This window comes from Lampetra fluviatilis, chromosome 16, assembly GCF_964198595.1.
Source record: "Lampetra fluviatilis chromosome 16, kcLamFluv1.1, whole genome shotgun sequence".
NCBI classification, from domain to species: Eukaryota; Metazoa; Chordata; class Hyperoartia; order Petromyzontiformes; family Petromyzontidae; genus Lampetra; species Lampetra fluviatilis.
The window spans coordinates 10979485-11091733 of NC_136290.1; the positions used below are offsets into that span (position 1 = coordinate 10979485).

General features: G+C 45.9%; 1 protein-coding gene across 1 annotated transcript; it reads right to left on the reverse strand.

The window, feature by feature from the left end:
• Positions 1 to 4701: 4701 nt before the first annotated feature.
• LOC144936408 (bile acid receptor-like) lies at positions 4702 to 79542 on the reverse strand. The gene is made up of 9 exons (XM_078863457.1): positions 79470 to 79542; positions 63093 to 63548; positions 46510 to 46650; positions 41421 to 41566; positions 37899 to 38012; positions 34666 to 34762; positions 30903 to 31052; positions 6638 to 6751; positions 4702 to 5272 (listed from the first exon to the last, which is right to left on the reverse strand). Exons 1-9 carry the CDS (start codon positions 79531 to 79533, stop codon positions 5034 to 5036), a joined length of 1521 nt encoding a protein of 506 aa, XP_078719583.1. The 5' UTR covers positions 79534 to 79542; the 3' UTR covers positions 4702 to 5033.
• Positions 79543 to 112249: the final 32707 nt, after the last annotated feature.

Here is a 112249-nt window from a genome sequence, read left to right on the forward strand (position 1 = left end):
CGTGAGGAGATCGAATACGCTCCACAGACAAAAGCCTTTGATCAATACAAGCAGGCGGGAGGTTGACGACGGGCGTTTGGGCGATGGACTGGTTTCCGAGACTCATCGATTAACATCAATTTAGGAAAGGAAATCTAATTATCTCTCACCCCAAGGCGAGGAAGAGCAAGTAATCACGCCTGCGATGTTTTCCTTTACATCTGCTCGGCTGTCTGCCTGAACCATCTGCACCACCTGCTTGTCCTTCTGCACATACCTACGACGTACACCTCAAAAGAGTAGCTGGACACATTGTGACAATGATTTCATGCTAGTCGATAGACCTACATTACGTGATATAGTATTTGGTTGCATATTTAGATCAAAAGCCGTGAGTCACGTGGAGAGGCGTTATGGGCATAACTGAAACGCCCTGGATTTTCTCTTCCATGTTAACCGTGAAGGCGAATGCCATCTCCATCAAATAATGCCCTTATAACGCAGTGAGATGTAGCCGTGGCCCATTGATCAGCACATGCTATAATGTTTCCTAGTGAAAGAGGATTGGCTCTTGGGCCTCAAGAGAAATTGGTTATAAGGTCAGTAAAGTGTCTGGCATAAGAGCATGGGGAGCTCTCTACACACTCAGAAATATTCTTCACTGCCAATGCTGAACTTCTGCAAGGACAATTTGTGCACTATTACGGAGAGAGAATGTGATGAACTGTGGGGAAATAAAATCCGAAATAATGTGTGAAATCAGAATACTGAAATAGTGGCCAATGAACGCGGGGCCAACAGTACTCATGAGGAATCATTTACATTCTCTGAAATGCTCCCAATGAAAGTGACACCATATGAACGCCATAAGAACGCACACTCATGGAGCAATCGAAGGTCCTAAGTAGAGGTTTGGCTGTGAATTGTAAAATGGTTGTACAGGATTAGATAGCAAATACACGAGGGAAACTGCAGTGGCGTAATAGTTCGTATACGAGGTTTGCAATCCAGAGGTCACCGGTTCATTCTCTATATGTGGCAGCTGAAACAATGGGCTTTTTTTAAACCCCGCTGCCTCTGTCCACCCAGCAGTAGGAACCAATATACCCATTCGTCAATCGGCAGGCTGCATGTGGTGGGGTAAAGTGTGGGTGTACGACCACTTGTTCTAAGATGTCTGGCCAGCATGATAGTGTAAGTCAGAGTACCGTCCAGTGGAGGGCATTTTTACAGCAGTCACATGAGCAAGCCATTGTAGGGCTGCACTTTTAACTTTTTATTTACATCTGGGTGCTAAAGAGTAAGGTTTACGCCTGCAGGTTTGTAACCATACAGATTCATGCAGATTGCCAGCAGTGGTACAGCAATTGTAAGGCCAGTAGAAAAAGTTGTGAAGCTGGTGATCTTTTAAATTGGCCTCCTTTAAAATGTGTTTCAATATTGTAATTGTAAATTAGTGGAAGTAGCTCAGGTATTCTGCTCCAGGGATGCAGACGTCACGACAAAAGTAACTTAGAAGAGTAAGTTAATTAAATGAAAGATCCATACTCTCTGTTAATTTAATACGGCAAAAACAACACACTGCGATTACGTAGAAATCAAGTAATTGCACTTATATTCATAAACGAAGGTAATAAAATATATATTACAGTGTTAAAAAAATAATCGGACTCCATAATTATACATTGCATATAAAACACACAGCTCATAGGTATGTATCGTGCACATTTGGAAACTATATTTCTTATAGCAAAATAGTTAAAAAGACATCGTAATTTTTTCATGACTCGCCTGAAAACTTACATTTTAAAGTTGACACTCCGAGAACGTGGCACTTTTCACGACACTCAAGACTTCCACGTTACCAATTTAACTGACAAATTCTTTGCAGATGTGTTTCATTTCACCGGAGTTAAATTCCCAACCAGGGTTAACATGAGTGGCGAGTGGTAATCCAAACCTGTCACGGTTCCCCTTTTTAACCAAACCGCACTGACCAGCATGGTGAAGAATGGTCAAACAAACCCCATGATTGAATGCAGTGCATTGACAAAGTACGATGAATTACGACTTTGTGTCCATTGAAAACTGCTTGCAACAGACTAATGTCGCAATGTCCATTTGACATTGATGTGGTTATTTGCCGCAAAAAAAACATTATTTAAATTCTACAGAGAAAGCTCTGCTCGGGAATATATTTGGGGAACTTGGAAAAAGTTCAGTAATAAACTACTTTCATTACAAAAAACGAAACCGCATGTGTTTGCAACTCTACTGGCACTGCCAAGGATGTGAATTTTCACACCGCTTAATCATTGCCCTGCTTTGAAAAGATCAGGGTACAAGGGATATGGATGATGAGTAAACAAAAAAACGTGTGACATTGCTTTAGAGTCATGAGTAAGATTTCAAAAGTAACTGGGTCACCCTGAAAAAACAGACCTACGGTCTTCACGGGCTACCATTTGGTTGAAAATAATAGGAACCAACCTACCTACTTGGGATTCTGCCATGGTGTCATGGTTAGCATGGCTGGGCTTGCAATCCATAGGTCGCCGGTTCAATCTCCTAGCCCGGCAGGTGAAACAATGTGGTACATTTGTTGAAAGCCCTACCTCTATCCACCCAAGAGTATGAATGGGTACACCGCAGTCAGATGATTGGCAGGTCATGTGCGGTAAGGGTAAAGTGTGATTACCCCCACCTCTTCCAATATAACTGGCCAGTGTGGAAGAGTAGGCCAAACACCTTCTAGAGCGGTGTTCTTCACACATTTTCAGAGGCGGGGTGGGGCACTTTCGCCAATAAGACATCATCGGTGTGAGGGTCGCCACACCGCATGCAAGGGGTTTTTTCACATTTGCGTATTGTCAGGGGCCGCACGCTAGGGGCCGCACTAAAGGCCGCCAGGAGCCACCAGTGGCCCCTTGGGCCTTGTGGAGGCAGTTCTGCCCGGCAACAACGTGAGCGAGTTTAGTCATGGCAGAGCCGCACCCTTATCTCTGTTAACCTACCTACTGACGTGACTTAGCTATACAGATTGAACCAGATTGTCACCTTAACAGATGATCATCAAGACACATTGCTAAACGTGCTAATGTAATGTCTCTTTCAGCAACAATGGGGCATATCGCCAAAAACTATCAGTTTGGGCCATTTGTTTACGATAGAAATCAGGTATTTGATATTTACAACACACCAATTAAATCATGTAGGTGTAGATAAACATGGATAAGCCAAAATATGCAATGTTTTAGTATTACATTAATATTTTTACTGGTTCACCAGATATGTGTATGCAACCTTAACTACATTGGAAAGCTATACAATAGAACAAGGGTAACATAAGGTACAATTTTAATTATGACAACAAAATAACATCTACATTTGATTTGTAACATTATCAACGCCACTTTTTTACATCTATAAACGATATGGTACAAAAACATCAGCAGCAACTGCCATTTACTTGAATGTGGATGTGAAACCCACCGGATCTGTGCCAGGCTTGACGCACTGAGAAAGTTGCGTACGGTTGATAACGATATGTGGTTGGTAGGTCACGGCAGTAACCCGTGTTAGGGCATTGAAGGGCAATAATGCCCCTTTGTTTACTCGGCAAAGCCTCACAATAATCATACATCTATAATGTTTGGCCAACTCCATAACGATGGTGAGGGTAGTGTGGTTGGCAGAGTTAGAAGCCTCGAATCAACCTTCAATCAGTGGGCAGTTCTTGGTTCTTTCGGTAAAGTCACGTAGAAGGGAAGTAATAAAAAAAACATAATAAAATAATTCTCACGACGTTTCGGCCACAACGCATGCAGCCGTCCTCAGGTGAAGACCAGGTCTGACACTGTCTCCCCGACAGACCTGGTCTTCACCTGAGGACGGCTGCTTGCGTTGTGGCCGAAACGTCGTGAGAATAATTTTATTATGTTTTATTTTTATTATTTTATTACTTCCCTTCTACGTGACTTTACCGAAAGAACCAAGAAGATGAATCCCTGCAGTCACGAAAGCTTTAAATCGAAATTCAGTGGGCAGTTGCTAATTCTCCTTTGCTGCCCCCATGGTGTGGAATTGTTTTTCTTCTGACATCTCTAATGTGGACTCCCTGGCCCTCTTCAAGTCCAGACTCAAAACGTTCATTTTTCATCCCCCCCGCCCTCTGTCCTTGACCGCGACTGTATCTTTCCATCAAAAAATACATATGCCAATTATTTCCTTATAGTGCTTTGAGATGACGTCGTATTTAGGCCCTAAAGCATATACATCCAATTCATATTACAGTATGTTGTACAATTCGGATGGGTGAGATTTAATTGGGAAAAAATGCATCACAATTAAAGAAGACAGTCCCACATACCGCTGTTTTTTATTGCTCTCTTTCCTGTGTGTAAGCAAAACAATTCAGCAGGGGGGAGGGGAGGGGGGGGCACTGTGAGGTGACAGTTTGTCCACAGCAGGGCAAATGAAGAATAATTGAGAGTGCTGTGTGCGCTGCCACACACGGAAGACAATGGGACCCTTGGAGATTCTCCTGATCCAGCCATTGGTTCAGTTACAGCCTGAACCGATAAAATATATATTTCACAAAATGTGTACAATATTCTGCCTCAATGAATCGAAAGGGATTTGAAATATTTCGCGAGGTAATGGGGGGGAAAATGTTTGTTTAACCCACAACAAACTTTGTAAAAGAAAATTCTGTTCGGACAGTTAATTTCCGAGTCGTAAATAATTCAACGGCATGTCTGAAGTATTATTGCTGCCGTGACCATAAGAGAGTGGCATTGTATCAAATAACGTGAGCGCCTTCAATAACGCAGAGCGACCACGGCTTCCACTGTCTAGCGCGTGTCACCGTCACCGCAGTCGCACATTCACGCCGCACCGTGCACACGTGACGACCCCACGTTGTTACACTTCAATACAAAACGTATAAAATATACATGTAAGCCAAATTCTGGAGAGTGAAAAAAAAAACTCGGCGGACGAGGAAGATGAGTGGGATACAAACGATCGAGCGAGTGGATCTTGAGCAGCTGGCGTCACTGGATGTCCCAGATCTCGCAGAGCAGCGGAGTCAGCTTCTGGTCCTGCAGACGCCAGGACATGAGCACCTCCGAGTGATTGTGGTTGAGCGTCCGCAGCTCGGTGAGCTTGCCCACGAGGCGGGCAAAGTGCTGGGGGTCCTGTCGGTGTTGCTGCTTGGACAGCTTGTAGAGGATGTCCAGCAGAGGCTCCTGCAGTGACTCGACGAGGCGGTGGCCGCGCACGTACGGTCGATCTGCGGGGAATGGAAGTTTGTTTTTTTAATTGGCATCATTCGGTCGACTGAAAAGATCCACGCCCGTTTTCGTCGCCGCATCTTTTCACCGACTCTAGAACGGCTGCGATCGGCGTCGTGTTGCGAGACGAAGGGCGGCGCACGTTTTGAATTCCCCCATGGAGAAGGGCATCGCCTAGTGTCTGCGGAGCGGACTGTGGAAGGTGATATCACTGAGGCACTTGTTTGAGATCATACGACTGCGTCGGCTTTTGCGGTGGCGCTGCTGTATAGCTCGCAGAACGTGGAGCGAAATGTCGGACGTCATGCCGAACAACACGCGGCACATCCCGAAAACGCGTCAGAGTACCTCTTCTTGGTTCTTTCGGTAAAGTCACGTAGAAGGGAAATAATAGAATAATAAAAAGAAAACATTATAAAGTAATATAATAATATATAGAAACGTCGTGAGAATTATTTAATAATGTTTTATTTTTATTTTTTTATTATTTACCTTCTATGTGACTTTACCGAAAGAACCAAGAAGATGAATCTCTGCAGTCACGAAAGCTTTAAATCGCATCAGAGTACGTCGGAGATCCCTTCAAGTGCTCCCTCGGCCACGCCAGAGTTCTGCACCAGAGGTCGCAACCGGGAACCCGATACCCGTACCCTACCCGATACCCGGCTACCCGTACCCGGCCGGGTACGGGTACCCGTTTGCGACCCTGGTGCGGCCGGGTACGGGTACGGGTAGGCCGTGAGTCACTGGTGAGTAACCGTTTGTCACTCATTTCGGGTAGGGAATGGGTACGGGTAGGGAACGGGTACCCCTACCCGGCCGGGTACGGGTACCCATTTGCGACCCTGGTGCGGCCGGGTACGGGTAAGGAATCAAAACCCCGTTTGTGACCTCTGTTCTGCACTCCCTTTACACCTGTGCTCGCGAGAAATGTTTGTTTCATAGAAGTTAAACTGACATTTTCGATTCTCACTGTCGGAATTAATTAAGTGGAAATATAAATTAATATTGATTATTTTTCTGCCTGCGGTCATTCGTGGCCAAGCTGAGACCATGAGCTCATTACACCTGAGAAACAGTGAACTTGCAGCTGGTTACCTGGAGGCACCAGCACAGTGCTCTGACCAGTGACAAACCCGGCCACCTCAAGTGTTATGCGTTGACTGACTGATATGACTGGAAGATGCACCAATTTCTCGCCCCACTGTGTCATCTCGCTGTGTTTTTAGCTGCCCGGCGCTTTGCCCGTGCTGGTCACCCACCCCTTCGTGTACCGTTCCGGCCTTCATAGGTGCTCGCTAACAGCACTTGCCCCTACAGTCTGTCAAGGTTATGCGGGGGATCTTTGTCTTTTTTTACAGTACCTGCTGAAAGAATGGCGGTCGCCGTTAACAAAGCGTACTCTGTCTCCGTCGCGTTGAGATCTCCCATGCTGCGGTAGAAGATGAACATGGGCTCGATGAACTCCTCCGCAATATCTGCCAAAACAGAAACGCTTTAATATACCAGGTGAAGCCCACTGAGCTATTAGTTCATTTTTAGAGGTCACACGTGATGGCTTACCCCACCGGCTTATATGATTACATGTGGGAATTTGTAGTAGCAGCCAAATCAAGGGGCCGTCCATAAATGACGTCACGCGATTTTGGACGATTTTTACCACCCCCCCTCGTCACACGGCGTCACAAAAAGTCAGACCCCCCCCTCAAATATGAGGTCACAAAGCTCTGCCCCCCCCCCAAAAAAATATAAAACATGCTTCAAATCGCTTTAAACTATTGTCATTGTAGTGCGTATTTAATGTGGCGCTGCACTGTGATGTTGTAGGAGAAAACATTTATCAAAAAATCTATTTCATTAAGTAGAACGTGTTGTCTATATTTATTTAAAGTTGCGCATTTTGATGTGACGTCACATTTCTCAACCCCCCCCCCCCCCACCTCGTCATACATCGTCACAAATGTCTGACCCCCCCCCTCCCCAGGTGCGTGACGTCATTTATGGACGGCCCCTAATATAAATGCATGTTTCTAAATGTGGAAGGAAAAGACAGAATCAGAATCTTTATTTATCCTGGAGAAACCAGAGGGCCCAGAGAAATAGCCCCATGACCACGACAGGGAGAGAGCCAACATGCAAACACCAAATATACAACTGGCATCGTCAGGGTCCAGGATCGAAGCCACGACCTCCTGTATACCCAGCGAGGAAGAAAAAAACATCTCGCCGAAATTACAGTCTTCATGTCATACAAGGCGATGCGTTGATGCAAACTGCAAAGGAGCATAATTTATTTCAACACCCCGATATTGCGCATTACTCAACAGCGCGACAAGGTGATGCATCATTGCAAATGTGCCATCAATATGTCAGAGCTTAACACTGTTTGCATGAAATTTAAATCAGGACTGTGACATTTCAAGCGGTCTATTTCTCGTCCATATTATTTGTCTGCGATGTGCACTGGACTTTGGGCATCGCCACAAGACAAGCGCTTCTCTGGCATGAAGATTATTTAGCACAATTGACACACACAAGAGTAGTGTGCACATGTCGATGTGTTGTAGGCGGATCCACCATATTGTCTGGATAACAAGACCCTGCAGAATGTAAGATACATCCCACATGTGTGATCTGAAATACAGGGGAATAAGTGTGTCTCATCAACCCCTCATTTTAAATGATTGATTATGGATTAGATATCGTCAAAATGAGAGCTCCATATATCACAAAGTAACGAAGTCAACTGAAGGAAAAACAAGAAAAAACAGAACGTTGAGGAATCCCAGACGGACAACATCACTCACATAGCCACCGGCATGTTGTCGTCCAATGTAACATTTTTGGTCAGATTCTGACTTCAACCAAATACACCCAATCCCCCAGTCCTGCCAACACCCTGACCACCAACTCCATCCAACCCCCCATTTCTGCCTATCGCCTAACCTCCAACAACTCCACCCAAACCTTCAGTCTTGCCCAGATCCTGACCTGCACCAATTCCTCCTGGTCGAGCGGTTACCCCCGGTGAATCCCCGGCACAAACGACCCAGACCTGCTACAATGTGGATGACACAAGCAGACATCTGACCCAGCAAAGCCCTCCACAGCAGGCGCAAAATCCGGCCAACCCCTCTGCTAGACATGCAGATGCCTGCATAGGTGGATCGATGCGGACATGCATTCCGGCCTACCCCCTCACCCCTTCGTAACACCCTAATTCAATTTCGATTTAAAGCTTTCGTGACTGCAGGGATTCATCTTCTTGGTTCTTTCTTGTGAGACAGTGTCGCCTCGACAGACCTGGTTTCACCTGAGGACGGCTGCTTGCGTTGTGGCCGAAACGTCGTGAGAATTATTTTATTATGTTTTATTTGGATTATTTGATTACTTCACTTCTACGTGACTTTACCCTAATTCAACCCAAAAAACAAACGCCGTGCTCTCTTCCAGGAGACGGCTGCAGGGTGACTCCTCTTACCGACAAAAGGGCTTTGATGATAAGATTGTGTCACACCGATCAGAGGAGTTGGCATAGCGTTACAGTACGTGGATGACAGGAAAGGGTCGATAAACGTGGTACGTATGCAAGCAGTTTCACTGTTTTACATATACAATGTATGCCAATGGCTGTAATAGGTGTTGTGGGCAGTTTGAGGGCAGCACAGCTAAATTTATTTTTGTTCTATACCCCGACTCCCACCTCGTCTTCAATCCGCACTGACCAGAATGGTGAAGTATGGCCAAATATCGCTCATGGGCTGTACATGGTCAAATATCCTTCACGGGATGCACATGTGTATGATACAAATCTAATGTACTAAATGTCTTACAGCACTATATTTTAAAATATATATATCATTGTACATTTGTTTATAACTTGAAATATTGCTCATAACTTGCGTTATACATTAATTTGATAATATAGTGCACACAACGGGAGAGAATGCTGCTGGAATTCGCTTAAATTACAGGCAGTTTCGCATGCATAATGCAGTAGTTGTTATGGTTACCGGTGCGGGATTCCCTGTCCACCTGGATTCTGCCGTAATATTTCATGGTGTCTAGAAAATACACGGACGCTGATTTTTTGTTTTTTTTAAACAAGAAACCCACGCGGAATGGCTTGGGATGCGTCTCCAGCAAAGGTTCGAATCGCCGTTCGATGCATTGCTTGAGGTTAGCTGCCCACCGATTCTCAAGAATTCAAGAATTTAAACACGGTCCAGTGTGTTTGTTCGGCGCGATGTGCGATGTTTCGCTCCACGTTTCTGGGAGCTGCTTCAAGAACGGGACCGAGCTCATGAAGGTATGGTTTTGCTGTTTGTGGTGGTGAGATGTTAAACACCTCGCCTGGTATACAAGGAGAGCGTGGGTTCGATGCCGACCCTGACGCCTGCTGTATATTTGGAGCTTGCGTGTCTCTCTCCCCCGTGGTCGCATGGCTTTATCTCCAGGTCCTCCGACGTTTCCCTCCACATTTAGAATCAAAGTGCGTTCAGAGTATTTGGCTGCTTTAAACGTCCACGTGATAAGCCACTTTGTTGGGCTATCATTTGTGGGCAGGTCGCTTCTGAAAAAGAGCTCTGTAGGCTCAATGGATCTTACCTGGTCAATTAAAAAATTAACCCGTAAAAACAAAGTTTTTCACTATAAATCCTTTATATGCGTGGAGGCTAGAGTCTCTCGTCCTCTGGCTTGAGATGGCTGCCACCTATGGGTCAGATGATTGCCTGCCACCATTAAGCAATTGGTAATTAAATATAATTTATTTTTTCCTAAAAAGTGTAAAATTTTGGAAACATTTTTTCACGAAAATAAATTGTCACGCACAACGAGTCTGTGTGCAAAATGTCAGCTCGATTGGATCACGGGAAGTGGGTTAAAAAACGACCGAAAGATTTGCACGGTCGTAAGCGCGCAAGCAAGCAAGCAAGTGAACTTAATATAAAGGATTTAAAAAAAAGTTTAAATCGTTATTAGTTAAATGATGAGCGTTGGTTTTCACACGCCCGTATCTTAACAAGTGCAGCTGTTGGCGTTGTGCTCGATGGGCAGAGCGCTAATCGATTAGCGGTCGATTAGCACGGCTGGCTACGTACGGTGGGAAATAAGATCAACATACACACATGTGTCACAAATGTGAATATCCTCATGTTGCAACTAGATGTAAAGAGCTTCCGTTCAATGTAAAAACGGATATTGTTTGGATGAAAGGAGTTTCCGCTTTGCTTTTGTTTCATCAGAGGCGTGAACTCACAGACCAGGATGAGTCTCGTTCGCAAGTGATACAAGCCTGGAGGTTACCAAAATGACCAAAAGCAAAACAAATAGCAGCAAGGAAGCAAATATAAATCAAAACAAACACAACGTGTGTCTCATGGGGAATTGAAAAGACATCCGCCCTGACCTGATGTAGCCGTACATTTGATGATGTTTTAACACAAAGGCTTTCGCGACTAATATCATCTATAATACAGGGGAGGGGGGGGCGGTTGGCTTAGATCGCGTAAATACAGGTGGTCCCCGACTTACGATGGTCCGACTTACGATATTTCGATCTTACGATGGCGATAGCGATTTGACAAAATTGTAAAATATATTACATTTCGCGCGGCAGGAAAACGCAGCAGCGTACGAGGTACGATGCTGTACGTTGGGACGCTGCCAGGATGTTCTGTACGCATATAGTTTATACAGTACGGTACTGTAAATTGCTCTGTTTTGCTAAATTATCACCATTCTTTAAGACTCCTGGGTAGGCTAGGCCATTTTCGACTTACGATATTTTCGACTTACGATGGGGTCGTCGTAACGCATCTCCATCGTAAGTCGGGGACTACCTGTATATAATTGTGTCGTTAAACCCGCCACCACCCGACACAGCCAACTGGTAAGGTTTGTCACGTAAACAAAATGTGGCCAATTCGTCACTAGTACAGCCACTCCGGTGTGTTGGAGAGCAAAGCCACAACATTCATGTTCTGTTTACGTGACAAACCTTATTAACTGTCTGTGTCGGGTGGTGGTGGGTTTAACGACACATTTATATATTTACGCGATCTAACCCAAAAAAAACCCTGTAATTATGTTTGATGGTGTTCACAAATCTGACTTTCACAGATCCATCCGTACCGAAGTCCTCAGTTGAGTCGGATATGCGATGTTATACTGTATAAATGTGTAATTCATCTGGCTGATTACACAAATATATTTTTGTGGGAGAATAAAAAAAACTACAAATGGTTCAAACAGTCCTATCTGTCCAATCTAGTTTCGGAGGTCTGCAATAATACTGCGATCTAGTGCAATTATAATACTTTGCCGGACACTCGGGAACGACCGAACGAAAAATAAAAATGTATACGTTGCTACAAATGTGCCCTCAAATGGGAGATACTGCGAAGGTGTCGTGATGTAGAGGCACATTTCCCGAGTGCATATCCGCAACGCATTGAAATAGCTCTCAGCCTCTCACCCCCCACAACGTGGTCAGATACAAGTAATATTTAAAAAAAAAAACTTTTTGAAAAACACGCTTTTATGAAATGTACTAGTAATGGCAGAACTCCACGACTCCAGGAAGTGGCCCCGAAGCTTGCCGTAACGTAAGGGACCGTAGCCAATTACAGCCAACGTCAGTTGACCGTGGACAATTAGACCCAAGCCGAAACATAACATATAAAGAACACTCTTCTTAGGTTTTTTCGGTAAAGTCACGTAGAAAGTAAAATAAAATAAAAAACAAAAATCACGACGTTTCGGAGGCAACACAAGTCTCCGTCATCAGGTGGGACCGTCACAGCCAGATTAGCTGTATCAAGTCCCACCTGATGACGGAGACTTGTGTTGCCTCCGAAACGTCGTGATTTTTGTTTTTTATTTTATTTTACTTTCTACGTGACTTTACCGAAAAAACCTAAGAAGATGATTCCTTGCAGTCACGAAAGCTTCAAATCTAGAATAAAGAACACTGTTTAAAAATATAGATAGTTTTATGATACGATATAGTATTGTCATCAGTATGACGTAAGTATACCAAGTTTACAGTCGATACCACATTGGGAAGTGGGTTAAAATTGAGTTACAAGATTTGATGATACGACAACAACAACAACGACAACAACAACAACAGACAGAGTGAGTTAATAGAAAGCGTGTAATAGAAAGCGTGGACGCCAGGCCCTCCTCTGACAACGGACAACGGCATTGCACATCCACCCCGCTCACTCAGCTGACTCTCGCCGCATCGGAAGCGCGATATTCAACATTAAGTGGATAATGGATTAACCGCTGTTGGGCAGGGATGGGAGGGGTGGTTTGGGATTTATTCATTAAGTCCGGGGCGAATATTGGAGCAACGGCGCTTCGCCTCGCCCATCTGCACGGCGCAAATTTGGGGCACCTCCCTTCCTGCATCCCGATTGCGAATTACGGCACGTGATACTCGCTTGGCCGAGGTGGGAATAGTTATGCGCGGCACGGAGTGTCTTGCCGGGATTACGGGGTCACCAGGGAATCATTTAGGCGAACAGAGCTGCGGGGATTATCCCATCTCGGCCATGCATCAACGTCAGACGAAAACATATTGTTTTACGGGCAAAAAAAAATACATAAAAGACGTTTTATTTATTATTGTGCAACTACTTCAGTCTGACCCGGTGTGTGTTGCGTAACGTGCTGTGCCATGCGTCTGTCTGCCTGTGTGTCAAGGCAGTGCTATTTATTGATGGATCTATGTTGAACTTCTTTCGCGCCGTACGCAGCCAACCGTGCAAATCGGATGACATCCGTGCTATGTTTGTGCGGTATATGTAAACACACTGAATGCTAATGCATGTTTGTGGCTATCTACAAAATGTGGATCGACATACAGTCGTTGCATGTTTACAGAATGTGTATGCACATGAGTTACGTTCTCCCTATGTAAACATCAGTTCTCCAATGGCAGGGAAGAAGATATTTTGGGCACCCCCCCTTCCCGAGCAAACACTGCCCAGCTTGGCCAGTATGGTCAAACAACTTCCACGACCCACGTGGTGTGAGAATTGTCTTCGCCACGGCGTTGTCTGACAAGGGGCTGTACGCTATTACTATTACCATATCCAATATCAATGCAGATCCCTCTGATTGGCTGAGTGATGTAAATTATATTGATGTTCCAAGATAGGTAAAATTTGCCACAAATATAGTCACGTCCGTGATCATAACCAGAGGAATTGAAAAACTCAACGTTTAAATTGGGGCCTGCAAACATTGTTGGCCAGAGGTTGAATGGCTTCACTGAAAGAGTAGGGTCAGCCAAAAAGTTTTACATTTCTTTAGGTCTCATGCTGGCCATTTACAAATTATATGATACCCATCAGCACCAAGTTATTTTCCTCCCATGGACTGTCACGCTAAAGGCAATCGAACTGAGGCAAAGACGAATAAGGTCACTAGCAGTTATTAAAAAAAACACACACACGTATATGTTTTTGTTGTGATGGATGCTTTTCTTCATTTACAATTTTAAAGACGTATACAGTATATTTGTATATCTATACATACATACGTACGGCATTAGTAACATTAGTAAAAAATCCCCATTACACAATCGTAGATTTATGACATATTGTACCGCATAAGGTGCATTAAATGAAAAGCAGGTTGTGCCACGCAGCAAAGACATTAGCACGCTTCCACCCTTTATGTGTAAAAGATGGCACGAATTAGTCACACATCATGAACCTCTTTAACAGTGTTGTTGCAGTGCATGAGCAGACCTACCAGCCAGCATGTTCTTTGGGGCTCATTGACCGTGACTAACTGCCTGCAAAGGAACAAGCAACCAAAGCTAGCAATGCTAAAGCTATTTCACCTTATTTAATGACACTCGCTCCTCCATAATTAAGCACGCAAATAACACAATACTGTAATATGGTATCATACAATTGAAGGAAGGTAATATTTAGATCAGCATCGTAGTCATAAGCAGAAGCCATGATACATCTACCACTGGGTGAAGGCCTCCTTAAGCCGTCATCATCTCTCAAAATCCTGCGGTGCAAACATCCACCGAGCATCTGTACACAAGCTGACTTCACCGCTCCATCTCCACGGTAGGCGTGCTTTTGAATTTGTTCCGTCCCCTTGGCTGTCGCCGTTGAAACATTATCCGGCGCCTATCATCGCGTCTAGCAATGTGTCCTGCCAAAGCCCTCTGACTTTTCTTAACAGAAAGTTTGTATACAATATATATAAAATTGTAGTAATATGTAATATTAATAATAATATACAGCCCTGCGTCTATCCACAGTCGGGTGAAGGCCTCCTCACGACCAGTTTTACCATACGGCATGATGATGATTACTGCAGGTTTGTGAAGGGAGAGAGCTCAGAACCAGATTAAATTCAACACACCACTGATGCTAACTAAAGTCGTGAATCAGGTTCAAGCTTCGAAGAAATAATAAAACTCTTCTTTATCAAGAAAATAGCTTCAAAGTCACAATAATTTATTCAGGAGGCTAGTGCATTTGGATGTTTGGGCAATTCCATGATATAATATATTCCTTGTGGAAAAAGCTGGAGTACACAGAGAAAACGAACCACTCAAGCACCCAAAGTTCAGCACAGATGGATTCATCAATTCATTTTCTGTGCTGCCATTTCATGGCCACCTCTGAGCCCAGAAAATCTGGTATGTTCTTGACGATTATCTGCTTGAAGACACCTGATCTCATCAGATCTCAGAAGCGAAGCAGGTTTGAGTTCTGTTAATATGCGAATGGATGACTGCCAGGGCTTGCCAGGTGTGGTAGGTTTGTGGCTATGAGGAGGCCTCGAGGTGGCGGAACTGTTACCTCCACCATGTGCGTCGTGAGTTTTATCCGGGTTCTCTGGTTTCCTACCACAAGGACGACGCTCATGGATCGCATTTGCTAAACATCGCAATTCAGAACCATCCTGGCAAAATTTCGATTTAAAGCTTTCGTGACTGCAGGGATTCATCTTCTTGGTTCTTTCGGTAAAGTCGCGTAGAAGGGAAATAATAAAATAATAAAAATAAAACATAATAAAATAATATAATAATATAATATAATAATATAAAATAATATAAAAATATAAACATTTTGAGTCAGTGAAATCTTGAGAGTCGGTGATTAGCACGGTTTGCTACGTATGGTGCAAAATAAGTTCAACATATAGACATGCATAACCATCATCATAAACACGGCCTTATATATGAATCTTAATTATATTAAAAAAAAATGGCAGCCATATTTTAACCATATAATCTTACTCGGTCATTAAATTACATGAATTGGTTATGTAAATTTCGCAGGAACAATCTGTCAGATGACGCGGCACGGCAGTTACTCAAAGGCCGAAAATTACAAATCTACGGGGGCTGTAGGGTGCGTGTTATTTTGGGAGCATTACGCTTCTGGCTTGGCACAGAGCCACTCACACCAGATGCATAGGGACCCCATGTGTCCCAAACCGTGTGATTAATCGATTCCCTTGGCTGCACGGGAATACATTTGTCTGCACGTTACAAGCATGTTACAATCCTCACAGGCGGGAGATGGCTCTTATAAATGCAGTCAGCACACAAAGCTTACATCTAAACTAAACCATTTTTACTTAACCAGGTAAGGCCCACTGAGCTATATAGCTTTTTTTCAGAAGTGACCTGGCCACAAATGACAGCTCAACGAAGTGGCTTGTCATGTGCAAATGTTTCGATTTAAAGCTTTCGTGACTGCAGGGATTCATCTTCTTGGTTCTTTCGGTAAAGTCACGTAGAATGGAAATAATAAAATAATAATAATAAAGACAGACCTGTTCTCCACCTGAGGACGGCTGCTTGCGTTGTGACCGAAACGTCGTGAGAATTATTTTATTATGTTTTATTTTTATTATTTTATTATTTCCATTCTACGTGACTTTACCGAAAGAACCAAGAAGATGTGCAAATGTATCACAGTGAGGTGCTCTAAACGCACGTTTTCAAATGTGGAGGGAAAAACCGGCGGACCCGGAGAAGAATACACGTGAGCACGGGGGAAAACATGCAGCCAGCCTTGCAGAAGGCGGTGGCAAAATCAAATACGGTTCTATTCCCTGACAATATGTATTCATGAGATGGTCGGGTGGCTCAGAGGTCAGAGCGCTGAGCTGGCAATCCTGAGATCCGGGGGTTTGAATACGGGCAGCCAGATGCCTGTGATTAAACCAGGTTCCCAAGTTGATTGTCTCAGCCTGGTCACCAATGAGTAGACGAAAACTAAAAACCCATCACGTAAAATTTGCTTCTGCACTTAATTTGGATACATTTTATAATAAAAAGAAATATATCGTTCGATTGTCACGTGATTAATTCCCTCCCCCTTGAGCCAGGCTCTGCCTATGACTGCCTCCATCTACAAAATAAATATTCTCACTGCTTCTGTGCAGTGTCTGGATCACATTGAGATACCATTAAATAAAAATTGTGTTGCATTGTGTAAACGGTTTTCAATAAAGTCAGTTTTTTTGACTGGACAGACTTCCCACCACTCTATTGTATTGCCATGCCAAATGCACATAGGTGGCTCATGGTAAGTGTGTTGCAGTGTCGATTTCCACTGACAGGCACCGCTTACAAATGCCCATGGCCTTGAGGAAGGAATGGAATATTTGTCCAGGTACCCCACTCAACATTCAATGCAGCTACATTCAGGGCCAGATGAACTTTGATATGGACCCAGGGTTGTTGTAGTTTTGGGAGACCCCTCTTTGTTAAACTAAATTCCTTCCCTTTTCTGTTTTCCCATCACCCATGCCCAATGCCAAACACTCCATCGTCATTCATCTCGGTCATTTCGGTTCTAGTTTTTAAATGTGATATGAATTGTCAAGCTAAATGAAAGTCAAAACTATTGAATTCGGTTTATGATTGGCAGTAGCACAAATAGTAAGCACAAATAGTAATGCGATGACATTAAATTAAGAAATCAGCGGGGAAGTTTGATTGCGTTGGAGGCATTATAAATCAGTGAATGTATTTTTTTGGGGGAGGGGGGGCTCTCAAAAACTGAGGCCCCAGGCTGCAGCCTCTAAAGCCCCCCCCCCCCCCGTATTAATCCGGCGCTGGGTACATCCAAGCCTTCGCGCGTTCACCGGACCTCTGGCCCATGCTGCTCTTTTCTCTCTCCAAAGCAATCGACCCCTCTTGCGCAGAATCAAGCGAAGGATAACATTCACGTGCGCGGTGCGTGTGCATCTGGGGCACCGTATAAAGGCTTTCAACTGGCGCGCTACGAATCCTCGATCGAAATTCATCCGTCTATCCTTCCAGTAACACAGTAACCCTGGACTCTCCGTCCACACCGCCTTGAAGGCGCTCATTTGTCATCCGAAATGAAATTATCAGGAATCCTGCTGCTGCTGCCAAGGCCTGCGCCCATCCCCTGCTCCTCCATCGAAGGCATCCAATAGGGAATGCACACCGGCTGGACGTGCGGTGCCGCATAAAGCTAAAAGAAAAAATTCCAGTATCGATCGTTTAGGTGGTTAAAAGCCAGAACGTCACCGACAACTGTGAAGGCGCAGATCCAGTTGACGAGACGTGACTGGCAATTTAATGCTAAATATAGTCGCGCTGATCAAGCTCATGAATCTGCAATGCTCCGGATAAATTTGCAAGTAGGATATTTTGATTAGTGGCTCATTAGCGGTTTCCACAGCTCCCCAGAGTGGTGGCGCATCTGCTGTGCAATCTCTGAGCACTGCCTGCTGAGGGTCCAGTCTACATCTGAAAATTAACCTGTTCGTCTTTCCAATAAAAAATATTGGCCTTTTGTTAAAAGGTAAGCACGAGGAAAGAAAAATGCAATACAAATAGTGTTCTTCCGCATGTACCATCTCAAAATGAGTCGGTGAATTTTTGTTTTCAATAACTAAACTATTTTCCAAAACATTTGTAAGATTAGACGAATGCCTGGTGTACAACATTATGCTGATAATTTCCTGGTGGATAAAAAATCTCACTCACTCGCGTTGGACAACAATTACATTTTCAGATCATAATTCACAATGCGCAACAATGCGCTCGTAAAAGCTTTTGCATAAGAAAGTAGATCTGCATTAACATTTAATGTTATATTACAGCAGTGATATATGACTCTACAGCCCTAACTATGCCATTCTCATCTTATTATGAACCTAAATTACAGTAAAACTAATTGGGTCGCAGAAAGCAAATGGTTTGCATTACCAAATATTTACTCTTTTCTATTGCTAATCGCATGAGCAAAGATTGTCCAAGTAATTAAATACGTACCATTAATGAGTGGACCGGTGGTGCAATCATGAGCACAATGCGCCGGATTGGATTCCAGGCCACGGCGAACATCAGGGTCTCCCCACCCTTCATGAACCCTCACAGTGCCAGCGTGGTGACTAATAACCAACCATTCACCATAACCGACATGGCATGGGAGGCCTTCATCCAGCAGTGGATTGAGAAAGTGTCTGCAAATTACCATTGTTTTTATTTACAGCAAACAGTTCTGTAATAATCTTTTTTTAAATATAAATTGACAATGTATTCAGCTATATCACAGACTGACCAACTACTGGCCTCTAGGAGCTTCACATAGTCCATCTTTCTAACTTTACACATTATTCACATTATTAAAAATATAACAAAATACTTACAAATAACCCACCCCAAAAAAAATTACCTAACGTTATTAAATTTAAACATTAACGGTGGGGCCTATCAAGCCAACGGCAACTGTGTGAGAGAAAGATTTTTTTTTAATCTATAAACCATGAGGCATTAATGCTGCAGTAGCCAATCCATTCCTTGAGATCTGAGCTCCCGTGAGCTCCACTGTCCGATCCTCCCAGGGGAGGTCTCTGTGCCGTGGCCATATGCCTGGTTACGAGGGTTGCCACCACCACGGCGATACAAAGAAACCGGGACAAATCGTGGGAAGAAGACGATCTCACAATAAGGGAATAGGGGAGAACTACGTGGGGATTGCATTGTCTTGAGCGGTGTGTTGTTGTTGTTGTTTTAATGTCCCAGGAAGACTTGCAGATTTCCCAGGAGGACCATCCTCGGAAAACCGATACAAGTAGCAAGCATGCTGGTCACCAGCACGAACTATGGATTTTTTTTATTTCTATAAAATAGAAAGAAATTTTAATTAAAAGTACACAGCCCTTTGTCTATCCAATGCTGACCGAGGGCTTCCCGACACTGTGTCAATCATGGGGATTGCTTGACCCCTAAGTTCACCACGTTGGATGAGTGTGGATTTGTGAAGTGATGGGGGGGGGGGATCGAGTGAGGGTTCCGATATCACTCGCCACTGATGTTGGCGATGACCGGCAATCAAAGTCAGGTCGCAAGCGCGATAGACAATTGTGCCACCGCTTGGCCAGTGCTCTTTTTTGAATTCGTGTATTCCGTGCGTGCAACTCGTGAATTACGGGCGCACGCATTTCCTACCGGTTTTTGATGAAGTATCCGATGCCATCACAAGCGCGCGAGATGAGAGACGGCCCACTGACAGTGGCCACGAGCGAGTTATTTATTATTTTCCCTTTGAAGATAATTATTTTTCTCACCAGGCTTGCAATTTTAACGAGCGCAAGAACCTACCCGATCTTGTTATATGGTACATTCATCATCATAATCAGTCACGGTCAATCCACGGCTGATTGAAAACCTCCCACAGCCACCAAGGGTATATTATGCTATGTATTACATTTTATATGCATGTTTTCATTATGTGTGAATACTGGGGGTTGGCAGTGGCACAGTGGTTTTCTAGCACTGATCTATGAACCTGGCCACCTGGGTTTGGTTCCTGGCTAACATCAGTGATGAGTGAGTTCTCAACTGGTCCTGGGCCCACCGTTCACCAAAACACACCGACCACCGTGGTGAAGTATGGTCAAACAACACACCCACATCTCCTCTTTCTGACGTGTCTTCAGGTCGTACCGCGGCGCTGGTCGGCACGATGTCCGACGTTTCGCTCCGCGCGCGGGGGAGCTCCTTCAGCAACCGAACGAAGCAGCTTACGTTCTGCCCGCGGTACAAACCCGAAGCCACAAGCAGAGAGCTGCAACCCCCACGATCCACACAGCATGGGGAGAGGCGAGCGGGCGGGGTGAGCGGCCTTCACCAAGCAATGCATTGAGAGAAAAAAGGCCATGAATGGTGATGTGTGTGTCTATATATTATACACACAGCGTCACGTTCAAAAGAAGCTCCCAGGTAAGTGTCGAACGGCTCATTTGCACTTCTGAACCTTGGAGGGAACACAACCCGAGCCATCCCGGCCTCGACGATGCTAACGAGCGCGGCCGTAAGGAGCCCTCGCCGCGACGTTCTCGCGATGCCGCGACGTTCTCGCGACGCCGCGCCCGCTCGTTAGAATCGGAATTGTAAAATGCGAGGAGCGGGTGGGGTGGGAGGGACATTTCTCTCTCGCGCACGCTCCTGTCAACGCGGAGCGGGACCAGGATCTTTCAGCGTCGCTCCCCCCCACCTACCACCACCCATAACCACCCACCACCCCCCACTCCACCCCCCCACCACGACCCACCCCACCCCCCACAACACCCCACACCCACCCCACCCACCACCCACCACCCCCCACCCCCCACCCACCACACCACCACTACCCCACACCCACCACCACCCACCACCCCCCACCCCACCCACCCCACCCACCACCACCCACCACCACCCCGCCCACCACCCACCCCGGCTCTTGTCGTTGAGTGAGTTGGTGTCGAGAGGGCCTTGGGTTGTCGCGGTGGCCACGACAGCCTAGAGGGGTGTAAATCCGCTCAGAATAATGACCGTAAGGCAGAGAGCCGTAGGCCACGCTCTGGAAGTCATGAAGAGTGCTGTTCTCCTGGCGGATGGTTCTAAGTGGCTATTGGATAGATTACAGATTAACAAAACACCGTATTTGTGAATGCTAAAAGATCTCTACGTGGGTGAATGTCCTACTCGTGGACAATTCCACGTGGTTATTAGATAAACAATAAGGGTCGCCACTTCGGCGAGATGTTAACTACCTCGCCTGATATACAGAAGGTCATTGGTTCAATCCCAACCCTGACGCCTGATGTATATATGAAGTTTGCATGTCTCTCTCCCCGTGGTCGCGTGGATTTTTCTCCGTGTCCTTCGGTTTTTCCCTCCATATTTCGAATCACGCGTTAAGAGTATTTGGCTGCTATACATTTCCACGCGATAAGCCACTTCGTTGGGCTATCATTTGCGGCCAGGTCGCTTCTGAAATAGAGTTACATAGCCTTACCTGGTAAATTACAAATAATATAAATGTGTAATATATAATATAAATAGAGATCGTATTGTATTCTACTTTTATAAACAGAAACAGAGGTTTGCTTTCCTACACCGCCCCATCCCACCCCCCCCCCCAAAAGTATTTGAATAGCAATGTTTATGCATGGTATCTTTATACTCAAACGATGGTTACTACACGTGTGTACAATTCTAATCAATGTACTTCATAACGTGGTCAGTTGCACCCCGTGGATTTTTCAATTGACTCAGTGATTTTTCGACGGTGCCACCACAATATCCGCAATGTTCGACTAAACAATCACACGCGTAATTAGCCGACGACAACGGCAATGTCTGCGGTGTTGTCTTGCGGTTTAAAATAAATGGAACCCGCAGCATTTCACCACCTCGCCAGAATAACAAACAAACACACACACAAACGACGGTAGCTCCAATAGAACGCATCTAACGCCGTCTTTCTTTTAATAGCACGTCCCACTAATAAACTGGTTTTAATTTAGGTCCCCACTTCGCCGTGATTAAATAATGCGTGGTCTTCCTGGCTCCATTCCGCAAATTAATCGATTGTCACGCTCAGCAATTAGCACCCCCTGCGACGGAAACCCTGACCTTTAATGGAAGGTCCCGGCAAGATATCGACCGGCCTAGATCAAGTTATCCCTGGAGACAGTGACACACTGCCTGTGCACAACGTGGGCGAAGCAGCCTCCCCCCCGCCAACCAGAGCAGGTGCGTGGCAGGGCCCGTCAGCAGCAACTGGGGATTTGGGGCCAGAACGGAGCAGAGGGGGAATCGAGAGGAGCCAGGAGAAGGGAGGAGGGAGGAATGGGGAAGGTTTGATGGACGAGCCAGACGGTGGCGGACGGCGGTTTGGGTTGGCTACGTGCGGTGCGAAAGAAGTTCAACACGCATACACACAAACACGGATGCTCTGATAATTTTTCGCATCGTCTTTGAGACTGATTGGCCTACACCAGAGACAGCCTTCTTCATGGCCTTGTCTCACCAGTGGTAGACATTGCATACATAATTACCAGAGCATGCATTGCCACAAGTACGTGTCGCGGTGCCTCTATTTGGTGTTTGAGCATCTTAACACCTCCTGTATTATTACCTGAAAGGGTAAAACCTTTTATTATTACTATTATGTTTTCATCACTTTGATGATGGCAAAAAGGTCCCGTAGATATACAGCGCGTACGTACAAGGCGGCATGTCGGAGGGCATAAATAGGGAGTTGGCAGCCAAAGGGAATCGAGCCCTGAGGATTGGGAAAACGAAATGGACGAGCGGGTAGGTGGTGGACGTGAGAAATAGAGAGTGGGGGGGGAGGGAGTTGGCAGCCAAGGGCTGGAAACAGACGGAGGCGTGACCTGCATCCGAAAGCCAGGAATGAAGCCTTCTGGGAGGAAGGGACGCGGCACGGAGCGGCCTAGGAGGGGAAGCTGATGGGAGTTTTGTTTGGCTGCGATGGAGCACCAGGGGGTGCTGGGTACGGGAAGGAGGTGACTGCACGGTGACTCGGAGCAAAAGATGTAATTACACCTCGCACCCCAACCCCACCCCTTCCCCACTCCCAGGGAAGCAGCAAAGACTTGCGACCTTTAGCTCACAACTAGAAAAAAAAGCCCACTAGCGAACCGTTGCACGGACACCTTTCGGTCATAGACCCCATGCCGGAATACAGCAGGTGTACTGACGCATGATAATCCTACATTATCGTGCCCTACATTTCTTTACTGTAATCTATGAACAGATGTAGAAATGAATGCATGAAAAAGTACAGAAGAAGAAGATAATAAAAATAAGACGAAAAGTTTTAAACATTTCAATCGGACAAAATAATTGGAGATGATCGATGTAGCGTGCCGTAACAAATTCCCGGAACCGCGTTTCGGCCCGCACCGGCTGAAACGAAGCACGGAGCGTGACCCTCGCCTCCCGAGCTAAGCCCAACGCCGCTCCACTCGAAGCTAGACAAGGCGCACGACGAGAGCAGTGCCATCACTCCGTATTGTTGCATTGTTTTAGAAGCACGTCAGTCTGGGCTGACAACGTGGAGGCTATGGGCGTTAAAGCCACGGTGCGTGAACGCATCGGCTCTGGTGGGGGCCTGGGGGGTGGGGGGGTCAGACCGACGGCAGTCGTCTTCCATCTATGAACGAAAACTGTAAACTATTTTTTTTTATTTTACCAGGCAAGCCCCACTGAGCCACACGGCTCTTTTTCAGAAACGATGTGGCTATCACAAGCGATAGCTCGACGAAGTTAGCTTATGATCACGTGGAAATTGATAGCAACCCAATACTCAAAATGTGGAGGTTGAAACCGGAGGGCCCGGAGAAAAATCCATGCCACCACTACGGGAAGAGAGATATGCAAACTTCAAATTTGCAGCAGGCGTCAGGGTCGGGATGGAACCGACGACTTCCTGCATACCAGGCGAGGGCGTTAACATCTCGCCAACGAGGCACATCTCTGGCTGGTGCCAACGACATTAATGCCCTGGCTTAAAGTGCCACGCCACCAATCCGGTTAGACACTGTGGGCAGGGAGGATACAATAATAATGACAATACCATAGCATCCTAGTTATAATATGCTCTGGAAAGCAAGGCACACCTCAAACTTTGGGGTAATAAAAACATATATTTTTGTCATCTAGAGAATACGGTATTTGTATGGAGAGCTGTCTTCCAGAAGATGATGATAATGAAAGGCCTGCTCTAAATTGAAGTGAGATGTCTTCAAGCTGAATTTATTCTGAATGGGTGGCAATGCTGGTCAGCTTCTGTTCTCTGGGTGGTCATATGTGGTCGTGGTGAACTGTGCTCCAAATGATTCAGGAATGCGTTGCTTTAAATTGCATTGTTTGTTTGTTGTAAAATTGTGACTCGTCCCTGCTGGACATCTGTTGAAAAGAGCCCAGGAGCTCGTCTGATTTCTCCTGGATAAATAAAGATTCTGATTCTGAAGTTGCGGAGAGATGACTTTTGGAAGATTGTTCTGAACGGCTCGTAATGGTGGTCTTCCATCCTCTGCTTGGCCATGTATTGCTTTGGAGACCTGCACTGAGGAAGATGATTGTAAACAACGAGATGAAAACTTGTCTTCCCGAACACAATACATTCTGCAGATGGCAAGAAACCCCCCCAACTTTCGCTTAAAAATAGGGTGAAATAAAAGTGCACCTTATAATCCGTGTGAACACGGTGATGATATTAGCGTTGCATTGGGTTTTCGTCACATCAGGAAGGACAGAAATGTCGGATACGTGCCGCGACTGTTCGTATGGCGGCGAGATACAAATGCGAGCGAAACGCGGAGCCTTTTCACTCAGCGTGAGACGACAAGAAACTCGTGCGCGCGTGTGACACAGGTGCTGACACGCATGCCTATCAGCCCATCACTCATGCCGCTGCCCTCCAAGGCTTTGCTCTCAATGTAAATGCATGATGACCTTTGTACAATGCGGGAGATCAAAGCAAGCGGATGTCCTTTGCCTGGTACGGCGATGACAACAACAACAGCAGCAGCAGCAACACACGTATCCATCTATAACCATAGCAACAGCCGTTTTGTTTTGGCACACAGCTAGCTACAGCTGTGGCCTGACAATGTGCAATCGTTAAAAGCACTTGTTGGAATTCCGCACAGAAAGCACTGAGCCAGGCAGTACTAAACTGGCTTCTCACGAAAGACTTGCAAAGGTACGCGTGTATGTGTGCAAGTGAAGCTCTTTGCAAATCCACTGCTGGCTAAAGGCCTGCCCGATGGCCGTGTCGGTCATGTTTTTTTTTACCACTATACTTCACCACGCTGGTCAACGCAGGTTGTTCATTTCCATCATTTAGTCCAACTGTTATTTGTACCCGCAAATGCATAGTGGAATTTGGTAAACAAAATACTATCAGTAAGTCATGTTGAGGTTTCTCTGGGTTGCACCGTGAATGCAGCATGACTCACTATGCAGCGGCGACTTTCTGGAAACCGCACACTGCGCCAAAACAAGAATGATTTATGTGAGGAATCCATCAAATTTTAATCTGCAGCAAAAAAATAAAATAAAATAAAACGGAAATCAAACTAAAGAAATGCGATTTTTTTTATACGTGCCTTTTTCTCGGAGCAAGGTCAGCGGAAAAATGCGGTGTTTGTGGGGCCCGTAAGGACATACTTTGCGAAGGATCCAAACGGAACCTTAAATAAAATATGCAGGGGCCTGCAGAAACCTTGCATGCATGACTTAGCAGGAGAAATTAGCTCAAGACGTGACTTGGTGCAGGTCCAGAGTTTGCTGATTCAAAGCCGAGTCTGTGCCAAGCTGATTGTTATTCGTGTGTATAGTGAGACATAATTAATGCTGAGGTTGCCGGATGGCTAAGAAGTCGTTTGTTTGTTTTTGCGCTTGTTTGTTTTCACATTCGCACCTAGTAATGTCCCGTAGCTCCCGACAATCTGGGACTCTGTTCGTCCTCGTCACAGAGCTGTTTAGCTCAATGGGGCCTTGCCAGCTGAAATAAAGTCTGAGTCTGAGGTGAGAGAGTTGAGCTGGCACCACGAAAAAAATCTGGGTTTAAATCCAGGTTTCAGCCACCGATTACGCGTGCAATGACTTCACACACACACGCAAAACAAGATATCACGGTAAATTTGTTTTGCACTTTAGTAGGCCAAATTCCAGGCATGGGAATTTTTTTAAATATATTGTTTAACCGATATGTGCAGAGTGTGTGGGAAAGTGTGCCCCCTACTGTGTAAATGATGCAAAGGCCACGTGATGTGGGTTTTTAAAATCCTTTATATTAAGTTCGCTTGCTTGCTTGCTTGCGTGCTTGCGTGCTTGCTTGCTTGCTTACGACCGTGCAAATCTTTCGGTCGTTTTTTAACCCACTTCCCGTGATCCAATCGAGCTGACATTTTCCATACAGACTCGTTGTGTGTGACAATTAATTTTCGTGAAAAATAATTTCCTAAATTTTACACTGTTTAGGGAAAACAAATTAAATATTTAATTACCAATTGCTTAATACTGGCAGACAATCATCTGACCCATAGGTGGCAGCCATCTCAAGCCAGAGGACGAGAGGACTCTAGCCGCCACGCATATATAGTCATTACTCACTTACAGAATGGAAGTGTGACTAACTAATACATTTGGAGGCTATGGGGACATTCAATCCGAGGTTCGTGCGTGCCAAAATAGCTCCCACTAAGAGTTGATGAATCATCTCAATTCAGTGTCGAAAATCAATCCAATTGTGAATCCGTTTGATATTTTTGCATTGCCGTGAACGGTAGGAATGATGTGAGCCCATTACATGCAATTAAAGAAAATCCCGTTCACGTAACTGTCAATAAAATTAAGGTAAAAGAAAATGCAAAAAATGTGAGCCCATTACATGCAATAAAAACAATTCCCGTTCGCGTAACTGGAAATAAAATTGAGGTAAAAGAAAATGCAAAGAATAATATTCGGAATATGTAATATATACCTGGTGGAGTTGTGTCACAGTGGTCATAGGCAACTGTGTTGTGAACACAACAACCTGATTTTACTTTACAGCCAGGGTTGATGTCAGTGGAGAGTGATTTCAGAACCGGGTCTTTCGGTCCTGTCCTTTACCAATCCGCACTGACAGTTTGGGGGGGGGGGAGCCTTCATCCAGCAGTGGAATGACAAAGAACTGTCAATTAATATATTTTTTTACATCACATTTAACATAACTATATGCTATGCTCTACATCGCAACAATGGATGCCGCAGCTCAGCACTCCTGCGAAATGTAACGTTCAATTCATGACGGTCGTAAATTTGAAAAATGTTGGCCTTTGAAAATGCCTCTATTTGTTGGTCACTTGTAAATGTCAATAGGTAATATTTTTGACTTGGCTTGTGCAGTCTTGATTTTCTATGCTAATGAGATCACATCAAAATGCCGCACATGCAATCTGCAGGATTTAGCGATGCAATAGCAGCAGTTCCCGGGCATGCTAATGAACGGAAAGGCTTGATATATGAAAGGAGCATGCAAATAGAATAAAAAGAAGAAAAAAAAACATACTGCTGCTCGACATCAGAGAGAAAGAAAGAGGCGATATTGCAGTACGTTTTTTTTTACCAGCGCCTATCTCTTTGTCACGTACAAATACAAGAATCCTCATTAGTGCAATAGTGCACTTGTCACAACAGCAAAGAAGCCACCGCCACTTGCATTGCGAGTCACAATCTCTAATTAGTGTGGGGGAATATACAACCATTGTCACGCTATGGTAAGCAGGTGCAAATGCTTGCCATTTTTCCACAAATCTGGCTGTCGCCTGATGAAAAAAGTTGTAATTACTGGAGAAACGTCGTACTCGAATTTTACATTTTGTGGATTTTCTCTCCAACACACCGGTGTGCTGTACTAGTAACGAATTGGCATGTTCTGTTTACGTAATAAACCTCACTAATTGGCTGTGTCGCGTGGTGGCGGGTTAAACGACGCATTTATATTTACACGATCTAACCCTAAAAAACCTGTATTATAGATGTGCAAATGGTTAGACCACTTTGTCCAATATAAATGCCACGAGCAGTGTTAGTGCAATCCAGTAAGTATGCTATAAAATCAATATCTGGAGTGTCAGGAGAAAAACAAGTAAACCCGTAAAAACAAAGTTTTTCATTATAAATCCTTTATATGCGTGGCGGCTAGAGTCTTCTCGTCCTCTGGCTTGAGATGGCTGCCACCTATGGGTCAGATGATTGTCTGCCAGTATTAAGCAATTGGTAATTAAATATTTAATTTGTTTTCGCTAAACAGTGTACAATTTTGGGAATTTTTTTTCACGAACATTAATTGTCTCTCACAACGAGTCTGTGTGGAAAATGTCAGCTCGATTGGATCACGGGAAGTGGGTTAAAAAACGACCGAAAGATTTGCACGGTCGTAAGCAAGCAAGCAAGCACGTAAGCAAGCACGCAAGCAAGCAAGCAAGCGAACTTAATATAAAGGATTTAAAAAGGCTATCCCTACACATCCCTCTGCTAACCTAACGGTCATTCGCGTGTGCGTAATAGATTGAACGATGCGTCGATTAATTGGGGTTAGTATCGCTTGTTCATCACACTAGGTGCATGGGACATCGTGCACAAGAATCAATGCGTTTGAATTCGTGTGTGCTGTACGTAACGGCTTTGATGTGGTCACTAACATTCACTACAATGTTAAAAACACATGCGGCGGCGTATATTTGACTTGGACCATGACCCCTCTATTGCAACCATGCACTGAATCACTTGGTGGGGGGAGGTGAATCATCGTTACGTATACGTTTGGCCTGCTTAAGAGCCAACATCCGTTCGTGTCTAGCGGCAAGAAGCATCGTTCCACTCTCCTACAACAGACCCGGATCATAGCCGGTAATGGGGCCCATTCAAATGCACGCTTTCTCTTAAGACAGGCAGCGTGTCTCGTGCCGGCAATTTCCTTCCAAATTGACGAGGCGGTTTTCTGGGCGTGACGGTCCCGTGAAATCACAACTGATACGACACTTAATCACACGGGAACAAAATTCCCAATTGACAGTGGCAACGTGGCAAATTTAAATGTGTGAGTTAAATGTGCGTGTGTGCGTGCGTGTGGGTGGGTGTTTTTCTCAGCCTGTGAAATAATAATGATTTTTTTCAAAAATAAATTACAAAGTTTATTTGCAAACAAAGGAGGCATCACCGAAGGACATCAAAAGTCATGGCTCTATTCCCAGCCTGGAATTTTGTTTGTAATTCAATGCAAGCCGATAGGGTGACGGATGATGTGACATTTCGCATTCATTTTCCCAACACAAAGCTGTGCTGCTCTGCTGGGAATAGCATTGAGACTGCTGAATGAGCCCTCACTTTCCAAGAGCCTTTGGCTGAACATGCCCTATGAAATATCTAAAATGTAAAATGTTAAAATATCTAGACGTTGTTTTGCATACATCTCATGCATTGTATAATTGCTGCTGTTTAAATCCACAATGTAAAGAACACATTACATCAATCAACGTTGGTATTATTTCATTATGCCTTCCCTGGCACAGAATTGCACATGGTGTGTGCATCCTATTTTTGCACAATCTGTTCCTGCCTCACTCAGCGATGCACTTTTGGTGTTCATCACTCTGTGCACCGAGCACTTCGTCACACTGCATTGGCAGTGGCGCAAATGCTCGAAGGACAAAAACATCCAACACACTCCTTCTGTAACACTGCTTTAAAAGGGAACATATACATAATAGGTGACGTTTCGGGGGAATGGTCCTTTTGCATAGCAAAAAATATATAATAGTAATATATATCTATCTATAATGTAACTTATCACATGCACAATAGTCACCCACTCTCGAAGAGAGGGAACAATTCAGGGCTGCGAGGAACCACAGTTCACGCGGGAAGGCAGCTACACAGCCAGCCGGCACCAACAACTGCCCAAGCTCTGGCGTACTCCATATACCGAGGTGTTATCAGTCAATAGATGAGTGTCAATAGATGAGTGTTTTGGGAAAACCCATACATGCGAGGGGGCAACGCTACATCCAATACAGACGGAACAGGTGAGATCCACATTTGCTGTACTGCCCTCTCCTGGCAAGCCAGGGTAAGGCACCTCGAAGCCAACAGGAAGGGAAATTCACAACATTTGTGGGATCATCAACCCTCGCCTCGTCGTGCGTAGCCATCGCCCAGTAAATAATTCCTCCACAATATAGTTTTTTTTGGGTTAGATCGCGTAAATATATAAACGTGTCGTTAAACCCGCCACCACCCGACACAGCCAATTAGCAAGGCTTGTCACGTAAACAGAACGTGCCAATTCGTTACTGGTGCAGCACACCGGTGTGTTGGAGAGCCAAGCCACAACATTTACAATGTGAGTGTGGCTACTCTACAGTGCTGTCTCTAGGCCTGCTCCAGCCTACCAGTGACCTATAAAAATATTCAGTGAGAGATGAAGTTCTCCATAAAAATACGTAGTAATCACAACAACGCATGAACGGTAAAGGCGCGGCCCCCGCAATGTCTTGCTCTGGAGAAAGAACCTCAACGAGAGCGCGCTGAGGAAGGGCCCCTCGAGAGCTATTTTCCTTTTCACGATGACCCACCCACCCACAGGCGACGAGGCTGTCGTACACATCTTCACCCCACCACTAAGCGACCAGAGTCAGCTGCGTCTCAAGACACTCGCCCGTTGCTTCAACAGCCACGCCGGGAGATCGAACTGGCGACCTCTGCATTACGAACGCGCACGCCGGCACGATGCACGGACTCACTCAGTGTGCGCATCTTCTTCTCGTTGATGAGCATGGCGTGCGGATCCGTCGCCCGGCTGTTGTAGACCTGGGCTGAGCGCAGGATCATCGCCTCGATGGCCGATCCCTTGAGCAGCGCGATCTGGTCCTCGTGATCCAGGGTCTGGAAGCCTGCAGAGGTCGGCGAGGTGCGAGAAAGGGTTACTGTAGGTGGGACGCATGTGTGTGAATGTGTCTGTGGGGGGAGCGGTGGTGTAGTGGTTAGCGCGCTGCGTTATGAACCTGGTGACCCGGGTTCGATTCCCGCTCTACGGCCAACACCAGTGACGATTATCTGAACCGGTCCTGGGCCTCCCCTAGGTCGACTCAGCCTGAAATGAGTACCTGGTGCGGTGTGTAAACATCGCCACTGGGGAGACAAAGGCGGTTGGGCGTGGTGCTGGCCACCCACCCCCTCGTGTACCGTTCTGGCCTTCCTAGGTGCTCGCTAACAGCACTTGCCCTTACAGTCTGTTAAGCTATACGGGGGATCTTTATCTTTGTGGGGACCGGTAGTCTAGCGGTTTGCGCACTGTTGCTACAAACCCGGCATTCCGAGTTCGATTCCTATTCACGGTCAACAGCAGTGACGGATTATCTGAACCGGTCCTAGGCCTGGTGCGCTGTGCAAACATCGCCATTCGGGAGACAAAGGCGGCTGGGCGTGCTGCTGGCCACCCGTGTGCTGTGCCGGCCTTCATAGGTGCTCGCTAACAGCAGTTGCCTCTGCAGTCTGATCAGGGTATAGGGGAGATCTTTGTCCTTGAGTAGAGCTGGGGCGACTGGTCGAGTTAGTCAGTAAGGTAAAGGGGGCAGCACTGAAATTACATTTTCATGCCACTGTGGTGGAAATGACTACGGGCTGTCAATAATTCTGCAGAGTTCCTCTAAGAGGGTGGGAGTACCCACACTTTATCCCACCATACGCGACCTGCCGATCGACTGACTGCATTCAGACAGAGCGCGTGATCTCTAGGGTCAGCTTACTCACTTTGTTTCTCAATTTCCCCTCCCTCCAGCCTTTTTCCGACAAAAAAAATAAACCCACCCACACACACACACTGCTCAATTAGTTACACCCTGACTTCGTTAGAGCAATAAATGTGTAAATATATAAATAAACGTGGCCGTTAATAACTCCGAGCGAGCGCCGCGAAGAATTCATCCTCGTGTCCCGCGGAGGCCTCGTGGCCCCGGGGGAAATTGCGTCGCTGGAGCCGGGGGTGGGGTGCGTCGGGTTCCTATTTGATGAACGTTGACGTTGACAGTGTCAATCGGGAGAAAGAATAAAATCGGTGGACACACCGAGTTAATTTAACACGACGGGTTCCGGCACTGAAGGCTACCACCGTGGAGGAAGGCTGTGGCGCATTGCCTAATTGGTCAATTCGCTCTGAAATGTTTAAAGCGGATTGTCAAATTAATATGCCGCTTACACGGACGTGAAATTGGCGAACCTGGTTCAGCAATAATTCAATTGCGTATTTTATATGCATCAATCAGCACAAATTTGGTGGCTTTTGAGATTGCACTGACAGTCATGGCTCGCTTGTATGAACATATTTTGGAAGCCAAATAATGATATTTAATCAACAATGCTCACATTTGTCTTATACAACGTTTCTATCTACAACAAAAAAAAAACATTGATTGGAGAAAGCTACGCCGCTGTTTTGGATGAAAAGAGGTAATGCAATCGAAGAGCCCTTCATTTATTTGGGCGATGCCAGGGATTTTGGAGAGGCTGCGAGAGGGCGCGGTGGCGGGGAGAAGGAGACTGGTTGTCCTACGTGCCGACTCAACCATTCCTGCTGCGGGGGGCTTAAAGGCCGTGGATGAGATGATTGTTCGACTGCACCGTCACCACCGGTGTCGACAATTTTCACCGGAAAATTGTTTGTGACGCTAAAGTGACATATCTTCACGGAAATTAAAGTCATTCCCGGATATCTCCTACCATGGCTGCGAATTGCTCTTGACTGGGTCGGATCTTCCCTTCGTAACGATACGTGCTCCGCATCCGTACGCCGACTTTCCCCGCAGATTTTGCCGCCCCTTTTGGGGCACAAATCCAATTTCGCGCTCTCTGCAATATCGCACCAACGTGGGATCTCAGATATTATTCTGTCGGCTGCATAAGTGATTCAACTCCCACCGCCGAGCTAGGCCGAGGCTGCGCAGTGGCTCAGCTTGTGCCTCGGCCCTATGCCTCAATGGAACTCACAAGGGCCCTTTTAAACTCAACTCCTGCACTGACACTGCAGACTCGATCACTGACAAATCAGTTCTTGATGCGTTCTCAGTGGAAAGTCTGCACATCCATCACGCCACTGTCTTTGATCCACAATCGCAGGGGCAGTTGATTCATGCACGGCAATGGATTTGAAAACAAAATTGCATCATCTATTGGCCTATGATAAATCACCATGACGCCTACAATCAGATCACCCTGAATGTGCACATTCTAAAGCAGATCTCAGACGCTGTTGAGCGAGGGGGCCCAGGATGGGTTCCAATATCACTCGCCGCCGATGGTAGCCGTGAGCAGGAATACAACTGAGGTTAGTTTAACACGGAGGCTTTCCCGACAAATATTATCCACAAAAGTGTTTTTGCTTGGGTTAGATCACGTAAATATAAATGTGTCGTTAAACCCGCCGCTGCCCGACATGGCCAATAAGTAAGGTTGATTACTGTGAATAACCAAACCAATAATACATATCCATTGCAATTTATATGAATTCATTAACCCTCCCTCCCCGCCTCTGGTCTTTGTACCTGATTGTCTAACAGTGACAACATCACATTCGTCTTCTTGGTTCTTTCGGTAAAGTCACGTAGAAGGGAAGTAATAAAATAATAAAAATAAAACATAATAAAATAATTCTCACGACCGAAAGAAACAAGAAGATAAATCCCTGCAGTCACGAAAGCTTTAAATCGAAATTTAACATCACATTCGTCCCTTTAGTTAAGACCGAGACAGTGAGGAGGATTTCGCCACAATTCTGGCTGTCGCCTGATGAGGCTGGTTGTAATTACTGGAGAAACGTCGCGCTCGAATTGTAAATGTTGTGGATTTACCCTCCAACACACCTGCATGCTGAACGAGTAACAAATTCGCACGTTTTGTTAACGTGTTAAACCTTATGGACAACTCAGCTTGCTGGTTTTATAGTGCAGTGTGCTAACTGCTATGCCATAGATCCACCCCAGACAACCCAGCGTATAATATACTTGCAGTATTCTTAGGTTTTTTCGGTAAAGTCACGTAGGTTAAATTATTTTAGATTTTTTACCTACGTGACTTTACCGAAAATACCTAAGTAATATGAATACTTGCAGTCACGAACGCTTCAAATCTAGAATACTTGCAGTAGTTTTTCGACAAAATGGCACTTGGGAGGTGACATGGTCGAACGGTAGAGCGGTTTGAGCCCAGCTGCGAACCTGGTCAATGCTGGGGGTGCATTAACCATTAGTAACTTTCCGCTTGCTTCACAGTGCGCAGTGGAGATCCCAAGACGTCGTTCGAGTAAAGAGTAAGACCATGCGCGGTGACGTCATGTGCCAAACGTTGATGCATTTCTTCAGGTGCCTTAACTAGGAAGCCATGGGCCTCACAGGGACAGCTGGCACTGGGGGGTCCCACAGGGCACCGCGAGACGTACTCCATGGGAGGAGTGGCATGAATATTAAATGATGATGATGATGAGGTGTGATGAAGTGTGTGTGTAGCCCCTACCTGGGAGGTTTTTGGTGAACTCCACCAGCACCTGGACTTGGATGGTAGCGATCTCCCACAACTTCTCCTTGTCGCCTCCTTCCCAGTATTCTTGAAACTGCTCCACACGTGCACACAACGTGCACACAACGTCAGGATTTCATTATGAAGCCACGGCTACAATTTCAGCTCGGAGTGGTGGCGCAGTGGTTAGCGCACCGCGCCACGAACGCGACGGCGCCCGAGCTTGATTCCCGGGCCTCGCGTCTAATGCGTGCGGTGATATCCGAAGCGGTGACGTCACCAAACGGCCACGACCAGTGTGGTGAAGTATGGTCGAACTATCCTCACGACCGACGAGGCGTGGGGCGAAGGCCTTCACCCAGCAGTGGATTGACACAGGGCTGTGCGATAAAAAAAAAAGATTATATGCACGCAATAGCGTGTGTTTTATATCTTCTAGATTTGAAGCTTTCGTAACTGCAAGGATTCATATTCTTGGTTTTTTTCGGTAAAGTCACGTAGGTAAAAAATTAAAATTAAAATTAAAGAAAGTAAAATATTTTATTTTTATTTTATTTTACTTTTATTAATTTTAATTTTTTTACCTACGTGACTTTACCGAAAAAATCCAAGAATATGTATTTAATATAATTTGTTAATGACTCAATAACAAGTTGCCAAGGGACAATGTGGGAACTGCATATTTGTGCAATTCGGCATTCTGTGGATGACAAGGCACACTTTGGGAGTCGCTTCTTATATTCCGATAGCCGTGCGAGTGTGTTGTGTGACCAGATTAGTGTAACTATGTTGACAGATTAGTGCAACTGTATTGGCTACGTACGGCGCGAAAGAAGTTCAACAAAATTCATACATTGACAACGGAGACAAGTTTTGGGAGCATGTTAGAATCCAGAGAATACGGGAAGACATGTTTATTAATTTAAAACACGTTATCCTTTTCTTTACAATTCAGCTACGAGGGAGGAGGGAGGGAAGGAGAGATGGTTCAATCTCACAAAAAGGTCATAAAAACTCAACATAATCATCAATTGCACTGCCCTAACATGAGAAGAAGACACAAGAGGTGATGGTTTGGGGCAATGGCTCTTCTTCATTAGCAGAGAGGATCGTGATAAATGTGAATTGTCCACAACTCCACCTGCTTTATATTCCATGCAGGACAGTGCTAATAGCGAACGTGTTGGCCTTTTGTGTGTTCTATGTTCATGCACCACTGCCAACAGAGTATCACAAAGCGTGCTGTACGAGTCCCACGCTTGATGGAATTCAACGTCAATCAGTCCGGTTGATTTGTGAATCAACGCTCATTGATCCACTCCAGTCACACGTGCACTGGCAGGCAGTAACCCCCTTGTCACTCTTCTGTCGCTACTGCCACGGCTACTGTTCCCGTGGACTTCACCCGTTGATTCCTCCACCCGTACAGAGGACTCGATTCGACAGTGTCGACTGTTTCATCTCGTGCATCGCAGTGTTCAACCACCGGGCCGCAGGTCACAACAACACACTCACCCACCCACTCACTCACTCACTCACCCACTCACCCACCCACCCACTCACTCACTCACCCACTCACTCACCACACTGCAGGTCACAACAACTCACCCACTCACTCACCACACTGCAGGTCACAACACTCACCCACTCACCACACTGCAGGTCACAACACTCACCCACTCACCACACTGCAGGTCACAACAACACTCACCCACTCACCACACTGCAGGTCACAACAACACTCACCCACTCACCACACTACAGGTCACAACAACACTCACCCACTCACCACACTGCAGGTCACAACAACACACCCACCCACTCACCACACTGCCGGTCACAACAACACACTCACCCACTCACCACACTGCAGGTCACAGCACTCACCCACCCACTCATCACACTGCAGCACAGCAACTCACTCACCCACTCACTCACCACACTGCAGGTCACAGCAACTCACTCACCCACTCACCACACTGCAGGTCACAACACTCACCCACCCACTCATCACACTGCAGGTCACAACAACACACTTACCCACCCACTCACCACACTGCAGGTCCCAACACTTCTCTTTGTGCATCTCCCCCCTCCCCGCACTGCTCGGCGTTGGTGTTCCCTGCCATCTTCTCCTCCCCCACGCGTGTATCGCCTTGCTCCGAGACACGTCCTAAATCTCATATATTAAATGGCGCCGTTTGTTGCTGCCCGCTTGACGTTTCGGACAAAAATTGTGGGGTGGCGGTGGGGGCATGTGCCCGGCAGCTGTGCTTTCAAAACAACAAATGCATGCAATCCCCTACGCGAGATGATTGTTCTGGCAGGCTCATCAACAAAGGGGAGGGGTGCGAGAACGGGGGGGGGGGTGCCGGTGCAGGTGGTGAACACGGTGTAATAAACACCGATATGGGTCCTATGGGGGACTCAACCCCCGACACGCCTAATGTAAGCAAGCCCTGTCCCCTGTCAATCAGGCATATTGCAAATAGGGTGGGGGGCGGGCGGGCCCCCCCCCCCCTGCTCCTCCAACCTCAGTGACAACAACGAGCTCAGTCGGGGCTCCTGGCTCGCATGCATTATTGATGAGCTGCGATTTTCATTTTTTGTTACAAACGTCGCGCCCATGTGCAACGTGTTCGGCCGGGCCGGCGTGACATTTGCCGTGGCAATTCGTGTTCATGCGCTGCCCAACCCGGTACACGCTGCCTCTGTGAGGTTGTCTCTCCCTGTTGTCTGTCTCACGACAACAGCAGCAGCGCACGCAAAACAACAACGGCAACAGCGGTCGTGGAAATAATTTAAATGTCTTTGTTTTTTTTTAATGTTATCAGCAGTAGCAACCCTGGTCAATCCGCTGCTGGATGAAGGCCTCTCCGAGTCACGGCCACCTCTCAATCGTTATTTTTTATTCGAAGCTTTCGTGACTGCAGGGGTCCATGACGGACGCTTGTGTTGCGCCCGAAACGTCGTGATTAATTTTATTTTATACCTACGTGACTTTACCGAAAGAACCAAAGAGTATAGTTATTTTTGTGTCCCCAATATTTTGGCGACGGTTTGTTGAACTTGCTTGGTTCGCGTTGAATCAGCTTACAAATGCAACGGAGATACAATGACAATATGAAAATATGAATCACAACGTGCGCAATCGTGTGTTTCAATTACAAATATGTTTTGGTCCTGTAAATTAAGGAGAAAGGTTTGCATCTCAGCGATGTCATACTTACGACGAACTTCTGCAAGGTGTCGTGCGGGATCCTGTACTTGCGGTGTTCCCCCACTATCAAGTCAATGAGTCTCTGCTGTTCGACCGTCAGCGCCCACTCATCCTGATCCGCCGTCTAAACACACGTGCACACACGACGTCCCTGTCTTGTCAAATTGCATGCGATTGCAAAAACAAAAAACGAAAAATGTTCAGACGTTCTAGCGTTTTTTTTTATAATGGACATGAGCAAAGACGACTGAACTAAAAGCTGAAACGTGCACAAAGACGCATGGAGAGATGCATGCGTGGAATTCCACTGAGAGACAGCATTAGCAACGTATAGATGGGAGAACAATGAACATTCAACGTCAATTTGACTGCTCAGAAAAATAAGTGGGCTTCGACAGGACACATGGCTTTGTATGGATGATGGCCAGTGGATCAGAGAAATAAACACACATGAGAGACATCACATTGACAAGTAAGAAAAGTAATGGCTTGACTTCACCAAGCCCTGCTCATTGCTTTCCATTCAGCGACACATACGAGAACAAAACAATAATCAGCAGCGTTATCAATTGAAACTTGATTTGAAGCTTTCGTGACTGCAGGAATTACTCTTTAGTTCATTCGGTATAGTCACGTAGAAATAAAATAAATTAAATAGTAGAATACGACGTTTCGATTCCAACACAAGCAGTCGTCAGCAGGTAGAACTAAATTTGAGATAGAGACAAAACACAGACACGGAGACACACAGACAGACACACAAGCAGTGAGTGAGAGACAACACAGACACACAGAGAGAGACACACAACATAGACACACGGAGACTGTGTGTCAATTGCTTCAATAATTCAGAGAGCCCAGTTCAACGTATTGTGACTTACATATTCCCTCCACCAGGAAAAATAATTTAGCATTTCCACTGACATGGTGAGCAAAATTGGTCAACCACAATCCATTGCTCATCCCTCAAACATGTTCACGGTGGAGGCGTGGAGCGATGTTGCTGTCTGCTTTCGCACGCACGCAGCTTGCATCCGGCATTGGGAGCCGCATTTGACTGCTTTCATCAATTGCATTTTGCAGGCGGGAGGAAATATATTAAATTTCACGACGCGCGTCTTGCCAACTGCGCTAATCTGTGCCCCAAGTGCCTCCTGGGCCGGCATCCGTGGCCAGTGCCTCAGGCTACGGGTCACCGTGAGTGTAAATAAATGGGCCATAATAAAGGTTATTGATGGGATGAGGCCTCCTTCCAGTGAAACGAGAGTTGTTAGGAAGTGGCCGGAGGCAGGCCATTTGTAATGACCAACACCGAGGGCCTCATCAATTACGGGACGTCGGGAAACTTGGGCCTGTGCTGAAAAATAAAAACCGTGCGTGCGAAAACACCGCACCACCGCTGCTGCTGCCACCGCGGGGGTGGGGTGTTGTGAAGGGAAATTGTGTAGAATTATAGATTGCCCTGTGCCTGGAACCTGCCATTGCAATTTCCCCACTGCAGGGCACTGAAAGAAAATGAAACTGTTAATGTTGTGTGTGTGAGCGTGCTTTTTTTGTGGTGTGTACGAGCGTGTGTGTGCACGTTTGTGATTGTGTGTGTGAGCGTGTGTGTGAGGATAATGGTGGTGTAGCAATTAGCACACTGCGCTATGAAATCGGCAGCCCAAATTCGATTTACGGCCACCGCTAGCATCAGTTGTGATTATTTAATCCAGTGCCGAGTCTTGCCTAGGCTGATTCAGCCCTAAATTAATACTTGGTGCAATATGTAAATTCATCAGCACTCGGGAGACATAGGTGGCTGGGAATGTTGTTGGCGACAAAACACCCTTGTACATCTTACCGGCCTTCATAGGGGCTCAATGACAACGGGTTTTCACACGATAGGCACTCGGTAGAACATTTGTAATTACACACGTACTTACAAAGGCAAATATCCCCTGTATAGCCTACAAGTGCGCGTCTATTGAGCTTGGTACGGGACACCAGGGAGGAGTGGCGATTAGGTGGTGTTGCTAACTCTAGATTTGAAGCTTTCGTGACTGCAAGGATTCATACTGTTATGTTTTTTCGGTAAAGTCACGTAGGTAAACAATACAAATAAATAATAAAAATGATAAAAATTATAATAGAAATGTTGCTAACACCGACTGTACAAAAAAATCCATGCATTTATCTTGACTGTGATTTTATTTATTACGTCACCAATCAGCACTGATACGGAGAGTGGGTAAGCGGCATAATCCGTTTGTTTTCATGTCAAGAATTTAAGAAAACAAACGTAAGCGAAATTCAGTGCAAAGAGTCACCACCAGTGAGACCCTGGCTTGCTATCTGAGTCAAAAGGGACACGATTCCAGAAGCGGTCATGAAGGGAAAACATTTCTGTTGGGGGAAATCGTTAATTTCCACGACTGTTTTTTGTCAAGAAAGATGTAATATCTTCTTGGTTCTTTCGGTAAAGTCACGTAGAAGGGAAATAATAAAATAATAAAAATAAAAATAATAAAATGGACGTTGTCTTTCCGACAGCCCTGTTCTTCTCGACTTCACCTGAGGACGGCTGCTTGCATTGTGGCGGAAACGTCGTGAGAATTGTATTATATTATGTTATATTTTAATTATTTTATTATTTCCCTTCTACGTGACTTTACCGAAAGAACCAAGAAGATGAATACCTGCAGTCACGAAAGCTTTACATCGAAATTTAAAGATGTAATATTTATTGAAATAGGTCGAATTATCACTCCTACTGCTGTGGTTAAAAACACAAGTTCAATGCATTATCCATTACTATGATGGTTAATTCATTATTTAAAGTGGTGACATCTATTTAACCAATTTCATCCTTTCGCCATTTGAATCTGCTTCCTAGAGTTTGCCTAAAATCACCCACTTGTGGATCTAGATACCTTTTTTTTAGGTAAACTATCTTGGTTTTACCTACAATGCAATATATCATCTCTTTGGTTTGCTGAAGAGCAACTTGCTTCCCACCAGTGTTTATTCACGCCCTTCTTGTGAACGTGTTGAGGACCAGAGATATCTCTCACAATTTGGAGGTTTTCCTATCAGAATGAAATCAATCTCGTTGCTACGAACATCATTTGTAGTTCTTCACATGAATTTTAAAGATTCCGTCTGTGCTGGCTGAAAATCCAGCAAGTGACCGTGTAGAGAGGAACATCCATCTAATAGACCAGACCTGTTGTTTTACCAGCAGGTCTGACAAATTAATATTCACAGCTAAAGGCAGGGATGTGGGGTGGAAGTCATCTCCATGGGTCTCACTGTGCAGATAGTAGCATCCATTTCATAGACCAGACCTGTTGTTTTACCAGCAGGTCTGACAAAGTAATATTCACAGCTAAAGGCAGGGATGTGGGGTGGAAGTCGTCTCCATGGGTCTCACTGTGCAGAGAGTAGCATCCATCTAATCGACCAGGCCTATTGCTTTACCAACAGATTTGACGAAATAACATTCACAGGTAAAGGCAGGACGTGGGGTGGAAGTCGTCTCCAAGGGTCTCACCAGTTGCCTGCAGACCGTGGCACCTGGCGCGAGATTGTGGCGTCCCTCGGTGGCCGAGACATCGTCCGAGAGGCTTGCCCTCGCCATCGCTCGCTTGGGATGCTTGCGCATTCGCTTGGACTGGCATTGGATGTCCGTAAGAAGACCTGTGCAACGGACAGGCAGACGCCCGTGTATTTCTCTGCAGGAATCCAACGGGGATATTCATGACGTTGGAAGTCAAAGCAGTCTGGTTATGGGTTTTTTAGTTCTACAAAGTAATACACTGTCAACGTTTATAATCTATAGTCAAACATGAATGTATATACTACGTGGATGGTGACCAGTGATACATTGTAACAGTTGTGTAGGAAGATAATTAATACGTCATGTTTGGCATGTATATTCCGTCTCTGTGAAATGTGCTTAATTGAAAGGTTAGTTGATTAAATTGTAGTTTTGTGCCATTGTTTTTTTATCCCCCCCCCCCACCAAGAAATACATTTTCTGGATTGTTTTCTAAGCGTCTAGTTGTAAAATAAATACATCTCTTTTTGCAACTTTGCAGCTTGCAGCTCTGGAAGAAGATGATGATGACATCACTTCAATGTCTCTCTATCTAGAATTATGACTAATTTTAAATGCCCAACAACGAGCCTTTGTCAGCTCTCAAACCAATATTTTTTTTATGTTATCTCAGCGTTAGAATTATGCCAAATTAAGCAGTCGGTAACCCCCCCCCCCCCCCACAAATCTGACTCGGTTTTTGTTATGCAATCCTTGGTGATCAGGCTGAGTTAATAAACACGTAATCGGGTTTACGCAACCAATATAATCAATAATATAGGTTATATTTTTCGTGTTAGATCGCGTAAATATAAATGTGTCGTTAAACCCACCTCCACCCGACACAGCCAATTAGTGAGGTTTGTTACTTAAATAAAAAGTGCCAATGTGTAACTAGTACAGTGCGCGTAACAGCACGACACAGAAACACGTGGGAGATCTCTGCTGCAGCGCAGACACGAATAGCTATGCAGTCTTGATGAAATTGCTGTACTGCAAAATGATTTTGTCATTTTCAAAAATTGGCTTCGTGGTTTCTGCGTATTGCTGGATTTATTTTATATTTGTATGCACATCTATGAACGGATTTGTTTGAACTTTGAAACATGGCTCACGTGCAAACGCAATATTGAACGATGAAGTGGTGATGTGTCGTGAAACCAAATTAAATGTGACCGCGTGCCCAGAAATCCAATTTACAACAGCTGGAACAAAATGTAATGGCTAAATCCTGTAATTGTGGCCGAGCATGATGCATGTACATGGAAGGGTATAATATACCAGTGCAGTATACTATGCCGAGCAAGGTAAATACTAAAATTCGTGTAATATATTTTTGTAATTAAGCAAGCAACACTTACACTGGTCAACACACTTTTTCTGGTATAAGGTATTCCAACGGTTTTAAGGCAATTTTGGGGTGCTGATTCCAAATCTGGCATCAGTTTTTGTCGTCTATCACATCAGGTTTTTGAGATATCAAATATTGCATTTTCAATAAAAACTGCAGAAGAAAAATATTAAATAAATGTGGATATCTACATAAAATGATATCATAAACACACTATCTTAAAAATACAGCACCATATTTTAACACTAAAGCAGTCACTGACTCGCAACAACTTGCAATCATAAGTGACAGAGTTAATTTCGGGTAAAATCAATAAAAATTGGGTATGCCGATAGCATAAAATGAGATGTGATAAAGCAAATCTGAGATCAGATTTGGAATCGGCACCCTGAAATTAGTCTAAACAGCTGCAAAAGTCCAGGCCAGAAATAAATGTTTTTTTGTTGTTGACCAGTGTTATCGTTGAACTAAGCAGGTTGTGAGTGTAAATGTGTGCGCTGAGTGAGCTGTTTAAGAAACCCTGCAGCTTGAGATCCTGGCCACGACTAATATCAGTGGCAAGTGCTATTTAAATCAATCCTGCGCCTACTGTAGATCAACTCGGCCTTAAATGAGTACATGGTATGGTGGGTGGAAAACTATTTCAGGGGAAACAAAGGCGGCAAAGCAAGGCACACCACCCTCTAACAGGTGCTCGCTAACAGCACTGGCTCGAACGGTGTCTAAGGCTAACCTAAAGGCCTTCGTGTTTATTTAGCGCGGTGCGTGCGGTGTGTCCGTGTGGTGTGTCCGTGTGTGTGAATTAAATAGCATGAATTGTAGCCAAGTCGTGACTTTGCATTAACATTGTGCACCGCTGAAACGATTCAGGGTCCAAGAGAGACACGCATGCACAAAGATAAAATCCCCCGTATAGCCTTAACAGACTATAGGGGCAAGTGCTTTTAGCGAGCACCTATGAAGGCCAGAACGGTACACGAGAGGGTGGGTGGCCAGCACCACGCCCGACCGCCTTTGTCTCCCCAGTGGCGATGCTTACACACCACACCAGGTACTCATTTCAGGCTGAGTCGACCTAGGGGAGGCCCCAGGACCGATTCAGATAATCGTCATTGGTGTTGGCTGTGAGCCAGAATCGAACCCGGATCGCCAGGTTTATAGCGCAGCGCGCTAACCGCTACACTACCGCTCCCCCCACACGCACACACACACATGCACCCATACACAACAAATACAAAGACTCCCCTTACAGCCGACACAGGCTGTTTTGGCAAGTGCTCTTCGTGCGCACGTAATTAATGCCGGCATGGCACGCAAGGGGGTGGTGGTGTCACCATCCCAACGTCAAACCGCCGCCTTTGTCGCCCAGGCGTGGTGCTGTCTAGGGGAAGCCCCACAACCAGTTCTGATATTCGCCGTTGATATTGGCTGTGAGCGAGAATCGAACTTGGGTATCCGGATTCGTTGTTCAGTCCATTAACCTCTACACTACAGACACAAATCCCACGTGTAGCCTTAACAGACATGTGGGACAAGTGCTGTGAGCGAGCACCTATGAAGGCCAGCATGGCACAGAAGGGGGTGGGTGGTCAGTACCATGCCCGGGCGACCTTTGGCGATGTTTGCACACCACACCAGGTGCTGGATAGGCGCAGGACCTGTTCACATTGTCATCGGTGGCGTTAGCCGTGAGCGGGAATCCAACTAAGGGTCAGCGGGTTCGGAGGACAGCGCACTAACCACGACGCGACCACTCCCCACTAAGCTACTCGTACATTCAAGTGGCAGACCTGACTACAAAGCCTCGCACACACACACACACGGGGGCAGAGAAACAAACCCCGCCCTCCAGGGTCTGAAAGATTCATGTTAATGCTGATGTTGTATTCATGAGGCAACAGATATCGGCAGCCCCATGAAATATTAATGCGTTTCTCAGCGCGGCTGCAATTTGAGTTCCGATCGTGTGAATGGAAGGAAATAAATAGATTCCTCGGCATTGATAATTCATGGCGACGCAAACCGCTCCATTGTCTTCGTTACGGCAGCGGACTACCGCTCAAGTAATTGGGCATTTCACCGGTATTAGCTTCAGACTGGTGCAGTGGCATATCGGGCGGTTGGCATGGGCCTTGATTCAATTAATGACAATGGGCCCCCTTGTACCCAATGTCGTGCCCTCCCCCTACTCCCCCAAACCTCTTCCTCCTCGCCTGGGACCTGAGCTTCTCCAGCTCGTAGGACCCGGTGCAGTTGCACCGCCTGCACATTCGACAGCTAGGCCACTGGAATCGTGTGTGTGTGTCCAGTCTTAGCTGGGAAAACAAGATGATGGAGTTCATAATGTACTTGAAATTATGGTTGTAACGATGATTAAATATGAATTTGATTCAAAGATCAATGTTTTTTCTGTAGTGTCTTCCTTGCTCGGTAAAATGACTACGTGATTATTTTTAAACGTCTGTCTTGTTCTGTCTCCTTTGTTTTATTGAAGCGTTTTTTTATCAGCACACGATTAATGCAAACAATACGTACAAATCGTACGTCGTACTTTCTAAGATGTGCAATATCATGCATACTGGTTGGTTCTTTCGGTAAAGTCACGGTAGTAGAAAAATAAAACAAAAGAAAAATAATATATCACGACGTTTCGATCGCAACACAAGCGATCGTCCTCGGGCGAATGAAAAAAAAAATCCAGCAGTGGAACTGCTGAACCAGCGAGAGCAGTTACAACAAGATGCTATATATGTGGCGGCCGCTTGTGTTGCGATCAAACCGTCGTGCTATATATTTTGTTAATTTTTCTACCTACGTGACTTCACCGAAAGAACCAAAGAGTATTGATTCCTGCAGTCACGAAAGCTTCAAATAAAGAATATCATGCATGTTTCGTGAACACAAATGGGTTTGGGCAGGGCACATCACGAGAGGGCACGGTGGCGCGTGGATGAGACGGGTGACAGAACGGCAGCGAACGCAACGGAGAGACAATGACCAACGGAGAGATGGAGTGAGATGGATTGAGCGACGGCAAGGCCATTGTGGGTCGGTTGGCTTGGCATGCCGAATGCGGCATGCACTCGTTCTGGCATGGCCTTAGGGGTGGGGGACCAGCGTGGCAACCTCCAAGGACACAATGTCGTGCAGGGAGCCACATAAAATACACGGGGTACACAAACAACCTTAATTCGTTGTCACCAGATTTTACAAACGCGCCGTAATCATTAGCACACACACACACACAGGCAGAGAGTCACATGACGGATGACAAAAGACAAGTGACGGGTTATTATAGAAGGATTACTTGTCAAGAGGCTCTAAATTCTCTGTTTACCCAGGGTGCAATTGACATTAAGGCCAGAGCTGCATATGTTAAATACGGCCGTGCACGTGCTCAAATGCATACATACATATTGCTATGGTCTGAGACACATTACAGTGAACTGGTCGAGTAAACTCATTGTATCTTGCGGTCCTATAATTCCGTGACGCCTATCGTCTTTTGCCCCAATCGATCTACGGAATGCCCTGTTATCCACAAATTCACTGGCGGATTATTTCTAGACCGGGATCCAGACGATGAGCTAAAACAGCTGAGCAATATCTGTCTGGACAAGAGTGACAGCACGGCTGGCTAACGTGCGGCGCGAAAGATGGTCAGCATGCATGCACACAGCGGCGAGTACGTACACTCCGCCAGCATGCCGACTTCCCGGCACTTCCTGAGCCGGCACTGCTGGCACTTGCGTCGCATGTACATGTCCATCTCGCACGCGCCGCCGTTCTTGCACACGTAGCTCGCCTTCTTGGTGATGCTCCTGCGGAAAAAGCCTGCGGGCACGCACGCGCACGCGAATTCGCTGGGTGTCAGTCGCGTGAATCAGGCGGCGCGCGAGCTCACGCGAAATTTTGAACTGCTTTTTGTGTTTGGTTTGTTGTCCTTCTGCACCCCCACTACCACCACGACCCGCCGGACCTCCGATTAGCACGTTCGGCTACGTACGGTGCGAAAGGAGTTCGACGTACATGCTTACGAACGCGCGGCGGCGTGCGCGTCGCGTCGCTGTCTGGCGAAGGCGATTTGCGTTGAGAGGCTTAGTTCCGAGTGAAACTGCGCCTTTGACATCGTAACGCTGCGCGAGACTGTGATGACAAAGCAATGCTATGTGCGTGTAAGAAGTCGCCACCATCAAACGCTAACGTCTTATCGTGATGTAGTCATGGGATGAATACGTTCAATCATCGCATTTGTTTAGCCTTTTGGGTCTCATATTTTTTGAGTCAACATTTACGGACAGTTCACAATTACTACATATACCCCAGCAATAAATACGTGTTTTAGTGTGCAGGTTGCGTAACGTTTTAATGAATTCCATATCGCCACAAATGCGCATGTGGCTTTGCATTTGATTGCACGCGTCGCTTAAAATTCACCGTCCGGAGGGAAGCTCACGAAAGCAACGGCGGTGAATTAAATCAATCGCAATTCATTCCCGTTAGAAAAAACAGCGGCGAAATCAATGCGGAAAGCAGTGCATCAATTAGCGTGCTTGAAAAGGAGCCCTTTTTGCAGCGACGGCGGGTAAAGTGGGTCGAGGAGTGAACGTGAAGAGAAACAAAAAGTGAAAAGTCAAACCAAGGCGACTATGTGGATGCCCCCTGTTTTCTTTGGTCGCAGTGCCACGGCTGGAGGGAAGGGTGGTGGTGGTGGTGGGGGGAAGGGCAGCAGCACCGCACGCGGAAGGGCACTTCGCTACCTGACCCCCAGACACCAGCTGTAATCCCCACGAAAAGCCACGGAAGCCACTTGGGAAATACTGTACAAAGCCTGGCGTCGTAGACCCTGGTCCCCAGCAGATCCACCACATATCCCGCCCGCACCCCCACCCCCCGCCCCAACACGCGCTCTCCAAGCCCGGAGTGCAGGGGCGATCTCATTAGCGCCCGCTCGCCCGTGCCAGAGCGCTTGTCGCAAAACGAACAGAAGGGAGAGAAGGAAAAACTAAAATGGGGAACGCTATATCCCTCTGGTGTGTACGCGTATGCCCTGCAAGAGTTATTACGCCGTATGAGCCGGGCACTGAAAAACTCATTACCTTTCCATCAGCGTCATTTACAATTTATAAGCTACCAATAGAAATGGTGTAATTGACTTACGAATCAATTTATTGTTTCTACTTTCAAGGTTTTTTTTATTAAACAGATTTAAAGCGTTAATAAAACATTCTAATAACAGCTACGCACTTAATCATTCGGCAACAATGGCCTTATTTTCATGAAAAAGTAGCACTTTTTTACCGACATGTTGTGAATAATGTTTAATGTTATTAAGAAAAAATGTGGGTTGGTCTTTAATGTGGCCATAAAACCACTACATAACGGTATCACGCTGCCAGGGAGTGCTTTGAGACTACTTCTGTGACCACGTGGGCAGAGCCACAGACTACTTTGACGCTTCACTATTAAAAGTAAGTGCGCAAACTCAAAGCAACGACAGGAGCTGCGATTGTAGACAGATTGTATTAAACAAACCACACAAATTAATAAAAAAAACTTGATTCATGTATTCTAGATTTGAAGCTTTCGTGACTGCAAGGATTCATACTCTTAGGTTTTTCGGTAAAGTCACGTAGGTAAAAAATAAAAAAATTATAGAAATAATAATAGAAATAATATAATAAATTGTAATAAAACTGTTGAGACAGTAAATCTGGCTGTGACGGTCCCACCTGATGACGGAGACTTGTCTTGCCTCCGAAACGTCGTGATTTATTATTTTATTTATATTATTATTTCTGTTATTTTTTTATTTTTTACCTACGTGACTTTACTGAAAAACCTAAGAGTTTGATTCATTAAGTGCGCTTAAGGTGGCACATGTGACGTGCTTGAAAAGTCACTAATTGATCAATATTAGGACAATCGTAATTCAGGCTTGAATGTGGTTTATCAGCTCAAAGTCATTAAATTGGGTTATCATATGCCGTAGATTGATAGCCTTGGCCCAGCCACCAACGACTGCAGACACACACGCACAAAAAAAACCCGTCACGTCCAATTAGTTTTGTTAATGAGAATTAACAACATTGACTTGACACCCGTGCAATGAGCATATGTAGCAGCGCATGTGGGAAGGTGTTCCCTTCGAGTGTGCAGATAAATTGGTCACCGAAAGCGATCTAAAAAGTAGTTATTTAACACCTTCTGCCACATGCCATTCTCGAGGATACATTTCTATTTAAAAAGCGTAGAAGCATGGTGTATTTTAAATAGACCCAATATATAATTACGTAGGTTATAGAGTGGCAGTGGAGTGGATTTTTCTCCCTGTTCTATGAACCCAACGACCTGAAGTCCATTCCCTGCCACAGATAATATCAGCGGCGAATGAAATCTGAACCAGTCATGGGCCTCGCTGCTTTAACCACTGGCACCAATCGGTAGTGACGTGGTACAATTGGATCAAAAAACACACACGTGACCAAAAGGCGTGGGGAGGCCCTGATCCAGTATTGTAATGACAAATAGCTGTACGATATGTGATGTTTCTTCTTGGTTCTTTCGGTAAAGTCACGTAGAAGGGAAGTAATAAAATAATAAAAATAAAACATAATAAAATAAATTATTATGTCGGGGAGACAGCGTTTCAGACGCTGTCTCCCAGACAGACCTGGTCTTCACCTGAGGACGGCTGCTTGCGTTGTGGCCAAAAAGTCGTGAGAATTATTTTATTATGTTTTATCTTTATTATTTTATTACTTCCCTTCTACGTGACTTTACCGAAAGAACCAAGAAGATGAAACCCTGCAGTCACGAAAGTTTTAAATCGAAAAATATGTGATGTTATTTATCATTTTAACACCCGAGAAAGGAATTTACAACATACTGGTTTATTTCCTGGTATGACCGACAGCTAACAGTGGGACCAATGAGCGTGTGTATTGGCTCATCATGCCACCAGCACCACAAGGCAAATACAAACATTACAGAACAGCCAGTTGAAAACAATTTGGGGCGAGTTCCTATTGTTTGGGTCAACGTACCCATCACTGATGCCAGAATCAGCTGACCTGGTTAAAATTGTGGTCTGATAAAAAAAATAATAGTGGCTTCGGTGTCCCGATTTGAAACGGGCGAACGGAAAAGAGCATTACACTCCACGCCTTTCCAAACGGTGCCAGTGATTTCATCAGCGGTGGCACCAGCCAAAAGCCGACCAAGCAAATGCTCAGGGCCCCAAGCAGCGCAAAGGGCTCTACATTCGTGTAAAAAAAAAATTGTGATGAACCAAATATCAGCTCAAATTCAAATCCTGATAAACGTAACAAGCCAACCATCTTGTCCCTTGCTCTCTGCTACCATCTAACACCGTCTTTGTATCTTGTCTTCATCACTCTAATTTTACTACATCTCTGGCTCATCTGTATCTCTCGTCTCGCGTCTCGCTACACCTTAATCTCATGCATATATCTCTTCGCTCATCTCACGAGGAGTTTATATATCTTAAGGTGGAGGGGGGGGGGTTCCCCAAAAATATCTTGCGGCTTAGGGTCCCCAATGCAGCAGCACCACCTCTGATATTTGTCATTGGATTCAATGGAGATCCAACGCAACTCCCAAGTTACAAACTGATTCATATTCAGTTTATCACGTAGGCGTTCGCGACCAATATTATCCGTAAGATATGTTTGGGTTAGATCGCATGAATATAAATCCGTGGGTTTAACGACACATTTATATTTACGCGATCTAACCCAACAACCTCTATTATGGATTATTCATATTCGCTCATCAGCTCCATATCATTTTCAACAACGGGCTTACGTGTAAACCTGAAATGGATGACACGATGCGTTCAGATTGCTGAGATGAAGGCAATATTTTCATTCATAACATTAACATGTGGTTTTTCATCATCATCATCATCATCTAACTTACGGTTTTATTGCCCTCCGCCTACACGCTGGGGTCCAACGGTGGTACGGTGGTGTGCGCACCGCGTTTTGAACCCGGCGACCCCGACACACAAACTAAGCAGAAGCTGAGGAGTGCGCGAACGGGCGTGGAGAGACGCACGCTTGGAAACCAGGCACGCGTGGATGATGGAGCCAATGCAGATCAGAGACATCGCATTGCTGCAGAAAATAAGCGGGGCTTGGGTAGAACACATCACCTGAAGGGATAGCAGGCCGATAGACGAGATAATTAAGGAACAATCGGGTCGACTCATGGAAGGATTGTCCACCACGGAACCACGGAGGGGATAGCGATGACATGACGAGGCATTCATTCAGCAGTGGATATAACGTGGCTGATGAAGACGATGATGAGAGCCCACCAGCTGTCAGCACAGCTGCAGAGGACCACTAATTAGAACCGCGTCCGGAGGCAATGCTAAACAAGGTGGCAATAATCCAAGTCCCCTTTAAAATCACCATGGAAATGCACTTGCGGCTCCAAAAGCTATGCCGCTGTTCATCAACACGTTGTATAAATGTAATTATCGGTCTCCCGTCTGCACGTGTGCGTAAGCGCGTGTGTGTAAGCGCGTGTGCACGTGCACACCGCGTGTGCACGTGCACACGGCGTGTGCACCCGCGTGCACATTTATATTCTGCGGCACGCACGCACGCGCGCGCGTAACACGCAATTCGCAACTTTCACCCGGAGGTCGCAAAGTTCCGTACAGAGCTAAAAATAGGAATAACATTCATGAATAAGATGATGATGATGAAGAAGAAAAAGACGGTCAGAACCTAATGAAAGCACATTTTGGTCTCATCGGTGGCTTTTCATGGGGCATAGACGTTTTATAGCCAATGGTGACAACGCTGGGGATGCTAACTCGTACGATTTGAGAAACCTGTTTAAACAAATAAATTAAAGAAAGTGGCCGCCAGAAGTCCAAGCCAGGTTAGCATAATTTGACGGCTCAGGGGCTCTGAGAGAATATCAGCTCCGTGAGTTACCTGGTAATCTCCGCTACAAAGACAAAGACCCCCCGTATAGCCTTGACAGACTGTTGGGGCAAGTGCTGTTAGCGAACGCATACACACAAAACACACCGTACTTATTTAATATTCACAACCGACGCAACATCCTCTCCGATGCGTTTTCAGGTTGCACGGTGTGTTGTTGTTCAGCACGATGTCCGAAGTTTTGTTTCACGTGTCGGGAAAATAAGCTTCCAGACCCGTGGAGCGGAACGTCGGGACATCTCGGCGAACCACACGCGGCGCGACCCAAGAATGACTGCGAAAACCTACTATAAGCGAGTAGATAAAACCGGTTATATACGCGCGGCTTTCTGCTGTGTCTTAACCAGTTCAACATGTAGGCTTTCGCCATCAATATTTATCCATAATAGAGGTTTGTCGGTTAGATCGCGTAAATATAAATGTGTCGTTAAACTCACCACCACCCGACACAGCCAATTAGTAAGCTTCGTCACGTAAACAGAACGTGCCAATTAGTTACTAGTCAGTGCCAGACTAAGCTAGTGCGGGGCCTGTCGCATATATTATGAAGGGGCCCTAAAAAAACCCCATAAATATTAAAACACATTTTTTACTTGCATAGTAAAGTAATTGTATTTTTTTATTTGCTATACAGCCAGATAATACGACAAATCGCTAACCTTAAACACCCAGCCGTTCATAAAATTTGAAGGCAGCATAGTACTATCGTAATAGAGCAAGTGCAGAATCACTGAACCGGAATTGATACCTTGAACGCATTCAGCGCGGGGCCCTTGAAAGTGCTGGGCCCGTAGCATATGTAGCTACTTTTGCTACTAGAATAATCCGGCACTGTTACTAGTACAGCACACGGGCTGTGTGCCGGAGATTAAACCCACAAAATGTACAATTCGAGTACGACGTTTCGCCAGTAATTACAACCAGTATCATCAGGCGGACAGCCACGGTTTGTGGGGCAATCCTCCTGCTTCGCTCTTAACCAGCACAGCAAGCAAACCGTGCAACCCCCTCTTCCTCCCCCGCCCATTCCTCTAATAGCTGTGATATTATTCCTCCCTAACGAGGTATGGTGGGGGGGGGGTTGCTGGGCGACGAGGGGAGTGGACAGGGGTCGTAAATTCGGCGAGCGAGGAACGCACCACGAGAAGGGGACGCGTGCCCAGCGATCCTAATCGCAAACACGTGTTCGGACGCGTTATTGATCGGTCTCGTGTCGTCGCACTCCAGCGGGCTCCCAGCCGAACGAAAATGAAGATAAAGGAGTCGGGAGAGGGGAGAGAGAGGTTGGGGGAGATGTGGCTTGTAAAGGGGGTGTGGGGGGGGCTCTACTAGTGTGGGGGTTCGGGCCTGGCGCTGTGTAGTTGCCCCGTGTGCTGTACCGCAATGATGTGCACGGCGTCTTGAGATGCTGTGTAAATAAAATGAGCTTCCTATTAACTCACACAGAGACCCACCACTCACATAGAGGCCCAAATAGCGACAACAGAGACCCCATAGACTTATACAGGGCTCATGCAGAGCTCCATGCTACTGATTGTGGTGGTGGTGGTGGCAGAGTTGATAGCGGTGTTAGGCATGGCAGAGATGTTGGTGATACTGCTGCTGGTGATTGCGGTGGAACTAAATATTCGGGACATGAATATTCATATTCTTAGGTTTTTTCGGTAAAGTCACGTAGGTAAAAAATAAAAAATAAAATTAATAAAAGTAAATTAAAATTAAAAATAAATAAAAAAAATCACGACGTTTCGGAGGCAACACAAGCTTCCGTCTTCAGGTGGAACCGTCACAGCACGCTTGCTGTATCAAGTAAATGTGTTGCCTCCGAAACGTCGTGATTTTTATTTTATTTTACTTTCATTAATTTTAATTTACATTTTTTTACCTACGTGACTTTACCGAAAAAACCTAAGAATATGAATCCTTGCAGTCACGAAAGCTTCAAATCTAGAATTACATGAATATTCATTTCCTGAAGATGCTCCCAGGCACATGGAGAAGAACGGTGGGTAACATCCGAGCACGAGGGTCTTCGTGAGTGGACAGGCGCAACATCTCTGTTGGCGGCCCGTTCAGTATGAGCACGTCATCGCCTTCTGCCTGTGCCATGCTGACACTGCCGAAGGGGCCCCGTGGTTTGGACCAAGGCGGCTCTCTCGTTGTGTGTTCTGGCTGCGCCGCACGTTTGTTCGACACGATGCCCGAAGTTTGGCTCTGCGTGCTTCGGAGCTTCTTACGGAAAATAATTGAGTTCAGTGCGGCACAGCACAAGAGTTGCAAACCTGCACAGCAGCACACGGTCATCTTAGTGGAAACGTGTGAACTGTATGTTGGACTTCTTTCGCGCCGTACGTAGCCAACCATGATAATCGGAGAGAATTTTGAGTGAAATTATCAGCGTAGTTAGAAAATGTCGAGAAGCCTCCCTGTCCACGTATTAAAATAACGCATTCGTTATAAATGTATGACCCACATGTAACACAACAGCACAACACAACAGCACAACAACAACAACAATGGTGTGTTTTTCATCACTTTAAAATGACGCATGGGTCAGACACGTGGGCAGTGACAAAATATTGAAACAAAGCCGAAAAGTGCGCAAGGAGGCACGCCGAGGTAAATTCGTGGAAGACTAAAATGGAAAAAAATAAACCCGTAAAAACAAAGTTTTTCACTATAAATCCTTTATATGCGTGGCATCGGGGCGGCTAGAGTCCTCTCGTCCTCTGGCTTGAGATGGCTGCCACCTATGGGTCAGATGATTGTCTGCCATCATTAAGCAATTGGTAATTAAATATTTAAAACATTTTCCCTAAACAGTGTAAAATTTTGGAAAACATTTTTCACGAAAATTTATTGTCACGCACAACGAGTCTGTGTGCAAAATGTCAGCTCGATTGGATCACGGGAAGTGGGTTAAAAAACGACCGAAAGATTTGCACGGTCCTAAGCAAGCAAGCACGCAAGCACGCAAGCAAGCAAGCAAGTGAACTTAATTTAAAGGATTTAAAAAGAAGAACACGTGGCTGGGAGCACACGCACCAGTTCGAGACATCAGATTGACTTCACAAAAAATAAGCGAGTTTGGACAGGACACCTAGACATGTGGCATGATGGCTGTGGTCAAGACTAATAATGGAGTGGAAGCCCAAGGAGGGAAACGAACACATCCCCCTCCGCTGTGTAGAGTAGTGATGTAATCAGCTCGTGTGGAGGAGCTGGATGGATTGTCGCATCGCGAGTTCGTGAGAAATAGCAATGGCTTCAAGAGGCCTTCTTTCACAGTGCGTCTGTTTTTGATTTGTACTTAAAACACTTTTTTTTATCCTGCTTGCAGTAAATGCCTGGCATGGGTTCCGTGTGTAAATATGTTGTTGTTTTAGCTCTGTGTTAGATTGGACATCCCCCCACCCTGCAATGCCCTGTAACTTGCTGGCATTGCCAACGGATTTTTGGCTGTAGTCCCTCTTGCAAAAAAGACACCAAGTTCTGAGTCTGAATATATATCATGGCCGATGTACACATCGCCTCGTGTTATGCACGAACCATCAACACAACGTTTTTCATGCTTCGTTTGAACCGTGAGCACACTTGATCTGCTATCAAGCAGACTTGATAGAAGCTCAGTTTAACAAAAATAAAGTACATTACCACGGACTGCCACGATAAAAGGAGATTTAACTAAATAAATTAAGAATAATGACCCCACATTGCTCAGTTTTGTTATCAATTCCCATTTCTGCAATAAACGAGCAGTGTTTTAACAGCTGTCTGCAGTTTGCCTAACGCGCCGAGATAGATTTTTTTTTTGCCCAAAAAGAAATTTAAATTGTTATTCTCCTGTAATGCTCACAGATTTATTCTGCCTTGTAATTGCTGCCATCTGTACACCTTTAAAAGTGTGAGACTGATCTCATAGGTATGTTGCTGCCTATTAATCACAGCAAGGGGTAGAGCAGTTGGCGCAGCGGCGAGCGCAAAGGCGCTGTAAAGCTGACCACCAGAGTTCGATTCCATGTCACGGCTCACTGCAGTGGTGAGTGATGTCTAAATCTGTCCTGAGTCTTCCCCCTTATTTTTCTAGATTTGAATAGCTCTCTTCATACGCGACAGTAATTGTGCTGGAGCAGTCACACCTGTTGACGGATGCTTGTGTTGCTTCCGAAACGTCGCGATTTAATTTAGTTGTTTTATTTTATTTTGTTTTCACCTACGTGACTTTACCGAAAAAAAACAAAGAGTATCTTCCCCCCTTTGTCAACATGCCCTCATTAAAGTGGCCTCCGTCTTCGTTGTTGTGTCTCTTATCCAACCTATATGGTCTATCCAAATAGTCTGCAAAGACCACCGCGTCTGGGTGTTGGCATTGTCAAATCTTGGGGAGTGGCATTGTGGTGCTGCAGGACATCTCAGGGTTGCTCTCCTGACAAGCACATTGGTCGGTTGTGTAAGTAGCCCCATGATTTGCATTGCTGGATGAGGGGAGACCTTCCATGTATGAAGGGAGACCTTCATCCAAGGGGAAGGACATCATCATTATTAGTTTATCAATAGCAATGCGCACGAATAATACATTACTTTTACTTCCTCAATTGTATCGCATTATTCAGCGAGTTAGCATTAGTCCACGTTACAATAAAATGTTGACGCTGCTTTAACAGCTGTGGGGGGGGGAGGTGAGAACGCAGAATGCTGCGTAAAATGTATTATTTATTTATTTACTCATTGTACAAGGCAAAGATGCAGCCTGAGAGTTGAGGGGGCCGCCGGGTCACGGGAATGCATCCGACACACAATGGGGTTCAATCAGCACTTTATCAATTGCCCTTTTCCCTCTTTGACAGGTGCGTAAGGAAGGGCCCATCATTTATGTATGAAGCCTGTCGCCTGGAATGACGATAGGGGAGAAAGAAAAAACCACCACAGCACGGCCTTACCCAGCGGTGGTTGGCGCGGGGAAAGGAAAGGGGACAGGGGACGGGGAGCGAGGATTCAAGGGAATTGTGGAGGCACTCGGGAAAGATTTGCGAGGAAACCGAGACAATGGGGCGGGCTTTCCCAGTTCGATTCCCATGCCGATGAAGCTGATTGGCGTCCGGCGGGCGGAGCGAGTGGTGGCGCGACGGTTAGCGGTGTAAACGCAGGTGGAGCGTCACAATCCGCAACGCTCATGGCACTCGCTCTACCCACCCACGCCGACCAGGTGAAGTATGGTCAAACAATCCCCGTGACTGACACGGTGTGTGTAAAGGCCTTTATCGGGCAGTGGATGGACAGTGGAATGTATATCGTTGTGGATAAAAAATAAAATATCGATTCTTACACACACCCAATGGAACGCGTATGACATGCGCTTATGAATTGATATCTATTGACACATCATGGTTTAACAATTGCTGCACTGACCTCTGTAACCCCAGTATAATTCCAAAACACGAAAATTCATAATCTTATTTCGCACTAAAGTTTGGCTGAGAATGGATAGTGTTCGGATTGCGGTTGTTATGTTCACAGAACCACAATGGAATGGTTTAACACGTAGGAGGGTTGGATCGCGTAAATATATAAATGTGTCGTTAAACCCGCCACCACCCACCACAGCCAACTAGTAAGGGTTGTCACGTAAACAGAACGTGGCCAATTCGTCACTAGTACAGCACACCGGTGTGTTGGAGAGCCAAGCCACAACATTTACAGTCTGAGTACGACGTTTCGCCAGTAATTACAACTAGCTTCATCAGGCGACAGCCAGATTTGTGGAGAAGTCCACCTGTTTCGTTCCTTATATAGAGGCGTAGAAGTGGTGACCACGCTTCTGCGCTCTTGCGCAAAGTGGTGGGGGAGGGGGGATTACTGAGTCAACGTACATTATGCATGTGCATTATGCGAGCCCTTTGATCTTGTCCTTCCTGTCTATTGTGTATTAAAATAGCCCTACCAACGGTAATCCCTATTGAAGTACGCTGCCCTTTGTAGGCATGCATTTAAACAATGTACTATTTGATGATTCGCTTCCACGCAGCACTAAGGCGGTAGCTATCCGAACGGTTAAAATTATAATTTTTTATTTCAATTTCGATCGATAATCTAATTTTGTCTTGGCCAGTAGTAGCTAGTTTTGCACAGAATTTCAATATTATAAAAATCAATTGAGTGTCCTTGTTGGCACGCGTGTTCTGCTACTGATGACAGTTGTATTTGGGAGTGTTTAATATTTCTCTGATGTTATTTTCGTCTTGTGCTGATCATTCGTCCTGTTTGCCCAACATAACATTTTCAACACGTGCAGTTAATCCTGTACACACCTTCTGATGATAGCTTCGGTAACACATCTTTTGTACCAGATATTAATTTCTGTATTTTATGTACCGTGCCAAATCTGACTCGGATGTTTTGTTTTTCCAAACATCTGGCTAGTTTATCAGTTACTCCCGCAATGTACGGTATTTTGAGCGTTTTAATTACTTGGGCAGTTTCAATGCTCGTGTTATTTGATTTGGTTTTGGCATGCAATGCCCTGTTGGGATGTTATTCAATGCCTGCCGAGCATCGAACATGTTATATTTATCATGTGATATTTGTCTATGTCTATAAGATGGTGCCGATGGACAAATTGACTGACTCTTCGTATTTATTTGCGTGGGCAAAATACGAAAACAGTTTTTTTTCATCCATCGCCGATGTTTGCATTGACACGGTACCCCATCTTGCAGACGAAGTGCTCCTCCTCCAACCAATAACATTCGGTCAGTATTTGCTTAAGCGTGCTTGACTCTGCTGATGATATCCTGAAGTTCAAAGCCAGTCCAAAGTTTCCCTGGTTAAACAAATGGCAGCTGGGTAATATTTGTCTGGAAATAGCATAGGCTGATGACTGATAATATTAAATATTTATGTGGAGATGTGTATTCCTGGTCATTGCTAACATCAATGGGGCTCGAGATCTGAACAGGTCTTGGGCTCCCCTTTCACCAATCTACAAGACTGACCAAAAGGATGAAGTATGGTAATAAAGAAACTTCTATGACCGATACGGTGTATTAGAGGCCTTCATCCAACGCAGATCTGACAAAGCACTGTAATATATATTTGTAAAATTACATTAGGCTCGATGAGCATTTCCCCAACACAAAGGTCAATTTCACTTTTGCCCATAGTCCTTCCACAACAATGGATAACGAAATTTGTAAACGACAAGAACATTCCATCATAATAGTCGAAGAGTGAGGGCCACACATTTATAATCACGACGCAATATACAGAGTGCTCCAGATGTCTTGTGACCCCAATTTAATTCTCTAAAACTTCATCTTTTTCGGACACAAATGGATGTGAAAACAGAAATGAATAAGCAAGAGAGAAACATTGCGAGGGGTCAATTACTCGGGGGTCACAAGACATCGGGACCAACTTGTACAATTAATATTTCATGGACGGAATGACGAAGCGAGCACTGCCCCCCCCCCCCCCCCCTACAATGGGTGCAAGGCGGCAATGATGAGGTGGTGATGCGGGTGAGCGTGGGGTTGGAGCCGGCGAGGTTACTGAGAGCCCTGAGGGCTCCTCGCATTTGCCACCATCGTGACCCCACTGTGCCTTCCTCCTCCTCCTCCCACTCCTGCTAATCTCCCACCTCCTCCTCCTCCTCCTCCTCCACCTCCTCCACCTCCACCTCCTCCTCCACCTCCTCCTCCTCCACCTCCTCCTCCTCCACCTTCTACTCCTCCTCCACCTCCTCCTCCTCCACCTCCTCCTCCTCCTCCTCCTCCTCACCACTCCGCCCATACGTCCCGGCACAGAGTCAGCGAGCTCAGGGCCCCCCACTCATCCCGCCGACGCGATATGTGTTTCTAACCGACACCCAAGCTCATTGGGGTCACCCCTGGTACTTCGACCTGCAGTTCCGTAGCTTGTGCCGCTCTGCGCGTTTTTAACTCCTCCTTAAGCGGGTGGACAGATATTATGAATGAGATTGTCCGATTGCCAGCCAGGGAACGAGCATAGGCATGCTACATTCAACTCTGGACAGCGTGCCAAATGAGATGTTACATCTTGAGGGATTGTCCAGGTAACAAAAATATATTTAGATGAATAAAAAACAAATTTAAAGCACGTATCGAAGCGTAGATTACACTTTGTTCTCCTGCTCATGATGGGTAAAACCAATTGTGGGTGCGGAATTGATCATTTATGTTGAAAAAACATTGTCACATTACTATTTATCAGAGGTGTGGACTCGAGTCATGTGACTTGGACTCGAGTCAGACTCGAGTCATGAATTTGATGACTTGCGACTCGACTTGGACTTGCATAACAATGACTTTGTCCCACCTATGAGATGTGGACTCGAGTCATGTGACTTGGACTCGAGTCAGACTCGAGTCATGAATTTGATGACTTGCGACTCGACTTGGACTTGCATAACAATGACTTTGTCCCACCTCTGCTATTTATAATGCACAGTAGTCGTAATTGTATGTAAATTGTACACTTTTGTTACATGAAGACTGATGCAATGAATGGGACAGAAGAAACAAGAAGGAAACATGAGAAACAATACGAATAAGATGGGGAAAAAGGATGAATTAACCCAGTTATGACATTCGATTGTGACAATCGATGAAATTTCAGTGGGAGAGTAAATGCTTCCTTACTTGCCAAACGCAATGCCAAGTAAAATAGTTAATTCTAATTCGTAAATAGACTGCACCTATCAAAACATTTAAATAAGTACTTTGGGTATGGCAACTGCAGTGATTTAATACAAAAAGCATTTGGAACAGAGCGCGGAATTGTATAATTATCTCGCACGGCGTATTTTTGTTTTCATATTCGCGTGCGCGTGCACTCGTCAAATATTTGCGTACCAAACCCCCGCAATGAAATTCTGAACTGACGTGGATGTCAGAAGAGAAGCCCGAATCGATGTGACCTTCTGCACCCCTCAAATATTGATACGAAACAATTCCATACGCGCGCTACAAACATCTTCATTAATCTTTGACTCGTATCGATTTCGGCCACGTGCTCAGCTCTACGTTATGGGTTTACCAACGCAGCGCACAAACACCCGAGCTCAGACAGTTAGAAGGACAAATTGTGCTCGACGCATTTCCAGGTATCGTAGCTCATGCTCTGGTGTCCTGCCCCAGAGGTGTGTTTGTTCACCTTGCCCTCTGGCACTGGAGCGACCTCCACAATCACTCCATTATGAATCCCATCACAGGCATTGGAAGACAAAGAGAAATATCCTTGGTGTAGCATATAACAGACTGTTGGAGCAAGTGCTGTTAGCGGACACCTATGAAGGCCGGCTTGACACACAAGGGGGCGAGTGGCCAGCAGGTACCCGTTTGAGGCTGAGTCGACCTAGAGAAGGCCCATGACCGGTTCAGATTATAATCGAAGGCGGGTCGCCGGGTTCGTCGCGCAGCGCGCTAGCCCGTGACGCCACAGCTCTCCCCCTACGAAGGCGTCACACTCACAAAACAAGGAGCACGGCAGCGAAATTGCTCCAGCGGCAGCGCCCTTGCTGCAGAGATTTCACAGTTGGAGCCCAGAGACAGCCCTGGTTAATACCGCTACGGGTGTATCAACCATAACATACACGCCATCTGTTTTGCGGTGGATTTTATATTCGTTGTTCAAAAACGAGTAGTCCCGTGTGTGTGTCTTTGTGCCGGGGTCGAATATGGCAGAGATAGCTTCTCCAAAAGTCTGGCACAGGAGATGATGCTGTTACATATCAGCAGCGGTGATACTTCGTGAAGAACACACAACATCCCTCATCCGGCTGTAGATAGAGTTCCATTGGCTTTGTTGTCAGTGAAACAGTTCGTCAGCAGTCTATTTGGACATGGCAGCGTCAATCTTCATCTGTCGTCATTAGCAAATCATTATCATTACCACCTCCTCCTCCACTTAATCAATTCGCCTGCGTCATCTTATTTAGCTCGTTTCACTACCAAAAAGTAGGAATCAATTAATTTCCAATGCGTGCATTGCTTCATAAAAAAAAACCAATGCATGCCACGAAAAGCGTTAGGAATTAAGAAAAAAATGTTGGCCACAAAAATGAAGTTAAAACACTACTCCACCGCACGGAGAACTCCCCTCGGGCCTTACCTCTCAACGGGCACTCTCCCCATAAATTATTCACAAGTTCTGATGAGTGGTGAATGACAAAAGTTGATTCACCAGCATGTTCAATAATGTACATCGACCATTCTTATTTTAGCCAGAACAGGCCGACTTTCCAAGGACAGAAGGTTAACCTGCCTCGTGCCGCACAGACGAACGGATTGTACCAGAAGAGACGGCTCAAGGTAGCAGGCAGAGGGCATCTTAAACGTTTAGGGCCTTGGTGCCATAATTGTGAACCCTCGCGTGTGCATGTTCTGGTTAATCATCTCATGCTTGATGGATTCGAGGAAGGTGAGTTCTTACATCCGTACGGTCAAAATATCACTGAAGATAACCGCAGCGATGCAGACAGCAGCCGGATAACGTAAACGTCAAAAGTGCCATAATAATAGTGTTTTTCCACTTTTTTCTGGCAACAAAACTGAAACCTTTTTACAAGGATTCATGCCTGCGTTAACCACAATACTTGCAGTCAAAATGCAAACAAAAAACACACTCTGATAATATATGCATTGTCCTTGAAACGGATTGGTCCACACCAGAGACAGCTTTCTTTTGAGCCTCGTCTCAATTGCATTTTGACTGCAAGTATTGTGGTTAATGCAGACATGAATCCTTGTAAAAAGATTTTAGTTTTTTGGCCAGAAAAAATTGGAAAACCCTATTATATTTTGGTACTGCCAAAGGAGATCTAATGATGTCAAAAGTGCCGTCAACCTGAGAAAATATTAACCGCGGTCAAGTCCCGAGTTTGTTCGAGAGTTAATTCCGTGAGATGAACGGTCATCCTCGTTCAACAGCGAATCGAAATTTACAGCATCAATTTGCAAAAGCCGTACATTCACGACAGGACGATGATTAATGGTGACGGCGAGGCAACGCAAAATAAAGACGTACGAACAACCAACTTCAAAAGAAAAAATTTGCAATTGGTGGTTGGGACATATTACCATGAGCGCTGACTACACAGAGTGTTTTAAATCTAGCTAGGAGACAGAGAGACAAAGAGAGAGAGAGTCAGAAGGTCAGGAGGTCAGAAATGCAGACAGAAAAACAACACATTTTTCGAAAATCATCGGAGCAGCGGAGAAATGGAAACAAATTCCCACGGACGAAGCCCACTCCGGGCCCTGCTCCCGTGTTCCTCACCTTTGCAGCCCTCGCAGGTGAGGGCATTGTAGTGATAGCCCGAGGCCCGGTCCCCACACACCAGGCACAGGTCCTGGGCGTCCTTGACCGTTCGACCTCCGCTTTGCTGCCTGCTCGACGAAGCGACCTCCATCTCGGTGAGGTGCGGCTGCGGGCTCCCGCTGGTGCTGCTGCCTCCCACGCTGGCCGCGACGCTGCCGCCGCTGCTGCTGCTGCAGCTGCTGCTGGGGCCCCCCATCCTGCCGGGCGTCTCCGCTGGCCACCGGGCGCTGTGGGTCCGGTGGTAGGCGCCTCGCGGGCTGCCCGGCGAACGTTGCTCGACGGCGGCGAACGAGTCGTGCGCGTACGGGCAGGGGAGGCCTCCGTAGTCGTAGTGCACGTCCGGGAAGGTGCCGGCCTGGAGCAGTTGCAGCTCCAGCTCGGGCAGAGACAGGGCCATGTGCTCCGATATGACGTCTGCGAGAGAGGGGGGCACAACCGTTGTTTTAGGGGTTGGTGGACGCCGCTGCGGTTGTCACGGTCAGGACGATGGACTCGCGACGCATTGGTTGCCTTTTCCGTTCCATCATCCCGCCCCGTGTGGAATTTGAAACAGAATCAGAATCTTTATTTAGCGCGGGTTGGCTACGCACGGTGCGAAATAAGTTCAACATACATTTTAGATTTGAAGCTTTCGTGACTGCAAGGATTAATACTCTTAGTTCTTTCGGTAAAGTCAACATACATGTCCTGGACAAATCCGATGAGCTATGATGCTCTTTTCGCAGATACCTAGCAGGGTCGGGTCAGAAAGTTGCACACCATGAAAGAACGGTGCAGGTTTCTTAAATCCCTCCCCTCTGCCTCGGTCCACCCAGAAGTTGAAATGGGTACACCACATCTTCTTGGTTCTTTCGGTAAAGTCACGTAGAATGGACAGAGTCTGAATGACTCTGTCTCCTCGACAGACCTGTTCTCCACCTGAGGACGGCTACTTGCGTTGTGGCCGAAACGTCGTGAGAATTATTTCATTATGTTTTATTTTTATAATTGTATTATTTCCATTCTACGTGACTTTACCGAAAGAACCAAGAAGATGAATCCCTGCAGTCACGAAAGCTTTAAATCGAGGGTACACCACAGTTAGTCGGCAGATCGCGAACGGTGGGGTCACGTGTGCGTACTCTCGCCTCTTCCAGAATGTCTGGCTAGTTTGGAAGATTAGGCCAAATACAATCCAGAGGGGCTCTCCGGTGCTTCCTCTAGTGGAGATATTTCCACCGGCACTGACGCGATCAAAACATTTCTGCGTTGGTACTTTTACCTTTAACATTGTCCCTTTTGTTTTCCTCAATAATTGTGTTCATGTACCTTGAGAATTGCTTTATTATTGTTTTGGTTTATTTACCGAGGCAGCAATTTGCTTAAACGGAGTGCTCTAATTGACATTCCATCTGGCTTTAAGCAAATTTCTGGCTGGTGCCGTGATGTAGAATTTAAGTGGCGAGCAAACAAACGTCTGTGAATCCGTGAACTTAAAGGAGGGACGGCATCGGTAGAGGGAGGCCCTCATCCAGCAGTCTATAGACCGAGCTGATGAGGATCGCTGATCGCACGTAAAGCCCGAAATCCAGAGTTTCAACGGCAACAACGATCCGCCTCTACAGCGCCGTGCATCCTCCCCGTACAGATGACGCCAAAAGGCGCAACCCATGTGAGACTAGGAAAGCTGTCTCGGGTATTGACCAATCAACTTCAAGGACAGTGCATACATCATCAGAGTTATGTTTTTTGTTTGCATTATGACCGCAGGTATTGTGGTCTATGCAAACATGACTCCTTGTAAAAAAAAAGGTGTCAATTTTGTTGCCAGATAGAAGGGTAAAAAAACAATTATCATATTTTTTTACTGGCAAATGAGGTTCCAATGGTGTGCAGCATTTGTTTTACACGCTTGACACCGCTGATGATACGGTCTGAAACCAGTCCAGAGTTTGGTCGTGAAATAAATGTCCGATTATGTTGGGTTGGAAGGCCGATAGACTGGTGGATTGAAGCGTTATCCAACGGAATTTGCTTAAAGAAGCAAACTCTGGTTTGGTGTTGATATTGAGTTACATTTATTGTGTTAATAATCCAGACTGCTCCACAAAAACTCCGAATGAGTGTTTATTATGAAATACATCTATTATTTCAATAGCATGTGACTTGAATTTACACTGATGTGTTTGGATTCACTGCAAAAGCCTCTTCCCAATGATCTTATCATCATCAGTTCATATTTTCAATGCGCTTCACACCTTAAAGTGCATGCAAGATAGTCCAACATGTGAATCAAATGTCCACAGATCTTTAAACACAATAACAATAACAACCACCAATTAGTGTAGAAATAAACATACAAATAAGTACAACAACAACAACCGCCGTTCACCAACAAATGGCGGTGACGTCACCACGGCGTTTGTGCCATGCTAGGTGCACTTTGAGGCCACGTGAAGTGTCGAAAGGCCCGCTGGCAGGAGGTCACGGGACAGAACAATGAGTAAAGTACTTCATTCACAGCCCTTTGATGAAGGCCTCGTCACATCATGTCAGTCATGGAGGGTTGTTTGACCATACTTCACCACAGTTATCATTGCGAGCTGGTTATAAGTGGGATGACCCAGGACTGGTTCAAGTAATCGTTCGCCAGTGATGTTAGCCGTGACCAGGAAATCTAAGTGTGTCCATATTGCAGTGCCCTAACCAATGTGCCACCGCTCCCCGTAAAGCAAACACAATATAACAAAATTACCATTCAGTATTTGCCTGTGTCCTAACACAATGCACATGAGTCATTGTTCACAGTTAGAGTGAACAAGGCAACTCGTAAGTCTATTCTTGATTCGATCCGAGTTCGTTTATTTAGTGATGTGGTCAGGCAGGCCGTTTCGTAATCTCGGTGCCATCACAGTAGAGGCAGACTCTGCAGTTCTGACGTCTGCTACTGGACCTGTGAGCAATGCAAATTACAAAAACCCCACAATGCATTCATCAATAGCACTGCCCTCAAAGGAAATCAAACACCCCAGAGATTAGTGCTGCCTATATGCTCATTTTGAGCAAAAAGTAAGTTTTCACTTTAATGTTTAAGGAAAACCAAAAATATATAAAACAGGTGACGTTTCAGGCAATGGCTCTTCTTCATAATAGAGGCCATGGCCCAAAACGTCGCCTATTATATGTTTCATATTCAGTGCAGTGTTATTGATGAATGTGTTGAGTTATTAACAATTTTTTAACTATTCTAAACAATTTTTTTTATTTTACCAGGTAAGGCGCACTGAGCTACGTAGCGCTTTTTCAGAAGCGACCTGGCTATTACAAATGATAGCTCACCGAAGTGACGGCTTATCACGTGGACATTTAGAGCAGCCAAACACTCTAAATGGCACGTTTCTAAATGTGGAGGGAAACATTGGAGGACCCGGAGAAAGATCCACGCGACCACTGGGAGAACATGCAAATTCCATATATTCAGGCGTCGTCAGGGTCGGGATCCAACCCATGTATTCCTGTATACCTGGCGAGGTAGTTAACATCTGTGTTCGTTGTGCAGGCACACCTCTGCCAGTGCAGTATCACGAAATTCCAACCAAATGTGGCACATCATGGAATCGTACATCACGAATCTACTTGGCAATCCACGTTCGCTTGGCGTATTTATGATCAACATTTTTTTTCTTCCATTCAGCCCGATCATTTCGCCGACCGTTCGACGACGCAGCCGACTGTTTTATTTTTTACGCGTTGTCCTTGGGGGTAACCGGAGACATCGTGTGCGCGTGAGAAACGTTATCCTTCACCGTGCGCGCACTCACAAGGCGGGCTCGTATTCCGCCTCCGCGTTCACGTTTGGGAGGCTCCGCAACACGCGTGCGCGCGGGGGGCCACGCCGGAGATGAATCGTGGTAACAGGAGGCGTCACCGACTGTCAGCGCAGCGTTTCTTTCCACGCACGGCGTCCCACGGACGGTTCGCATAGCGCCGCGCACATTTGGCAACCTTTCCTCCTACTAACGTCGCCGGAACGCGATTTTAATGGGGCAATCGCGATGCCAGCTATCAACCTCGTGCTGTTTAGTTTAAAAAAAAAAGACAAGCAAGGATGTTGCCGTCGTGTTAATGGTCAGCGCACTGGACTTGTGATTCACACGGCGCTGGTTCGACTCGAACTTGCGGCGCGGCAGTTGAAACAATGCGAGAAATGTCCTTAAATTTCCTCCACCTCTGTCAAACCCAGCAGTGTGAACGGGTGCACTTAAACGTTGATCGGCAGTTCGCGTGCGCTGTTTAGGGGGCGTCCATAAATGACGTCACGTATTTTTGGACGATTTTTAACCCCCTCCCCCCCTCGTCACACGGCGTCACAAAAAGTCAGACCCCCCCCCCCCTCTCTGATGTTGTAGGAGAAAACATTTATTAAAAAGTCTATTTAATTAAGTAGAACGTGTTGTCTATATTTATTTAAAGTTGCGCATTTTGAAGTGACGTCATATTTCTCAACCCCCCCCCCTCGTCACACATCGTCACAAATGTCTGACCCCCCCCCCCCTCCTATAATTGTATTGTTTATTGTTTATTGCTGCTATCAATTTCCACGCGATAAGCCACTTTGTTGAGCTGACATTCGTGGCCAGGTCGCTTCTGAAAAATAATTTTCAACCTCAGTTGGGCTTTACCTGGTAAGATACAAAAAATCGTTTATTTGTACATTTATTATTATTATTTGTTTACCTTTCCTATAAGGTACCTTGCACTCATATCGTGTTTGCTTAATTTGTTGTATTTACGTTCTGACCCGCCCCTATTGGACATCTGTGATTAAAAGAACTTCATAGCTCATCTGATTTCTAAAGGATAAATAAATATTCTTATTCCGAGTACTCCTGCCTCTTTCAAAATATCTGACCAACATGGAAAAGTAGACAAAATACACCCTGCAAAGGGGCTCTCCAGAGCACCCATCTCGTGGAAGCTCTTCCCACAGTCAACAATTATTACACCGATTATAACAGTACAGAAAATTGTGAAGCAATTTGTTTAACTGGCGATTATTCGTATTCTGTAATTAAATATGTACGGTTTACACTGCGGACAATTATACATTATTGGGTGGTGGTGTAGCGGTTACTGCAATGTTAACATCTCGCCTCGCTGACAAGGTGTTAACTACCTCGCCTGGTTATACAAGAGTATATTTGGAGTTTGCATGTTCTCTCCATGGTCGCGTGGATTTTTTTTTGGGTCCACCGATTTTTCTCTCCACATTTAGAATCAACATGAATTTAGAGTGTTTGGCTGCTATGAATGTCCACGTGATAAGCCACTTGGTTGAGCTATCATTTGTGATAGCTAAGCCGCTTTTAAAAGAGAGCTACATACAGTAGCTAAGTGGGCCCTACCTGTTTGATTCCCAGTCACGGCTAACATCAGTAGCGGGATATCAGAATTGGTTATCGCACGCCATCCTCTCCCCAAAAACACACGAGCCAACATGGTGAAGTATGGTCAAACAAATCCCCACAATCAATATGGGGGGGTGGGCTTAATCCAGAAGCAGATTAACAAACGGCTGAAAATGATTCATCATTTCATTAAAAGTAATCATCCGACTACAAAATCTAGTTTACTCTTTCGTCATTTGAAACACGTCGCACGTCCGATTAGCACGATTGGCAACGTAGGGTGCGAAAGAAGTTAAACGTAACAATGCATCTCCATACAATCTTTTTTTCCCCAGCTGAAACGGCACAAACTCCGAACTCAATATATTTGTTTTTCCCAGCAGTGACAATTCTGGAAGAAAAAAAAACACTCACGCCCTGTGCCACCCACGTATCCCTCTCCAACCGAGAGATAACCCGTTCCGAGAGAGAGAGAGGGAGGGAGTTAGTTAGTAGTCTATCTCCTGCCAGCCATTGGGTTTTATGGTCAGAGATATGGCACACAGCCACCGATCGCTCGACACGGTGGGTCGTCCGAGGTGAAGTGGCCTCGGTTGAAAGCGGCGGCCGCCCCTGCCGCCACCCCCACCGTGTTAATCCTCCCCTTGTTATTGTCCGTTCAGGTTCACGTGGGGAGCGTGGGCGGCGAGGGGCTACGCGACCCGTTGCCCGTGTAAATGGGTAACTGTCAGGGTGTCTCCACTTGAGCAGGAGACACAAGTGCCACTTCCTCCTCCTCATTGCGCGACCTAGGGCGAAAGTATAATCTGGGGCGTTGTTACTGTCGCGATTGTGGGGGGGGGGGGTTGGGGGGTGCAATTTTTGGTCTTATTCTTCACTTATTTCAATTGCAAGCTGCAATCTCAGTCCCAGTCTTTCCAGTGAGGAGAAACGTGCAAACGAACGTCCAGACGCGCGTTAGGCAAATGCTTACACCCGAGGGTAGGGGCCATGCATTCTAAGGCGTGCGCTAATCGCGCTGCTATTGGAAATACCGTAAGTTTTTTTAATGCACATTTAAACACTTTTTTGTTGAATTAGTTGCCGTTTATTTTTCTTTCACTTCCGACCTGTTGGGATGGCCACATTTTCACTCTGCGATAGTTGGTGGTCCAAAACGACAAAATGTCCACACATTCGGTTCTTTTTAGAGCTGGCGTTTTGGCTGAGGCTGAGCGAGCCCTCTCTGTAACACACGCAATGCCGCACATCGATGCCCGCTGGTAAAGCTCGTTGTTTGTAAGCCTGCGATGTTAAATCCTGTCGCCGTGGGTTTTCTCGTCATTCACACAGTTGACAAAAATAAGTAAGACGCCTTTCTGGCGAGCTTTCAAACCTTCACGAACACACCTCGGCTACCACTCATGGGCTACCATAAACTGCTTCAACTGCACAAACCATCGCAGTAGATGCGGATACCTGGCCATCCAGAACAGACCATATACCATATAACGACGCAATGACCAATCCACAAATACGAAGGAGACATCACGGCGAGCGTTAGCAAATTGGGGTCATGGTCCCCATTTTCAAGAGAGAAGACCATAGGGTGTGATCCTACTACAAAGAGGATCACACTCCACAGCGCCCCAGGTAAAGCCTACGCCAGGGTGCTGGAGTGGAAGCTTTGCCCGGTGGTTGAGCCTCAGATTCAGGAGGAACAATTCGGATTCCGTCAGGGTCGTGGAACAATGGAGCGGCTCTTTTCCATCTCACAGATATTTGAGGGGTCATGGGAGTATGCTTCTCTGGTCTACTTCTGCTTTGTAGACTTGGAGAAGGCACGTGACCGTGTTCCCCGCAATGTCTTGTAGGAGTTGCTGCAGGAGTACGAGCTACCGGTGCTGTTTGTGTGCGCTATCTGGTCCCTCTATTCCCGGAGTGAGAGCTGTGTCCGTATTCTTGGTGCTAAGTGAAAGTCGCTCACCGTGGGTGTTGGACTCCGCCAAGGGTGCGCCTTGTCTCCACTCCTGTTTGTGATTTTCACGGACAAGATATCAAGGCACAGCCGAGGTAGCGAGAGTATCCAGTACGAGGGCATGGAGGTGGCGTCGCTGCTTTTTGCAGATGACGTTGTCCTCTTTGCCTGGTCAGTCTGCGATGTCCAGCGTGCACTTGGACGGTTCGATGCGGAGTGTGAAGCTGCTGGGATGAGGATCACCACCTCCGAATCTGAGGTCATGGTTCACTCCCGGGAGATGATGGAGCGTGCTCTCCAGGTGAGGGGGGTACAGCTGCTCTCAGTGGAGCAGTTTAAGTACATTGGGGTCTTATTCTTGATTCTTTCGGTAAAGTCATGCAGAAGGGAAATAATAAAATAATGAGAAGAAGGCATTATTATTTTATTATTTCCCTTCTACGTGACTTTACCGAAAAAACCAAGAATCCCTGCAGTCACGAAAGCTTTAAATCGAAATTTACTTCGGGGTCTCTTTCGCGAGTGATGGTAAGTGGGAGCGGGACATCGGCCAGCAGATCTGTGAGGGTGCTGTACCGTTCCATGGTAGTCAAGCGGGAGCTGAGTTCCCGAACAATACTCTCGGTTTACAGGTCGATCTACGTTCCCACCCTCACCTATGGTCATGAGTTTTGGGCAATGACCGACAGGATGAAATCGCGGGTACAAGGGGCCGAAACAAGGTTTCTCTGCGGGGTTGCCGGGCTCGCTCTCCGTGATCGGGTGAGGAGCTCTGTAATCCAGGAGAGCCTCAGAGTCCAGCTGCTGCTCCTGTGGTTCAAGAGGAGCCAGTTGAGGTGGTTCGGGAACCTAGTCAGGATGCCCACCTGTAGAGTCCCCTTGGAACTCTACCGGAAGTACGTCCCACGGGGTGAACAACCCGGGGCCGGCCCAGGACACGCTGGCGGGACGATGTCACTCGGCTGGCCCTGGGAACGCCTGGACATTTTCCAGGAAGAGCTAGAGTCTGTGTATAGTAGTGTATAGTGTATAGTGGTGTATAGTAGTGTCGTGTATAGTGTAGCAGTGTACAGTGTAGTAGCGTAGTGTATAGTGTAGCAGTGTATAGTGTAGTAGTGCTGGTGTCTGTCGCCAGGCAAAGGGAGGTGTGGACCGCCACTACTCAACACGCTGCTGTAGTGTATAGTGTATAGTAGTGTATAGTGTAGTGTATAGTGCAGTAGTGTAGTGTATAGTGTATAGTAGTGTATAGTGTAGTGTATAGTGCAGTAGTGTAGTGTATAGTGTATAGTAGTGTATAGTGTAGTGTATAGTGCAGTAGTGTAGTGTATAGTGTATAGTAGTGTATAGTGTAGTGTATAGTGCAGTAGTGTAGTGTATAGTGTATAGTAGTATATAATGTAGTGTATAGTGCAGTAGTGTATAGTGTAGTAGTGTATCTATATATATAAAATCGCAAATCTGTCTGTCTGTCTGTCTGTGTGTGTGTCTGTGTGTCGCCGGACCATACGCAGTTTCATTGGACGGCGGTTGTCCCTGGCAACGGGTAGCGACGCATTCGCTGCGGGGTGGACGCCATTTTTAATTCCCGTTAAAAATATGCGCACGCATTAACACGCGACTCTGAGGTAAATTCATCAAAGTTTCACGTCCTCTTCACTCCCCCCCCACCACAATGTGTGCAATTACTATTATAGGGTCGGTAGATAATAAAATTGTAGCGATTAGACAGTATTATTGTAGCGCGGGGGGGGGGGGGAATGGCACCCGTACCCAGCCTCAGCCGGGTGGGCAATTTAGGCGAGGCCGGAGGCTCTGCACGGTACTAGGCCTCGACACCCCACCACACTATAGGCCGTACATATTACTGCACAGCGGCCGAGGAGATCGTGGCTGGGGGGGGCGGGGGGGCAGGGGTAGCAGCCCATCTGTGTATATATGTAAGGTTATTAAGAAATATATTTTTCACCCGGGCAACGCCGGGTACTTATGCTAGTAGTTGTATATAGTGTAGTGTATAGTGTAGTAGTGTATAGTGTAGTAGTGTATAGTGTAGTAGTGTATAGTGTAGTAGTGTATAGTAGTGTATAGTGTATAGTCGTGTATAGTGGAAAGTAGTATATAGTGTAGTGTATAGTGTAGTAGTGTATAGTGTAGTAGTGCTGGAGTCTGTCGCCAGGGAAAGGTAGGTGTGGACCACCACTACTCAACACGCTGCCGCCGCGACCCTCACCAGGAAAAGCGGATGGAGAAATGAACAAACATCGCAGCGATAGACTCCGCTGGCTCCTGACGCGGTTATATGGCTTGACCACATGAGTGTGAAATTGTGGTCATTGCTCTGCATCTACGTCAGCCATACGAAGAAGAATCCTGCGGTCTTGCGCTGGGCTGCGCTGGGCTGGTGGATTACGCATCGTCGTTCAGAGGTCGCTCGCTCGGGGGGATTGCGCGAGCGAGCGAAACCGCGTCGCCGTGCCCATCAGCGATGTCGCCATCCCGAGATTCAAAATAATTCCTCCTTCATCAACGTTATTCCTAATGAGCGAGCACGAGGTTAGAGGAAAACCCCGTCGGGGGACCACGGAGAGTCGGGCGAATGTCCCCGTGCCAGGCAGGACCTTGAACGGAGCTATTTTTTTGTACGCCTCCCCTCCCTTCTGGCACAGGGAACCCTGTTTTTGTAAAAATACATTTTTTTTTTTACACAATCCTTTGAAGAGTACAAACAGTGACACAGAAAGTCAACTCCCAGACAGCCTTCACCGTTGGTAAATAAAAGTAAAGAGCCGAGCGCGGCCTTGGTGGGGAGGTGGTGGGTTCCAGGTAAATGAATTACAACTCATTACCTCTGACCTCCACTGTGCAATTGGGCAATGAAATGTGTCCTTTGTACCTGTTTCAACTCAGCAGCATATTTATTGCAAGCGTTTTTGTGCTGCGATACCGTTCCAAATTTCGTTAAGAGCAGAAGTTTAGCATTTTCTCAGCCTTGAAACGCGTCTCGATTAAACTTCGCTATCAATTAGCAGAGTTTTGGAAATCCTGTTGCTGCTGGGATGCGGGGGGGAGGGAAGTGGGGGGACGGTCTGATAAATTCAATAAAAAATTACAGCCACAATCTCAAGCCCAAGTTGGTGATGGTTTTTAAAAAGTTAGTGCGAGGTAAACGGAACACGTCAACCATTGCTTTGAAAGGCCATGTCACAAAGTCGCTGAGTGTGTATGCAGAGTCTATACCACCCCGTGTCTTGGGACAACAAAGATCGAACACAAACAACACGGAAAAAAAACACAAACGACAACAAACGACGCTTCGACTCAATGAGTCTGATGGTGGAGGGGGTAGGGATGTGACAAATAAACACGCAGAGGAGGCAGAGTGGCAACTCCATAGGCCGGACTCGAATCCCACTTCAGGGTAACGTTGGGTTCAGGGTTAACCTACCGTTCGGATAACCTTCGCCGTACGCGCTTTACTTGCGAGGTGGTCATTTACATTGAACGTTATCGTGCTCGCATTTCATATTTTTCTCATTTCCCCCATCCGCTAAAAATAATATTCAAATATCCAATCAATCAATATACGTCTTCTTGGTTCTTTCGGTAAAGTTATGTGACTTTACCGAAAGAACCAAGAAGATGAATCCCTGCAGTCACGAAAGCTTTAAATCGAAAAATCAATATACGTTCATTTGTTGCGTGGGAAATCCCAAGTGCGCAGCTACTCTACTCAGCTAGTTTGCGAGGGAGATCCGCGGTGCCTCAGCGCAGAACCAGGACAACATCGGAGAGATCCGTACAGAGGAATTGGCAACGACGGAACGTGTCGGAGGAGCACGGCAAAAAAACTAAATAGTGCTGAAGAAACAAGAACGAACAATGTTCACTAAATAAACGTGCAAATTGCGTCAAAACACAAGGACGAGTGAATGGATGTCTTGGAGAGGAGATGAGCACCAGGCGAAGGGAACTCGATCGAGCGAATAAAAAAACGTCCCGGGAAGGTGAGTTCGCAAAGATTTGAGTTATCGGTGTCACATGTCGTGAGGTGAAGTACTTTCCATTTGCATTCATATGGGTATCAGTGTCTTCTCCCTTGCGTCAAGATCTGGCCCCATATGACATCAACAGAACGACTTCTGAACTCGTTTAAATGGACCTTTTGGCCCACACTAACCGCACACCGTTAGTATTTCTCAACAAGTAATGTTTGCTGCATGTCCGAACAACAACAATTATTACGGTTAACAGGTTGGAATAAGCCAAAATAAAGTGAAAACCCTAATGTAATATTTGTATTTTTCTTCTTGGTTCTTTCGGTAAAGTCACGTAGAAGGGAAGTAATAAAATAATAAAAATCAAACATAATAAAATAATTCTCACGACGTTTCGTCCACAACGCAAGCAGCCGTCCTCAGGTGAAGACCAGGTCTGTTGGGGAGACAGCGTCTGAATGAAACACCACCACGCTTGGAGCGTATATTTAAGCTGGGTTGGAAGGGGGGAAGGGCGCCTTGACAAAATAATTTGCATATCAAGAGGAATTTAGCATATTTATGGGAAATGCAGGTATGTGATTAGTACTATTTGTGAAATGCGTAGGAGGTGGGCTGGGGGTTTGAAAGTCATATTATGCCCGTGCATTATGCAGGATTAGCAGCATCAAAGGTAGGGGATAGGGGTAGCATTAATAAAGGGAAGGAATGTTAATAGTATGTAGCTGCAGTAACTAAACAACCACGTAAAAAACTAAAGTATAAACTACATAGTATCATCAGTATACTAAATATACTCTCCAATAAGCTGAGCTACTAACAGTAAGTAATACATCTCGAAAGCTTTAAATCGAAATGTAATATTTGTAGTTATTTCATCCAGCCAACGGTTGCCAGGCTGAGGCCAGCAGCTCGCCTTGCTTGAGTAACTCGGTTGAATCACGGTTGGCTGGCCAGATTAGGACCCAGGATGTCAGTGGTGACAGCTCAACACCCCTGACCATTGAGCTACCCGGCCACATCGTTTTAAATCAATCAATTGAGTTTTATTGGTCGTAGACACTTTTATATTTGACCTTCGACTGATGCCAACTTAGCCTGCACAATTCTCTCGCTGTCTCTCGCTCTCTCTCTCCTCAACAGGTACTTTTTTAAAGTGGCGGCATTAAAACACCTGGGTACAAACATGCATCTTGGGCGTTTACGGCAATAGCACATTTCGCTGGAGGTAATTAAATAACCGAGTGCCGTACGTGCATTGCCGTTATTTGTTGCGTGAGCATCTTCAAACGAACTGAGAGTTGTGAGGCAGCCTTTTTTTTACAGTAGCTTGCCACGGAACTTTTTTTTCGTTTTTTGTCTGAAGAAAGAGACCGGCATGAATTGCCATCATTTTCGTGACAGCTTATCTTTTCGTGAGCAATATGACAAGGGGGTAGAGAGGGTGGTTAAGAGAGAGAAAATCTGAAAGTTCCACGCCGGTGCAGGGGTCCCAGCTCACGCGAGGAATTTGACCAGCATGTGGCTCGTCTCGAAGCTGATTTAACGACACGCTTTAAACCAAAAAAGTGATAAAATCGCCATAAAAAGAAGAAGAAGCAACCTCAGGACTTGCACTGTAAAAAAGAAAAGTTGCACAATGTCGAGTGATGGCATTACAATGGCAAAGACTACAGTGAGGTGGTGAGGGGTGGGGAAACTGGCACAACGTTTCTGTCAAGTTCTAAGTTGTAAATAAAAATACTCTTCCTTGTTGAAAAATAAAAAGAACTGCCCATTGTAAATGATTTGTAATATTTCGTGCAGGTATTAAAACTAAACTATTTTTTTTTTAATTTTACCAGGTAAGGCCGACTGAGCTATGTAGCCCTTTTTCAGATGGGATCTGACCACAATTGATAGCTCAAGGAAGTGGCTTATCATCACGTGGACATTTATAGCAGCCAAATACTCTAAAACGCACGTTTCTAAATGTAGAGGGGAAAAAACCGGAGGACCCGGAGAAAAATCCACGTGACCACAGGGGGAACATGCAAACTATAATTATTCAGCAGGCGTCAGGGTCGGGGTCGAATGCACGACTATCTGCATACCAGGCGAGGTATTTAACATCTCGCCACCGTGACACCCAAACTGAAAATATAATTCAGAAATGTACGACATTTCAACGTGTTTTATCGTAAAATTTAGCTCAAGAGTGACATTACAATCATCAAAATATATTCCCAGCGTTGAACGGACGATAAATACTTTAATATCGATCGGCACTAACAGACTCCACTAACAGTACTTGTGCAGTGAGCCCGTCACCCCCTGTTCGAGTCAAAACAACAGTGTAAGCAACTGCACTGGCAGTGAGCGCACGAGCACAAATCAAGCAAAAAACAAGACAATCTTGATTTGAAGCTTTCGTGACTGCAATAAATCCATACCCTTTGGTTCTTTCGGTAAAGTCACGTGGGTAGAAAAATAAATAAAATAAAACAAAAAATAATAAATCACGACGTTTCGATCGCAACACAAGCGAAAAAAAATAATCCAGCAGTGGAACTGCTGAACCAGGGAGAGAGCTGTTACCTACGTGACTTCACCGAAAGAACCAAAGAGTATACAAACAAGAAACTCACCACTTTGTCATTAACACTGCCTTACGGCGTTTCAGCAATGGCCCTGCTTCAGAGAAGAAGCACTTACTGTCTAATCTGATCCTCATTGCCCCCCCCCTCACTCACTGTGCCACTATTTAGAGCACTGCGTCATTATTGGCAAACTAACACACAGCATTTCAGTTCTACGAGCCCTTTATTTGTGATCCAATTATCCCATCTTGGATGAACCTGTACCATTAGCACCGCTGTAAGGTCATGTTTACCTTCGTGCTCATTGAAGAATGAATCAATCTCATTTACACACGGGCATTCCAACTATTTCCTTCCCAATAAATTCATGTTCCCATTCTCTAGAACCTCGTCTGTGACTCTGGACACCCATGCGTGCTTTGCGAATCGAGGTGGGGGGGGGGGGATATCTCATCCACCAACTATATCTCGAGTATAGAAACAGCTCGGCTCAATGTTACCGTTGTTTAAGAACCCTGGGTATGCCTTTATTTTTATGAGAGTTTTTTAACGTATGGAGTGGCCATGTCAAGACAGGGATGATTGTAACATCGCAACCTGTGTGTGGCTAGACTGGCCCACCATTGTTACGCAAGTTCGTGCCAGTCATCTGCAACGCCGTGTAAACTGGCTCTGAAGCAAGTTTAGTATGCGAACTTGGGGGAAAGCGACGATGCGAGTGATATTCCAACGTTGAGCAGTGGGAGGAAAACAAGCGGAAAGCGACGGGTTTGCGACATGCAGTGTGGCGGATGATCGCATGTTGGATGAGACTAAGCAATCGGAGAAGAAATGAGTGAAATTGTGAAGGCGTCGTGGACACATTAACCATGATAGCGGCGATAAAAGAGTGGACAAGGAGGTGACTGACTACCGTGTATGTGTGTGTGGTGGTGGGCCACCAGCGGTTAGCGCGCTGCGCTACGAACCCGGCGACCCCAGTTCGATTGCCGTTCACGGCAGCCAACACCCCAGTGACCATTATCTAAATCCAGTCCTGGGCCTCCCCTAGGTCGACTCAGCCTCAAACGAGTACCTGGCGCGATGTGTTAACATTCGCACTCCAATAGGCACAGTAGGTGCTGTGCCAAGGGTATATGAAAACTAAAGGGCCTACGACAAAAATGTTTTACTATGTTTTTATATTTTAGCCTAAAATAGCAGCCAAATAGCCTTTGTCCGTGACACTTCAGAAATGATAATCAGTTGCCATAGTCAACGTGTACACTTCAGAAGTGATTTTTTTATGCAGTCATTTTGACAACATTTTGTATTTTAGAAAAAAAAACTTTTATTTTACTATTTTTGCCACTTAATTTGTTGGCTCATCGTTTCAATTTCTTTGCAGTGGTAACAAGTCGTTGACTCGTTGTAAGTGAGGCTTATTACACCTAAAATAACAGTCAAAAAAATCCTTCAGCTTAAACGAAAAAAAAGCAACATGGCGCTTGCCATGCGGTCGTCCTGTCAGAACATTGAATTGTGTTATCGATGAAAATCAACGCCACCATTTTAAAGCTGCGTCATCCGACATGATAATCATAGTAAAAAAAAATATTTGTAGAAGACATTTTACCTGTAATATTTTTAGGCTTACCTAGTATTTTTTCTCTCAACAATTTATTATTAAATCTGCTCATCATGTGCCGCAGGGCACCGACTAAATAGTGAACGTATCAGCAGTAACGACATCGGTCCAGAGGCTGCGCGAAGTGGCGCGTGAAAAACAGGTGGAGTGACAGCGGAGGTAGTAACACGGCAGCAGCAGCAGCAATTTCACAATGTTTAACACATAGGCTTTTCATAATAGAGGTTTTTTGGGTTAGATCGCGTAAATATATAAGTGTGCTGTACTCGTGACGAATTGGCATGTTCTGTTTACGTGACAACCCTTACTCGTTGGCTGTGTCGTGTGGTTGTGGGTTTTAACGACACATATATTTACGCGATCTAACCCACAAACACCTCTATTGTGCAGAAAACTATCACTGAAGGAGTGAGAGCGGCGATAGTAACGCAGCAGCAGCAGCAGCAACTGCAGAAAGCGATCACTTGAGGCCGACGAAACAGCAGTGCCGAGGGCCTACAACTACCTTAATCGGGCCCTGGCCGGGTGTGGTGCTGGCACATTCACACCCCCTCGTGTGCCACCCTGACATCCTTCACAGGTGCTGCTCGCTAACAACACTCATCCCACAAGTCTGTTGAGGCTATCCGGGGGGACCTTTGTCTTTGCGGCGGTGAGCAATAATTGAACAGTGCCCGTCAGAAGCACTGAGATAGTAGAAAAAAGCAGCAAGATCTGTGCGATACGCAGCCAGACCCTTCGAAGGCAGAGGCTGTGGGGAAAGTCAGCTCAACTCGGACTCACTCACCGAACATAGAGGCATTTTCGAAGGATGATCGTGCCCCCTCGGATGACTCTCCAACGTCAGACATTTTCAATTCTGCGCCTGGGAAGACAGTCACACACACAAAGCGGTGGCACCGCTGCAAGAGAAGAACCGAGATTCACTCGCTCACCACCACTGACTGGTACGTAGCAATGAAAGAGAAACATAATAATGTGACGCTTACAGGCCAGACAAACCACCGGGCCAAAGATGACTCACTCGCCTTGGCTCCTTTTTTTTGTTACCGCACAGATGGGAGAATGAGCAGCGAGCGAGCCAATATGCAAGGCAAAGGAGTTCACGTAAGGAGAGTGGCTTGAGCAACACGCGTGTGCGTGTGTGAGTGAGCGTGTCTTTGTGTGTGTGTGTCTTGCCTTTCCCGGAGATAACGACTGACAGCAAATTACATAAACTCTGTCGAGCCACATGGGCAGATTTGTTATTATTATAGGTTCCCATAACACGCCAAACATTTACCAGCGCTGGCAAAAAGCAAATACACTCTGGGGCATCGATGTTTATATCTACACTATGTGCGTATGTGTACCTTGCTATTGAATGTATACTTTTCATTGTCTTTAGATGCCGCAGCGTTCAGATTGGAGGTCCTTTGTCAATCCACTGCTGGATTAAGGCTTCCTCGTGCTGTGAAGGTTCTTGTTGGACCATACTTTACGACGCTGGTTCGTGTGGTGGGTTTTGTGACGGAGGGGATAAGGGAACTGGTTCAGATATCACACATCACTGATGTTATCCACGGGAATCAACCTTTATATCTGTGCGCTCTTAGCGTATTGTGCTATCTATTTGCACCCTGCCAGATTTACATGCGATATGAAAACGCATTGTGCGATTCTATTTGTCCTGAGCCAGTAATGGAAATTACAAAATAGTTAGGACAGGGAACAGCTGACCCCGTAAAACAACCTCTATTTTTCTGCCAAAAAACCCCCACTACACAACATTGACCTTTGACCCATTTCAAAAGGTGGACTGTATCTTTGTTGTGCGAGGCATTGCAGTAATCACACGTGGCTCTCCGATTTGCAAAGAATGCCATTCTACCATTCACTAATCGATCATTAAAAAAATATACCGCACAGCGCAGTACTTGCTCGCGTGCAGATTTATCCTGTACCATTAAGAAAAGCTCCAAACAGTGTTCATTGAGCGTGCAAAATAAGAAAATAATCTCTGGCTTGTGGCTCACTGGCAAATGCACTATTTTTTTTTAAACAAACAACGAGTGATAGATACAAATGTCAGTGCTGTCCTCCTCCAGCCTGTATTAACACAGACGGACATTTTTTGCAAGATGCCTGCTTTGGCATTAAGCAGAACAGCAGTAAGCACCCACGTCACTGGTCACCACTCGCCCCCACGTACCCTGGAATATTTACGTTGGGTCAAGAGTTTACGTATTTAACTTGGCGTTTTTTTGTAACTGTATATTTTATCTCTGTATTTTTTTTTATTCGTGTTAAATGTTACTGTATGCAATGGAAAGGTGTTTATATGTCAGCCGTGTTTTAATATTTAATCTCTTTGATATACTGTGCATTGAGAATTGTAAAATGCTCTCTCAAAAATCCTACTCTGCCTTCTGTGTTTAGAGCAGGGGTGGGGAACGTCCGGCCCGCGGGCCGTATGAGGCCCTCGAAATCATTTGGTGTGGCCCTGCCAAGGCAACCGCAGGCGGGACTCGAAATTCAATAAATCTAGGAGCAAGCCTGGAAAAGCAGTTGCGAGTAGCAACATCATCAATACCAGCTAACGTCACACGCCTCACCAAAGAGAAGCAGTTCCAGCCATCACATTAGGGGTGAGTTAATTAAATGTTTGGCCAAATATAACGGGCTAATTTTTAAGTTGATAATTTTGTATGGCCCGCGAATTATATTATAAATATCCAAATGGCCCTTGGCAGAAAAAAGGTTCCCCACCCCTGGTTTAGAGCATGGCCATTGTTCAATTAGAAAATAGCAGGTTATTTACTTAAAATTTATTCATATCAGGATTTGCTAACGAGCATAGCTGTTATGCATTTTCAGCTTGACGGTAACACCGTACAATGTATACGCATCGAATTAAAACCATTGAACCCACGTGAAAATCTGAGCGGTCAACTTCTGAGACTTCAATTCAGCTCGATAAATTCTGCTTAAACAAAAGAAACGCACCTCAGCCTCGACGAAGCGTGGCCAAAGCGGGCCCCTCAATTTCAAAATCAACGAGCGCGCTCACGCAAACCACGGGTGCGTTTTTTCTTTGGTTTGCAAGACATTGGGAGTAAAACGCCGCGGAACGCAATGAGGACGATCGCTGTGCGCGCATCCTCAACAGCGCTTTCGCGTGACATTTTGCAGAATTCGTCTGTTTTTTGCGAGCGCCCGTTGCCGAGGCAATAATCTTGACTCGTTTGTTTGCCCCCCCCCCTCCCTTTTTTTGTTATTTTCTCCTCGAGAAATGAGAAATGCAAGGAGACACTTCACGGTGCTTTGTATTCTTCTGAAAGGGAGACGCGTGTGTGCGTGTGTGTGCATGTGTGTGTGTGTGCATGTGTGTGTGTGCGTGCGTGTGTGGACGTGTGTGTGTGTGTGTGTGCGTGCGTGTGTGTGCGTGTGTGCGCGCGTGTGTGTGTGCGTGTGTGTGTGCATGTGTGCGTGTGTGTGTGTGTGCGTGTGTGTGTGTGTGCGTGTGTGTGTGCATATGTGTGTGCGCGCTCGTGTGTGCGTGTGTGTGCACGCGTGTGTGTTCGTGTGTGCGTGTGTGCGTGCGCGTGTTGTGCATTGCTGCCTTGGCAATGGCTGTGCACAAATGGAGTTGGATCTCCTCTGTTGTAGGGACATCACTTTATTATGCCGGGATAATGGGCGTCCCGTGTGCCTGCGTGTCCTTGATACCTCGCGTTGTAAGAGCAGGCTTCAGGGTTTTTTTTATTTATCTTTTAAACACGCGACACTGGCAAAGACGCGCCCACACATTGTGTCGTGCGCAACGGAGATGCGAGCGAGACCTTCAAGGCAGCCTGGCACAAACGATGTGCGTACATTATGTGGAACTTCTTTCGCACCGTACGTAGCCAACCGTGCTAATCGGATGTGCAACAGACTAAACACGAAAGCAGTTGTAAAAAAATTAGTTTGCTTTAAAGGACATACTCACATATGTACACTAGATTCTGAAAACATATGAACACCACCATCATTCATTAACACCACCATATGGAATAAATACAAACTCTACTGTATACATTAACGTGTTGTTATAGGCAATTTTACCTCTTCAGAGCAAGATGAAAAATCACCACTATCATAAAAATAGATTTGCAATGGACGCATACAACAGATACACGATATCCATCCTGCACTAAGCGACGTTGTTGCTTATGCAAATGCTAATATTTAATGGAATTGTCAAACATCTGAATCCATGACCCCTCCTGAAAAAAGGAGTCTTCAAATTCACTTAGGCATTGTTGGTTAAACAAAACGCTGCATGAAAAGACATTTTCACGAATGAGTTTGCATAGCTCCGTCAATCCACTGCTGGACAAAGGCTATCACCATGCCACGTACCCACGGTTCAATGTGAATGCGCCATGATGTTGAGGGACTGTGTGTTGTCTTGGTGTGGTCTGAGATTGTTTTTTGTTTATTTGCTGCCTTGCCCAAGCTTGCATTGTGTTGAAAAATCAACAGCAATTTATCTACTCATGCAATTAGTTATACATTTCTACTTAGTTATTTATCGTGACTTGCTTAACCTTTCCTCTATTTGCACTCCTATCGGTTTTATTTTGTTTTGTTTGTTGTTGTAACTTGCTGATATCTGTGAAAAGAGCTTGTTAGCTCCTCGGATTCCTCCTCCAGGCAAAATAAAGATTCCCCTTCTGACGTCGCTGTGTTTGACCTCACTCCATCACACTGCTCACTGCGCATGCGCGAATAGTACAGCTTTGCTTCTCTCTCCGCGGGTTCGGTTTGTGCGAATTCACGTGTACGTGGCTAGCCTATTTCATCTCAAAATTTGCTCTATGGGGTTTGAATTCACTCGACATGCGGCAATGCGGTCGGATGCGGGGCATTGCATGTGTGTGTGTGTATACTGTGTGTGCAGGTGGTGCATCGGCCAGTCATCTCAGTCAGTCGACCCGTGGCACCTTAACCTGCCCCGTGACCAGTACCGGATTAAGCTAGTGCGGGGCCTGTAGTATATTTTATGAAGTGGCCATGAATAAAAAAAAAACACGTAAATATTAAAACACAATTTTTTTACTTGCGTTGTAAAGTAATTATATTTTTTCATTTGCTATACAGGCAGATACTACGACAAATCGCTAACCTTAAACACGCAGTCGTTCATAAAAGTTGAAGGCAGTATAGTACTATAGTAATAAAGCAAGTGCAGAATCACTGATCCAGAATTAATAGCTTGAAAGCATTTAGCGTGGGGCCCTTGAAAGTGCGGGGCCTGTAGCATGTGTAGCTACTTTTGCTACTAGGATAATCCGGCGCTGCCCGTGACCTCCTGCCAGCGGGCGTTCGACACTTCACGTGTCCTCAAAGTGCACATAGCCTGGCACAAGCGCCGTGGTGACGTGACCGCCACTTCGTGGCGAATGGCGGCTGTTGTTGTTGTTGTGTGCCCTACTCGGCAGACAGCTGTCTCCTCGTGCGGATTCTCTTTTGTGCGCACTTTGTTTGGAACGCATCTACTACTTCGACTACAGCGTGGAGTGGAGGGAACCTCGTACCAAGGAAATCACTCGCACACCGAGGTTTGCCGTGCCCAGGAAATTAACTCGAAATCACTGGGTTCATTGCACAATTCGCTTACCGCTGCACCAACCACTCCAGCAATTGTCCTTGTTTCCAGATTAGCGCATGCATGATGAAACGAACAATGTTTTAATGAAACAATGTGTGTTAATGGCATTAACATTTTCAAATAAAAGTTGTTTTTAAATCTATGTGCCACTTAGATGCTCAATAGTTCTTGGCGTCAAGTTTAAGGTTACAGCTGTGCAGTTTGAACTTGATTTGTTTTAAGTAAAAACAACAACAATAACAATGATACTGTATTTTGTATTTTATTCACGCAGTTATTGCAGTAGCGCCGTTGTTGAGATTATTTAGCATTTCATTAACGTAGGAAATGTGTATTACTCTGTGTATATTTATGTATTCGTGTGCATCCACGTGCACGCGTGTCTAACAAAGCGATCGACACGATGGCTCCAGCGGGCCGTGGTTCTTCTGATCGACAGACAAGCGGCAGGTTATTGTGAGAACTCAATTCCGATCGAAGCCACCACCTCCGTTCACTTTGCCTCCTTATCCCCTGGAAGTCAATACTCATTACGCAAAATCAAAACCCGAAAACTATTTCATGAAATTGCATTAACACTCAATTGTCTGCTCTTGCTAATGGACGGTAACCGATTCACGTTGCTTTAATAGCCCCCCCCCCTCCAAAAAAAAACCGATTGGACACAATGCTTTGAATTAATTCTAGATATGAAGCTTTCGCGACTGCAAGGATTCATATTCTTAGGTTTTTTCGGTAAAGTCACGTAGGTAAAACATTAAAATTAATAAAAGTTAAATAAAATAAAAATCACGACGTTTCGGAGGCAACACAAGCCTCCGTCTTCAGGTGGAACCGTCACAGCCACGACAGCTGTATGAAGTACTTATTAATTTTAATGTTTTACCTACGTGACTTTACCGAAAAAACCTAAGAATATGCTTTGAATTAATTGCACAAATTTGCAAAATTAGAATTCCGGCGGCCTGCGGATGAGGGCTTCTCAGTTCCTCGCCCCCACTGATGTAGGGTGTGTAGGTGTATATGACTATTGTATATAGGGTGTGTAGCTGTATATATGCCTACAAAATACATGTATTAATTTGGGGGGGGGGTGATCTTTTTGGGGGGTTGTGTGCGGGTCGACAATGTTTGTAAACTTGTTGGATCAACTTTTTACCCCCACATCGGGGGTGGGTGGGGGGAGTCCACTTTCTATAACTTTTTGATTCAGGCCGTCTGAAAGGCTCTTATAATTTAGATGACGGACAAACGGAACGCCGGGCTTCTATAATAGATGCACACTGAAGCCCTTCGCGTATTCGTGGTGTTCTTTTGCGTGTAAAGCTGCCTGATTTGTTCACGCAGTTAAATACTGCGTGAACAAGTGATGACATTTGTAGCAGAATAGGGCCAAGAGATCTAGGCAAATGTGTCTTTGTGTATACACGTGCGTACGGATGTGTGCAAGGGCATTAATGCGTGTGTGCGTGTCTGCATACACCTCCGATGAGCACGGGTTGGCTACGTACGCTGCGGAAGGATTATGATCTTTATTTATACTGCAGGAATCCGATGAACTATAAAGCTCTTATTCAGAGATGTCCAGTAGGGTCAGGTCAGAAAGTTCAATATCCAGAAATGTCGACTCAGGCTCAAATGAGTACCTGGTACGATGTGTAGTAAACCTCGCCACTCTGGAGACAAAGCCAGCCAGGCATCGTGCTGGCCACCACCCCCTCGTATGCCGGACCGGCCTTCATAGGTACTCGCCAAAAGCACTTGCCACAACAGTCTGTTAAGGCTATACGGTGGGGTCTTTGTCTTTGTACGTGTACGCGGGCACAGCGTGGGCTGCAGAGGAGATGGGCCGATGCGGTCCAAGAGAATGTGGACCTAAGTGGACTTTCCGGTGACTGGTCTCTGTGGAGGAGGCTCCTTACAATGCTACTGGACAGCTGGAGGCAGTCGCCCTTCATAAACAATGGAGGGCGGAGGAGCGACGCTCACAATAACGAGCGGAGCGCCGGGCGGATAAAATGATGCAAATTGGTGTAGTTGGGAGCACAGGCAATCCATCTGCCAGCCATCTCAGTCAACCAATGGCCTACCTGGGTCTGTCCCGTGGCCTCCTGCCAGCGAGCCCTCAATACTTGACATGGCCTCGAAGTGCACTTAGCCTGGCACAAGCGCTGTGGTGACATCACAGCCACTTAGCGGCAAATGGCAGCTATTGTAAACGTGCGTGGCCGCATTCCTTGAACATGGGTGTCGCATCTGCCAGTCGTCTCATTCAGTTAATTCAATAACATCTGGATCTGTAACCTGACATTCTGTCAGAGAGCTCTTGCCATGCTATGTAGCCTTAAAGTGGACCTAGCCTGGCACACGCATAATGGGGTTATCACCACCAATTCATGGGAAGCAGTAACTGTTTTTATTTTTTCGTGTGTGGATATGTTTGCTTAACCATTGCAAAATCATTTTTTTATTGTTTTGGTAAGTATGTCTTAAAAAGGAAATGATTTCAGTTATTCAATAAGTATAGCTTTCATCCCTTTGTAATCATATTGTTTGCTCAAGACCGTCATTGGCGGTCTGGATTGCACCACGCCACGCTGGTCAGTGTGTATCAGTGAAGGCGGAGATTCAGGATGGCTTCAGATATCACACATCACTCGTGCGAGCCGCACTGCATAGAGCACTGACCCCCCCCCCCCTGCAGTTATTAATTAAAAACAATCAGCCATGGGTTAGCATAACCACGGGCAATCTGACGATGGCTGAAACGCCTCTGTACAGGTGTCATCGCCTGCTGCAAGAGCAGTCCTCAGGGAGTGGTGGGGGTCTGTCTCGACCAGCCCCCCCCAGACTAACGACCTGTACGTCTGCCTTCGCTCACCTTGCTCCGGTCATCGTAAGTGAGAGCAGGCCCTGCACGGCCGGTGGTTTATAATCACCGTTACTCACCGTGGCCACGAGTCGTGGCCACAAACGGTCGTCATTGATCTGACTGAGTCGGCGTGACGGACACAAGATCAGCCAAATTAATTTAACGATAAATTTTTTAAGGCCCGTTTGTCGATTCGTTGCTGGATGAAGACATCCGCACGCCACGTCTGTCACGTGGGTTTGTTTGTTTTCTTCCAGTGTTCACCACGCTGCTCAGTCGGGGGTTGGTGCATCAGGGTCCAGGACCGGTTCAGATATCAGTCGCTTGCCACCGTTGTTGGTCCTGGCCGCGAATCGAACATAGGTCACAGGTTTCATAGCGCAGTGCGCTCATCACTGCGTCACTGCTGCCCCTCGTTGAAGCTGCTTCCTGTGGTGATGCGGTTGATGATGGCCAGCGAAAAATATAAATATAGCCACATATATTTAGTAGACATTCATGCCAACATCATCACAACTAAAGCTTATTTCTAAAATTGATAAATATAAACGTGCAAAGCAATTAACACTTTTGCGGTTGCACTGCTCGGAAAAGGCGTATTAGTTTCAACTTAGCATAAAAGTAGAAGTGATGGCTAAAATATACTGACATGTAATTATAACACCTCCAATGATTTATTGGAAAATGTAAATACATGCTGTAAGCATGGAAAAAATTGTTATTCTCCCAAATACAATACGGTATACGCAATGTACTGCTTAAAAAAGTCATTATTTATTTGTATCATCTTACACCTGGTGAGGTGGCGCACACGTTTAGCGTAATTCTTTGGAGGAGAGAGTTGACGGATCACGGGAGATAGGAGTACAGCGAATGGGTTCTCTGGACCCGTTACATACGATTGGACCATTGAGTGTCCGTCACATAGGTGCTGCTCACTGACAACACTTGCCACAACAGTCTGTTAAGGCTACACGGGGGATCTTTGTGTTTGTCGCTTCGTACACGTGGGTGTCTCCTTTCATCCCACAAACCCGACACTCGTTATTTGAACACGTCGGCTTGTGAGGCCAATATTAATCATAATAGAAGTTTTTTTTTTAGATTGAATACATTTAAATGTGTCGTCAAACCCGCCACCGCCCGGCACAGCCAATTAAATGGTATGGGTTTACTATCCAGCCACACTGGTGTGCTGAACTAGTAACTAATTGGCATGTTTTGTTATCATGAAAAACCTTACTAATTGGCTGCGTCCGGGCGGTGTCGGATTTAAGGACGCATTTATACTTGCTCAACACTCGTTCATAGCATTCGGCCACGAAAAAATATCGAAAGAAAAAAACCTTTTTGTAACTTCGTGAATTTCGTGCCTGAGACTCAGCGGTGCTGTATAAGTAAATCAACACCGTGAAGCTGCATATTTAGTTTATGTTGGAATATTCAGTCACCGATTTAAAGGGGTCGGTTAAAGACAAGGGAGGTGAATTATTGTTTTTGGTCATTGCGTAAGGAATTTAAAAATGCTCTTTGCGGAGATATGTTCGGCGAAAAAAAATCACTCCTGTATCCTCTGCAATTGGCAACAAACCTGAAACATTTGTGTGTGAAATAACAGAGGGCCAACAAGGTTACATAAATGACTGTAATGTAGCCATCATGTCAAGGTCTGTCCCGTAAGTGGTCACGGTGAATATCGGAGAGATTTTTTTTTAATGTAACTTCATTATCGCGTCCTAACAGCACCCATTCAACTGTGCCCTTGAAGGCCACGTGATCGGGAGGCTGTGCCCCAACCGTGCCGCGATTGGTCGTTGCTCTAGCGGTGGCGCTGGGTGTCGTTTCGGGGTGAGTGTACATTTTTTTCAAGGACGTGCCAAACGAATCGAATGTCTGCCGCCAGATAATGTTGTGCGGAGAAATAGACATTTCCGTGCACATGAAGGAAATGCAAACACGCCCATATTTAGAGGCCATTTAACTCTTGTTGAGCACAGTGCACTGTGAACCCGGCGACCCGGGATCGATAGCTGGCCATGGCTAATATCGGTGGCCAGTGATCTACCTGACCAGATCCTCGGAGACTTGCGTTCAATTCTCATCAGCGGGCAGTGAAATATCAGAACTGATCCTGGTCCTGCCTCCCCCCCCCATCCCTTCACCAACCTACACTGACAAGCGTGGTGATGTATGGTCAAACAACCCCCAGGCCCAACACGGTATAGGGAGGGTCCTCAACCAACAGTGGGTTGATTGGTTCTGGGCTGTAAATGTATACATAAATAAAAAAATATTTTAACTTTCAGGTTGTGATAACTGACGTATTAAATATATACTTCAACAACAAACTTTGCTCACAGAGTAATGTCACCTGAATCAATGTTCTCCCAATCAATTAATTCCGCGCATTCGCGTACAATGCACGTGAACCAACCTCGGGAAAACAGACGAGAGGCTTAGAGAGCTCGTCAAGGCTGCGTCGAAAGGTTTGCGGATGAGGCCAACACACAGATTAGAGTCGCCTGCCTGGCACACAGCCACGTGGCAATCCACAACGTCGAATTAAAATTTCGATTTAAAGCTTTCGTGACTGCAGGGATTCATCTTCTTGGTTCTTTCGGTAAAGTCACGTAGAAGGGAAATAATAAAATAATACAAATTAAATGTATGTTTTATTTTTTACTTTATTATTTCCCTTCTACTTGACTTCAGTTATCACAACCTGAAAGTTACAATATTTATATTTATGTATAAATAAATGTTTTAATTTTATTATTTAATTATTTCCCTTCTACGTGACTTTACCGAAAGAACCAAGAAAACGTCAAATTCGAAAACTTTTTTTCGCCGTGCATCGTGAAACGGCCTTGCGTGTTTTGGAATACGGGTGAAAATTGGACGGAGATGCGTGCTCGAAAGTTAACCCGTGGCAAATCGCATCCCGCAAAGGCGACCTCGTGTGTATTTGTTCTAACAATTGGTCACAACACCCACGAGGAGTGGCACAGCGTCGGGACTGCGGTAGATTGTCCCGCGTGGAATAGGCGTCACACCTGCGGCAGCTCCCACCAAGTGTGGAAATAGCATTCGTGGTCTTTGCCTTTCCAAAGTATGCTACAGCCATGCATTAAAAATAACAATTAAATTTTTTTTATTGCCGTGCCATCTATTTTGTTTCCAATAAAATGAATTTCTGACACACGATACTGGTCAATTGTTTGTTTTATTTTCTAATACTTTTATTTCGGTTGTCATCATATTTCTTGTTTTTACTCCGTTATAATATTCTGTTTTATCGTCTTTTCCTTTCCCTTTTCTCAGAATAGTTTTTAACTTCAAGAGGCGGCGCAGGATGTACGTACGTATGTTGAACCTCTTTCGCACCGTACGTAGCCAACTGTGCCAATCGTGAGGTGCGAATCAGAGTAACGAGCCGATGCGGCTGAAATCCTGGGTTCAAATTTCGCTTCTCACATGTGGTGGAGGGAGCTGTTGCCTCGACCCAAAATGACTACGCGACAAAAAGAAATCCAACAACAAACATCAACTGGGCGATGAATCCACCACTCGCATGCGTCACCTCCGGCCTAGCCCCCCAGTGGAGCTTTCGCACCCCCCCCCCTGCTTCTAGACACGCGTCATCACCACCACAGACGCCGGTGGCTGTAAATCCCTTCCCTGCTCCCACGTCCGTGCTACCCGTCGACAGCAACCCCCGGCAGTGACCAGCCGTGGTGAAGTATGGTCAAGTCACTGTCACGTGACGCACGCCATGAGCCGTGGGCGGGGAGAGGTGGGGGGGGGGCTCACACAGCAGCAGCACAGTGTGAGCAGTATTTCCCATCTTCTGTGACTGCAAATCAGTATTTCCCACTCGAATACCGCTTTTAGAAGACTGCACAGGTGGGGATGACACCGAGAGCAAGGAGTTCACAACAGCCTCACACCAATTACACCGCTTCAAGCGCACTGCGGGAATTACATTGGCAAGCGACAGCCCCAGGCTTTATGAGACAAATATTCTTAGGTTGTTTCGGTAAAGTCACGTAGGTTCCACCTGAAGACGGAAGCTTGTGTTGCCTCCGAAACGTCGTGAATTTGATTTTATTTTACTTTCATTAATTTTAATTAAAAAAAAAATTACCTACGTGACTTTACCGAAAAAACAAAGAATATGAATCCTTGCAGTCACGAAAGCTTCAAATCTAGAATTTATGAGACAAGTTCGAGAAGGGAAATAATTGGGAGCGGACTCAACGTTTCTTCAGGTGCCCCCCCCCCAAAAAGGGTTGTGAATGCTCAGCCACTTACATTAAAACGGGGATTATCCTCGTTGCCATGGGACCTGCCACCTTTACTCTTTAAGTATGTTTTACGGCTCGATGAACCCTGAGAAGTGCGCGTTTATAGACCGCGAGAAAACGAAGTTTGAATTTGTTGTGCAAATACGCACGCAAAGGTTCCCGTACGCTCACCACAAAGACGTCGACACACTTATAACGCTACACCACAGTAACCCCCCCCCCTTCTCCTTGCAAGTTTAAGTTTAATAACAGCTGCGAGCCGAAAACGTAATCGCACACGCGCACATATAACAAACGCGCAGCTGCCAACTCCGCCGGTGAGTTGAAAGGTACGGATTGGTGCGGCGCGCAACCCCGCGAGCGCGATCGACTCACCGACACGGCGGCTCTCATGCGGGCGGGGAGCAAGTTGGGGTCATTCGACGGAATGTGTCTTCGAAATTCTCCGCGGCAAGAAGGAAGAACTCGGGAACCATCGCTCGCCGGTTGCTTCTCACCGTCTTAAAAGCGTGGCCGCCCAGTGTCAAGTGCAACCAGCGCAGAGTTCCACGGGGAGGCTGCCGTATTGATTTATATTCTGTATTCCAAAGGTCGCCAGTGAAGTTGCTTCCGTGAAAGAAAAAAAAAGTAAAAATGTTCACCGCCGTCAGAGGCACACTTTGCGTGGCACGAAACGGCTCACTCAGCCAATGGGTTACCTGCGCTGCGGTTTTATGAGCGTGCAGACACGCAGATGCGAAGGTTTGCCTGCCTGCCTGCCTGATGCTTGCTGAGTTAAAAGTCGTGTTTTAAAGTCAGAACATACTGAGTAATGAAAAAATAACCTAAAGCCGATGGTCTTTTAAATCTAGATGTACTTTTAAATCCAGATTGAAAACTCGATCTTTGGAAGTACTTTTTTGTGTTTAGTTCGCTGTCGTTCCCCCGCACCTCCGATTTAGCACGGTTTGCTACGTACGGTGTGAAAGAAGATCAACATACTGTACATCTGAGTTACACTTGCCCCTACAGTCTGTTAAGGCTATATGGGGGATCTTTGTCTTTGTGTAGTCAATGGGTTGTGTTCATTATCTATTTTTTATTTGCTCATGTTCACAATGTTGTCTTTCAACAGCACGAAGTAAAAGAAAAACCACGCCACTGATGTTGGTGTACAATAACCCCCACGTATAACCTTAAACAGATGTTTGGGGCAAGTGCTGTTAGTGAGCACCTATTAAGGCCAGCACGGCACACGAAGGGGTGGGTGGCAAGCACCACGCCCGGCCACGCCTGTCGCCGAATACTGACGTTTACGCATTGCAGGCTGAGCCAATCTAGGTGAGTCCCGGAACGGCTTCAGGATATGTCATCACCGACGTTGGCTGTGAACGGGAATCGAACTCGGGTGGCCTGGCGCGTTCGTAGCACAGAACTAACAGCACCCGCCGCTCCCCAATCCCAGAGACACGACGCCACACGCAGAATAAAATTCACGTTATTGCCACTTCCCCTGGGATGAGGCTACTAGCAGAGAGGAAGGGGGAGTGTTGGAGCAGGGCGGGTGCTGCTGTGGCTGGGAGCGGCGCTGCTTCTCGGCGCTAATTGCCGAGGACAAAGCGAGACGGTTGTCAGCGCGGCGTCTCGCGAGAAAATCGCCGGGCCCCCACGGCTGGAAATTTGATTCTCCGACAGCCCGACCGAAACTCAATTTGCGCCTCGCTCTGCCTGTGTAAAGACACTTTAAAAAAAAATTTGCCGGAGGATGATGATGCTGCTGCTGCTGTTGCTGCCAGTCACAGAGGCAAGTCCGTTCAGTGCTCACGTGGAGTTGTGAATCTCACGCACACGCGCGCGGAAGACACGCGGTGTAATGGGCGTACCGGTTTCTTAAACGTACTCTTTGGTTCTTTCGGTAAAGGCACGTAGGTAGAAATAAAATAATGTAAAAATAAAACAAATCACGACGTTTCGATCGCGGCACAAGAAATCCTCATCGGGTGGGACAACCACAGCAAGAAAAAACAAGCTGAAGTGGGCGAGAGAACTGCAGTGGCAAGAGGTTATATAGGTAAGAAAGGGGGAGGAGCAAGGGTGTTCCCACGTGATCAGGATTGCTTGTGTTGCGATCGAAACGTCGTGTTTCGTTTTTATTTTAGTTCATATTATTTTATTTCTACTTACGTGACTTTTACCGAAAGAACCAAAGAGTATGGATTCCTGCAGTCACGAAAGCTTCAAATTCTTAAACTTACTTTCCACTTTTACTCCAGTTTATATATATATACACGGTAAAGGTGCAGCCCTGCAATTTCTTGCTCAGGTCACTGCTGGCGATAGAGTTTACACTTACAGGGAGCTCTAAGGAGCCCCGAGGAATACGTTGGAGTGGCCGCACATTATCCCACCGCGTGCGATGTGCCAAGCAGCCAATCGTGGTGCACCCCATAATAATTCTGCGGACAGAAGTGGGGAGAGTGAATAAACTTTCTAATCACACACACACACACACTAATCGTGACAGGTGGCGCCGGATCAGATAGTCAAAACTCCAACTTCTGATGGCCTCGATGCCAAAACTTGTACCCAGGAGGCGATCACGTGGCTCAGGAGTCAGAACACTGAGCCAGCGCCAATGAGATGGGCGTCACGGTGGCGAGATGTTAACTACCTCGCCTGGTGTACAGGACGTCATGGGTGCGATCCTGACCCTGACGCCTGCAAACTTGGAGTTTGCATGTTCTCTCCGTGGTGGTCGAGTCGGTTTTTCTCAGGGTCCTCCGCTTTTTTCCGCCACATTTAGAAACACGCGTTTAGAGTGTTCGGCTGCTCTAAATGACCACGTGATAAGCTGTCACTTCGGTGAGCTATCATTTGTAACAGCCAGGTCGCTTCTGAAAAAGCGCTACGTAGCTCAGTGGGCCTTACCTGGTAAAATAAAAAAAAGTTTAGAATAGTTACAAAATAGTTTAGAACTCTCAACACATTCGCCAATAACATTGCACTGAATATGAAACGTATATGATAGGCGACGTATTGGGCCATGGCCTCTATTATGAAGAAGAGCCATTGTCTGAAACGTCACCTGTTTGATACATATCTTGTTTTCCTTAAACATAAAAGTGAAAACTTACTTCTTGCTCAAAATGAGCATATAGGTAGTGCTAATCTCTGGGGTGTTTGATTTCCTTTGAGGGCAGTGCTATTGATGAATGCATTGTGGGGTTTTTGTACTTTGCATTGCTCACAGGTCCAGTAGCAGACGTCAGAACTGCAGAGTCTGCCTCTGCTGTGATGGCACCGAGATTAAGGAACGGCCTGCCTGACCACATCACTAAATAAACGAACTCGGATCGAATCATGAACAGACTTAAGAGTTACCCTGTTTACTTTAACTGTGAAGAATGACTAATTTGCATTGTGTAAGAAAACACGCAGATACTAAATGCTAATTTTATTATATTGTGTTTACTTGCGGGGAGCGGTGGCACAGTGGTGAAGTCACTGCAATAAAGAAACAGTAAGATTCCCGGCCACGGCTAACATCACTGGCGAGTAGGTCACCCCACTTATAACCAGCTGGCAATGCTAGCTGTGGTGCGGTATGGTCAAACATTTGTGGCCAGGTGGCTTCTGAAAAAGAGCTACTGTATATAGCTCAGTGGGCCTTAACTGGTAAAAAAAAACATATAGAGAGAGATTGTGGGCTCGCATCTGGGTTTCAGCCATCAGCCATTAAGCTGGCTTCTCAAGTGCGAGATGATGGTGTCGGGTCCATAAACGAATGATTACACAAACAAGCCGCACCGATGAATTGCATTCCATTAATTTGGCTAAATTGCATCATCATTCTGGTATAACTGCCATGAGGCAAACATTTCTTCGCAGCAGAGTGCGTGGGCAAGTGTGGGACTCCGAGTGTGGATAAGAGGTCACTTGGTGGGCCCTCAGAACTAGTTCCATGATATCACATTCTGCGGGTCACTCGCTAACATGGGGAGGGGATGGGGAGTTGATGCAGTTTCTGCAAGAGTTCCGAATAGACATTTTGTCCGTCTCTTCAGCACAGTTGGAGGTCAGACCAAGCGTTTAAAACAAAACACCACCCCGAGATGGTTGCCATGCTTAGACTTGCTGCACGAGTTACTTTCAGGGTGTGGAAATTTAAACATTACATGTAAAGTTTACAGAGTGACTTGCCTAAGTGTGTGTGCGCCCTGTGCCCGAAATACATTTCACCTGTTTGTACTGCCAAAACATCGACCCAGACTGGGCTGACAAATGCACCATCGCGTGTCGCGACCCTTCTAGAACAAACCCACCCAGTGATCGCTATTTATCCGCGACCCTTCAGCGAGCGACCATTCGGGTGAAGCGTGTTTGCAAAGTTGCGTGGAAGGAGCGGCCGGTTGCAGGCCTGACTGACTTAACAATCAACCCAAAGCTCTTCACGAGTAAAAATTTTGACTAAAAATTTTCATGACCACAGGAATTAATATTCGTGGTTCTTTCGGTAAAGTCACGTAGATATAAAATAAAAATAAAATAAATTTTAAAAAATATATTAAAATAAAAGCAAAAAACCCACTTTTATTATTTTTATTTTCTATCCACGTGACTTTACCGAAAGAACCAAGAATATACTCTTCACGCGTGTCAGTGATGTAGGGCAGTGGGAAGGTGGGGGCCTCCACAACAGCCCCCACTCTGTCCAGGTGAGGAACGACGAGCATCGTCCTCGACCCGGCGAGTGGACATCGATCACCGGGTTGTTTACTTTATTTGAGTTTCGTGTGTGTTTAGGTTGTTGTCGTTTCTCCGGCACCTCCGAATAGCACGGTTGTCTACGTACGGTGCGAAAGAAGTTCAACATACATACAAACATACGTTGATCAACCACATACCTGTCAACCCATACCGTGTACCCGCATTATTGTACAGGAAAATTGAGCACAAACATTTTTAATTGTCAAAATTAGTTGTGTTTCTCCCTTGCGATGGAGCTTTGCAGGATAAAACGTTGATACTTATAAGGGCACGGGGTGACCAATAAGGTCTGAATTGGTCTGTACTAAGCTAGGGCACTGACAAGGGGTTGACAGGTATGCAACCATCTCACGGTCTCGGGAGTACCATCTCAAGCCCCTGTAACGGCCCTCCAGGGCCAAACAACCACACTCCCAGATCGGTGTCGCGGAACGAGGATCCTCCACCTCAACACTGAGGGATTCTTCCGGGGCGAAGGGCAAGAACTTCGTGGGCGTGTCTGAAAGATGCGTGTAACGCCACCGTCCCCACGTCTCCACGAAGCACACGCCTCCAGTGACCAACAGGCCCAGCCGCTACCGCACCCATGGATACAACACTCACGACCAGCCACTGGCCCTTAGAGGTTTTTGGGGATATATAAATGCGTCCGTAAACCCACCACCACCACCATCACCCAACACTGCCAATTAGTAAGGTTTGTCACGTAAACAGAACGTGCAAATTCGTTACTAGTACAGCACACCGGTGTGTTGGAGAGCCAAGCCACAACATTTACAATCTGATGACGCTAGTTGTAATTACTGGCGCACGAAACATATATGGGCTGCCCCCCCCCCCCCCCCCCCCCGATGCGTGCGTGCGTGAAGTGGGATGGTATTGACGGTAAAGGGGCAGCCGAGAATTTAGTTTGCTCGTGCCACTGCTGGCCCCTCTATAGAGGGAATTTTGGCCTATATCGTCAATGCTCTCCAGGCATCTTGGACAAAAGTTTTTGGGTTAGATTGGGTACGTAAAAACGTTGTCGTTAGCAATTCGTAGTAACTATTCGGCACGCTTTGTTTACACGACAAACCTTACTAATTGGCTGTGTTGGGTGGTGGCGGGTTAACGATACACTTATATTTACGCTATCTAACCCAAAAACCTTTATTACGAATAATATCGGTCGCGAAAGCCTACGCGCTAACGTGGTGGTATGGTAAAATATGCAAAAAGCAATATGAATCCCAGCATGCTTTGCGTGACAAGATGACTTCACAGTACTTGTGCATACTCTGCAGGCTTAGTGATGGCCGCCAGGACGAAATATATTGAGCTTGCGGAATTTTGGGCCAATCTTCAAGCTGCCGCGCTGGGAGATCAAACCGGCGACTCCCTGGGTTGCATTTGGAGTACAACTTGAGTGCGCCAACCGCTAAAGCATGGCAGCATCTGTTTCTGGGTGGAGTTTCCGGGAGACAACATTCAGACGGATTTCCCACCGAATGGCGCTCGCATTTCACATTGAAAGCGAAAGGCAGCGCGCCGTGATGCAGAATGTCGCCAGACTTATTTCTCTGGGCGCTCTTCCTAGCGCATCTCAACTATCTCAGCGGTGGTGACGGCACGTGACAGATGCGCGGGCTCGTCACAATGTTACTGCTGGGTACGCTCCGCATCAAGTGCGGTGTGGAGAACGCCGCAAATGAAATCATTCTATCTTCTGCAACGGGCCGGCTACTCTCTCCGGGAAAATTCATCCGGAGATCAAAAGCGTGCAGAAAATCCGACTGCGACTGCAAAATTACAATATCCCTGACGTGCAGGGTAAATGTACATGCACGTGTCGGAATGGCAGCAGCATCATCATCATCAGTGGAATGGCGTGCTTGGCAAAGAATGAAATGGAGCCCCCTATCCTATTTCATATCTATGCTTGCCACCTCCACCCCAGCCGCACTGATCACTGTGCTGAAGTATGGTCGAATAACCCCTATGGCTCACACAACACGGGAAGGCACTCATCCAGCTGTAGATCGACAAATGGCGGTACATGTACAGGAGCATATCGCTGCAGTGGCAAGGAGATGTTACAACCCCCATCTGGTACGCAGGAGGTCGTGGGTTCAATCCCGGACCCCGACAATGCCTGTTGCATATTTGGAGTTCGCGTGTTCTCTCCCTTCCCCGTGTTTGCGTGGATTCTTCTCCGGGTTCCTCCGGGTTTTCCCTCCACATTTAGAACATGCGTTTAGATTACATGGCTGCTACTCTAAAGTCCCACAAATGATGACATAAGCCACAATGTTGAGTTAGCATGTGTGGCTAGGTCGCCTCTAAAAATAGTTTTTAACTCAGAGGGCTTTTACGTTAAAAAAAGTGTAAAATTGTATTATTGGGTCTTTCGGTAAAGTCACGTAGAAGGGAAATGATAAAATATATTTTTACATTTTTTTTCCCCTCCTACGTGACTTTACCGAAAGAACCAAGAATATGAATCCCTGCAGTCACGAAAGCTTTAAATCAAAATGTAAAATAGTAATTTCAAAGAGCTATTGTACCACCAAAATAACCACTTCAAGCTGAAACTACTTTCCCAAAGAGCCAGGACAGGCCTTTTCAATATTTCACTGCACCGCACGGCTCTGATCAAACATCCTCCCTCGGAGGAGTCAACATCCAACGTGGGAGCAGATCCCCTAAAACAAACCGAGGGAGGTGCGATACGCTCCTAATGATCACAGCTCCATTCGCTGCGACCTCTGTAGCCAGTGGCATGGTCAAAGGTCCGTGTCCTTGTTTCATCCTCACCCACACTCGGTGGGGGCTTGGCTGGCTTGTGGAAATTGGGTTGTTGTTTTCCAATTTTGAACGGGCTATGCTGTGTCAATTAACCTCCCGTCAAGACCGATATTATGCAGCAGCACCGTCTGATCGAGCAGTTATATCCTCTGAAAACCACCATTAGTATATACTTACTTTGCGGTGTATAAAATTGCAAATAATTGGAATTTATTACACGAAAACACTGGAGTGAGTTTAATTGCATCCCCTTGTTATGATATGCCGCACACAAGATTTAATGGTATTGTAATTTTTCTTTAAGTTGGTTTGCTTGTCGAAAGTTTGAGATTACGGTACTAATCCGTCGGAAAAAAGATTAACGCTGCTCTGCGTTGTGTTTCCTTTCAGTTAATTGTTTAAACAAATGTGACATACAAATGTGACGTACAAATGTGTATACGTTCACGTTAAATACAAGATTTCAGACAGATGCACAGACGCACACACTGAGTCAGCAGCACTTAAAACACTGAACATGCATCTAAAGCTGAGACATCCAATTATGCAAGTAATCAATTGCTCTAAACGATTATTGATTTGATAACTCGACTAATCGAATGAGCCTCACTTCTGTTCCCACATGTGCCGCTGGACGGGAGGTGATGAGCGGGGCGTGCTGACGTCATCAGCATGAACACCAGCCGCGTCATGCTGGGCGTGGCTTACACGAGGTTTCCTGACTTCAGGAGACCGGATGTGGAGGTGGCTGCCATGTTTTAAATGGGCCAAAGTAATCGATCAGAAAATAAGTAGTCAATTACACTGGTCAACAAAAAATGTTAAAAAAATTCTGGCCTGGACTTTTGCAGCTGTTTTAGACTAATTTCAGGGTGCTGATTCCAAATCTGATCTCAGATTTGCCCTATCACATCTCATTTTTATGCTATCGGCATACCCCATTTTCATAGATTGTACCCGAAATTAACTCTGTCACTTATGATTGCAAGTTGTTGCGAGTCAGTGACTGCTTTAGTGTTAAAATATGGTGCTGTATTTTTAGGATAGTGTGTTTATAATATCATTTTATGTAGATATCCACATTTATTTAATATTTTTCTTCTGCAGTTTTTATTGAAAATGCAATATTTGATATCTCAAAAACCGGATGTGATAGACAAAAACTTATGCCAGATTTGGAATCAGAAACCCAAAATTACCTTAAAACCGTTGGAATATCTTATGCCAGAAAAAGTGTGTTGACTAGTGTTATCATTTTAGCTGATTGATCAACTTGATCGACAAGTCACCCCTGTTGCGGTTATTGCAATAATCAACAGCAAACATTATCTGAGATGCAACATTCACAAGATAAATGTTGGTAAACAATGTTTGATCCATTATGAGGCCTCCTTTGCCAGTAGCAAAATATAATAGGTTTTTTACCCTTTATTCTGGCAACAAAACTGTTTTTGGCAACAAAACTGTTTTGTTGCCAGAAAAAAAGGGTAAAAACCCTATTATTAATTTTTTTTTGACCTATGATTACAATTACAATAACTGTTGTGAATATAATATGCTAACAATGTTAGAATATATTATTCTGATCACACAGGAACCCTTAATAAAGCGATGTGCCTTAAAAAATATTGGACAACATTTAATTGAAACGCAATATATTTTATTTTTCCAGGCGAGAGGGCTTTGAAAGGTTGTTTTGCCGAATGTGCAAAAGGGGCAATGGACGCCAATCCGCTCTCACCTGGTTAGAGTTAGAACGGCGATCAATCGAATACATGCATTGATCTGTCTTATATTTATACAGCACTTTTATACAAGGCGCTTTACAAGGGTTATGAGCGGTAAAATGAGGGTAGCTAAAGGTGATATGGTGAATAGGGATGGGGTATAGGGAGCGATGTTTAGTGGGAATTACGGGGATGCTTGGGGATGGAGGGAAGGATGGGCCAAAGAAAAGAGGTGGGTCTTGAGAGAGGAGCGGAAACTCCACAGGGAGGGTGCGTCTGCCTTAATGTGGAGGGGAAGTTTGTTCTAGTGTAAGGGGGCATGTAGGGAAAAGGAGCGGAAACGGTGGATTGTGCACAATAAATACATATAAAGCACTGCATGTGGGTCTTCTTGGTTCTTTCGGTAAAGTCACGTAGAAGGGGAGTAATAAAATAATAAAAATAAAGCATAATAAAATAATTCTCACGACGTTTCGGCCACAACGCAAGCAGCCGTCCTCAGGTGAAGACCAGGTCTGTCGGGGAGACAGCGTCTGAATGAAACACCACCACCACGCCACCACGCTTGGTGTTTCATTCAGAAGCTGTCTCCCCGACAGACCTGGTCTTCACCTGAGGACGGCTGCTTGCGTTGTGGCCGAAACGTCGTGAGAATTATTTTATTATGTTTATTTGTATTATTTTATTATTTCCCTTCTACGTGACTTTACCGAAAGAACCAAGAAGATGAATCCCTGCAGTCACGAAAGCTTTAAATCGAAATTTCACTGCAGGTGGGGTTAAGCGGGTAGGTTTGTGAGCCGGCACAACAGACGCTGGACATTAATTCAGGCAGGGCGTCCCGAGAGCTCGTGCTTTTATTCTGCACCGTCCGGCGAGAATGTGAAAATGCCGAGTTCTGGCAGGAGGTCATGCCGTGTTGAGCCGTTCACTGTGCCTGCAATCTGTTTGCCCTCCATCGCAAATGCCCCCTCTAATGACATTTAAGAAGAGTGGGCTCAAACCACGCACCTCGCAGGGAAAAAAAACCCATGTTTTAAAATATCCAATTAGATTCACTTCCCCGTGTGTGTGTGCGTGTATTAAAGTGCTCATTTTATGTTTCATTTTTTTGTATTTTCCAATTTTATTGACATCGTGTTCATGGTGTCGTAGCCACGACATTTTGAATCGCACATATCAAAGCTCGCAGTCCATCACCTCGTGTGGAAGAATACCCCTGGGATATGGCAGGTAACTACTGCTGAAGACAATCCAATAGGGATCCTCCTGTTAATACTAAGAGCACACCTTTTATATGCCCTGAAAAGAGTGTTCTTCATATTGCGAACAAACGTAACATTTTAATTCATAAGGTTGGCATAAGAGGCACTACACTTTCCCACATGCCCTGTTGCATAGTACTGTTTGTTGAACAGAATCAAACATAGATATAATCAGTATTAGCATAGGCTACATTTTATGAAATGCCAATTTGAGAATGTATTTTTCTCTGTAGTTACCGGTCAATGGGCTGATACCATCAACTCACTAAACTTAGGAACCGGATTTAATTACGGTTGACTGTAGATTGGATTCGAACCCAGCCTCTCAGCAGTGCTGGCCCAGTGCTCAGACAGTATTAGCTGGCTGAGCCTCCCAGCCAACTCATAAGTGATCTGCTTCATGAAATTCAAATGGCTTTTGGAAATGGAAAGTGAAGGGTGGTACAAATGTATCGCTGTCTGTACAAAAGCCATTTTTTTAGATTAAGGATTACGAATACATAATGTAATGAATGCATTGCATTTGGCTGCTCATAAATACTATTCTGATCATGCAAGGGCTTAGCAGTTATACGACAATGGATAATAAACCAAGTGAACCAAACACGGTAGAATCTGTGTAAACCTAGGGCAATGTTTGAATGCAAACCAGGATCAAGATGATAACATAAGGAGGTGAACGGGAGCAGGGTGGAGTGCTTTTGGGAGAGTGTGATGATGAAAGGCAGAATTGCACTGTGACTGGGGAATAAAGTTTGCAATCTGTGCGAATATACGCGCGATTACACGTGGTTCAGAAACACGGACAGCGACAAAGACGACGACAAAGACCGCGCATGGAGAGGCGCGCGCGTATAGTTGCACCCGAGAGGCGGTAAGAGGAAACACATTCCTGCGGAGGGAGCTGGTAGGAACGTTGGGTTGCTCGGTCAATGGACAGGGTCAACGGCGGCGTGGTGTATTCCGCAAATATGCCCGACTGTGAGGGCGGGCACAAGCCGGCGTGAGTAGGTTAAACGTTGAGTTTTATAAGGGCACCACGGGGTGACCAGCCCCTCCCCACCCAGCCCCACCCCTCCCACCCCCCACCCAGCCCCACCCTCCCCACCCAGCCCCTCCCCTCGCCACTCAGCCCCTTCCCACCCAGCCCCTCCCGACCCAGCCCCTCCCCACCCTCCCCTCTCCACCCAGCCCCACCCTTCACATTTTTGGATGCACGGCGGACGGACGGACGGACACAATAATCCCCTGTGGGCTGGTGTAACCAGGAGGTTCCTACCAGTATAACACACTGATCAGGGAGGGAACAAACGCAAACTAGAGACATCGTATCGACGGTCAATATAACGCGAGCTTGGGCAAGATATATTTCTTGAAGGGGTGATGGCCAATGAACAAAGAGTGGTGATGGAATGAGAGCCCAAATAAGAAAACACCCCTAAGGTGATGACCCCCCCCCTCTCTCTCCCAGGTGGGAATGAAATCATGAGATCAGCTCGTGCGTGAGTCAGACTGGTTCTTGACATCACACGACCACGGGGGTGGTGACGGTGTGGGAAGTCATCCAGCAGTGGCACGACCACGGCTGAGATCTGACGAGATTGGGTGCATTGCATGTGATTTGGCCATAAGCATACTGCATTTTATACACGTAATCAAATCAATTATAGCATTTTTACTGGCACTAAAATCACGCTTCTTGCAAAACTATGTGCATAAAAAATTGGTGAAAGGATTGATAACATGTAATGACTAACGTGTCAATTATTGGCTGGGTATCATGGTGCGAGGTCCTGGTCAGGCTGTGGTTGGAGAGAGGGGTGTGTTATTGCTTCTCGATCAACAAAAGGGCTCGGTTGACCCGGATTACCTCCCAAAGAGGATTTGGGATTAAGGCTCTTTATTAAATGGAAGATTGTGGAATGTGCGGTTGGGTCTGTAAAATGTTTTTTTCATGTTTATACCACTGAGATATGCTTTGTTTGGATGACGTCAGAATGTTTTTCTTTTTCCACATCACAAGTGAGGACGTAGTATCTGGCAAGTCGTTCTTCAACAATGGGAATGTTTGCGTTATTCCACTTTGTTCGCAAATATCCAGGATGATGATGATGATAAAAAGACATGTTTCGGGAAATGGGAGGATCTGTCTTAAAGCTGTCAAATTTCCCCGTGCACTCCAACATCCGACGCAACAACTGTAACGTCAGGATAGGGGTAATGCACATATTGGGGGTAGATGCAGGGGAACGTGACCACATTCAAGAGTCGAAACAACTTCTGCGTATGTCCTGTGGCTAGAGACATCGTCCGTGGAGCAAGACTTCCTCTTCGCGGATCAAACCGCCACAAATGCCCCAGCGCCCTCGCACATTCCCCGACGCGAAACTCGGAGCTCACGTGACTCATCCGCGGGTCACTTCGGGTGGAACAATGCCACTTACAAGTTGCACTCCTCAGCTGACCTAATAATCTTCTTGGTTCTTTCGGTAAAGTCACGTAGAAGGGAAGTAATAAAATAATAAAAATAAAACATAATAAAATAATCCTCACGACGTTTCGGCCACAACACAAGCAGCCGTTCTCAGGTGAAGACCAGCTTGTGTTGTGGCCGAAACGTCGTGAGAATTATTTTATAATGTTTTATTTTTATTATTTTATTATTTCCCTTCTACGTGACTTTACCGAAAGAACCAAGAAGACTCGCGTGACTAATTGTCCAGTGACTCTGGCGAGGACCGACAATGGCTCGAGCAAGTCTCGCCACTAATGTCACCACTACAAATCTCACACACGTCACGCAAAATCCATCACCCGCGATGCGACGCGCGCGCGAAGAATTGCCCGAGCGGGGTGCGTCAAGCAGTTCTGAGCCGGAATTCCTCCCCGTAGAGGGCATTAATTCTAGATTTGAAGCTTTCGTGACTGCAAGGATTCATATTCTTAGGTTTTTCGGTAAAGTCACGTAGGTAAAACATTAAAATTAATAAAAGTAAAATAATATAAAAAAAAATAAAAATCACGACGTTTTGGAGGCAACACAATTAGTCACGCGAGTCTTCTGTGTTGCCTCCGAAACGTCGTGATTTTTATTTTTTTATTTTATTTTACTTTTATTAATTTTAATGTTTTACCTACGTGACTTTACCGAAAAGCCAAGAATATGAATCCTTGCAGTCACGAAAGCTTCAATTCTAGAATCAGTTCTGAGCCATCGTCACGCGACACCATGATCAGCCTCGCGGCAGCGGCTTCGGGCTCGCCGCCCAACAGAGACGGTCACTGCATCCAATGGCGGAGCCAGGATTTTCAGGTGGGGGGGGGGGTCGGGGGCAACCCATCCAGCAATGAAAAATTATAGGAGTTGTTAGAAAGTAAGGGGCCGTCCACAAATGACGTCACGCGATTTTAGACGATTTTAGACGATTTTTTACCCCCCCTCCCCGTCGTCACATGGCGTCACAAAAAGTCAGAACCCCTCCCCTCAAATATGACGTCACAAAGCTCTGCCCCCCCCCATAGAAATCAAACATGCTTCGAATCGCTTTAAACTATTTTCATTGCAGTGCGTATTTAATGTGGCGCTGTACTCTGATGTTGTAGGAGAAAACATTTATTTAAAAGTCTATTTAATTAAGAAGAACGTGTCTATATTTATTTAAAGTTGCGCATTTTGATGTGACGTCACATTTCTCAACCCCCCCCCCCCCAGGTGCGTGACGTCATTTATGGACGGCCCCTAAGGACTTGTCCCTTACTTTTTATTCGACGCGTGTGCGGCGATGGCGCAGCCATCGATCGAGGGTCGAATTCGAACCGCGTTGTGTGATCGGCATCACGCTCGCTGAAGGTGTTGATGCCTTCAGGGAAGTCGTGTGCTGTAGACGCAACTGCGCACAATTCTGTGAGTCACTTATAACTGCTTTGCCGTTACTTATTGCCAATTATGGACCCAGACTATTGTCCTATCATCTCATAGAGTCCTGGCACCTAATAATATGCTACACAGTGGCAGTGGGGGTGGCAAAATGCCGATGTATTACTAATAAACCCAATGATCCGATCGAAATTAGGGATTCCAATCGCATCATTTGGGGGGCACGTGACACCCCCCCCACTGGCTCCGCCAGTCACTGCATCGCGCGGCGCTTTCAGAGGCGCCTTCTGCGGCCGTCTGGAACGCTCTTCCTTCCGATATTAGGAAGCCACTGGAGCTATGCACTTTTAAATCATCTCGATTGAAAACTCATTTCTCTAGAACCACTTTTTGTGTACTAATAGGTTTTTTCCCTTTTTTATGGCAACAAAACTGACACCTTTTGCAAGGAATCATGTTAACATTAACCACAATACTTGCAGTCAAATGCAAACAAAAAAAGCAATACTCTGATAATTTATGCATTGTCCTTGAAACTGATTGGCGCAAACCAGAGACAGCTTTCTTTAGAGCCTGGTCTCATATGGTGTTCGACCAGATGATGCCAAAAGGCGCACATTTCAAAGACAACGCACTATCAGAGTAATGAGAGCTCGGGGTAAGCAGCTACATCATGGGACCTCCTTTGCATTTGACTGCAAGTATTGTGGCTAATGTAAACATGATTCCTTGCAAACGGTGTCAGTTTTGTTGCCAGAAAAAAGGGGAAAACCCCTATTAGTATATTGTGGTGCTGGCAAAGGAGGTCCCATGATGTAGCTGCTCGCCCCGAGCTCTCATCACTCTGACGTTCAAAATACACACAAAACGCCGCACAACTCTGTTCATTTTTTCCGTCGTCGATCGATTTACTTAGCACCCATCGGTATTTCCGTTTGATTTATTATTTATATTATTTGTATTTAACGCGCTTTGCTTCCAGGCCAGTGCACCCGCATTCCACGTCTGGAGGTTATCCAAAGAGCTTGTGGCATGTGCCATCCGCACACCAATGACCTTCCGGCTGCTGACGCTAATCAGGATACTCACGCAAACCGTAACCTGTCCCCTTGCAGAAAGTGCAGGGATTACAGTGAATTATTGCAAAGTGCGACGAGACGAGAGGTCGCAATCCTGCTAAAGCTGTTCTGTCGCCCCAAGTCGTGCAACAATGGGCTGTCGTTCACCTCGGCTCGTAAGGGATATGACGATGTCACCATTACATGTCAATACATTTTCTGTGACAAGTGACCTTTGATTAGGGTTTCACTTGTATATGTTTAGCAGCCCGTGTGTGGTATGTACGGAGGCTTCCCATATCACGTGGGGGCATCTCACCAACCCGCACTGACCGGAGCGGAGAAGTACGGTCATACCATTTAAATTTCGATTTAAAGCTTTCGTGACTTGCAGGGATTCATCTTCTTGGTTCTTTCGGTAAAGTCACGTAGACGGGAAAAAATAAAATGATAAAAATAAAACATAATAAAATACGATTCTCACGACGTTTCGGCCACAACGCAAACATAAAAAAACTGTCCCTTTAAATGTATCGTTATTTATTCATTGTTGTTTACCACAACTTTCCCGTGCGATTCGTTGCGTAAGAACGTCGGTGTTCGCCGCTGAGAGCGTGACGGGTTTCTGTCTCCACTCCCGTTGCACCGTGAACCCCCCCCTCCCCCCACCTTGCACCGCTCCCGCTCCCTCGTGGTGTGGCACCGATGCCCACTTTATTGTGGGGACATATTGGCACGTACAATAACGAGTGACTCGTTGATGAGTCTTCATCACGGCGATATTGCGATGAGAAAGGGCCATCGTTGCATAATCGTTCAACTTGAGAGCAGGGCTGTTGGCGAATGGGTTTCGTTGTGGTTGCTGTTAATGCAAGTACGTATGTGTGTGCGTGTGCTCGTGACAGGAGTAGAGTGGCAGGCGGGGAGCGGTGGTGTAGTGGTGTAGCGGTTAGTGCGCCGTGCTACGGCCCGGGTTCGATTCCCGCTCACGGCCAATACCGGTGACGATTATCTGAACCGGTTCTGGGCCTCCCCTAGGTCAACTCAGCCTCAAACGAGTACCTTGTGCTCGGTGTAAACATCGCCAATGGGGAGACAAAGGCGGCCGGGCGTGGTGCTGGCCACCCACCCCCTCGTGTGTCGTGCCGGCCTTTCATAGGCGCTCGCTAACAGCACTTGCCCGAACAGTCTGTTGAGGCTATACGGGCCTTTTTTTGGTGGAGTGAATTAAACCCAACACCTACTAAACTTACGTGCGAGGGATGTGACATTGATCACGTGTCCTGGGAGGAAGAGCAATAACCAATCCTTGCTATAAATACGCAGGTGTCAGGGCAGTTGCAACGCACCATCTGGAAGGGTTGAAGCTAACCCCTTATTAAGCATAAGCCTTTTCGAGCTCTTCTGGTGACCTTTGTACAGCCCCTCGTCAATCCACTGCTGGATGAAAGCCTCCCCACACCGTAGCAGCACCGTCGTGGGGACGTTTCACCATACTTCACCGCACTGTGTCGGTGCGGTTTGGTGAAGGGAGGAGCCTAGAACCGGTTGGGATGTCGCTCCCCTCTGATGTTAGCCATGGCTGGGGAATCTAACTGTGGCGGGCAGGTTTGGAGTGCAGTGGGCCGCTAACCACTCTGCCACCGCTCCATCCACGCCCAATGACAATTGTACGTGTACAGCCCTTTTGTCAATCCACTGCTGGATGAGAACCTCCCCATGCCATAGAAATATCTTGCATGTTATTTGACCATACTTCACCACGCTAGTCAATGCGGGGAACATAGATATAGGAGCCATAGAAGTATAGTACAGTAATGAATTATGACGCACCAACTTAGGTTGCCCACCACGCAGCCCTGCAGCCTATACGCACCCTTATTGCACAGTTGACATCCATCCCAGCCCTGGTAAACATTCGGAAGGTCGTGTGCCATTGCAGAGAGGAGACAGCCAGTCATAGGCAGAGGCAACGAGCAACGTCCTGAGCCTGGACTTGACCTGGCGCAGGGAGTCAACAGCACAGATGGCTGGGAGTGGAGAAGCGAGTTCACGACATGCAGGAACTCCAGCCGAGAAGATGCGTTACGTATGGCTGGTGCACGAACGGTTATAACACAAGGAGAGAGAGAGAGCCAAGATCGAAACTCACGGGCTGCCTGGTGGGCTTTGTTTAAAACGTACGCGGCATCCCCTGCACGTCGCGTTGGGGTGGATCTCCGCATCTGCTGCGCTTTCTATTCCGTTTTCATCTCTTCAATCTCGATGCACCGCACCCCGTTGCTTTGAGCTCTGCGCCCCGTACTTCATTGATTGAACATATATGTACTCTACATTTTTTTTTATTAAGCCGTCTGTATCTATTACACCTTCAGTGGTACTGTTTGTCGCTGACCCTTTTGTCGTTTTTACACTGCGTTTTAAAAGGATAAACTTTTGGTTCTGTGTCGTGAATTTCGTTCGTAATTTCACCGTTATTTAATCATAATACTTTGTATTATGCTGCACGAAGGGTTGAAAGCGTTTACTGAAGCTATTTGTGAAAACATAAATTGTCGTGGTAATTGGGTGTGAAAACAGATGTTCTTTGTTTGGGTTATACACACCGAATGTGCCAGAGAAGTCGCAGAGCGTCTCCTGTTCGACGTTTCTGATAACGAGTAACCAGTTAATCCTGTTTAACATCTAACCTCGAGTGGCAATAATTGCATTCACACCAGTAATGTGCTTGGGGGTGGCCTACTTTGCTGATGTGCTAATTGAACACGTGGGCTCAAGATGTTCAGCCACATCAGCAAACTCGATCAATTTTGGAACAAAAAAAGCCTCCGTGTTGGGAAACCAAAAAGATTAATAGTATCATACTCTTTGGTTCTTTCGGTAAAGTCACGTAGGTATAAAAATATATATATATATACCTACGTGACTTTACCGAAAGAACCAATGAGTATGGATTCCTGCAGTCACGAAAGCTTCAAATCAAGATGAATTATATCAGCCAAGGTGAACTGAACTCAAGGCAACAGCACACCCACTGTGGATACAGTGGGTGTCCGGATACCTCCAACATTTTTTTAGATATCGTTCAGAGACGCCCTTGGTCAACATGGTGGCGAGATGTTAACTCCCTCGCCTGGTATGCAGGAGGTTGTAGGTTTGATCCGGACCCTGACGCGTGTATATTTGGAGTCTACGTGTTCTTCCCGTGGTCGCGTGGATTTTTCTCCGGGTTCTCTGGTTTATCCCTACACATTTGGAAACATGCGTTTAGAGTATTTTGCTTCTATAGATTTCCACACGACGGTAAGCCACTTCGTTGACCTATCATGTGTGGCCAGGTCGCTTCCGAAAATATCTACATAGCCCAGTTGGCCTTACCTCGTAAAATAAAATAAACAATTCCATACAAGAGTTGTTTTTGGGTCAGATCGTGTAAATATAAATGTGTCGTTAAACCAGCCACCACAACATGATGAGGCTGGTTGTAATTACCAGCGAAACGTCGAACTTAAAATGTAAATATTGTGGGTTTACTCTCCAACACGCTGGTGTGCTGTACTAGTAACGAATTAACACGTTTTGTTTACGTGACAAACCTTACTAATTGGCTGTGTAGGGTGGTGGCAGATTTAATGAGGCATTTATATTTACGCGATCTAACCCCCCCCCCCCCAAAAAAAATACTGGCATGGATAATATTGGTCGCGACAGCCTCCGCGTTCAAACTAAGGTAGCTCGTTGTAGTGTTTTAGTTTTTCAAGGTGTCTAGCGGCATGTGGGAAGAAAACGGGACAGTCTGCAGATAACCTGGAGAAATCCCGTGCGTACAAGAGAGTAACATTCACCCCCCTGGCCACCTCACAACCACACACATGCAAAACATGGCAACACCCCGAAGGTCACCAATCTAAATAATAACATTCATCATTTCTGTCAACTATTTTTTTGCACCTTAGCGCTCGCTCTGGTGAGCTCTGCTCAGCTTGTGATGTTAGGTGATTTGGTCATAAGCTGCGGTAGAGCGTTCGCCACTCGTTGCAGAGGTTCACGGTTCGTATCCAGCGGGCCGCACCGGTCAATGCTGCGGTGTGTAATAGCCCCCAGCACTTGACTGTGTCCATTTAAAGATGCCCTCGACGTCATTCGCAAGAGTTGGCCATCGTGTGCCAGTGCCATGGTCCAAATTTGCCACGTGTTTCAATTGCAATGCACTTTGCTCAATTGAGATTATAGATACTAATCGTCGCCCCCTACCGACAGTGGACACGTGCCTCAAGGTCACTCTGGCAAATGAAACTCACGCTGAATGAGCGCGAACCGCCAAGACGTGGCTTTTCATCACCTTGACGTTCCAGGTTGACCGGGAACCCATTCAAGCAGCAGAGGAAAATGGTGACAAACTAAATATAAAAATCCCCTGACCTTATTACAGACCAATTCAGACCTTCTTGGGCACCCCGTGTCCTTATACATCTCAAAGTTCATCATGCAAAGTCCCATCACAAGGAAGAAACACAGACTAAACAATGGTGTTGCACGCATTGAAACGGTTGTACGCCGTATGGAACTGAAAACTCAATTTCCCTGTACAAGAATACGAGAAAAACCGTATGGGTTGACTTGTATGAAAATGCCCGCGTTAAAAACCGGAGTAGAGCAGTTGTTTTTGTTGTGCTTTTTTATTTGCCGATTCAAAATAACAACTCAAAAGATACAGTTTTACACACAGGAACAAAAATAAGTTTTTGAATGGACTTTTTTTTTCTTTTCTTCAACAATTACTCTTCCACCACATGATTTATATTCACCGTGATACACAACATTTGAGTACAGCTCCCAAAAGTGCAAGTGGCTGTACATGAAGATCCCATTCAGCCCCCCCCCCCCCCCCCAAAAGTCGTCTGCAACACAGCCGTGGAGACAAACGTTGGGTCGGGAGAAATACGGGGGAGAGTGAAAGGAAGGAGGGAGGGATGGGGGGGGGGCGAAAGACTTCCAAACTTAAGACTCGTACGTACTTTCCCGTGACGAAATGCCTGCAGGGAAACCGGCTCTGTCCACGAAAACACGAGAGAGAGAGAGAACATCGCACGCTCCGTTTTCACCGCGGGAACGGCGGAGCAACGGGCTCGCCAACCACATGCCCACTGCACACCGTGGGGGGGGGGGGGGCAGGAGATGTGTGCGATTGGCAATCAGAGAAGCGAGGGACAGCGAATCGTGATAGAAACGTTTACTGCATAATGTGTGCTTTGTTGGTTGGCCGGTTGCTCGCTTCGGTTCCACCCCACCCCCCTCC

Coding starts and splice junctions, on each gene's coding strand:
- LOC144936408 (XM_078863457.1), bottom strand. CDS start 79,533: ATGTCTGACGTTGGAGAGTCATCCGAGGGGGCACGATCATCCTTCGAA. Junction 41,567..46,509: donor AGTCGGCATGCTGGCGGAGT/GTACGTACTCGC, acceptor TCCGTTGCACAG/GTCTTCTTACGGACATCCAA. Junction 6,752..30,902: donor GAAGAAGATGCGCACACTGA/GTGAGTCCGTGC, acceptor CTGTTTTGGCAG/ATATTGCGGAGGAGTTCATC.